The sequence below is a fragment of the Monodelphis domestica genome, chromosome 7 (genome assembly GCF_027887165.1).
Source record: "Monodelphis domestica isolate mMonDom1 chromosome 7, mMonDom1.pri, whole genome shotgun sequence".
Classification (NCBI taxonomy): domain Eukaryota; kingdom Metazoa; phylum Chordata; class Mammalia; order Didelphimorphia; family Didelphidae; genus Monodelphis; species Monodelphis domestica.
Genome location: NC_077233.1, coordinates 90,101,992 through 90,224,686, shown reverse-complemented (window position 1 = coordinate 90,224,686; position 122,695 = coordinate 90,101,992). Strand labels below are relative to the sequence as shown.

General features: G+C 51.2%; 9 protein-coding genes across 14 annotated transcripts in view; 4 read left to right on the top strand and 5 right to left on the bottom strand.

The window, feature by feature from the left end:
• Positions 1–17,718, top strand: part of GNAI2 (G protein subunit alpha i2) — a 60,828-nt gene extending 43,110 nt beyond the window's left edge. Inside the window, exons 2-9 of the mRNA XM_056805037.1 lie at positions 6,768–6,810; positions 8,035–8,176; positions 8,530–8,690; positions 11,181–11,309; positions 13,010–13,139; positions 13,472–13,625; positions 15,191–15,408; positions 15,597–17,718. Coding sequence (XP_056661015.1) covers positions 6,768–6,810; positions 8,035–8,176; positions 8,530–8,690; positions 11,181–11,309; positions 13,010–13,139; positions 13,472–13,625; positions 15,191–15,381 — 950 coding nt within the window. The 3' untranslated portion in view covers positions 15,382–15,408; positions 15,597–17,718. The remainder of the gene's footprint in view (positions 1–6,767; positions 6,811–8,034; positions 8,177–8,529; positions 8,691–11,180; positions 11,310–13,009; positions 13,140–13,471; positions 13,626–15,190; positions 15,409–15,596) is intronic.
• Positions 17,719–39,682: 21,964 nt separating this feature from the next.
• On the top strand, positions 39,683–60,185 carry SEMA3B (semaphorin 3B). Its single transcript, XM_056805029.1, has 18 exons — positions 39,683–40,117; positions 46,431–46,583; positions 47,733–47,890; positions 49,035–49,097; positions 49,618–49,737; positions 49,924–50,017; positions 50,426–50,545; positions 51,317–51,462; positions 52,289–52,406; positions 52,534–52,603; positions 52,720–52,864; positions 53,166–53,385; positions 54,965–55,056; positions 55,137–55,178; positions 55,859–56,016; positions 56,300–56,355; positions 56,579–56,718; positions 58,718–60,185. The coding sequence occupies exons 2-18, from the start codon at positions 46,490–46,492 to the stop codon at positions 59,174–59,176; spliced, it is 2,295 nt and encodes a 764-aa protein (XP_056661007.1). The 5' UTR covers positions 39,683–40,117; positions 46,431–46,489; the 3' UTR covers positions 59,177–60,185.
• A 2,111-nt stretch (positions 60,186–62,296) lies between these two features.
• Positions 62,297–82,294, bottom strand: IFRD2 (interferon related developmental regulator 2). Of its 3 annotated transcripts, none has more exons than XM_007499887.3 (12): positions 81,095–81,314; positions 74,825–74,941; positions 74,543–74,627; positions 74,162–74,286; positions 73,837–73,994; positions 72,280–72,330; positions 71,987–72,156; positions 71,433–71,538; positions 71,219–71,356; positions 70,419–70,547; positions 70,224–70,319; positions 62,297–68,465 (listed from the first exon to the last, which is right to left on the bottom strand). In XM_007499887.3, exons 1-12 carry the CDS (start codon positions 81,150–81,152, stop codon positions 68,409–68,411), a joined length of 1,290 nt encoding a protein of 429 aa, XP_007499949.1. In that variant the 5' UTR covers positions 81,153–81,314; the 3' UTR covers positions 62,297–68,408. The 3 variants fall into 3 exon arrangements, with proteins under 3 accessions (XP_007499949.1, XP_056661012.1, XP_007499948.1); XM_056805034.1 differs by lacking the exons at positions 62,297–68,465; positions 81,095–81,314 and adding exons at positions 69,339–70,101; positions 82,184–82,294; XM_007499886.3 differs by lacking the exon at positions 62,297–68,465 and adding an exon at positions 69,339–70,101 and having other exon boundaries at positions 81,095–81,329.
• Positions 65,339–68,139, top strand: LSMEM2 (leucine rich single-pass membrane protein 2). The gene is made up of 4 exons (XM_007499888.2): positions 65,339–65,478; positions 66,989–67,099; positions 67,188–67,379; positions 67,819–68,139. The coding sequence occupies exons 1-4, from the start codon at positions 65,457–65,459 to the stop codon at positions 67,950–67,952; spliced, it is 459 nt and encodes a 152-aa protein (XP_007499950.1). The 5' UTR covers positions 65,339–65,456; the 3' UTR covers positions 67,953–68,139.
• On the bottom strand, positions 82,076–89,137 carry HYAL3 (hyaluronidase 3). The gene is made up of 4 exons (XM_007499898.3): positions 89,058–89,137; positions 84,010–84,917; positions 83,774–83,863; positions 82,076–83,168 (listed from the first exon to the last, which is right to left on the bottom strand). The coding sequence occupies exons 2-4, from the start codon at positions 84,892–84,894 to the stop codon at positions 82,887–82,889; spliced, it is 1,257 nt and encodes a 418-aa protein (XP_007499960.2). The 5' UTR covers positions 84,895–84,917; positions 89,058–89,137; the 3' UTR covers positions 82,076–82,886.
• On the top strand, positions 82,147–91,850 carry LOC100028602 (ataxin-10-like). Of its 3 annotated transcripts, none has more exons than XM_056805032.1 (2): positions 82,147–82,285; positions 89,734–91,850. In XM_056805032.1, exon 2 carries the CDS (start codon positions 89,834–89,836, stop codon positions 91,304–91,306), a length of 1,473 nt encoding a protein of 490 aa, XP_056661010.1. In that variant the 5' UTR covers positions 82,147–82,285; positions 89,734–89,833; the 3' UTR covers positions 91,307–91,850. The 3 variants fall into 3 exon arrangements, with proteins under 3 accessions (XP_056661010.1, XP_056661009.1, XP_056661008.1); XM_056805031.1 differs by lacking the exon at positions 82,147–82,285 and adding an exon at positions 89,254–89,402; XM_056805030.1 differs by lacking the exon at positions 82,147–82,285 and adding an exon at positions 89,254–89,434.
• On the bottom strand, positions 85,268–86,802 carry NAA80 (N-alpha-acetyltransferase 80, NatH catalytic subunit). The gene has a single exon (XM_007499897.3). It carries the CDS (start codon positions 86,800–86,802, stop codon positions 85,960–85,962), a length of 843 nt encoding a protein of 280 aa, XP_007499959.2. The 3' UTR covers positions 85,268–85,959.
• Positions 91,851–93,842: 1,992 nt separating the features above from the next.
• On the bottom strand, positions 93,843–108,658 carry LOC100028614 (hyaluronidase-1). 2 transcript variants are annotated; one of them, XM_056805035.1, is made up of 4 exons: positions 108,429–108,658; positions 104,769–105,744; positions 104,060–104,149; positions 93,843–94,720 (listed from the first exon to the last, which is right to left on the bottom strand). In XM_056805035.1, the coding sequence occupies exons 2-4, from the start codon at positions 105,672–105,674 to the stop codon at positions 94,406–94,408; spliced, it is 1,311 nt and encodes a 436-aa protein (XP_056661013.1). In that variant the 5' UTR covers positions 105,675–105,744; positions 108,429–108,658; the 3' UTR covers positions 93,843–94,405. The 2 variants fall into 2 exon arrangements, with proteins under 2 accessions (XP_056661013.1, XP_056661014.1); XM_056805036.1 differs by having other exon boundaries at positions 104,769–105,703; positions 108,429–108,657.
• Positions 108,659–108,912: 254 nt separating this feature from the next.
• On the bottom strand, positions 108,913–113,489 carry HYAL1 (hyaluronidase 1). The gene is made up of 3 exons (XM_056805033.1): positions 112,539–113,489; positions 112,173–112,262; positions 108,913–110,562 (listed from the first exon to the last, which is right to left on the bottom strand). The coding sequence occupies exons 1-3, from the start codon at positions 113,451–113,453 to the stop codon at positions 110,248–110,250; spliced, it is 1,320 nt and encodes a 439-aa protein (XP_056661011.1). The 5' UTR covers positions 113,454–113,489; the 3' UTR covers positions 108,913–110,247.
• Between the last annotated feature and the right edge of the window lie 9,206 nt (positions 113,490–122,695).

The following is a 122,695-nucleotide window of genomic DNA, read 5'->3' as shown; positions in this document are numbered from 1 at the left end:
CTCTCCTCTCTGTCTCTGTCTCTCTCTCTTCTCTGTCTCTCCTCTCTGTCTCTCTGTCTCTGTCCCTCTCTCTCTCTCTGTCTCTCTCTCTCTCTCTCTCTCTCTCTCTCTTTCTCCTCTCTCTCTCTCTCTGTCTCTCTGTCTTTTTCTCTTTCTCTCTCTGTATCTCTCTCTCTCTCACACACACACATATACATATAAATACATACATATATATATATAGGTAGGAACAGCCACAGAAACTCCCCGATTCCCAGAAACTCCCAATTAGCTGGCATTTAAAGGGCCGCTGTTTGGCCCCAAGGCTTTCAGTAGTCTTCAAACCATTCCCCATCCACTCCCTTGTCCCCCGTGGGGGCCACGTGGCAATTCCTGAGGCCAGCCAGGCCCCCCCCCCCCCGAGAATGGAGGGTGGGAGGGTGAGTCAGGCCTGGGCAGCCGCGGCTCTGTAGAAGCGGCGCCCCCGTACGAGGAGGAGCCAGGCTGGGGATGGGGGGAGGCAGAGGCAGAGCCGTTTCCTGGCCAATGCCAGACTATCGCGTAGTTCAGAGACCTCTTCTGGGGGGCTTCCTCTGCCCGGGAGGGCTCCCTCCCTGGGGGCACCACCATGAGTCGCTTCTGGCAACTTTTAAAATAGGAACGAAGAGGCCGGCTTGTAGATAGAAATCATCCCACGTGGGGCGGCTTTTCAGCGCACCCCTCCTCCTCCATTATGAAGTTTTCGGTGTGATGCCAGTTTGGGAGCCATCCCCGACGAGGAACGATCCCCCCAGATTGTACTCGCCCCCCCCCCCCCACGTCCCTCGGGCCACCACCTCCTAGTGTCTCCAGGCTGGCCTTGAACGTTGAGGGAGAGGCCCGGCTGGCCTCAGTCCTGGGGAGGCCGGCCGCGACTCAATAAGAATCCGTCACGTTTCCGTAACCGTTTACAGTCTCCAAACGCTTGTCTTGCGACAGCCGGATGTGTCGGTGATGCGGGGAGAGATCAGGGTCAGAGAGGTTCCGCTTCTCCCGAGGGGCCACCCAGCATTAGGCGTCGGAGCGGGGTCGAAGGCTTGTCCGACTTCTCTGGACCTCGCTTTCCCGGTGTGTGTGGCGAGGCCCATGGGGCCTGGGAATCCTGTGCGTCTACCCCGGGCTTCCATCGGAGCACTTTGAAGGGACGGGCGCTTGTTACGTGCCAGCACGCTTGCCCCTGTTAGAGCAGCCCCACTTGTTGGGCGGCCTTCCTGCAGGAAGCCAAGACGTGCCTCCCTGCCTCCTCTTAGCCCCGCCAGCCTTCTCCAGAGGACCTGGAGGTTCTTCCGGCCCAGGAAGCCTCCGATGGCTGTGCGTGCCTCGCTGGCACGGAGCACCCTGCACACGCAGCGCTCGCCCTCGCGTCCTCCCCTCCGGGCCCTCTGCAGTACCTTTTCCCCACCGGCTCTTTTTCCTTCAGCAAAAGGGATGCTTGTGCTTGGAAGACAGGTTAATTGGAGCCTCATCCTTGCTCTCCTCCTCTCGCCTCCTCCCCCAGGCGTGTGACTCCGCAGCCCCAGCATTAGACCTTTGGAGGGAAGGCTGGCTGGAAAGGGTTGCGGAGCGCCCGGGCCAAGTGGCCAGGAAGGGCCGCCTTCTCCCCTTCGCGCAGGCCCCTCTGGAGCTGGGCCGAAGAGCCGCTCTCCCAAGAAGAGGATCCGAGAGGGAGCGCAGATGAGCCGTCCTCGGGAGGGCCCGTCGCCCCCGCCCCTCCGGCCGGTTCTCTGGGAGGGAGGCTCGGCCCGTCCCGCTCTGCCTCCTCTGCGGCCCTGTGTGGACGGGCCGGCGTCCCTCCTCAGACCTGCTCGGGCTCGCACGGAGAGCCTCCGAGGCACCCCTGGCGCGGGGAGCCCTTGTCCGTGTCCCTCCGTGGCTCGAGGCGCTCCTTTTTCATCCGCGGTTCCTACGTAGAGGACGCGCGACCTCACGCTGCCTCGGTTTCCTCGATTCTAAAAGGCGCGGATCTGAGGAGGAGATGCTGTGTAAAGCGCGGCAGGCAGGCGGCCTAAGCCCCCGGGGGTGCCTCTCCCCATCCCCCTGCCCACAGGAAACCCGCTGCCCGGCCTCCTCGGGGCATCCCCCGCGCCTTCGGAGCTAGACTAGGGGGTTCGAGTCCATCCCAGCCCCGGAGAGACTCATTAAGCCCGGTTAGCCCCGCTGAGGGGGGGAGCAGAGGCTGTCCCCAGTGCCTGGGCGGCCGTTATGGGCGTGGTCATGAGAGATCCCGCGAGACCAGGAGGATTCGCTCATCAATGGGCTCCCCTTTCCGTCTGCTCTTTAAAGGCCCGACTTTCTGGCTTAGCCTCCACTCTAAGACACAAGGGGCGGGGGCTGGCGGCGGGGGGAAGTGACTTGCCCAGGGTCACTCCGCTCTCTTTCCCCATCTTCTCTCCCCCAGGCTGCTGCTGGGGGAGCGCCACGCCCTCATTTGGGTGGGTTCCCCTGTAGGATTCGGGGCTCCTTTCTCCGGGGGTCCCAGTTTCCTGAAAAGAGTATCAGGCCTCCGATCCAGAGACTCGGCCCAGACGGGCATGTCGGGAAAGTCACTGGAAAAGGGCGCCCGACTTTCCCATTCCCACGCCGGCCGGTCCTGCTTGCCATCGAGCGGGAGGAGGTGTCCCCAGGCGGCGGCAGGGGCTCCGTGCTCCGGCTGGAAGCGGGGAGAGTGCCGGGGGGCTGCCGGGGGCCTCCGGGTCTTCTGCTCCTGCTTTCGGGGAGGAGGGAGGGAGGAGGGAGGGAGGCAGCCGGGCGGTGCGGGGTGTTTGGGTGACAGTGTGGGTTTATTGTGCCTCTGGGTGAACAGTGAAGGGAAGCAGAGCGTGGTTGAATTGATGGGTTGAAAGGCGTTACCTCTGTCAGGGATGGGGTGAAGTCAGGTGGGATGGAAGGGAGCTCTGCTAGGAGGCTGGGCTGCGAGCGCCGCTCCGGGGGCTGCTGGGAGGCCGGCTCCCGGGGGACTTGCCCAAGGCCACCCAGGTGGGGACCAGCAGAGCCGGGCGTCCTCGCAGCTTCCTGGGCCCGCCCTGGGGGCTTCCAGAGAGGCGGGAGGGCTTTCCCAGCATTGAGAGCAGCTTGTCGCAGGCAGACTGAAGAAGGCCTTGAATGCCGGGCTGAGGAGGTCGCAGGGACCCACGAGGGGTTTGGAGCGGGGGGCGGCATGCGAGTCGGTGAACATCTGCTGCTCCTAGCGGAGGCTCTGCCAGGGTCTGCCCTCGGGGAGGTTGTGGTCTAGCAGAAAGGGCCCCCGAAATAACCCGACAGAGGCGCTGTCACGTGAGGCGTCACCCTTGGGGGCCGTTAAGGGCGTCGCGACACCTTTACTTAAGCAGGAACGCAGGGAGGAGCCTGAGGCGCGACGATCGCTGTCTGCTTGGGGGAGCAGAACTGAGGAAAGAAGGGGTCCATCTAGCCTTGGGGACGGGAGAGGGAGGCGGGGAGCCAGGCTGGCGAATGAGGCGGATCCCCCGCCCGTCCCTGTGACGGCGGGGAGGCAGGGAGGCCTGGAATCAGAAGTCGGGTGTCAGCCCCTCGCCTCAGTTTTCTCATCTGTGAAATGAGGGGACTGGATTCGCGGGCCGAGGGTTCGAGCACCCCACGGGGCTTGTTCCTTCCTCCATGGGGGGCTTTTGGATCCTCGGCGCTTAGCAGGGTGCCTCGGGGGTGGGAGCTGGATAACGGCCGATGGGCAGCCCAGGGGGAACGGGGGTCCCGTCCAGGATGGGGGGCGCACCTCTAAGAACTCTTCTGACCCGCACGGGCTCCGGGGAGTCGTGGGATCTCGGGAATCTCGCCGCCGTGCCGGGCACGTGGGAGACCGCCGGCGAGCCCCCTGGGAGAGGCACCCAATGAGCTCCAGACCGCCTGCTCTGAGGGGCCCCAGACCTGGCTTCCACCTGAGGCTACTTTCACAGACCTCAAAGCAAAGCCAGAGGCCGAGCCCCAGCGCCACCTGCAAGAGCGACTCCCCCAAGCCAGAAGTAGCCTGGGCCCGGAACGGGGGCTCTGGCCCAGCCCACTAGGAAGTAGGGAGACCTGAAATCTGAAGCCTCCGGCGGGTGCCTCGGTTTCCTCATCTGTAACAGAGGCCTCCCGGGCACGTGAAGAAACCTTTCCTCGACCCTGCAGTGCCAGAGGAGTGGGTCTGATCCTTGTTTTTTATAGTGGGCGCATTTCTTTCTTTCTTTCTTTTAGTTTTTTAGGATAATTTATTCTTTAGAATACAGTTGGAATCCCTCTCAGGCCCGAGGCCCAGAGGAAGCCAGGCCTCTGAACCCCTAAGACCTGTGTCCCCAGATCAATCCAGTCAGGCCTGTGGGATCACGAGGGGCTCCAAAGGGCCCTTTGGTAGAAACCCTTGCCGCCAGGCCTGACCTTTAACATGGAGGCGCAGAAAGAGCCCTGCACTGGGGGGCCAGAGGTCTGGGCTCCCGTGATTCTGGCTGACCTCAGCTGTGAACGCAGAGGGATCGGCAGCTGGGTCGCGCAGTGGCTGGAGCGCCAGGCCTGGCCTCGCCCTCGGCCCTCTATCTCGGAGCTGTGGCTGAGACAGAAAGCGGGCTTAGAGAGGACCCCAAGGGCCCGCGAAGCCGCTGCCAGAATCGCCCCTTCTTCCTCCTTAGGGGCCCGTGGGCTCCATTCCTGGGCCATGGGAGCACAAAGCTCCCTCCTGTGGGCCCCGGAGGTCCCGGGGAGGGAGGGCCGCAGAGCCTCTCTTGTTCGTCCAAGGCCACCCAGGAAGCGCGGCCGCCGAGCTGGGGATGCGGCGGGGGCTCCTGGGAGGGAGCCAAGAAGCCGGGCAGAGGACCAGGGAGCCCGGGAGGCCCGCGAGGCGGCCCCCACCCTCGGTGACGAGGGGAAAGGGGCCGGAAGCCAGGCAAGCCCGGCCACACCTCAGCTCCGAGTTCCTGCCATTGTGCTCGGGGAAGTCGCGGGGCAGAGCGTGCACTGCAGCTCTGGGCGGAGGTCCCCGCCGAGGGAGGAGTGGGACGCTTCCCCGGGTCATGGCTCCACCAGGGCCTGCGCCGGCCAGGGCGCTGCACCCAGGAGGCAGCACACGACAGGGCTTAGCACTGCGAGCTTCCGGGGACCTTCAGAGCCCACTGACAGAGGAGGAAAGAAAGGGACGCACGGACACACCGTGTGATACAGATAGGAAATGGTGTAGACGGGAAGCGGGGAGCCTGGCAGTGTGCTGGAAAGAGGCCTCGACGCGCAGGGTGAGGACCAGCATTTAAATCCTGCTCCTGCGGCTTCCTGCCTCCATTTCCTGCTCCGTGTCCGAGGTCCTCTCAGACACTGAAGATGGCTACCAAATGTTCGTCGTTTAAACTAAAAAGTCAAAGTCCCTTCTCGTTCCAATTCCTTTGGCTCAAACACAGGGCCTCCTCAAAGGCGTATTGGGGAAGGCTTCCTGGAGGAGGTGTGGACGTTGGGCCTTGAAGGCCGTGACAGATTTAGCCAGTGTGGCTTTGGCGGGAGGGCTGATGAGGTGGAAGAAAGAGACACGGTGAAGTCAGCTGTGCGGCAGGTCTGGTGCTGCGCGTCGGCCGCCTTTTGTTCCTGGTCGAGGGCCGGCGGGCATCGTTGTCGGGCCTGTTAGAGGAGCGGGAACAGGCCTGCTGGGTGGTTATAGCGAGTCGCCAGGGCGTGGGAGAGCCTTCTGGGAGCTGCTGCAGAGGGGGCAGAGCCAGGGCCCGGCCTCAGGCAATCTGAGCATGCTCTAATCCGAGGAGGAGGAGGAAGGGTCGGATTCCTTTCACGTTTTTATCATGTGTGTGATACGGACGTCGGCCTCAGCGTGGGAGCGGCGTGTTGTGTGAAAGCCCCCGGGGCCCCTCCACCTCGGGAAGGCGGGGAGGGAGAGAGCCCGAACCGCAAAATGTCAGAAAACAGTCGTCAAGCGCTGTTCCTGCAGGGGGCAGCTGGGTGGCTCGGGGGATGGAGAGCCAGGCCCAGAGACTCAGACACTTCCCAGCTGGGTGACCCTGGGCAAGTCACTTCACCCCCATGGCCCAACCCTGACCGCTCTTCTGCCTTGGAAGCGACACACAGTATTGATTCTAAGACGGAAGGCGAGGGTTTAAGAAAATTGTTCCTACCTGTCCTTGAGAAACCGTTTTTAGGTTTAAAACAAACACCCAGGAGCGGCAGCACCATTCATGGGCGGCCTCTCCGCTGGCGCGGGCTGCGGCCCTTCTCGCGGCTGCGTGAGGAGCAGCTGTTGGCCGGCTCCCAGAGAGGATTCTCATCCCACCTGGCACAGGGGGTCTGAGGGGCAGGGACGGGCCCGCTCAAGGGCCGTGCCCCCTCCAGAGGGCCTCGCTCTTACGTGCCAGCGCCCAGATACCTGATTCCATCCCAAAGGGCCGTCTTTGGGCTACGCCACGCAGCGCCATGGAGGGAGGGCAGCCGGGTCTGGAGGTGGGAGGCTCCGCTCTGGCCTCAGACACTTCCTGGCCGAGTGGCCCTGAGCAAGGCCCTTCGCCGCCGTTGCTTGGCCCTCGCCATTCTTCTGCCTTGGAACCCGTGCCGAGTATTGGCGCTAAGGCAGATGGCAGGGGTTTCGAGGAAGGGGAAGGCCAGGGACGTGTGCCCAGGGTTGGGTCGGTAGCGCCATAAGCAAGGCTGAGGAGCGTTGAGGCTCGGCGAACCGGGGAAGAGCCTCCTCCAGGGGGCCTGGCCCCCGCAGCTGTCGCGTCAGAGAGGCCCGGCTTTACCACATCACCAACCTGTTGCCCTTCCTTTCCCAGGTGCCGGAGAGTCCGGGAAGAGCACCATCGTCAAGCAGATGAAGTAAGTGGGGCCTCTGGGTACGAGGTGGCGAGAGGAGGGGCCCGAAGGTGAAGAGGGAGAGTCCGGGGATCGGAAGCGTGCCGTGACTGTGGGGAGGACGTCCAAAAGGGAGGGAAGAGTGAGGGGGCTCCGCGCTGGCGCCCCACGAGCCGGTGCCTTCCCTCGGGGTGCAGTTAGGCCCAGCTTGGAAGCTTAGGAGCCCAGCCTCGCGTCAGCCAGCGGCGAACCAGGCTGTGGACTCGGGACAGGCCGCTTGGCTTCTGCTCATTTCTCTGCAGACCTCCGTTTCTTCCTATGTAAAATAAGCGCTTTTTAAAGAAACGGCTGAATCCACTAAGAGCTCTGGATGGCGGGGACCCCTCTGTGGGGACGCTCCTGGGTCCTCAAGGCTCTTGACTTGCTCAGCCACTGTGTTCCCAGGGCCGCCCAGCCCTCTAGGGCTCAGCTCCGGGCTCCCCAGGGTGGAGGAACCCCGCCGGCCTGGCTCAAGCATGGGCCTTCTGGTCCGTCCCTCAGGGTGGGACCCCTAGGCCGGAACTCGCTCCTTTAGAAATCCAAAGATCTCCTCCTGTTCCACCCTAAAATCCATGGACTTCTCAGGCCTTGCTCTGGAGTTGAGAGAGGAGGAACCTGAGACCCGGCATGGGGCAGTGACTTGTCCAGGGTCACACAACCCGCTTTTAGGAGAGCTGGGGCCAGAGCCCACCCTTCCCCACCTCACACAGGCCTCGGAAGGCCACCTAGGAGCTCGCTCCCAAAGATCGTGCCTCTGCCCAGATCCGCCCCTGAGCGGGAACAGGAGCTCCTATCTCAAAACTCAGGCCTTGCAGCACTGGCCCAGAGGTGTAGGGTTAGTGAGTAGCAGGGCTGGGATTTGAACCTGGGTCCATTAGGGAGGACGTCGGAGGCCTGGGAAGGAGCCTGGGCCTGCTCGCCTCACCCCTTCCCTCCCCTCCCCTCCAGGAGTCCTCTTGGGGCTCCTGGTCAGGGACAGGGCATCCAAGGCTGACCCGAGGAGCCCAGGGCCGAGGGCAGCTCTCTGCTAACTTCTCAGCCTCCGCTTCCTCCTCCTCTTTCCCCTTTCTGGTGAATTGGGGGGACGGCCTGTGTAGGGCCCAAGGCACGGGGGTGTCCTGAGGCTCTAAAAAGACTTTGTGGGCCCGAGAGTCCCTCCTGAGAGGCCTGCCCAGCCCCGCACGCGTCTCCCCTCTTCCCTCCCCGCAGGATCATTCACGAGGACGGCTACTCCGAGGAGGAGTGCCGGCAGTACAAGGCTGTGGTGTACAGCAACACCATCCAGTCCATCATGGCCATCATCAAAGCCATGGGCAACCTGCAGATCGACTTCGGGGATCCCTCCAGAGCGGTACGTCCCGGGCGGGGGGGGGGGGGGCAGGCTTGGCCCCGGCTGGCCCCCGCGGGGGGCTCCCCCTCTGGACCTTTGTAAAGCAGGTTCAAGTAGAGACTGAACGGAATGACCCCAGTTCCCTCCCAGCTTGGAAAGTCTATGACTCTCACCCCCTGGCTGTACACATGGAGAAACTGAGGCCCGGGGAAGCGGCAGGACTTTGTCCAGGCGCCCGCCGGCCCTTCACAAAGCCACTTCCCGTTCTCTGCGGCTTTCTGGCCGAGGCGCTTCTCTCCAACCCCTTGGGAGGCAGGGACTCCATCTTACAGACAGGGAAACTGAGTCCGCTGACCCCAGCGCTCTGTCCCCAGGATGATGCCCGCCAGCTGTTCGCCCTGTCCTGTACCGCAGAGGAGCAGGGCATCATGCCCGACGACCTGGCCAGCGTGATCCGGAGGCTGTGGTCGGACGACGGCGTGCAGGCCTGCTTCGGCCGCTCCCGGGAGTACCAGCTCAACGACTCGGCTGCCTAGTGAGTGGGGCGCGGGCGGGGGGGCGCAACGTCCCCGGGACACGCTCCCAGACGGGGGGGGGGGCCAGGCCCCCCGCTCTCCCCTCACCGGTCATTCCCATTGCTTGGGGGAGAGACCGGCCCTAAGACAGTCCCCAGCTACACTCCCGATCCCACACAGAGGGAGGCCGCAGAGTGTGGTCAGTGTGGGGGAAGAGGGGCGTCCCTGTGCAGGGCTTCCCATCCTTCTTGATGAAGGAAGGGCTCCCCACACCAGCCCGCCGCTGTGCCCACCCCTCCGTCTGGGAGCCCGTCTGCCCGGCCTGGCTCTGGCCTCTGGGCGGGCTCCACAGGAAGCCTGGGAGAGCCGGACAAGACATCCCCCCTCCCTTCTGGAGAGGACTCATGTGGGAGGGAATAAGCCTGGCACCGTGCTACGGGCTTCCTGCCAGGGCGGCCGAGGGGGTCTTCAGAGCATCGTCCCTGAGATCTGCGGTCCCTGGGGCCAGGCGCGGGGGACCCCAGGGCCCCTCTCGGCCGGCTTGGGCCTTTCCTCATCTCCAGATAAATGTTGAGGCTCCCTGGGAAAGCGTGCCGGGGTGCGGGCCCTCGCAGTCCCTGGGATTTGCCCGCTTCTCCCCCACGCATTCTCGGAGCTGTTCGGCCTCGGATGGAGCTGGGGAGATGCCCCCTAGCGATTGAGGGGGGCACGTGGTCCGCAGGGAAGGGGTGGCGCTGCTCCGTCGACCACCAAGCTGCAGGGAGACGGGAGGGAGCACCCCTTTATTCAGCACCTCCTGGGTGCCTGGCACTGTTTTATGGTGACCTTATTTGATCTTTACCACAACCCTGGGGCCTTGGTGCGGACAGCATCCCCATTGTACAGAAGAGGAGGCAGAGGCGAGGGGACTTGCCCAGGGCCACACAGCCCCAAGTGTCTTGGTTGAATTTGAAGGGTCTTCCTGCCTCCAGGCCCAGCACTCTGCACTCCCCCCGGCTGCCAGAGAAAGATGGGGAGGCCAAGCCTGGACAGACAGACAGGCTGTCCCAGTGTGAAACTCCTTGCAGGCCTGCCACTGGGCCCTGGCAAAGTCGCACCAATGCCCCAGCGATGGAGCTGCGAGGCCAGCCTCCTGCCTCCTGCCCCCTGCTCCCCATCCCAGGATGCTTTGGGGCACGCGTTCTTAACAAAGCAAACAAGGGGGGCAGCCGGGGGGCACAGAGGACAGAGGGCAGAGTCAGAAGGTCTGCACTAAGACAGAAAGTAAAGGTTTAAAGCACGTTCGGCTGCCCAGGTCAGTGACTTCATCTGTCAAACAGGGCCAGTGTGTAAGCTGCAAGGGGGGAGAGGGAGCCCACGCTGATGACGATGAAATCACCCTCCCCTAGGGCAGGCTGAGGGCGGGGTCTGCACCCCCATCCCTCCGGGACAGGGTCGGGTCAGGGCCCCAAGAATGTGTGGAATTGTTGGATTCAGAGATGGGAAGGAGCCCTGGGGATCTCCCGGTCCAACCCACCTATTTTTAGGTGAGGAAATTGAGGCTGGGGGTGAAGGAAAGACTTTCTATGGGTGACACAGTGAGTGGCAGAGCCCGAACCAGCTGTCCCAGCTCACTGTCCAGAGCGCTCGGCCCCGTGGCGCCGTCTCCCTGGCCTCTTGCCCCTTGTTCAGGCCCTGCTCCGGCCCCGGCGCCCGCACCCAGGAGAGGCTCTGAGCCAGCCCTGTTGGAGCATCCAGGGCTCCAGCCGGGCCTTCTTCCTGCTCAGCCCCCAGCCGGCAGCTGTTGCCCGTAAGGTGTTTTGCACTAATGAGAGAGGAGCTTTGTTAATTAGCGGGTAAAAGGGAGCCGGCCCTGGGGAACAGGTGTCCGCCCTCCTCCTCCCACCGGGCTGGCAGCGCCGGGCACACCAGGAGCCCACCCTGCGCCTGTCTGGGAAGCTCCGAGCGGCTAATTGCCAGATTACAGGCGGAGAATTCCCCGATTAGCCCAGCTAATGGCTCTAAGCCGCCTGCTCGCTCTAACCCATTTATGCGGCGAAGGCACGGTGCAGCCCACGCTGGGCTGGCCGGGCAGCCGGAAGGACGCAGCTTTTCTTCCCCAGGCAGCCCTTCCCGGTGTGGAAGGGGCTGTCCTCACCCAGAAGCCCCTCCCCAGGCTGAAGGGAGGAAAGTACATGGCTGTGCTTGCTGCCAAGGCCAATAGGAGGCCGGCCACAGGCATTGGTGCCCCTGGCAGGGCCAGCCACCTCAGCAAACATGTCCCCAGCCCCTGGGGCGTTGATTCTGTTCCTTTGGACTTCATTTTCCTCTGCTTAAAACGTTGGCCTTTAGAAGGCTGGAGGTACAAGCCTGCCCCAGCTCCCTCTTAGGGCATGGCACGGCCAGGTTCCGAGGGGTGCAGGCTGGGGAAGGCCACCAGGAACTGCTGAAGCAACAAGTGGGGGGACGATGGGGGTCTGTGCCTGCCCCAGGACCTCCCCGCCTAACCCTTCCCTCTTCTCACCCCCCAGCTATCTGAATGACCTGGAGAGGATATCTCGGTCTGACTACATCCCCACTCAGCAGGACGTGCTGAGAACCCGTGTGAAGACTACCGGCATTGTGGAGACTCACTTCACCTTCAAAGATCTGCACTTCAAGTAAGTGTCTAAAACTGGGAAGAGATAAAGCCAAAAAAGAAAGCTCAGCCCAGCTCTGCCATAGAGTGGATAAGGGAGTGGCCAAGAGCTACTGTCATAGGATGAGGGTCAGAGGCTGCCAAGTCCCCCGGGGGGGCTCAGGGCAGAGACTCTTCCCCCTCCCCATCCTGCCTGGCCTCCAAGCCTCACATATCGGGGTCAGGGAAGGTGAGTCAGCCTAGAAAAAGATGAGAAGACCTGCCAGCTGTCTCCCTTCATGGCTGAAAACATACATAATTGAGATAATCCAGAGAGAAACCATGGGGCAGAGTAGGTATGACTGGTTCAAATCCCACTTCTGACACTTGCTGTCCCAGTGGCTGTCCGCTGCAGGCCTCACTTCTGTGTACCAATAAAAGCATAGGTTTAGGCCCTTGTCCAGCCCTTTCAGGTTTGCAGAGGCCATTTTGCATGCTGTCTCCTGGGTCCTCCCAGCCATCCAAGGGGGTGGGTGCTCGAATTATCCCCATTTTACAGTTGAAGAAATAGAGGCCGAGAGACAGGTTAGGTGATTTACCCACGGTCACACACACCCAGTAAGGATCCAAGGTGGAATTTAACCCCAAGTCCAGCGCCTTAGCTGTTCTGCCTCCAGAGAAGATGCCCTTTGTGGTACTTATAGCCTGGGAGGGGGGTGTAAAGCGCCATGTACAGTACAAAGTACTGTAAGAGGGGCCCATCCTTAGGAGAAGAGGTAGCTTCTGGATTGGGCTTTTTAAAAGAGTGGGTGAGTCACTGGGTGACTCAGTAGAGGGGGGGGGCCTGGGTTCAAATCTGGCTTCAGACACTTCCTAGCAGTGTGATCCTGACCAAGCCACTTAACCCTGCTGGCCTAGCCCTTGCCCCTCTGTCATAGTGTTACTAAGTCAGAAAGGAAAGGGTTTAAAAAATGAAGAGGGCGGTAGTCATCCAGCAGTGGACAAGAAAGGGGGCATTCCAGGAGCGGGAACCCTATTAAAGACATCTGGGCAGAGGCTGTAGCTTCTGGGATGCAAAGATCATGTCCCGGTGGGCCAGGCTACCTGCCCCTGGGCAGAGGGCGCTCCAGCCAGACTGCAGCTGGTCCAGGTTACAGCTAGGTGGAGTTGGAGGATCGGGCTTGGCCCCTAGCCAGGAGGCCCTTTCCCAGACCTGGGCTTTTCCTTTCCCTTTTCTGGTTTTTTAAACCTTGACCTGGTCTTAGGATCAGTACTGGGTGTTGATTCTGAGGGAGAAGAGCAGGGAGGGCTGCAATGGGGGTTAAGTGACTTGCCCAGGGTCACACAGATAGGTATCTGAGGCCGCATTTGAACTCAGGACCTCGGGCTCTAGGCCTGGCTTTATCCGCAGAGGCAGATCCCAGCTTTTCTGTACAGGCGCCCCAGATAGCTCCTTTCCTGGGGGCCCGGGGCCTGCAAGGGTTCTGGTCATGCTCAGGTGGGACAGCGGGGCTGCTGCCCTGATGCAGGAGCCCCTCCCCCCATCCGCAGCCCGGTGCTGGTGGGGAGGGTGTCTTCAGGGAGCTGGCAGCTCCGCCTGTGGCACAGCTTAGCCTCAAGGCAAGGCAAGCTTAGAGGCTCCCCGGGGTCTCCTAAGCGTCTCCTCCTTGGACATGTTGGGTCCAGGCTGGGGGTGGGGGGTCTGGCTCAGGAGCCTGGGCTGACCCAGCCCTGGTCCTGCAGGATGTTCGACGTGGGCGGTCAGCGGTCCGAACGGAAGAAGTGGATCCACTGCTTCGAGGGGGTGACAGCCATCATTTTCTGCGTGGCCCTGAGCGCCTACGACCTGGTCCTGGCCGAGGATGAGGAGATGGTATGGCTGGCCCTTCCCCCTCCCCTCCCATGAGCCTCAGGGTCCCCGTGCTGGGGGAGCCCATCCATCTGCCCATTGATGCCGAGAGCGCGCTTCGCTGGGTGGACGAGCAATCCCGGAGAACAGATAGAAGGGGTGGGCAGCGCCCAGGCTAAATGGCCCCAGCTCTGTTCTCTCCCACCCCCCTTGGGTCCTATAGGAGGGCCCCCATCGCTTGACCAACCGGATCCCCCTTGGCTGGGGCCTCCTAGGCCCCGCCCTCCCTGGCCTGGCTCCTCCCTCCGTGCTCCACCTCCCTGGCCCCTCCCTAACCTCCTTCCTGCCCTCCCCAGAACCGCATGCATGAGAGCATGAAGCTCTTCGACAGCATCTGCAACAACAAGTGGTTCACAGACACATCCATCATCCTCTTCCTCAACAAGAAGGACCTGTTTGAGGAGAAGATCACCCACAGCCCCCTCACCATCTGCTTCCCCGAGTATGCAGGTACGAGGCCCAGCGGTGCCCGGGCGCCCCCTGCTGGAGGCGGGGAGAATGACGGGCAGCCGCAGCCCCTCCCTCCCTCCTGTCTGTCCCAGAGAGGCGGGGCCTCAAGAAGCTCCTGGGAGGGGGCGGGGCCCAGCTGGGCCGAGGGTGGAGAGGGGAGGAAGCGGGAAAGGGGCGGCCAGATGGAAAAAGAGGATCTGACAAGGTGGTCGGAAGCTATTCCAGCCCCAAACCTGGCCCTTTCTCTAAGCCCCCATTCCCCAGCACCCCTTTGAAAATGAATACTCCTGGGAAAAACCAGGGCCCTGAAAGGGCCCCCCACCTCCCCTCTTCACTCTCTCTGCCCAGACCCCCTCCCCCCACCTGGGGCTCACCCGGGTTCCCCTTCTGGAGCTTTATGAGTGGCTGGGCACAAAGGGACACTGGAATAGCCTCAGCTCCCAGCCTGAGACACTTCCCCTGGCGGTGAGGAGGGCGGCCTGGCCCAGGCTCCGAGGGGGCTCGGACGGCTCTCTCCCGGCCTAGCGTCAGGGGATGGGAGGCAGAAAGGCCCCGAGATCTAGGCCAGCCCCATCCTTTTCTGGAGGCCCATAGACGGGCAAAGGCTGGGTAAGCAGGGTCACCCTCAGGTTTGGAGCCAGGTCGGCGCTCTACCCACGGAGCCACCCTGCCGCGCGCTCTTAGCAGAGTTTATTTCTTTTTAAGCCCTTGTCTGTCTTGGAATCCAGCCTGGGTGCCACTTCTGGGGCTGGGCAGCGGGGCTAAGGGACTCCAGGCCTGGCCCACTCTGGGCTTCTCCAGGGACATCTCCCAAAGCCCCGGCCTGAATTAAAGCTCTCCCCGGCCCAGGGCAGCCCCAGAGAAGTCCTCCTGAGTGGGCATCAGACAGAAAGCCCGGTCTTTGGCTGCTGCCATTTGGCCAGTCAGACCTGGCCGGGCTGGCGTTTCCTCCAACCCCCGAGACGTGAGGGGACGGTCTGCTGAAAGCTCGGCAAAGGCGCCCGGCTTTGCCACCATCTCCCTCGAGCCGTGGGGAGAAGGCCCCGAGCGAGACACGGACTTTGGTGCTTAGAGCTGAGCACAATCCCCCACAAGGCCGTGCAAGGAGCCGTCCGCTGGGGCTGCCCCAGCACAGTCCCCCACAGGGCTGTGCGAGGAGCCGTCCGCCAGGGCCGCCCCAGACCCCGAGGGGCCCGGCTCAGCACGGTCCCCCACAGGGCCATTCGAGGAGCCGTCCGCCAGGGCTGCCCCAGACCCCGAGGGGCCCTGGCTCGCAGCCTTGGGGCTGCTGGGCTCGGCGTCCTGGGATCAAGCTGTGGAGGCCCTGGTGCCTCGGCTTCCCTGAGAGCAGTCCAGGCCCTGATCAGGCCCAGAAAGCAGGAGCTGCCCGAGAGGTGCCTGTTTTGGCCTTTGCCCAGGATGGCTCCACAGGGCTTTCTTCTCCCCATTTCCCCTTTCCTTGCCGGCCGGCCTCCCCGTGGCAGAGGCAGAGCCGGGCCCAGGAGGCAGGGAGGCTGGATGCCAGGGGCCCGGTGTGCCCAGCCTCCATCCCCACCTCTCCTCAGGGGCAAATAAGTATGACGAGGCAGCCAGCTACATCCAGAGCAAATTCGAGGACCTGAACAAGCGGAAGGACACCAAGGAGATCTACACGCACTTCACGTGCGCCACCGACACCAAGAACGTACAGTTCGTGTTCGATGCCGTCACCGACGTCATCATCAAAAACAACCTGAAGGACTGCGGCCTCTTCTGAGCGGCGGCCGAGGGCCGGTGGGTGGAGGTGAGAGACGCTGTGGGGGCGGGGCTGGGGGAGCCTGGGAAGGGTCCTGGCTGCAGGGGGCCTCAGCCTCCCCTCCCACATCCCAGTAACCAGGCAGCGGCAGGCCAGGGCCGGAGGGATGGGCAGAGGCTTTGTTTGGGGGGCCCCCACCCCCAGGCCTCCCTGATCTCCACCCCCCACTCCCCCAGGACCGCTGGAACAGGAGGAGGATGCAGACAGAACCCAGGACGGACAGACAGATGTGCTGTCAGAGCGACTCCCACTTCTCCCCCAGGCTCCTCCCTCTCCCTCTGTGGTTCCAAGTTTCCGTTTCTTCCCCACCTAACAAAGAGACTTTGAGGGGGGAAGGCATCGCCCCGAGGCGCCCCCCAGCCCTGCCCCCCCAGCCCCTCCCTCCGCTGGCCCTGGCCGCCTGCTGGTTTCTCTTCTCTTCTTCTGTGTTGGGGGAGGGTTTGTGGTAAAGGAGACCCCGTATTCCTCTGGCCCCTCCGCCTTGCCAGGAGCCCTTCCAGGATAAAGCACAAACTGGCCCCGAGCAGGACGCGACACCGACGACAACATTCCTTAGCCCAGGCGTCCCGAAGCTCCTCTCTGCTTTTCTTGGGCCTCTGTGTGTGTGTGTGTTTTTTAAATAGAAAACAGAACTTTAGGGACCTTTATAGAGAGACTATTTAAACCTGTCCGTCCTCTGGCTGCGTCGTCCGACCCGTGCTGACCACCTCCTCCGGGGGAGCCCGTGCCTTGGCTGGCTGTCTGTCTGTCTGTTTACACCTGTCTCTCATCGCTTGCTCTGGCCCCGGGGGCTGCCGGGGGCCTTGGCCTGGCCTCTGGCCGGCCCTGCCCGCTTCTCCTCCATCCCACCCCCAACAAAGGTCTCCAAAGGGCTAAGTCTCAGTCTACTGCCAACGTCCCCGGGGCTTCTCCTCTCTCCCGTCGGCTCCATTAACTGTAGCTCCCTAGCGCTAACTCTAGGAAAGGCCGCTGCCAGGAGGGACCGTCTCATCCCCATCCTCAGCCCCGACCCTGCCCAGGCCCCAGAGTCAACAGCATCGGATGCCTCCTCGCTTTTTTCACACGTTTTATCAAATTGTTCACCTGGTTTGAAATAATAAAATGTAGAAAGAAAAAAGCCCGGCCTGCTCCGAGTCTTCCTCCTTCGTCTGGGAAGTGGGGGCAGCGGAGCAGGGAGGGAAGCCCCAAACATCACCCTTGAACCGGTCGATGGGGAAGACAACGCTGTTGCCTGGGCACAAAGCCCAAACAAGTCTGTAGGGCTGCGCCTCCCTCCCAAAGCTGCCCGTGTTCGTTTTTAGACGATTCGTCCTTGCGTTGGGCTTCATGCTGCCCACAAAGGCCACGGCATAGATCCGAGATTCTAGGGGCCCCTTTCTAACTCGGATCCCATAATTCTTTTTTTAATCCCTTGCTCTCTGCTTTAGGGTTAAGACTCTGTGTTGCTTCCAAGTTAGAAGAGCACTACAGGATGGGCAAGGGGTGGAAAGTGACTTGCTCAGGGTCACCCAGCTAGGAAATGCCTTCTTTCCATTCCTTTTTTCTTTAAAAATAACTCTTACTTCTGCCTTAGAATCAATACTATGTATTGGTTCCAAAGGAGAAGAGCTACGCAGTGGGGGCTAAGTGACTTGCCCAGGGTCACCCAGCTAGGAAATTGTCTGAGATCAAACTTGAACCCAGGACCTCCCGTCCCTAGGGCTGGCTCTCAATCCACCGAGCCACCCAGCTGCCTCCCGTTTGGGTGTCTTTTAGCAGAAACTGAATGATCTCTTGTTCAGCGTGTTGCAGATTACAGTTCTTTTACCGCAGGAATTGTGCCAGAGTCCGTCTTCCCAACTCGGGTTGGGATGCTATTCTTGGTAGTGGTGAGGGGCTCAGCAATCAGACCCCCACCAGTTAGTCCTCGCAGTGTCCGAGTCTGTCATTTGCTGAGCCTCTCACACAAGCTCAAAGCCTCCCCACTTATCCCGAAGATCAGCTCCTTTTTTGGCCACACGTTTAGGTCTTTCCAGCCCAAACACATTCTCCTTAATGGGAAAAGAAAAGCAAAATCAAGATGCAGAGAGTTTTGCCTCTTCTCCATCACCAGTTATTGTTCCATCCCCCTGCCAGCTGCCATCCTATTCCTTCTTTGATCTTGCTGGTTTTCTCCCAAATAGCTTTTTTTAATTATTTTATTTCAATGAAAATCTGCCCCTTCTCCCTCCATGGCTGAGAAAGCTTCAATTTTTTTTATGTTTCTTTCTGTTTAACCTCAGTGTTATTTTTTAATTAAAATGTGTTCAACCCCCAAAACATCTGCCTTCTCTTTCTCCCAGTCCCATCCCTCTCAGTCGAGAAACAAAGACAAAAGCCCTGTTACAAACATGTGTAGACAAGTAGGACGAATTCCCCACATTCACCGTGTCCAGCGCGTCTTCGTCCAGAGGTGGGAAGCCGGTTTCGCCAGGAGGGCTTTGGAATCAGTTTGTTCTCAGGGTCCTTCTGTCAATCTCCAAACACTCTGAGCTTCAGCTCAATTTGGGGATCAAGAAGATGAGAAGTGAATAATAAGAGCCGGTATTTCTGTTGTTTTAAGGCTCACTGATTGGACAAGCATCTATCTAGTTCAGCTGGGAAGGGAAAGGGAGAACATGGCAGAGATGGAGACGGGAGGAAGGGAAGGAACAAGCAATTTATCAAGTGCCCACATGTTGAAGGCACTGGGTAACCTTAGCAACGGGTACACAGATAAGCAATACAAAATCCATACAGGAAAGAGACTAGAACTCTGATTTCATTGGCATAAGGAATTCTCAACTAAGAAAATTCTTGAGGGGCTGCAGAACTGGTGATAAGGGAGTCCCAGGTTCAAATGTGGCCTCAGATGCTCCCTAGCTGTGTGACCCTGGGCAAGTCACTTAACTGTAATTGCCCATCCCTAACCACTCTTCTCCTTAGAATTGATACTTTATTGATTCTAAGACAGAAGATAAAGAGTTAAAAAAAAATAATCCAGCTCAGAAAGTCACAGATTTAGAGCTGTCTTGAAAGCAGAGGAAGCTTTCTGAGAAAAGCCAAGCCAGAAAACTAGGTGAAGAAAGAAAGTTGTGATTTAAAACCTTCCTGAGAGCAGCAGCAGCAGGTATAAAAGCTAATATTGTTCATTTCATTTTCATAATAATAAAAAATTCAGGCAGGAATAGTAAAAAAATCAAATAATAAAAATTTAAAAATAAAACAACTCTTAAGATTTCCATGCAAATCAGCAAGGATGACCCAAAAGAGGACAACAATGTTAAAGGGGCTGTGGAAAGTGCAGAACTTTCTGGTGCTGGGAAATGGTCCGACCTTTCTGGAGATCAGCATGAAATGATGCAAATGAAGGGCCCAAGTTATCCATACCTTTTGATTTGGTGGTCCCACCTTCGGGCACGTAACTCAAGGAAGCCAAAGCCAGAAATCTGTCCAGTGTGTATATATGTATGTGTGTGTATTTGTTCTTTACATTAAAGTTCCCAGGTATCTCTTCCCTCCCCATACTAGAGAAGGCATTTCATTTAACCAAAAAAATTATATATATATGTACGTATAAAACTATGTATTGTTTCTATTCTTTCTCTAGAAATGTGGACAACCACAAGTTATTCTTGAAACAATATTTCTATTGCTGTAAGTATACAGCAATAGAAATATATGCAATATATTATATATATATATCTTCTAGGTAGATCAATGGATGGATGGATGGATCAATGGACTGATAGAGCAATAGATCAATATCATTTTTGCCTATTTAGTAAGTGTGAGATGATATCTCACAGTTCTTTTGATTTGCATTTTTTCCAATCAAATTTGATTTAGAGCATTTTTTTCAGATGGCTTTTTGTAGTTTTCATTTCTTCTTCCAAAAACTATCATCTGTTCATATCTTTTGGCCATTTATCAATTGGGAAATTGCAGATCCAGTAAATATAAAAGTACTCCTCACAGCATTCTTTGTGGTGGCAAAGAACAAGAAACTAAGAGGGTGTCCCCTAATTGAAGAATGGTTTTTTAAAAAACTACAATATAAACGTGATCGAATATTACTGTGTGGTAAGAAATGAAAAATCCAAGGAATTCAGAGCAATCTAGGAAGATTCATATGAACTAATTGAAAGTGAAATGAGAAATCCCAAGCCTATAATATACATGACTCCAACAACGTAAACTAAAACATCACTAAAACCAAAGATGATGGTGGAGAACAGACGATGAAACATCCCTCCTCCTTAATGGAACTGACATGGGGGGCTACTGGAAGAGAAGATCATCTACATTCCAAAGTACTTACTGGCACTGAGTTTCTTCTTTTTGCTTGATTGTTTTTCTTTGTCCCTTAGAAGGGCTCGCCTTGGAGTCAGGTTGAAATAACAGTGACATGAAGACAAAAGAAAAAGATACAATGAGCCTGAGAAGGACTTCAGACCGTCCTTGCTCTTGGAGACTTTTAATCACTTTTGATTTCAGTAAAATGAATACATTCAGTACAATGTCTTCTAATCTACATGTGAATTGAAGAGTACTTTTAGATCATTATGAGTTTGGGAAGGAGAATTGGGACCTCAGTGGGATAGATGGGGGCACACATAAGCCAAATGAGTTACGGATTGTTGTTGGGGACATATTCATACCCTTCAGACTAGACTAGCCTAAATCATCTGCACAAGTACAAAGGAATTAGAACGGTCTTCAAGGCTTGGCTTGTTGTACTGTTGCCTGTCTGGTTGAAGAGCCATAACTCTAAGCTCAGGGGACCATTAATGGTTTCCACAGCTTTCCCTCCATTCCACGACTGACTTTACCCTTAATACCACCATAAAGTAAGCACTACTATGAAGAGAAACACCACTCCCCCTTTTACCAATTCCACACGGGCATCCCTAAAATCTTTTTTGAATGAAACAAGAATTCAGCTATAAATTGGGGGAAAGAACACCGATTCTGGGCTCTGCAGCCAAGTTTTAGCCAAGTCTGATTTGGGAGAGTAATGGAGCCCATGCTTATAGCACCACGGTAGGTGGGCTCAGCTTTGGGAGGGTCATGGGTTGGGAGCTAAGGGCTTGGCCCATACTGTAAAGTTATCGATAGGATTAAAGCAGACAATTCAAAACTGAGTGAAGCCCAAGAGGTCACTCACTCTATGTGGCAGGGTTCACAGGGACCACCCGGGTATCAAACTGAGCTAAAGTAGCAGGAAAGGCTAGAATGAGATTGTGTGTGCAAGCGTGAAGCTTAGACCTAGCACCCTGGGTGTTTTTAGACCTTTTCCTGGTCCTTACATATGAATAGCTGGGAACAGACACTAGATGCCCCAGTCTGTGATTCCATGACGTTCTTCTCATGTGGCCAGGAGTGGAGAGGTTTCTAGAAGACTGGTATGTCCAGTGGGTGGAGACAGAATCAAGCCTGCAGACCCATCCCCTTCCACACCCGGCCAGCCCTGCCACTGAAGGCTGAACATGGTAGAGCAAAAGAGAAGCAGGGACAGATTCTGAAGAACTCAGGAGACCATGGCAAGATGTCCAACAGCAGGGTCCTGAAGTGATGTGGGGCCATTAAAATGGGATATGCCAAAGTGGAGCCATGACAAGAATGGAAGAGACCAAAATGACTCTGAAAATCCTCACCTTCCAACCAATATGGCACCAGGGGGAGACAGTACCCTCCAACCCTATTTCTCTGACTGCTTGCATTTCCTTCCCTGACCCTTCTTCTGCCTGTGTGCCAAGTAGACAAAGGTTCACTTACAGTTAACATTACTATGCTTCTAAAAATCATCAGACCAATAAAAAGGCAATTGTCCAGGTCCAATGGATGACCACAATGCTCGCAGGGGGCTTCTCTAAGGTGGCCAGGGAACTCCGAGAGAGCTCAGAGGTTTTCCTGTTTTGTAATGTGTTACTACTATTATCATTATTTTAGGAAATTCCAGCAAGTACCCCCAGGTCTATAAAGAACCTGCCCATAGCGCAGGAAGTAGGAAGGGATGGGAGTTCACTTGTGTAGAGTCCAAGTGCCCTTTGGGAAGGCTCAGTGAATGCCCTCCATCCTAGCCTTGGGAGTGATGGCCAAGGACAGAGCTATTTGGTAGCCACAAAATGTGGCACCCCAGAACCAGGCAACACAGATGGAACTGGGTGTGGGAAAGAAAAGGGGAAGCTGGAAAGTTCTCCCAGGGCCTGAAAGACCTTCCTTTCCTATGTTTCCTCCTATGTACTATGGCATACTAGGATTTCAGCCTCAGAAGCACTTGACCTTTTGTCTCCCCTCCAAGGGGAGAGAATGAAGGGGGGAAAGGTCCTTGGTCTCAGAACCCCAGAAGGCCCAGAGGGACCCCTGACCCCTTCTCTGTAGGCTATTTGGGTAGGCAGCCATCTAACAACCTTTGTTCCCCAATTGGGTTCAGTCTCTCTTCTCTCTGACCCTCACCCATTCCCACCTCCCAACTCCCTTGTTTTTTAGGATTTTGACCTCACAAAGCATTTTCCTCAGAGAAGTCTCCGGAGGTGAGTTCTATAAGCCACTCCCTTCTCCCTGAGCTCATGAATGCCCATTTTACAGATGAGGTCACTGAGGCTAAGTCCAACATTCTTTCACTGGCAAGGACTTCTCAGTCCCAGGCTGTGACCCTGTTGTGACTGGATGGACCCGGTAAAGCCCTTGCTGAAGCTTACAAGGCCATAGAGCAGGCTGGAGACCAGAGCACCTGCCAATGGGCAAGGTCTAATATTGAATCTCTGGCCTTAGAAGCAAGGCTTCTTCCTTGCCACCCAGCTCTCATTGCTCCCCGGAAGCCAGCCTGCCCAGCTTGTAGGCTCGAGGACCCTGGGGGTCCCCTCAGTCTCTCCCCACCCCTACAATGGTCCCCAAATGCTGTAAGTACCCTTCTAGTAATAACAGCCATTCCCATTTCTGGAGGGAGTAAAGGATTGTGCTTTTTAAACCCTCACCTTTCACCTTAGAATCAGGACTGCATAAGGGTTCCAAGTCAGAAAAGCGGTCAGGGCTAGGCCATGGGGGTTAAGGGACTTGCCCAGGGTCACACAGCTGGGAAGTGTCTGAGGTCACATTTGAACCCAGAACCTCCCGTCTCTAGGTCTGGCTCTCCATCCACTCAGCCAGCCAGCCAGCCAGCTGCCCCCTAAAAGGGATACTCATTCCATTTTTCAGATGAGGAAATCCAGTGTGGAGGGAGAAGTCAGAAGCCTGGAAAGGCAGTTAGGGGTGTGGCGGACAAAGGGGAGCCGGGGGCCATCCAGGCTGCTTTGGTTTCAAGGTGTGGGCAGAGGATTACACCTGCACAGCTGGAGGGCAGGAAGTAGGAAAAGGGAGAAAAAAGGTTTCCTTGCCAGGCTGGAGCCCGGCCGAGCAACGAATTTACCGGCTCTGGGATGCCGAGCCAGAAGGGGGCTTCCAAACCCCTCCCCCAGATTACAGACGAGGGAAGGAGGCCATTGTCAAGGTGCCGTTTCAGCCCAGAAATGAAGGTGCCAAATGGATCAAATCCTGCACCTTTGTTTGACAGAGGCAAGGAGTCCCGGAAGTCACCCGAGAGCAATGAGCCCTGTGCCTAAGCGCTTTTTATGAATAGCGGCTTGTCTCACCCTCAGAACAACCCTGCAAGGGAGATGCTAATCTTATGTCCATTTTACAGCGGAGGAAACTGAGGCAAATAGAAGTGAAGTGATTCTCTCAGTCCCAAAGCTAGTAAGTTTATGAGGCCAGATTTGAACTCATCTTTTTCCCCCTAAAACCTTACCCTCAGCCTTAGAATCAGTCCTGCGTATTGGTTCCAAGGCAAAAGAGCGGCAAGAGCTAGATGATGGGGGTCACGTGACTTGTCCGGGATCACACAGCTGGGACGTTTCTGAAGTCATACTTGAACCCAGGACCCTCCCGTCTCTAGATCCAGCTTTCAATCCATTCAGCCACCCATCTGCCCCCTAAACTCGCATCTTCTTGACCCCGATCCAGTGCCCTATCCACAGAGCCGCCAGCTGCCTCAATGATCCATGGCTAAAACTGGATTAGAACCTAGACCTCTCAGTTCAGGACTCAATGCATCCTTCCAGACAACAGCCCAAGAGTGCCTCTCTCGCTGCGTAGGGGTGCTCCGAGATCATTTCTCCATCTTGCCGTTATCGTGCACGAAAAGTATCCGCTTCTGACAGCGTCCTTACGCAACTTGGTCCCAGCCTCTTAGAAGGACGTCGTCCAATCGTCATTGGTCCCATTTTACAGACAAGGTATCTAGAGGCCAGAGGGAGGCGGGATTTGCCCAGAGGCACGAGGCGAACTGTGACCCGCAGGTTTGCCTTCGCAAAGGCACTCCGGCTCCGTTTGGACCCTGCGGGCTTTCCTCCCTCCACCCGACCTCCTCGTGCCCGAATCCAGGCTCCCGGCGAGCACACCGAGCCTGCCCACATGCCTTTCCCCACAAGGGGGCAGGCTCGGCCCAGGTGCCCAGCCTTTGAGATGACCTGGTCAGCCCGGGGCCATTCGCCGCCGCCTCTTCTCCCGCCCTGTCCCAGGAAGGAACTGAAGCCTGGAGAGGAGCCCCCCTCCCCCTGCTTTGGGCTCCCCTCCGGGAGGCGGGGGGGGGGGGGGCTGACGTCACCCTCCGGGCCCCGACGACAATGGAGCCCATTGTGGGGCCCTGTTCGGAGGACAAAGCAGGGTCGACCAGGGTCAGGCCAGGGCTCAGGACGCTCCCTTTCCCAACGTCGCCCAACAGAGGAGACTCCGAGGGTGCTGCCGGCCCCAAAGCACCCCCTGCCACCTCAGGGGCCCCTGTACCAGGGCAGGGAAATGGAGGGGTCCTCGCAGATCCCCAGCACAGACTTATATCATGGAAGAGGGACGCTGGAGAGGGGTGACCCCTGGAGAGTGGCTCCCAGATGGGCTCTCATCCTCAGCATCCGGGGCAGAAATACAGGAGGAACTCAAGGCCGATTTGCCTACCCCAACCTACCCATTTTCTTAGCAGTCACAAGGACCTGCCTGGGTTCAAATTTGGCCTCAGAGGCATACCACCTGTGTGACCCTGGGCAAGTCACTTAACCTCAGCCGTTTGCTTCTGCCTTAGAACTGATGTGGGGAAAGAAAAGACCCAAACAAAGTGCTGCGGGCTTCCTGGGAGCTGGAGCTGGCGCCTGAGCTCCATCCAACAGAAGAGAAGGCATTCCAAAGGAGACAGCCATGTGCACACTCCAGGCAGGGGTCATGGCTTAAGCAAATGTGCAGAGGCTGGAGACTGTAGGACAGGGAGAAATCTGGTTAGGCTGGAAGGCAGAGCAGCTGAAAGGGAATGCAGATTAGGATGAAAAAATCCTAATCTGCTCCCAGCAGATGGGCTGTTCAGGAAGGTTCCTGAGGCAGGACTCATTAGAGGAAGAAGGGACCAGAGGCCGGGAAGACCCCATACTGCCCCGTCCCTCTAGCCCTCGACTTCTATCTTTTTGTCCCTATTCCTTCAGCCCATGCCCCTTGCCCCAGATTGGTTCCCCATTTCCATGACTCTCCGCGTCCTGCTCTATCCCAGGACCTCTCTCTCTCCCTCTATGACCCCCTCCTTTCTCCTCTCCATTTCCCCGGTCCTCGGGCACCTCCTTGATAGCTAGAATGTTGGTCTGAGATGAGAGCCCCCTCCCCACTTCAGAAGGAAAAAGACCCACCCCTACTCTCCCTCCCCCTCCTGAGGCTTTTTCCACAGCTGTCAGCAGAACACTTGAGAGTCCTCACCTCCCAGCTACCCCCCTTCTAGTTTAGGAAGGGTGTCCCTGGTCCCATCACAACCCGGACCCCTTTCCCCATCCACCCCTGGAACGTGCACCAGCTATAACATGGAAGACTCCCTCCCTGTGGTCTGAACTGATAAGTGAGGGAAAAGAGAGCTCTCTAGGAGGGGGTGCTGCCCTCTTGATGCCCTCTCCCTGTATCCACTGTTCCAGCTGAGCCGGGCACAGAGGACGGAAGTATCCGTGCCAGGCAGGCTGTCCAGGAAGCTCTCGTGTCCTCTGTCCTCTGTCCAGGGGCTATTCCGGGGATAGAGCTGCTGGGGTAGGACACATAGAGGCCTCATTGAGTTAGCTGGCATCAGTGCCAATGATGGCCTGGGCAGCCACCAACCACCCACCCCGTCCTCTAGTTGGGAAGCAGGGACCAGCCCAGGTGGGGCTTCTGGAGGTAGAAGACAAGGCCCAGAGTTCCTGTTCCTCCCCCACCCCCACAGACAGATAGGTCATTAGGGAGAACAGGTAAGTGAGGAGCGACCCAAAGTGGAAAAGGATCCTTCCCCATGTATCCCCAACCCATCTCCCTACCTTGTCTTATGACCCCTGCCTCCTATTCTTCCATCCCGAATAGCTCTGCCCTCAACACAACACCCAGACCTCTTTCCTTTGGTTACATGGATGGATGGATGGATGGATGGATGGATGGATGGATGGATGGGTGGATGGATGGGTGGGTGGACGGACAGACGGACGGACGGACGGACGGACGGACGGATGGATGGACAGATGAATGGATGGATGGATGATATGTACAGATGGAAAGATAGATGGATGGATGGATAGATGGACGGATGGATGAATATGTACAGATAGATAGATAGATAGATAGATAGATAGATAGATAGATAGATAGAAGGATGGGTTGGGTGAATGGATGGACAGATGAATAGGAAGATAGATAGATATATAGATGATGATATATAGACAGACGGATGGAAAGATGATGTATAGACAGATGGATGATATATATAGACAGACAGATGGATAGATGATATATAGACAGGCAGACAGACAGATGATAGATAGATGGATGGATGGGTGGATGGATGGATGGATGATATGTACAGAAGGAAAGATATAGATGGATGGATGGATGAATGGATGGATGGATGATATATAGACAGAAGGATGGGTGGATATGTACAGATAGGTAGGTAGATAGATAGATAGATAGATAGATAGATAGATAGATAGATAGATAGATAGATAGATAGAAGGATGGGTGGGTGGGTAGATGGATGGACAGATGAATGGACAGATGATTGGGCAGATAGATATAAAGATGATGATATATAGCCAGATGGATGGATAGACGATGTATAGACAGATAGATGGATAGATGGATGGATGATATATAGACAGAAAGATGAATAGATATGGACAGACAGGCAGGCAGCAGGCAGGCAGGCAGACAGACAGACAGACAGACAGACAGACAGACAGACAGACAGACAGACAGATAGATAGATAGATAGATAGATAGATAGATAGATAGATAGAAGAGTGGGTGGATGGATGGACAGATGAATGGGCAGAGAGAGAGAGAGAGATGATATATAGACAGACGGATAAATAGACGATGTATAGATGGATGGATGGATGATATATAGACAGGCAGACAGACAGATGATAGATAGATAGATAGATAGATAGATAGATAGATAGATAGATAGATAGATAGATAGAAAGAAGGGTGGGTGAGTGGGTGGATGGATGGACAGATGAATGGGCAGAGAGAGAGAGATGATATATAGACAGACGGATAAATAGACGATGTATAGATGGATGGATGGATGGATGGATGGATGGATGGATGGATGGATGGATGATATATAGACAGGCAGACAGACAGACAGATGATAGATAGATAGATAGATAGATAGATAGATAGATAGATAGATAGATAGATAGATCTCTTCATATCTCTCTGCCCCCCCATCCATCTGTCTGCATCCCAGGCTTCTCTTCTCCTGGCTCTGGCTCCCTGTCCTTCTGCCCTTCTATTCCCCATCTCTCTGACCTCATGTCATTCTCCTTAAGCCTTCTATCTCCTCTTGTCTCTCATGCTTCCCCTGTCAGCAGATTTCCCCCCCACATCTCTTATTCCCCATCCCTTGTATCCTAATCGTTCCTGGAGATAGGGGAAGAAGCTCTGGGGGTCTGAGGGGATCCACAGCTCTCCAGAACATAAGAAGCCTTGACCTTGATACTCAAGTGGCTCCTTAAGGCAACAGTCCACATCCTCCCACCTCAAGCCCATAAACCCACACCTCAGGGCAAAGAAGGCCCAGCCGCAGGGCCCAAAGTGGTAAGGCTGAATGCTGCCCCCCTCCTCAGGCTGAGGCTTTGTTCCTTTATACATCCCCCTTTCTCTCCCCCCACCTCCCTGCCCCAGGATCAGGACATAAATAAGGAGAGAGGGGGGCAGCCCTGGCAGCTCCCCCATCTCAGCATCGCTGAACTCTAGGAGACAAGGCCCCCATTGTCCTGAGTGGGCAGGCGGGGGCTGACTCAATGAGGCCTTATCTACCTCCTTGGAGGATTGGGGAAATTCCCAGCCATTGTGGGGGCAACGCAGAGGGTGCTCTAGGAACTGGGGGTGGGAGAGCCTGAACTGTAAGAGGAGGTCAATAAGGGTCTCATGATTGCCCAGGCTCGGATTGAGTCATTCAGCCCCTACCCAAAGAATCCCTGGGGTTGGCTCCCCCTTCCCCCATCCCCAGCCAGGGACTGAGCCCAGGTTTCGGAGGAAAGAGGAATTTGGAGGCCGACTGTGAGAGTGGGGCAAGGCGACCCAGGCTGAAGGGAGGGACCAGGCTGGGAGGAGCAGGACGAGGTCTAACGAGGAATCGGGCCTGTGGACCACTTTCAGGCCCCCTTACCGGGGCCATGACGGTGCGCCCAGTGTGGCTCTAGCCCTGAGCTAAGGACAAGAAGAGAAGACTCGAAGCTGGAGGGAGAAGGGAGTTGGAGGCCTGGGCCTCCCCGTCCCCCCGTGTGGCAGGAGCCGTGCCCAGAAGCCCCACCCGGCCCCAAAATAGTCCAGAAAGCCCTGATGTGGTGGGAGTGGAGTTAAATGTTATTTATAACCTGTTCAGGGGCAGCGGAGGGTGGGAGGGAGAAGCAGCTGGAGAGAGACGGAGGCAGAGACAGGGAAGATGAAATGGGGCTTCGTTCCCCACCAGCATCTCCTCTTCCGTCTTCCCTGAGATTTCCTCCCCAGGAGGCCAGAACTCAAACAACGCCGAGGCCTGCACCCCCAAAAGGGCCCCGAGCCCCCGAAGCTCAGGCGGAGAAACCAAGGATGTAAGAGGCAATAAAATTCACATTGGGAGAGAGGAGGGCAAGGGATGGGAGCCGAGGTCCTCCTGGAGGAGGCTCAGACGCGCAGAAATGTCAGAAGGGGAAGAACCTCAGAATGGTGAGGTCTCATCCCCTCAAGTTACACGCCGCTTGGGGGCAAGACAACCTCCCCCTTCAAGAAGACAAACAGAGAACGAACAAATAAAAGAAAAGAAAAATTTAAAAAAAGAAAATAAACAGAGAAAAGGAGGCCCAGGTTCATCCCTATTCAAATCCCAGCTCTAGCAGAGTGGACAGGAGAGAGTAGGTACACCTGGTGGCCCTGCCACCATCACAGCGCCATCTTGGCAGGCCCTCCACCACCAACACTCCCAGCACTCCCCCTGTACCTCATTTCTAGGATATCTTGGCCCTCTCCTGGTTGTCGCTTACACCTCCATTTGGGGCATTAGGGGAAGGATTGAGGGTCAGAGGCCCCGAGTGCGAATTCCAGATCTGTCGTCATTGACTAACTATGTGACATTTCCATGAGCCTCAGTTTCTTCCCCTATAAAATGTGTTTTCCAGTAGGAGTAGATTACCTTTAGATTTAGTCCTAATGACTTCCTGGCCTGATCCTTCGCCTCTCCTGTGAGCTCTGGGCCAGCCAGGTAATCATCTGACATATACCCTGAAGCATGGTTTGTGAATTGGGGAAACTGAGGCACAGATCCAGGCAATGGCCCTCTTTAGGCTATTAACACAGTGTTCCCTTGGCCTGACATGGGACTAGTGGCCTCTGGCCTTTGGCCTCCAGAGAATCTAAGGGAGATGAGGGCAGAGCAGGACATCTGGGTGGGCAGAAGGTAAGGAGTTAAGACTCTCCACCCACCATTAGGTCATCTAATCCTACTCCCTTATTTTCCAAACAGATAATAAAAAAATGGAATCGGGATGTCTGCCCACATCCTCTGACCCGAAATCCCTTCTGCCGGTGTCCACAGGGCGTGATGCCCTGTGAGGTCCAGCCTCAGGCTGACCCTGGCTGGGGTGGCTGGAGAGGAAGCCTCCGAGAACCGTGTGTGAAAGGGGGAGATGGGGAGAGTGGTTGAGCTGGGGCTTGGCATTGCTGAGTTGGGGGGGTAAAGGGGAGAGGTTCTCTGCCACCCCTCTCTGTAAGGGGGCAGCTGGGTCCTTCCTCCCCTCCCCCCCCCACCTTAGTCCTCTCTGTGCCTAGGAGCCAAGGCCAGGAGGCACCTGACTCTAATCCCTTCCTCCATCCAGCGGAGCTCAGCACCCCCAAATCCCCAGGGCGGGTGTCCCCACCCCTGCCGCCCTGCCCCCATCTCTGGCCCCTGGCACAGATTTCGCCATTCGCACGTCTCCCTTCTGATAAGCCCTTGTCCCACTAAAGGCTGCCACAGTCACGGTGACACAGAGGCACCCGGCCGCTGAGAAATGATTCTATTTAATCCCAGCAGTGTGTATCCATGGAACACCTACCAGGTGCCAGGCGCTGCCGGGCCTGGGAATGCAGAGCCAGAAAGAAAGAAAAACAGTCCTTCCCGGCCCAGGCCCCAGCAGCACCTACGTACGAGGGCAGATAAGTAAGGAAGTCAGCACGAGATAGTGGGACGCGTGGCGAGCAGATCCCTGAGCCCTGCCTGTGCCGGCCCCCAGCAATGTGCCCCTATAGAGCAGCCAAGGGATCCTGCCGGCCCACGGATGGAGGGAGGAATCAGGAAGGACAGAAAGTAGGAACTCAGTCTTGAATGAAGGGAAGTATTTGAAGTGAAGGGAGAGAACATTCCAGTGGAGGGAGAACCAGGCCCAGAGATGGAGGTTCCTAAGTTCCAATCTAGCCTCGGACACTTCCCAACTGTGTGACCCTGGGCAAGTCACTTCACCCCAGTGGCCTAGCCCTTACTGATCTTCCTTGGAACCAAGACACAGAACTGTTTCGAAGAAGGAAGGCTAGGGTTTAAGGAATAGTCTATACAAAGATTTGGAGGCAGGAAATGATGGAGTGAGTTTGGGGGACAACTAGGAGGTCAGGTGAAACCTAGCCGGAAAAGGAGGCCTGAGCCCCAGGCCAGGGAGCTCCTGATATCCGGTACCAGGTGCTGGTGAGAGGGGGAGGGGTGGGGACAGGGGCAGGGGTAGGGCTCCTAAGGACCTCAGGGCCAGCCCTGTTGTCATCGGCCCTTCTCCTTAAACTCGGGCCCCCCAGGCCTGTATGACTCCTGGGGGAATTCCAAGATGCCCTGCCAGCCTCTTAGCCTGTCCTTGGCCAGGTGCAGGGGTCCAGGGCCTCAGTCACGCCTCGGGGGTGCTGCCCCCATCTCCACCTTGTAGAGAACTCTTGATTCCAAGGTTTTTTTTCCTCAGTCATATGTAAATATATGCAAATATATGTAGATCACCATGGTCTTGCCACAATAGAAGAACTCTGGGAGTCTGGCATTTCTGGCCTCCCCCCTGCTGTGGAGGCTGAGAGCCGTCCCTCTCCCTCCCCTCCTCCCAGGCAGGCTGCTTGTGCCCTGGGCCGAGGGAGAAAGCTGTGATGTGGCTGGCCGGGGGCCCCCCTCCCCTCTCCTCCGAGGCTGACCTCACCCAGGGAGGAATGTGCAGGAGGAGGCTGCCAGGGGGTGGTGGCTGCTCTGGGGCCTCCAGGGAAAGGCTGTCACGTCAGCCCCCCCCTTCCCCCCCAGCCTAGAGAGACCACACGGCGGGGGCGGGGCTGTCCCTTCCCAGGGGAGGAGAGGGCAGGGGCCCCTTGGGGGCCGCCCTATGACCTCTTAACCTGCTTCCCCCATATTATCCCGTCACCACGGAGACCCAGGCTGGGGCCCTCCTTCTGGGAGGCATCCCTGTGCTGGGGGGGCGGGCCCTGGCTTCGGGGCTCTGTGGGTGCCCCCCACCCTCTCCCTCCGTCCCCCGAATCCTCGCAGGGCCCGTGTTGTGCCCACGTAGCCAGGGATGGGTGTGGACCGAGGCCCTGACCTTAATGGCTAAAGCAGGTGTGGGCAGGAGCGCAGAGTGAATTCCTGCAAGGCAGGGGGGGGGAGGGCACGGCGGGGCAGGGGGGGGGGGGAGGGCACAGCGGCCAACTCCCGGCCCAGCCGCCCCCCTCCAGCGGGACAGCCAGGAGGGTGAGCATCGGGCACAGGGCCGGGAGCCTTCCCTAGCCCAGTGCCCAGGGACCAAGGAGCCCAGCCGGAGGAAGCAGCCAGGCCAGCGGGGACCCCCTCTCGGCTGGGTGGAAGGGGCGGGACGCTCTCTTCTCCTTCTGGGCTCCCCCAGATTCCTCCTGTCCGTGTCCCAGGCCCCTTCCCAGGCCTGGCCTTGGCGCGAGCCGATTCGATGTTACAGGAGGCTCAGTCCCAGAGACAGTGTGTCTGCAGGGCGGGAAGGGAAGGGGGTGCCACTGGGGGCCCCTGGCCTGGGCAGCCTCGCCACTCTTCTAGCTGGTGGCTGGCCGCTGGACTGTCTAGGGAGGACAGCGTTGAAAGGCTTCAAGTTCAATCCTGTCTCAAGACATTTAGCTGAATGACCTTGGATAAATCACCTACCTTGGCAATTTCTTCATCTGTAAAATGGGTGAATAATAATAATTCCATCCTTATGAGGATCAAATAGCATGTCTATTTCTTCTCCATGGCTTCATCTATAAAATGGGTGGAATTAATAATAAAAAGACCCTCTTTATGAAGACCAAATAGTATATCTATTTCTTCTCCATGTCCTCATCCATAAAATGGGTGGAAATAATAATAATCACAATAATGCCCTCTTTATGAGGATCAAATAATAGATGTAATTTGTAAATCTAAAAACACTGCTCTGGGGGCCTGGAGAAGGGAGGTTCTGGGTTCAAAGATGGCCTGGGACACTGCCAAGCTATGTGGCTGTAGGTCCGGGATCTCCTGCTCTTCCTCCTTAGAAGCACAGCAGGATGATTCCAAGATGGAAGGGGAGGGTTCCAAAGAAGGAAAGGGGGAGACCCATGGGATTCTGGGCGCCTTGAAAATAGTCTTCATCTGTCCAGCACAGGGCACCTGAGGTCTGGGGGGCTTCGCCCCTTTGGCCAGCGGTCCCCTTGGAAGCCTCTCTGAACGTCATTCCTCATCCGTGAAATGGGCATAAGCATCCTCGCACTGCCCATCTCGAGGCGTTGCAGCAGGATAAAGAATCAGCCTGATCTTCGCCCAAAGGCTGAGGAAGGAAAGCCTTTGTGGGGCCCTGGGGAAGGGGTGGGCGTCTCTTTCCGGGTCTCTGTGGGTTTTCAGAGGGATCTGGGTGCCTCTGGAGCGGGAGGGAGGCAGGGCTGAGGCCGTCACCCCATGGCAGCCTGGGGAACCCCACCTAAGGAGGGGAGAGGCTTTTCCCCACTTTCTTCCCTCCTCCCTTCTGGCCCCTCAACAATCATCGATTCTTAGGAAAAGCTGCAGCAGCCCTGATAATGTGGCCTGGCCTGGCCTTGGGGTGCAGGAGGGGGTGGGGAGGAGACCTTCAGCCAGGGACACCGCCTCGAGGCGTCGCCTCACCAGATTATAAGGGGGCCTTCGAGAGCCCCATCCCTCACTTTCCCCCAGGAGAAGGGACTTGCCCAAGGTCACCCAGATAGGATTCCGTCTTCTTTCTCTCCCCAACTCAAAATCAGATAAATAAAAGAAAACCATTTCTGATCCAAGCGCCTGGATGGATGCCCAGCGAGCCTGGGGGGGGGGGGGGTCAGACACAGGACGGGGCGTCCCGGGACCCTGTCCTGGGCAGTGGGGTGGGGGAGAGGGGGAGAAGGATAGGGAGGCAGAGCCGCTTCTGGATCCTGGGCGCAGAGCCTGCTCCCCCGGGGCCTGGCCCACGGCGGCTGCTGCTGCTGCTGCTGCTGCTGCCCATGGGCCCCGGGCACGGGCCAGGAACCTGCGTGAGGAGGGGTGGATGGATGAGCACTTGCTGATCTTGGCAGCAGAGGCTGGAAAATTGGAACAGGCAAAGAATTCTGTTTGCCTGGGGCTGGGAGGAGCCGGCAGCTGCAGGACAGCTGAGAGGGGGGACAGGCAGGGGCGGCGGCATCCCTGCGGTGGTCTTTCCCCTCCTCTTCTTGGAGGGGGAGCTCAGAACTGCCCCCCAGGGGCTCCCCCAACCCATTCAATGATTCTGCCAGTTCTACAGAGGACCTGGGGGTCAAAAACAGAGGCTGGCCCCCAGGAGCCCACCTTCTCCTAGGGGTGATGACACGAGCCTGAGAAGGGAAGTGGAGGTGATGGGGAAGTGGGGAGCACTCACTGCTGAAGGGAGGCTTCAAGAAAGAGGTGGCAGGGCTTAAACGGAGCATTGTGGGAGGCAGAGGGGAAGAGAGGAGTGTTCTCCAGGTACAGGTGTCCCGCAGGCTGCTGGCAGCTTCCCCCAAGCTTCCCAATGAGTGCTGAACAAGATTAAAATGCCATAGGGGAGGGGAGGGGGGCGCCCAGTAGGTGGCTCAGGGGATGGAGAGCCAGGCCTAGAGATGGGAAGTCCTGGGTTCAAATATGGCCTCAGACACTTCCTAGCTGGGTGACCCTGGGCAAGTCACTGAACCCTCATTGTCTAACCCGTACCCTCTTCTGCCGTGGAATGAATGCATGGTATTGATCCCAAGACAGAAGGTAAGGGTTGGCTTGTTTTTTAAAGTCATTGGGAAATAGTGAATGCAATAAAAGACAGTAAAACGTCGATACTATTACATTAGAAAACAAAGTCACTGTGCAGCCAGCAGGGATCCTCCGTTTAGAGTGGAGCCCCCTTCCTCCTTCCATTTCCCTTTGGCATCACCGTTCTAGGCTCAGGAGACAGTCTGTGCCAAGGTATGGAGCAGGGAGGCGAGATCCGGAGTTCAGGGAAAGGCACGGCCTGAAGTGTGGAGGAGAGGAATGAAGGACCTGGAAATTCAGATGGGAGCCAGCCCCCGAAGGAGTTTAAACGCCAGGCTGATTCTCTATCACACTCCTCCCAGGGGCAACAAGTCATGGTCCCCTCAGCTGACATGAGACAGCTGCATGGAGGATGGATGAGAGGGGAACAAGCTGGAAACAGGGAAATCAATCAAGACGTTACTGCAGCAGTCTGTTGTGACCCTGGGCTAGTCACTTAACCCTTCTTGCCTCAGTTTCCTCATCTGTAAAATAAGCGAGAGAAGGACACAGCAAACCACTATAGTATCTCTGCCAAGAGAACCCCAAATGGGTCATGGAGAGTCAGACCCAGAGAAAATAACTAAATAAAACAATAGTCAGTGCAAGAGGTGATAGAAGCCTGACCTTAAGGGTGGCCCCCTACCCGGCCAGATGAAAGAAATGTCGGGCAGGCAGGATTAGAGACCGGATATTAGCTGGGAAGAGGATCGAGTCAAAGTAGAGAGACTAGTTTTGTGTGAAACTGGATGGCTGGAAGAATGAATGGTTCATGGTCTCAACTGACAAAAAGGAGTTTGGAGGAGGGGATGGGAATATGAGTCATTTCCCTTTCGGACATTTTGAGAGGGAGAGAAAGATAAAGAGAGAAAGACAGAGACAGAGAGACAGAGAGAGAAGGAAGGAGAGAGAGACACAGAGAGAGAGGGAGGGAGGGAGGGAGGGAAATGAGAGACAGAGACAAGAAAGACTGAGAGAGAGGGAAGGAGAAATAGAGACAGGAGAGAGAGACAGACAGACAGACAGACAGACCGACCTATGGAACATCCAAGCAGAAGGTGATGGGGTGGGGAGGGTGGGGGCGTCTAAGCTCAGGAAAGAGCAGGTTAGACTGATTTGGGAGGCAGCTGGTGTTAGAGGCAATAACTGAAGCCATGAGAGATGATGAGAGCTCCAAGAGGGGAGAAGAAAGCCCATGGACACAGACCTAGAAAAGGATAATAATCCAGAAGAGGAGACGGAGAGCCTCATAGACCCCACACTAACACACACCGTGCCCTCATTTGCACATGCACACACATGGTGGGGCCAGCCTGGCCAGTAATTCTGGGTTCTAGGAGCTCTGTGTTCCCTGAGGTTGAACCCATCTCCCTGGTGATGACTGAAGCCATCTTCTTCTCCCCTGGCTCAGAGTCACTGCATGGTCTCCTAGAAAACCCACATATCATCCTTCTACCCTCCTCCCCATTCCATTCTTCTCTTTTTCCCAGGAAAACTGGCTCCTAAGACCAGAGAACCAGGGGGAATTACCCAGCACCCCCCCCCCCCCAGGGCCAGCTATTCATCTCCAAGAGGCCAAACTTTGCCTTTTTTCCTCCCCTATGAGAAAAGTCCCCTAGCAACAGTTCCGCCTCCTCATCATCCCTCCCAACCCAGGCTTGCCTTCTTCCCTTCAGACCCCACTGGATACAGGAACTGAGAGGATTGTTGAGTTCAAGAAGACAATAGATTGTGGTCTGTAGTGTTCAGACACTGTTTTTGCAGACAAATATATTGACAGTCACATAGATAAGACCACTTACATATGAACTCCATCTCCAGGGAGACTTCCTTGATTTCTTTACCTGAACAATCCCTCCCATCTCTGATAGGATAGTGCTTTGTACCAGTGCCGGCACACTCACACCTGTTGTTTAAACTTAATTCTACCCATCCAGGTCCCTATCTTATCCCTCTCCTAGGAACTACTAGAGACCTCAGGTTTCTTATTTATTTCCCCAGCAATGGAGGGTTTAGGGCTGTGGTGGTGAACCTATGGCACCCATGCCAGAGGCGGCACTCAGAGACGTCTCTGTGGGCATGCACACCACCATCCCAGCACAGAGTTAGCCAGAACAGAATTCGTTACTAAAAAGCCAGAGGGACTCTGGGCAAGCTACTCCCATTCCTCTTTCCATGGATACCTAAGGATATTACACATTTCACCTGCCCTTCTAAAAGGTTTGCCATTACTGGTTTAGGGTTTTGCTGTTACTATTGCTGCTGCTGCTGCTGCTGCTGCCACTACCACTGCCACTACGACTATGACTACTACTACTACTACTACTACTACTACTACTACTACTACTACTACTATTACTATTACTATTACTACTGCCACTTACTACTACTACTGCTTCTACTACTACTACTACTACTACTACTACTACTACTACTACTACTACTACTACTACTACTACTACTACTACTACTACTGCTACTACTGCTACTACCACTATACTGCCACTACTACTAATTAATATTATTATTACTGTTACTACTATAACTGCTAATGCCATCAAAGACTAATCACCAAATTAATTATTTTTTTCTGGCCACATAAAACTCATAAAAACTTATCCCTCACTAAAATGTGGAAGGTCTGAAATCTGAATTTGTGAAAGGAATAGACATTAATGTAACCTTGGAGTTCTAGAGCAAAATATATAATAATATTAAGAAGGGAGATCAAGTGGGGTACTGGAAAGGGGACTAGATTCACTGTCAGAGAACCTGGGTTCAAATCCCATTGGTATAATTTACAACTAATGTGATCTTGGGCAAGGTGGTACAGTGGATAGAGCATAGGGACTGGAATCAGGAAGACCTGAGTTCAAATCCAGCCTCAGGCATTTTCTAGCTATGTGATCCTAGATAAGAGTTTAACCTGTTTACCTAAGTTTTCTCATCTGTAACATGGGGATAATAATAACACTAATCTCCCAGGGTTGTTGTGAGAGTCAAATGAATTATAAAGTGTTTAGGAAAGTTGTCCAGTAAGTGTTAAATAAATATTAGCCATTATTGCATCACTTCTCTGAGTCTCAGTTTTCTCATCTGCAAAATGAGAGTGTTGCCCTACATAGTATTAAAGGTTCCTTTCAGCACTACATGGATGATCCTAAGCTTCCAGTTCTAATCTGTCTCTGGTACTTATAGCTCAGCTGGCTTATAATAAGCTCCTTTGTTGGACAGAGCTCTTCACAATAGCCCAGTGAGTTTCATTATTAACTCTGTTTTGTAGATGGGGAAACTGAGGCTCTGGATGGGGTTTTTAGTTGATGTCAAATGACCACAAACCCATGCACAGACATATACCTGCGGGTGTATTATCTACAAATGTACAGACAGATAGACAGCCCTATTCAGGTTGACCTCCCCCAAGACACAAGGAGAAATTGGGGAACCAATGTCTCATTTCCTCCTTCCTCACCCAGTGCCCAGGGTGGGGCTCCTGTCAGAGGGGAGAGGAATGGTGGGTGGCCTGGGGGAGTTGGGTGAGGTCAGAATGCTGATGCGAGTTCTGTGTGTGTGTGTGTGTTGGGGGCAGGGAGGAGCTGATGGGAAGTCTTGATCCTGGCTTCCTCATGGGGGGATCTGGGGCCTTCATTACCAATACTTTGAGTGATGCTGTCAGCACTCACCTCACCTCCCCTGAGGCACACAGATACCTGCCCAGGCCTGTGTGTGCAAGCATGAGGATGGGGCCAGTGCCACAGGCCTCTGCCCTCTTGGAGTGCCAGCTTGCTCCCATCCCCTTGTGCTTTGTGTCTGTCTGTAAGCTACCTCTTCTTCCCCGGGGAGATCCTAGGAGCCTGCTCAGAACAGACTCGGACCGGGGCACACAAGACTCCCCTGGGAAGCTGGGGCACCGAGGTGGTCTGGGAGGGAGCTCAGCAGCACCAGCTGAGGGGATCGGCAGCATAAGTGCAAGAGTGTTAGCCCATCTCTCTAGGGCCTTTGGCTAGGTGAGAGAGGCAGGCCACCAGAGGTCAGTGGATAGTAAGAGAGGAGGGCAACTTCCTGGCTGGCTTTCCCAAGTGAGCCAAAGCCAGCTCTGACCAGTTCCTGATAGCCACTGTTACATTTTCAAGGGGAGCATTTACACCTCAAAACTCAACAAACTTGACAAACCAAGGCTTGATTTATTGTTTCATTGATTGTCTAGTGTTTAGAAAGTGATGGGGGCAGCTAGGGGGCTCTGTGGGTAGAGAGTCAGGCCCAGAGATGGGAGGTCCTGGGTTCAAATGTGATCTCAGACACTTCCTAGTTATGTGACCCTAGGTAAGTCACTTAAGTCCCAATGCTTAGCCCTTACTGCTCTTCTGCCTTGGAACCAATATACAGGAGGGAGGGAGGGAGGGAAGGAAGGAAGGAAGGAAGGAAGAAGGAAGGAAGGAAGGAAGGAAGGAAGGAAGGAAGGAAGGAAGGAAGGAAGGAAGGAAGGAAGGAAGGAAGGAAGGAAGGAAGGAAGGAAGGAAGGAAGGAAGAAGGAAGGAAGGGAGGAAGGGAGGAAGAAGGGAGGGAGGGAGGGAGGAAGGGAGGAAGGGAGGGAGGAAAGGAGGGAGGGGAGGGAAAGGGGGAGAGAGAGAGAGAGAGAGAGAGAGAGAGAGAGAGAGAGAGAGAGAGAGAGAGAGAGAGAGAGAGAGAGAGAGAGAGAGAGAGGAAGGGAGGGAGGGAGGGAAAGGAGAGAGAGAGAGAGAGAGAGAGAGAGAGAGAGAGAGAGAGAGAGAGAGAGAGAGAGAGAGAGAGAGAGAGAGAGAGAGAGAGAGAGAGAGAGAGAGAGGGAGGGAGGGGAGGGAGAGAGGAAGGGGGAAGGACATGTTAATTAAGCAGATTAAACTTGGAAGTATTTTATGGTAGTCGCTTTCCCTCTAAAAAATCTAGTCGTTAAATAACATTTGCCAGTGCAGCTGTGTATGGAGGGCTGTACCCAAACCTCTGCCCTTGGTTCCCAGATTTCCCCTGGGGAAGACTCGGTGCCTCTAAGCATATTCGATCTGTGGAATCGGGCCCCCAAGTGGTCTAGACGTGGGCAACACGGGCTGTGCGTGTGCACACATGCCCTTCTTTTCCGCAGACACGCATGGCTGGGTTCCCGTGTCTGGGATATGGGGCAGCAATATCGTCTCAGGTCTTGTGGCGCTGTCTTGTAGGAGTTCTGGCTGCGGCCGTAGTTGTGGGTCCCTGCGTGTGTCCACAGGGAGTGAGTGATCGATCTCTAAGTTTCAGAGTTGGTGGGGGCCTGGGAGAGCCCAGCAGGAGAGAGGCCGGGTGTAGGAGTTCTGGAGATCGCACAGCCCAGTAGTTGAACTGCCCACACTGGCCCGGCGCAGGGGCCCTTCCTCTCACCCCCGCTGGTGTGTGTTGGGGGGTGGGGGGTGGAAGGAGGCTCTCGTTTATATCCCTGTGGGATTGCTCATCCCCGCCCTGCCTGGGTCCAAGGACTCGGGCCAATCGGCCTGTGCCTGTGTGTGGCTGGCTGCATACGTGTGCGTGTGCGTGTGCGTGTGTGTCCTCCCCAGGGCCGCCGGCTGCCCGGCCGGCCGGCCGCACTCCTCCGGCACCGGCCGCCTTCCCGGTTCCCTGGCCTCGTGGCTCCGGCCCTGGCCGGAGTTGGCTGGGAGCTCCCCCCTCACCCCCCCCCCCCCCCCCCGCTCCCCCGCCCCAGCGCGGGGCTCCAGGTCCCGCCCTCCTCTCCCCTCCCCTCCCAGCTCCCCGCCTCCGGCCGCCTCCTCTGGGCTGTCCTGTCACCGCCACCGATCGCCCTACCTAGCCTGGGAGTGCACAGGCGCTGGAGCCGGAGCCCGAGCCGGAGCCGGAGCCGGAGTCGGAGCCGGAGTCCAAGGCAGGGGCCCAACCCAGCTGGGGCCGGGGCCAGAGGTGCGGACCCCGCCCCTCCCCATCGTGTGCTTGGAGAGGGGGGGGCAGGTGAGGGGGAGTCTGGCGGTGCCTAACCAGAATTGGGGGGGGGGGGGGGCGCATCAGGTGGCCGGCCTGGGTCCCGAGCCCCTCCGGGCCTCGGAGAGCAATGCCAACTTGGATAAGCCCGACAGGAGGGGAGGGGAGGGGAGCCCAAAGGGCTGAGAGAGGCCGGGGCAGAGTGCTGGGGGGGGAGGGAGGGGCACAGAAGCCTTGTTTACCTCCGCAGGGCTCAGTGACCCCAACGCCCAGGAGCACAGAGCCTTGGGCCCCCACTCCGCCCCCCAGCTACCCCTCCTGGGACTTCTCTGCCCCAGCACGTTTGTAATGGGGAGGGGGCAAAGTGAAGGAAGGGGGCTGGATGAGGGCTGGATGGAGGAGGGGGTCCACGGGGAGGTGAGGGGGCGCTGAGCAGGAGAGTGGGCTTTGTGCTGGGGAGGGGCTACAGGGAGCACAACTCGAGAGTTTCTGCCGGAGAAAGGGAAGAAGTTAGGGAGAAATTGTGGGAAGAGGGCACCAAAGGGAGGGGGCTACCAGGAGGGCTTGGGAAAGGTAGGGGGGGAGCCACGGAGAAACAGTCTATGAGGGGAGGGGGCATAGAGCAAGAAGGGGACTAAAAAGGAGGAAGAAGTGCAAAATGATTTCTAAGGGGAAAAGCCCTGGTTCCGGTAGCCGGCTCTCTGGATTCTGGGCATGAGGGGACCTGAAGGTGGGGAAGGGGATCACAGAAGCACAGGTTTGGAGCTAGAAGGGACCCTAAGAAGTCCCATAGTCTAACTCTTTCATGTTAAAAGAAGAAAGGGAGGCCAAGCAGATAACAAGTAGCAGGTAATGAATTTGAACCCAGATCCCTCTGACTCCAAAGCATTAAACTCTTTTCACTCCATAACCTGGAAGGGTTGGCTGGTCTGAGATGAAAATGGGGCTGCTGCCTGCTTTTGGGGGGGTAAAGGTTGAGAGGGGTGCAGTAGCTTATAGAGCTATAGCTTTGGGTCCCTGCCTCCCCGGAGGGCTGCCCCTGCCCTGGGTGCCCTGCACCCATGCCATGTTCCAGAGAAATGCCCAGGCCACAGCCCCGCCCGTCTCCTGGGTGACTGTCGGGTGACCCAGCTTCCCTCCCAAGTCCAGGACCGCCCTCCCCAGGCAGCTCCCAGCAGCCTGCCTGTCACCGGATCCACCCACCCAGGAAACTTCACAAGTAACTTGTATGCCCCAGGCAGCCCTGGCTCCCCCAGCCTCCCCTTGTTCCACCAAGGAAACAGGCTTAGCCTAGAGGTGTCCACTGCTTTACGCCCCTTCAGTTCCCTCCAAGAAGCCCTCTCTAGGGGAAGACTCAGCCTGGAGAGCACTGAGGAAAAGTGGCTTTAGAAAGAGCTTTGAGGGAGCAGCCACAGATTAGCTCAGTCCCGTGGGCCCTGCCACCACTCAATTAATCCCCACTTGGACCCTTGACCCAGCTTCAGTGAAAAGAGCAAGAGAGGCCTGGGTGACAGCCTCCAGCACCTTTTCTGCATTTCTGTTCATGGGCTTTGCCTAAAGCAGGCGCCCATAATAAGCTCCTGTAGATTGAGGGCAGCTGGGTGGCTCAGTAGATAAAGCCAGCCCTAGAGATGGAAGATCCTGGGTTCAAATTTGGCCTCAGACACTTCCTAACTGTGAGACCCTGGAGAAGTCACTTAAACTCCCATTGCCTAGCCCTTACTGCTCTTTGGCCTTGGTATTCATAGTATTGATTCTAACATGGAAGATAAGGGTTTAAAAAATGTGTGAAGTGGAGTTGCTAGCTGTGTGACCTCTGCCAAGCAATTGGCCTCTCTGTCCTGGGGGGTGAGAAATGTTCACCTCCAAAGAGCCTGATATGGAGTCAAGACATTCCACAGCTCTGAACTGGAACCCTGGCTCCACCATGTTTGAGCTCTGTGACCAAGTAACTTCTTTTGGGGCCTCAGTTTCCTAAGCTGTAAAATGAGGGAGTTGGATTCGATGGTGGGTGCCTCCTAGAGCTCACGTTCTGTTCCTGATGGAATTCTCTCTTGGAAAGGACAGAGAGAGCTGGGAGGGAGAGCAGCATCCCTGGGGCCCTACCTCAGGGGTTCTAGTGAAAATCAACTGAGATCATATTGGGGAAAAGTGCTTAAAGGCGCAGTGCCGGGCACATAGTAGGTGTCTCCCCACTCCCTGCCCAGCCCTTTCCCAGGCCAGCTAAGCAGGCCAAGGTGGAAGGAAGCAAGCAAGAAGCTCATCCGCTCTGTCAGTCCCCTCCACACCTGCGATGAGAGAGCATTGACATCTAGGCAGCTCCATCAAGGGGGGCACCATTGGCCCAGCAGAGAAAGTTCAGCTCAACTCAAGAGCATCTATTCAGCCAGACCCCATTGTGATGGGGGGAGGGGGGCTTGCACCCAGGCCCTGCTCTCAAGGAACTTCCAGTCTAATGAGGGAGGGACGGAGGGAAGAGAAGCCAAGCACGCAGGCAAAGGGAGTGAGATAAGAGGGAGACGGTGGGAAGTGCCTCCCTGATAGAGGAAGGGGCAAAGTGCTAGGAGACTGGGGCTGGGTGGAGAAGGGAAGGTCATGGGAGGTTAGCTATCCGGGAAGCAAGACTCCTTCCTTGAAGAAAGAGAAAGGTTCTCAGAGTCACCGAGGGAGAGTACAGCCCACAGGACCGAACTGGGAGTCCCAGCGACTGAGTTTCAGTCCCAGCTTTGCCCCCGATGACCGCTTGGGGCCAGTTATTTCACCTCAGTTTCCTCATTTGGAAAATGGGGACAGTGAACTAGATGACTTCAGAACTCCCAGCTCCGGATCTGTGTTCCTGTAAATATTCCAAGCATGGCAGATGAGGCCAAAGCAGGACAAGATCAGGGAACCATGAGAGTTCGAGAGGAGGGGCAGGAGGGTAGTTCAAGCTAACGCTGGATGGATGGGACCTTGAATGCCAGGGTCAGGACTTCTGCTTCCCTGTGGCAATGGGGAGCTACTTCATGTTTTTTTGAAGAGAGGACTGTTGGGAGCTATTTGGAGCAGAGAGGCTGAAGGCTCAGCAGAGAGCAAAGGGGAGAGTTTTTCATGGCGGGACTTGTGACTGACTCCAAGGGGGTGAGGGAGAGGGAAGGGTCGAAGATGATGCCAAGGTTTCCAGCCCAGATGACTGGGAAGCTGGTCGAGGGCCCTGGCTTCTTGGAGGCTCGGAGGGAAGGCATCTTCAGCTATCTTCTGGGTGCCCAGGGGAGGGACCAGCCCCAGGCTCGGAGTGCTTCCTTCACCCCGGCTCCTATCTGCCTTGGCATTTACTCCCCATTTTGGTGCTTGCTGCCAAGCGAGGCAGGCCAAGGCCAGGCCTAAGAAGGAGGACTCGGCAATCTCCCAGGGCACTGCCCGGCAACCGTCCCTCCCCATTAGGCCAGGGAGCTGAGGTACACAGTGCTTCTGTGACTCCCCCGGGTAAGTCCTGGGAGGGGAAGAGGGAAGTTTTGAAGAGATGCCAGCGTTCCTACTATGAGGAGAGCTACTGTTCACAGGTCTAGACTTATACCCATTTGTGGTATGAGGGGATAAGAGCTGGGAGGAACCTAGTGTGGAAGGGAAACTGAGACCTAGAGCTAAAGAATGGCTAATGCTACTCAATATTGGGGCTACCTTAGGGGAGGGGAGGGGCTAACCCAGGTGGGTCCCATGAGTCCACAGAGGCTCAAGGCTCCCAGCCAATTACTGGAAGAGCTGGAGCCAGAACCCAGGTCTCTGGATTACGGAGCCAAGATTTATTCATTCTTCTTCCTTCCTTCCTCCTTCCTTCCTTCCTTCCTTCCTTCCTTTCTTTCTTTCTTTCTTTCTTTCTTTCTTTCTTTCTTTCTTTCTTTCTTTCTTTCTTTCTTTCTTTCTTTCTTTCTTTTCTTTCTTTCTTTCTTTCTTTCTTTTCTTTCTTTCTTTCTTTCTTTCTTTCTTTCTTTCTTTCTTCTCTTTCCTTTCCTTTCCTTCCTTCTCTCCTCTCCTCCTCCTCTCTCTCTCTCTCTCTCTCTCTCTTCTCTCTCTCTCTCTCTCTCTCTCTCTCTCTCCTCTCTCTCTCTCTCTCTCTCTCTCTCCCCCCTGATATTAGGTATCCATTCCAGGGCAGAAGAACAGTAAGGGCTAGGCAATTGGGGTTAAGTGACTTGCCTAGGGTCTCACAGCTAAGACGTGTCAGAGGCCACATTTGAACCTAGGACCTCCTGTCTCAAGGCTTGGGTTCCCTGTCCACTGAACCACCCAGCTATCCCCTGAGGTTCTTTCTACCCCACTGTGCTGCCTCTGAGTGATAGATTGGGGCTTGGCGGTGGGAGGGCATGGAGAGAGAAGAGTTTTTGCCTTCAAAGGAATATTTGATAATGTTTCTAGTTTCACATGGCTCCCTATGGACATCAAAGAGGGCAGCAGAGCTTCAGTGCCTCGGTGTAGAATGGGACCAGAGAAGAGATGAAGCATTCAGTGGGTTGGTGTGGGAGGAGGAAGGTCTCAGAGAAGGGAAGGAGGGCTCAGTGAGCAGATGGGAGCAAGGGCTCTGGGCAGAGTTCATTGAAGGCTCGATGACTCAGTGAGGGGGACTGAGCTCAGTACCCTTCTCTGCCCATACCATTGATATGAGAACCCTCCCCTGGGTCTCCTTACCCCCTACTCTCTCTCTGTCTCTCTCTCGTCTCTGTCTCTCTCTGTCTCTCTGTCTCTGTCTCTCTCTCTCTCTGTCTCTGTCTGTCTGTCTCTCTCTCCTCTCTCTCTCTCTCTCTCTCTCTCTCTCTCTCTCTCCCTCTTCCTCCCTCCCTCCCTTTCTCTCTTGTCTCCCTCTCCCTCTCCCCCCTAGCTCCCTTCTCCTTCTCTCTCTCTCTGATTGCCCCCCACTGCACTAATCCCTATTAAACTGGGTTAGTGACATAAGAGAGTTGCTATGTGAGCCCAGGCACTGCCCTCTCCCCTGGCCCCCTTTAGAAGGAATAGGGCAGTGCTGGAAAGAGAGGGAGGGAAGACTCAGCCAGTATCATGGGCTGTGAGGAGGGGGTCAGGGATGTAGAGTCAACAGAAAGTGAGGTGACATACTTCAGCCCAGCCTGAAGGCCTGGTTGCTGACATTCTACTCTACTTTCTAGCAGACCTTGGTTTTACTTGCTGGGAAATGGGTATGGTAAAGATCTCATCTCTCCCAGGCTTCCAGCCTGCCATCCCATTTGGGCCAGGGTGAGTGTGAGAGAGATGGGGCTCCTCAGAGATGGCTGGGTAGACTCCCTCTCATCCCATCCCTGGTTCTTCAGCCACATATGCTCATATAGAAGTGTATCCTAACACGCATGTATATGTGTGCAAGCTCACCCTCACATGCATGCATATATTCCCCTCAGGGCACACAGAATCACAGAACTTTAGACTAGAGAGGGGCCTCAGTAGCCCTCTAACCCTACCCCGTCCCAACGAACCTTCCCCCAAAGTAGCCATCCAGCCCCTGCTAGAAAACCTCTGGAGATGGAGAGCTCACTCCCGCTCAAAGCACCCCATTCCACTTTGGTTCACCTATGACAGAGGAGACTTTTCCTGACATCACGCCTAAGTTTGCTGGGGCCATTTCCCCCTCCCTGTGCTGATGCCCTTCGGGTTAAACAGAGCAATCTAATCCCTCTTCAAATATTTGAAGACAGCTATCCTGTCCGCCCCAGTCTTCTTTTGTCCAGGGGAGCATCCCCAGTTCCTTTGCTAATCTTCGTGTGACAATCAAAGGAGTGCAGGCCCTTTGCCACCCCTCACCCCCATGACCACGTTGGAAAGGGGAGCTCACATGCCATCCTCTCTGGCACTAAGTACCCTTTGGGGCAGGGGGGATGAAGGGGCCAGGTCGCTGCGGGGGGGGGGGGGTGCTGGCACCCCCAGACTAGGAGGACCCCTTCAGAGGATACTCAGGAGTGGCTGGGGGCAATCCCAGGACCTCCCAGCTAGCCTGAGGGCATGGATGGGTGCCCACGAGAACATCGACTTACCTGGGTTTATACACGAGAGTGCATTGGTGGGTGCGTGTGTGTGAGTGTGTGTGTGAGTGTGTGTCCTTCGAAGGAGGGGGCTAAGCCAACTGGAATGTGGCTGTATTTGCCCCAGCGCCCAAACCGGCTGTAATCTGATCCCCTGGGACGCGCACGCTCGCTCTCTTTCCCCTTCTTCTCCCTTTATTCTCCTCCTCCCTCTCACCCGGTCTTCTCTGTCCTGGGGTTCCTCCCTTCTTTCTCTTCCCCCCCTCCTTGACTCTCTCCTTCTTTTCTAGATCCGGAGGTCAGAGTCCAAGGCCCGGCCCGGAGCTTTTCCTTCCCCCTCTCCGAGACCATGCTCCCGGCCCTGGCCCTGCTCTGGGCTCTGGTGCTGGGGGCAGAGGGGAGCCCAGCCAACAGCCTTCCTCGCCTCCGCCTCTCCTTCCAAGGTAGGGAGCACCTGCCGGCGGCTGAGTGTAGGAAATGTGAATCGCTCCAGGTGTGGCACGTCTCACTGTGCATCGAGCTCTGTTCTGGGGGGTGTGGACGGCGAGTGAGTGTGTCAAGGGAGCCATGGCCCTGGGGGGTGCCGGAGCTGGCCTTGCTGTTGGCTCTCGGAGTGTACCGAGTGCAGGGAGCTGTGGGAAGGGGAGGAAGGACACAATCTGGTCCTGGATCCGAGGCCCACAGAGGGAGAGGGCTGCTTCCGGGGCCGGGGAGGCCGGGGCTGCCCGGCTCGCTGGGAGAGAACTCCTCTGGGCCCTCTATTGTTGCCGGGTCACAAATTAACTCCTGCTGACCTCCGCTCTGACGCGGAGCCCCCTCCCTGGCTATTTCAGAGACAAAGATGGGAGCACCAAGTCCAGGGGCTCCCTCCTTCAGATCACTGAGGAGGGGGTCCCCCTATTCTTCCCAAGATTTCCCACCCACTTGGGCCCTGAGAACTCCCGGGGCAGCCAGTCCCGAGGCAGGAGTCCGGCCACAGGTTGCTAGGCAGCAGTGTCTGGCGGCTAGTTACCCGGGAGGCCTCAGCCCCAGGCTGGGAGCTGGGCTGGGGATGAGCTGGGCAGGAATCTGAGGCCCCCCCACCCCCCAGCCCAACCACCATGGAGGCCCTTGGGCAGAAGGAAGGCGTGGGGGATCCGCTCCTGGCCATCCCCCTAGAGGAGGGATGGATTCAGGGCTTCTCACTCCCCCAGACTCCTTCTGAGACAGCCATTGTCCCCCAAGGACCCAGCAGTCAATGACAGGCTGTCTGACCCTCCAGTTGTGTGATTGTATCTTTCTCTATAGGGTGAGATCCTGACTGGCCCCTGGGTCCTGCCTCCTGGCCCCTAAGGTGGTCCTAGGTACAGAAAGGCATGGGAGGAGGGGAACTGAGGCTCCAGGGAATAGGGTCTGAGATCATCCAAAAAGCAGGCTGCTGCCCCATCCAGGCTCGAATCAAAAGCAGGACTCTGGAGCTATCAGGAAAAAGAGGGAGGAAGAATGGGAAGTTGGAAATCTGGCCCCCTGGGACCACAAGGCACCACAGGCTGGGCCTTTTGCTGTGAGCCACCTCTCTTTGTACTCACATTTCCCCTCACATTCCCTGGCAGAGCTCTGGGCTCGGCATGGCCTGCGCACCTTCTCACTGCCCCGGACCTGCTGCTATGAGGCTCTGCTGCTGGATGAGGAGCGTGGAAGGCTATTCGTGGGTGCCCAGAACCACGTGGCCTCCCTTAGCCTGGATAACATCAGCAAGCAGGACAAGAAGGTACCCAGAGAGGGAGCCCCATTTCAGAGAAGCTTCCCCCTCTGCAGCCCCACCACTGCAAGATTCATTCTCTGCCTCCAGAGGCCAGGATCCCCCAAGGACACCCTTCCCTAGAAAGATGCTTATCTCAGAGATACTTGAGAGAGACATTCTTGTCTTCCTCCTGTGGGCATCTCTCTCCAAGAGATACAGGTCCACAGCCAAGACATTTCCCCCAGACACATCCCCTGGGAAAGAGCATAGCATCATCGGTTAGAGATAGAATGGCCCCACCTCAGAGAGCATCTAGTCCAGCCCCCTTTCCCATCCTCTGAAGAGAGGCAGGACTCTCCCGTACCCCATCTGACAGGAGGGTGCTTCTGAGCATTCAGGGGAAAGGGTCCTCTAAAGTCTTATTTTTCTCAGAAACCAACCCTCTCCTCCAGAGACCACCCTGAGGAAAGATATTCCTGTCTTCCTCCCATAGACGTCCCTCCTAAAAGGCTTCCCCCAGATATACCTCCAAGGGCAAATATTCTCTCTTCCCCCCCAAAGCTAACACCTTGGAGAAATAGCCTCCCCAGAGAGCAGCGGCATTTGAACCTTTTCCCCAAAGACATCCCTCCCCTCCGCCAACAAGCACGAAAGACCCAGGACTCTCAGGAGACAGAGATACTCTACTCCCCCAGAGATGTGTCCCCCAGGACCTACATTCTCTGTTCTCACACCCCCTCCCTGCTGAAATAGATCATGCTCCCCACCCTGCTGAAATAGATCATCATTAGAGACGTCCCCCTCAGAGATGACTTCCCCAGACGTAGCCCCTTTGACATACCCATCTCCAGAGAAATCCTCCCTTCCCTCCCAATTGACATTCCTCCTGAAAAAAACATTCTCTGCAAAGATAACAAGCCAGCACTGAGAGACATTTCCCTAGAGATGCCCCTCTCCCCAAAAGAGACCCTATCACATTCGGGGAGACATGTTCCCTTCCTCTGCCACTGTCCAGAGTCCCTACCCCGCCTCAGGGAGGGACACTCTCCCAGGTTTTATGCCTCCCCTGCCCCAGCCCCCAAGCCCTGGCTCTGAGACAGAGGGCCCCCTTCTCCAATCTCTCTGATGATTCCTTCTGGTTCTCTTCCTTCCCTCCCCCATCCCTGCTCAGCTGGCCTGGCCGGCGCCTGTTGAGTGGCGAGAAGAATGCAACTGGGCTGGCAAGGACATCAGTGTGAGTGACCAGTTGGCCCAAGCCCTTTGGGGGATGAGGAGGCGGAAGGGTGAGAGGGTTGAGGAGAAGGAACTTAATTGTCTTCTGGGCTGCCCAAAGATATTAAAGGAGAGGGAGCAAATGAGGGATACCCCCCTCTGTCTTCCTGGGGAGAAGGTGGTGACTCCCAGCCCCTCATCCCTTGGGGAGTCCTCCCACTTTAGTGGGGTAACAAGTCCTGGGAGTCATGGGGCTAGGTATGGTGGAGCCGGACCCCTACCCTTGGAAATGGAAGGCTCGCTTTTAAGCCACATACTCCTTGTATGACTGGGCAAGTCACTTCTTTCTCTGGGCTCCAGTTTCCTCATCGATGACATTTGAAGAGTCTCACAGGGCAAGGGTGTCATGAGGAGGAGGCACATGGTAAACACTCAGGCCGTCTGGATGTGTGAATGATTAGCCAGGGAAGCGGCGAAGGCTGGGCTCAGACCTGGCCACCCTGGGCCTCCTGCCCATCGTCCTCTCTGTCTTATCCCTCCAGGCTGAGTGTGTGAATTTTGTGAAACTGCTTCACCCTTATAACCGAACTCACCTGTACGTCTGTGGGACGGGCGCTTTCCACCCCGTCTGTGGCTTCCTGGAGGTTGGGTATAGGATGGAGGTAAGGACTAGCCCCTGAAAGGAATGGGAAGAGGCAGGGAGGGATGGGGGGGGGGGGGCGGAGAAGCCAGAGCACGCCTTGGGCTGAGAGCGCAGCTGCTTCCCTTCACCCCTCAATTTGGACAAGTTCCCAGCGTGGGGACAGGGCAGGAGACACTCCTGAACCATCTCTCCCTCCCCACCCCAGGAGCCAATGCTGAAGCTAGTGGTAAATAGCCTGGAGGATGGGAAAGGGAAGAGCCCCTATGATCCCAAACACCGGGCAGCCTCCGTGCTTGTGGGTAAGGCTCGAGCCCCTGAAATATCCCGGCATACCCAGGGGGCTCTTCCACCACCGCCCCCTGCCCTGGCTAAGGAGGGGGTGAGAAGAAGGACTCGGAGGAATGAAACTGGACTAGGATCCCCGGAATCTCCCTCGGGGTCCTTGAGCTCGTCCCACACACAGGCCCTGGGTGTCTTGGTGGTCTTCATGTTCCCTAGGCCCTCTGAGCCCTCCTCACTCCCCATAACCTCACAGAGGCCATCGCTGGCTTCCACAGCCCCTCAGCACATCCTGGGACCTCCTATCCCCTGTGAGCCCATCCCAAAACTTCTGCAGACCCCCTCGATTGCCCCAGGCCTTCTCCAGGCTCCCCCCTCCCAATGGAGCCCCCTCTACTATCTTCTCTAATCCACTCTCTCATACCCAGGGCAGGAACTTTACTCCGGAGTAGCCACAGACCTGATGGGCCGGGACTTCACCATCTTCCGGAGCCTTGGCCGGCGCCCCAACCTCCGAACGGAGCAGCATGACTCTAGGTGGCTCAATGGTGAGGATCTGCAGTGAGCCGCTTGAGAGGGCTAGGAAAAGCAGGGTGGGTGAATCACAGGGTCCAGGTTCAGATCCTGGCCCCGCTGCTAACTACTGCTAACTACTGCTAACTAGCTGGCTGATATTGGGCAAAGGCTGGCCCTTCTCTTGCGCCTTAGTTTCCTCATCTGTAGAATGGGACCTTTAGCACCTGTGAGCCAGGAGGGCGGTTCTCCAGAAATGGGAATTATTATTATTATGAGCAACTTCTAAAACGACCCCTCCCAGACTCTGGGTGGGACCTTCAAACTTAGAACACAGGACAGCGGAGCCAAGAGGGGCGGGCGGACCTCGGGCTTGGCCAAGTTGGGATGGACTCTAGAATCAGGACCAGAATGTCAGAAACGAGGAGGGAGGATCTGAGAGCCCGTCTAGCTGCTCCCCTCAGTCTCCCTCCCACGCGCCGTGTAGTTCCGTCTAAACCAGAAAAGGCTCCCTCCATGCATGCTAACGTCTACACATGCCTGTATGTGCGTCGTCCCCACGCGCCCCATACACGCCCGCGGCGCGGCCCGAGGGTCCCGATCTGGAAGGGACAAGGTTTGTGTAGGAGGAGGGGTGAGGTCAGATTAGCAAGAGGAAGGGCTGGCCCGGGCTGGCCCTCGCCTCGGCCTGCTGCTGCCCCCTCGTGGCCAGTCCTGGCTTGGCAGCCTCCTCCGCGGCCCGGGATGGGGACACCCCAGGAGGAGTGGCTGCGAGAGACCCTAACGGGATCCCTCCCGGGGCCCAGAGCCCACTTTTGTGAAGGTTTTCTGGATCCCAGAGAGTGAGAATCCCGACGACGACAAGATCTACTTCTTCTTCCGGGAGGTGGCCGTGGAGGGGAACCCAGGCCTGGGCAGGGCGTCCGTGTCCCGGATTGGCCAGATCTGCCGAGTGAGTCCCTCTCCCCTCCGCACACGCACTCACTCCCGGCAGCCGTCACCGATAGACACAGTCGCTCTCAGAGACACGTCCGCCCCGTCCAGCCTCACCCTCCCATGTGCTCACGTGATAATAATACTTAAGGGATTAATATAATATAATAATAATAATAATTAAGGTCCGCTAAGTGCTTTACAAGTGTTACCCCGGGGAGCAGCTGGGTGGCTCAGTGGATGAAGAGCCAAACTCAGAGATGGGAGCTCCTGGGTTCAAATTTGGCCTCAGACATTTCCCAGCTGTGTGACCCTGGGCAAGTCACTTCACCCCCATGGCCTAGCCCTTACTGCTCTTCTGCCTTGGAGCCAATACACAGTAGTGATTCTAAGATGGAAGGGAAGGGTTTAAAAAAAATACAAGTGTTATCCCACACAACAATCCTAAAAAGCAGAAACAATTATGATGTCCATTTTCCTGAGGAGGAAACCGAGGCACACAGGTTAAGTGACTTGCCCAGGGTCACACAGCTGGTGTCTGAAGCCAGCTTTGAACTTGGGTCTTCCTGGCTCCAGCTCCCCTGAAGTACCTGGCTGTCTCTCACTAATTTACACTCATAGTAGACGTACAGTCAGACTCGGGAAGATACACCCTGTACACCTTCACACATACACGTAACACCCGCAGATACGTATCCAATGTCACGGGTACCATCAGGCGTGGGGACATGCAGCCGCACACATTCGCACTCAGTACCTGTTTGGCCACTCCTTCCATGGGGAACGAGCTAGATGGGAGGGCACGGGGCTCTCAAAGATCCCTGGCCCCCTTTCTGTCACTGTAGAATGACCTAGGAGGACAGAGGAGCCTGGTGAACAAGTGGACCACATTCCTGAAGGCTCGGCTGGTCTGCTCCGTGCCCGGGGTGGATGGGGCCAGCGACTCGGTCTTTGATGAGCTTCGTGAGTGCTCGAGCCCGGGGCTGGGTTGGAGATGGGCCCAGGGCCGGGGAGCTGAGCGGGGGCAGCTGGGACCTCGCCTCTGGCCGGGGGAAGGCTCATGAGCTCCTCGCCCCCCCGTTTTACACAGGCGATGTGTTCCTGCTCCCCACAAAGGACCGAAGGAGCCCCCTTCTCTACGCTGTTTTTTCCACCTCCAGGTTAGTGCCTTGCCTGGGGAAGCGGGGCAGGGAGGAAGCAGGACTGAATCTGGGGGCACTTGGCTAAGGTGGGAATATCTCTCACTCCCCTGGGTGTGCCCCTGTTCCCCCAACAGCAACGTGTTCCAGGGCTCGGCGGTCTGCGTGTACAGCATGAATGATGTTCGGCGCGCCTTCCTTGGACCCTTTGCCCACAAGGAGGGACCCAACTACCAGTGGGTTTCCTACCAGGGCCGGGTGCCCTACCCTCGCCCAGGCATGGTAGGTCCTGGCCTCTCAGGAGCCGGGAGAGGGAAGAACAAAGCATCATGGACCGGCCCCAGGCCAACTCTTTGCCCAGCCTCTGCCCACCCTTCCTCAGGCCCTGGTCAAAATGCACCCCCCCCCAACCCTCAAACCTGCCTTCTCTCTCCCCTCACATGAAGAGGTGTCAGAGGGCAGACCCTCACATCAAGGGCTCCCGAAGGCTGGGTTTGGCTATGACTTCCCTTTCTGACCAGGGCCAGGACCTTGACTCCCCCTAGAGCACGGGCTCCCATGTCTCTCCTTTTGGCCTCCCCAGTGTCCCAGCAAGACCTTCGGCACCTTTGGCTCCACCAAGGATTTCCCAGACGACGTGATCCAGTTTGCCCGAAACCACCCCCTGATGTACAACCCCATCCTGCCTGTGGGCGGGCGCCCCATCTTCCTCCAAACTGGCATTGACTACAGCTTCACTCAGATCGTGGCTGACCGCGTGGCCGCCACCGATGGCCACTACGACGTCCTGTTCATCGGCACAGGTCCGAGTTCCTCCTGAATCTCCAGATGCTTCTTGTAGAACCCGAAGGAAATCCTGGGAAGCAAATCCAACTCCTTTACAAACTGGGGGGGGGGGGCACAAGGAAGGGAAGGGACTGTCTCAGGGTCACAGAGTGCTAGATCTGGGCTAGACGCAGGGCTTCGGGTTCCTCAGAAAGGATTTGTTCCTGACTTGTCTGTAGGATCAGTCGTAGAATTCTCTGCCAGCTATTTGAGGTCCTCCTGGGGTGGTCACACCTGATCTTTCCAGATTTCTGGCCTGGTGGTCACCCCCATGCCCTTCCCATTCAGCCAGGCTGATCTTGTGCCCCCTAGACATGCCAGGTTTATTGTGTCTCCGCACCTTGGCTCATGCTGTTCCCTCTCTGGGAATATCACTGATCTCCCTCATTCTTTTTCAGCCTATACTGTCTATCTTAGAACTCCTACTATCACTTCTAAGGCAGAAGAGCAGTAACTACATATTGGTTCCAAGGCAAAAGAGTGGGAAGGGCTAGGCAGCGGCGTTTAAGTGACTTGCCCAGGGTCATACATCTAGGAAGTATCTGAGTCCAAATTTAAACCCATGTTTTTCTGACTCCCAGCCTGGCACTTTTTCTGATGAGCCACTGAGGTGCCCTGTCTCATTCTTCAGAGATGATCTCCAGTTCCTCTTTCCCTACAAAGCCCTTTTGACTCTTCCACATCACCCTGAAGTAGTTTAAAGTGTTCTGTGTGCCAGGCACTGTGCTAAACACTGCAAATATTATTTCATTTGATCTTTACAATAATCCTGGGATTGTTATCCCCATTTTACAGCTGAGGAAACTGAGGCAGTCAGAGGCTAAGTGATTTGTCCAAAGTCACATAGCTAGCAAGTGTTTGAAGCCAAATTTGAACTCACTCTTTGTGACTACAGGCCCACTGATACCTAGTTGCCCATGAGTCTAGCATTAACTGCCCTTCCCCATGGTGACAGAATCACAGAATAAAACTCTCTCTCTCTCTCTCTCTCTCTCTCTCTCTCTCTCTCTCATACATACACACACACACACCCCAACTCATTAAGACCAGGCCAGTCCAATCCAATTTAGAAATAAATTATTAAGCCAAGCGGCACCCTGGCATAACAGAGAGAGAGAGAGTCAGCCTCTGAGACTTGAGTTCTAGTCCTGCCTCTGATGCCTGGCGTCCATGGGATCCAGGGCAGATCACTTAACCTCTCTTGGTGCTCTAGGCAACTCTCAAGGACTCTAAGATGAAGAGAAAGCACTGGGCGCAGCTAAGTGGCTTAATGGATTGAGAGGCAGGCCTGGAGTCAAGAGGTCCTGGGTTCAAATATGGCCTCAGACTCAGCTGTGTGTCTCTGGGCAAGTCACTTAACCCCCATTGCCCTTGCCACTCTTCTAAGAACTGATACCAAGAAGGTAAGGATAAAAGGGAGACAGAGAGAGAGAACAGGTGCGCCGCCCTGCATTGACAGAGTTTGACAAAGATGGCAGAGTAGGGGGCGGGTATGTATGGATCTCTCCCCACCTCGTCCAGGGGTGCCAGTCCCAGATTGCTACCTCTCTCCTGCAGACATTGGCACAGTCCTCAAGGTGATTTCAGTACCCAAGGACAGCTGGCAAAGCACAGAGGGACTTCTGCTCGAGGAGCTGCAGGTGTTTGAGGTAAGAGGGCAGTGCCCACCCAGTGCAGCCCTGCTCTTGGACCCCCACTCAGCCCTGACCCCAGTGTCATTCCCTTTCAGAATGCCGTGGCCATCATCAACATGCAGATCTCCTCCAAGAGGGTGAGTGACCAGGTTGAGGAAGATGGGTCTGGCAGGAGCCTTTCTGGGTTCTCCAGGATCCAGGAGGGGCCAGGAGCTTCCCAGGGGCTGGCTTCTCGGTGCCAACCTCACTGCTACCAGGCGCCAACAATTCCCGAAGGGAACCTGGCGAGAGGACCAACTGCCCTCCGGAGGGTCCAAGTTTTTCCCTATGTCTCTTCTATCCTCTTTGAGGATACCTGAAGGCAGTTATCAGTAGTAATGTCAAAGTAGTCATCGGAGTAGTCATTAGTAGTAATACTAGTAACTACTAGTAGGAACTAAGAGCAACGCTAGTAACTAGTAGAAGTGGTAGTAACTAGAAGCATACTAGTAACTAGTAGTAGTAATCATGCCCTTTAAAGTTTACCGCATGCTCTATTTACATTATTTCCTTTGAAACTCATAAGAACTTTGCAAAGTATGCAGGGCCAGTATTATCCCCATTTTATAGATGGGAAAAGTAAGGCTTACCAAGGTGAAGTACTAACAACAGATGATAGAATGGGGCTCAGACCTACAAAGACAACTCTGTCCTTCCACTGACTTGCTGTGTGTGAACTCAGGTCAGCCTCTTCTTCTCTGGGCTTCCCCAATTTCTTACAAGACATGAGGCTGTGCTGGCACTGCAAATGACTCTCTCTCCCTTCTCTGAATCCCAGCACCAGCTTTATGTGGCCTCCCAGAGCGGTATCTCCCAGCTGCCCTTGCACCGCTGTGCCGCCTATGGCCGTGCATGTGCCGAATGCTGCCTGGCCCGGGATCCCTACTGTGCCTGGGACGGGGCTGCCTGTACCCGCTACCTGCCCAATACCAAGAGGTATGGTGTTGAGAGATAAGAGCTGGGAGCTAGAGAGAGGGGGATACCAAAAGCCCAAGGGATTGAAGAAGATATGGACTAGAGGGTTAAGAGGATGGAAGGCAAGGGCCCAGTGGTCAGAGAACCAGAGACTAGACCCTGAGTACCAAGGGGATGGGGAGATCGAATGCAAGGGGCCAGGAGTACTCACGGGATACCTTCTGGTTGTGTGGCTATGGGGTGTTGGGGCCAAGAAGTTTCTCAACATCTCAAGATCTTAACCACATCTCTGCTTTTCCCTTAGGAGGTATCGGCGCCAGGATGTTCGGAATGGGGACCCCAACATACTGTGTTCTGGGGGTGAGTGACCCTTAGGTCAGTTTCCTCCTCCCACAGTCCCTCAAATCCTAGAAAGAAACTCCCCAAGGCCTTCATCATGAATGAGGGTGCTACTAACAAGACAGGCCTTAAACATGACAACCCCATCCCCATAGTCAACCCCTTCCACTGCCATCCCAAACTAGAACCCACAAATATTCCCCTGACCCAAGCTGCAGCTGAGCCCCTGTGCACCCTTCACTAGACCCTCCACGCCAGACATTGCTGGAGAAGAAGCTGTTTGGAGTTGAAGGCAGCAGCACCTTCCTTGAATGTCAGCCCAAATCCCTGCAGGCCCAAGTACTGTGGACCTACCAGCGGGCAAGTGATAGCCCCCGAACCCAGGTAAGCATTCTGCACATTGGCCTGGCATCACTCTTCTGGAAGACACCCCAAACCTTGTCCTGGTGGACATGAGCTTAGACAACTCCTTCCTTGTTTTGGACCTCAGTTTCCCTCTTATTAAAATTGGGGGATCTCAAAGGCCTCATTTGACTAGCAATCTGTGGTTTACCATAAAGCATGATGAAAACGTGGGTTGTTGTTCTCTTCTAGCTCTCCTATCCTATGGCCCCTACCTGTAGGCTTTTGTCTTGGGTCCTCTTTTCTTTCTTCTCTCTCAGTCTTTGTCTTTGCCTCTTCATCTCGATACCTCTGTCTCGGTTCTTATCAGCACCCAGGAGTCTCATCTCTATGCTCAGAAGACTCAGATCTAGACATCCAGCTCCCGTCTTTTCCCTGAACTTCAGTCTTTCATCACCAGTTGTCTCTTGGGCAGCCCAAACTAGATACCAGAGATACGTCAAATTCAGCCTGTTGAAAAGAGAACTCATCCTCATCTTAAAAGCCATCCTTCTTGCAAACTTCCTTATTTCTGGCGAAGGCGCCATCCTTTTTCTAATCTCCAAGGTTTACGACCTTGGCATTATCCTAGACTCCTCTCTGTCTCCTCCTCTGTCAAATCTAATCACTTGACAAATCTCTGCTGTTTCTACCTGCACATCTCTCCGTTCCTTCCCTTCCCTTCCTGTAGCCATCACCTTGGGTTGGTCCCTCCTCATCCACTTCTTGCTTAGGTATTCTTTTTTAAACCCTTACTTTCTGTCTTCGAATTTATACAAAGTATAGGTTCCATAGCAGAAGAGCTGTTGGGGCTAGGCAATTGGGGTTACATGACTTGCCCAGGGTCACTCAGCCAGGCAATATCTGAGGTCACATTTGAACCCAGGTCCTCTGACTCCGGGTCTGGCACAGTATCTACTGTGCTATCTAGCTGTCCTTTGCCTAAACATCTTAACTGATTGTGTGACTCCTCTTCCCTAAGCCAACTGTCCTTCTCTCTTTCCCTCACACACAGGACTTCTCTTGTCTCCTTGACCCCATGTCTGCAATGTACTCCCTCCTACCTCTGCCTCATAGAATCAATCAATCAATTCACAAATATTTATTAAGTACCTACTATGTGCCAGGTGCTGTGCTACATGCTAGAGATATAATTATGAAGAATAACACAATCTCTAATCTAAAGGAGCTGACTCTGTCTTTGCCCCAGGAAGCTTGGTGGTACAATGGATAGAGAATTGGGCTTGGACCTGATTCCAAACCTAGGCTCAAATTTTTACTAGCTGTGTGACCCTGGACAAGTCATTTGACCTCAGTTTCCTAAAATGTAAAATGAGAAGAAGAGTAATAGCACTTACCTCCCGGGTTGTGGTGAGGCTCAAATGAGACAATAATTGAAAAGCATTTAGCCCAGCACTTGGTTTGTTTCTAGCAATAACATTTCCATCTCCTAGACAAAAGCTTTCCTGATGGAGCCCCTAACACGAGGGCCCTCCCTTCTTGTCTTGGATTTGTTTTGTTTTCCTTCTGGGTGGATTCTTAAAAGTGCTTGCCTGCCCCAATAGAGAGAAGGGATTGTTTCCTTTTTAGGTATTTGTATCTCCAGCACTTAGCATGGCGCTGCTTAGTAGGAGCTTCATAGATATTCACTGATCGACTAAGAACCCTTCAAGTTCTAATTGTTCATATTTTAAAGACTTTTTAAGCTCCAAGAACTGTTCCATTGAGAAGCAGTGAGACCCTGTGCAAGTCTGTTAACCTCCCTGAGCCTTAGTGTCCTCGTCTGTAAAATAGGGCTAATGATACCTATGACACGCGGCTCACAGAATTGGAGTGATGATCAAAGGAGAGCCTATAGGCAAACCCTTTTGCAGCAATGCTCACAATCTTCATTCCCATGATGACTGTGCTTAGACCCTACCAGCTCTGTCTTGTTGGGCTTGAAGGGCTCTTCTCACCGTAACATTCTATATTCTGAGGTGTGGCTTTCTCTGATTCGCAGGTACACTTGGACGACCGGGTGATCCAGATAGACCGGGGCCTACTCCTCCTCAGCCTGGGTCCTCAGGACACTGGATTCTACCACTGCCATGCTACTGAACATGGCTTCACACAGCCCCTCCGGCGGTTCACCCTGCGTGTGGTGGGTGCCCACCAAGCTGAACAGCTGACCAGGGGCGAGGAGGCCCAGGGAATGGGGGCAGGGTCACCTGCTAGCCATAAACTCTGGTACAGAGACTTCCTGCAGTTGGTGGATGCCCCTGGGAGGGGTGGGGGAGGCCCTATGTGCCCCCCATCTTGGAGTAGCGCCAAGGAGCCCCATTTGCCCTCAGTCCTAGGGCCTCGGCCAAAGGGACACAAGTGGAAACATCTTGAGGAGAAGCGGAAAGGAAGGAACCGCCGGACCCACCCCCCAGACCCTCCTCGGGCTGACCGGGGACCTCGAAGTGCCACCCAATGATGACCCCCGCCACCTGTTCCCCAGACATCAGTGGGGATTGAGGGGCCAAGGGACCAAGCTGGGTGTCCTGCTTCCTGCCTAATTGGGGTACCTTTCAACACCTCAATGTGGAGAGGGGACCCAGAAGAAATAGACTGGCCTTTTGGGGGCAGGGGGTCCCCTTTCAATCTCCCTGCCCTGGGGGCCCAGAGCCGGGGATACAACCACTGATATATTTATTAACAGACCGTAACCAATGAATGTAACCCCAAGAGGGGCCAGGGATGAGACCAGGGGCCTGCTGGTGGTCTGAGGTCAGTCCATCCCCTCCCTCTTAGTGCCTCATTTCCTGCTCGTTAGGTCTGGGCCCAGCAGACAGGGCCAGCAGTACCTGGGGATCCAGAAAGTCCACTGACCAACCTCCCCGCTGTCCCTGGACTAGACAATCAGTTCCAGGGCATTGGGGGAGGGACATGAGGACATGGCCAGGATATGAGAGTATGGGGGAGAACTGCACCCTCCCTGCCAGCCTTAGGAAAGAGCAAAGATCACCATTTCTTAGGGCTTGAGTAAAAGCTGGGAACTTTCCCCCTGAGGCTAGAGGCCCCCCAGAAAGAGAGAGGAGAGCTAGCAGGTGACATGGAGTGATTATGGGACAGGAATGGGGAATGGAGGGAATGCACTAAGTTCACACAACAAACAGGTGATTAGCCAAGGAGGAGGCACTGCCTCGCTGTGCCAGGGACCACAAAGAATTGTGGGGATCACATGTGTGACTGTATGTATACGTTTGTGTGTCTGAGTGTGGATGTGTGTAAGGCATCGGGCTACAGAAGAGAGAGCTTTGGCTCTGTCACTAAATTCACTGTGTGATCCGGGGTGAGTCCCTCCCCTCTCTGGACCTCGATTCCCTTTTGTGTAAAATGGAGATAATTCCTGCCCTGCCTACCTCACAGGGCTGTTGTGAGGAACAAGGGAACTAACAGATGTGAAAGTACTTTGGAAAGTATAAAGAGCTGTATAAATGCAATATATTATTATTATTATTATTATGTGTGTGGAGCTCCTAGATGAGCCAGGAAAGGCCACTTGAGGTTCCAGGTCAATCCAAATGCCCACATGAGGTGCAAACTCACATTTCCCTGGGTTCGGAGGTTCTTTAGGGGTCTCTTCTCCAGGAACTCCAAGGCTAGTGAGTAGGGCAAGCTTGATAATGGGGTCAGTGAGCCTCCGGTTTGCTCACCCTTCTTTGGAAAGCTGCTCACTGGGGCTCTGATCCAAAGGTCAGCTTGGACGCCTAACTGCATGTTCACACGGTGTTGTGGAATGAGGGTCTGTCTGGGATTGTCCAAGTCAGGACGACCTACCAGGGCCCCCAGGTGACTGACTACAGTGCACTCACACTTGGACACGGAGACGACACAGCCAGCTCCGAGGGGCCAGTGCTCAGCCTTTGCAGCATCACTTCTGGGGATGCCCTCGGAGGTGGCCTTCATCCTTGGCGTGGGAGTGGAGGTGAGGAATTGGAGGAGTCGACAGAAGTCTTTGGGAGTCTAGTCTGTTGAATTAGAGAAGCTAAGGTTGGGGTTAGGGGAAAGGGAAGAATCAGGGCCCTTTCCTAACTTCGCAGTGAGGAAATTCATTGCCTCACATACCCCCAGAGACCATTCCCAAAGAGGAGCCCATGTGCCCTGGGCCAAAATGGTGCACGTCTGGCTATTTCTGTCTCCCGGGCTGTCAGACCTTCCCACTTACCCTCTGCTCTCCTGTGTAGACCTGCTTGGGGGTAAGGTACACCTACCCACATCCATAGTGCTTTGCAAACCTTAGAGGATAGGGATCAGACCTGTTACTTTGTTTTGTTTTAAGTCCTTAGCTTCTTAGTAACAACTCTAAGTCGGAAGGTCAAGGGCTTGGCAAACAGGGTTGAATGACTTGTCCAGGGCTGCCTGGCTAGGAATTGTCTGAGGTCAGACTCCAATTCCAGGCCTGGTGCTCTATCCATTGTGCCACTTAGCTGCCCCAATTAGGCCTGTTGCTTCATTAATGAAGAGAACTCCCTCGAGGAGGAAACTTGGTCTCTGAATAATCCAATTCAGCACATTCTCTGCAACTGTAGTCTCAGAGAGTTACCAAGAACACTTTGAGGTTCAATGACTTGCCCAGGTTCTTTTCTTTGATACATAGATACCTAGGTGGGCTTTTTTTTTTATACAAAGCTAGTATGTAGCAAAGACGATAGGCGTGAGAGGTAGGCACTGGCTGTATCTCTGTGTACATACGTGCATGCAGGGGGCAAGATTCTAGGTGTGCAAGTGTATGACTGCACACGTGTGAGCTCCCATGTCTCTTGAATCCCTCCAGGTCCTGATGAGTGAGAATAACACATCCCCTGAAGTCATCGCATTATCTGAATTGGCGCTGCCCATTTCACTGGGCTGAAGTCAATTACTATGCATAATTAAAATGACATATGGAGTATGAATAGAAATTATAGTGTTATAACATATATAACCACGTCTACATGATAGATAATTATATGATGTCTAATATAATGTATCTGGCTTAGATTACATATCACATAGGATACATATTGTCTGTAATAACATATACAAAATTCTAGCTTCGAAAACTGTCAATTCAAATAGATGCAAACACTTTAGGGAATTCCTTATTTCCATTCTTTGGGATCTGGCCGTAATTATATGCATATTCAAATGTGTTTGTATGTATTTTTTAAAATGTCTTTACACATGACAACTTTGTTCATTTGTTTCAGTTGTGTCTGACTCTTCGTGACCCCATTTGGGGTTTCCTTGGCAAAGATACTGGAATGGTTTGCCCTGTCCTTCTGCAGCTCATTTTGTAGATGAAGAAACTGAGGCAAACAGAGTTAAATGACTTGCATAGGGTCACACAGCTAGTGTCTGAGGCTGAATTTGAACTCAACTCTTCTTGACTCTTGTGTCAGCACTCTGCACTATGGCACCATCTAGCTGCCCTTTAATCCCTTCTAATGTCCACTCTCCCAATATATTTATATATGTGTAAAAATTTAAACTTAGGTTTTATGCTACATATGAAAATTCTAAAGTAATATTGTGGTCGCTGATTTAAGAAATATTACAGCTTAAGTCAAAATAACTTTTAGCAGCTTTATTTACAAAGAGGTAGAAAGTGAAAGTATAGATAAAGAGACAAAGTACTGCCTAGCTATCAATACCCTGAGTTTAATCCTAATGTCTCCAGACCACAATTGGGAATTGGAAAGCAAATCTCACCAGAATCCAAAGTCCTCATGAGAAAGCTGAAATCTGGAGAACCTTCAGTGCACACGAGGCTAAGACTGCCAAGAATCTCACCAGAACTCACGCTGAAGGGAGTGTCCCAATAAAACACCAACAGTGGAGAGGGTCTCCTCCCTGAAGAACCAAGGAAGGAATCACTCCACTCACCACCACAGGATCCAAGGAAAGAGTCTCCTCCTCCAGTCTGGCTCACTGATGCAGTCTGAGACTGAATCCTCTGGTCTTTTTAAAGCAGTTTTCTTGACATCACTTCTTGTTGCTCCCCCACTTTATGGGAACCAATCTCTGTCTTTCAATTTGCCTAGCACTGCCTGGGGGCCTCTGGAGTTGTCACCCACTCTAGCAAGTGACTTGTGAAGCCTCATACTTAGTGACTGGTGAGGTACTAAGTAGGGGTACTTAAGTTTTTGATTGATTAACTGAAAAGTACTGATTGAGAGACAGAGAGAGTTTGATTCCCTCTTCACATCTCCCAATTTCTCCTTGACTCTCCATCTTTTTTTTCCTGTTGCTGGCACAGGGGACAGGAGCCTCAGGATGGAAGTGAGTTTGGGTTCCAGTTCTGCCCACAGTGTCTGTATGACCATGGAGAAGTCCCTTTGTCTTTCCGGGCCTGCCTCTGTCTTCCTGCCTATACCGCAAAGGGTTTGAACAAGATGACCTCTTGAGTCGCCTCCAAGTTCTGACATTCTAGAAATCTATGAGAAAAGGATTCTGCGATCACATGGGTACAACGTGGGCATGTGTTGATGTTTGTAGAGATGCGTGCCTCTGGGGTTCTTGGTCTGACACCCCTTGAAGCTTCATAAAGCCTTTGGGAAACACCGAGGCTGGTTATCCCAGTGTAGACGTGTAAAGTTGTAACTTTGTGTGTATGTGTGTGTGTGGGGGGGAGGGGGGCTTATCCAGGTATTTACCTGCACAAAAGTATAAAAGTATTTGGCCTATTGGTACATTATGTGGGTGTGCAAGCAAATATTGCAACATATACTAAATCACACTAACCTGAAGCGTCTGCAGGTATGTGTGTTTGTGTGTGTGTGAGGGGATGACCTTTGAAGATCCCCAATGCTAGCCAAAGCCCTGCAATCCTGCCATGTTCACATACACACACAGTATCTCTTCCTGGTCACCAATCTCTAACGAGGCTCTGTTCATGCCATACTTTGCCATCTCTCCCACACCCCCCCCCCAGTCTGTGCCCTAAAAACATAGCAAGTTATGACTCATCTGAGAGCAGATTATCCACACGGATGTCCAGAAGGCTCCCTGGGCCTGCTGGGTAGTGTTTCTGCTTGCAGGGCAGTGGGAGGTGAGGTGTGAGAGTGGGCACAGAGTCTGGGGAAATGGCATGGAGACACTTTTGAGAGGATGCCCAATAGGTCCATGGAGATATTGGGGGGAAGGGGGGAGGGAACAGGGCTAGAAAACTGGATGGGGAAAAGACGCCATCTTAATTTTCACTAACCTTTGGTTTCCTTTGAAACTTGACATATTTTATTCCAAGCATTTAAAAATATTCTAAGAAAAGCTTTGGCAGACAAAGGAGTCCATGATGTAAAATTGGTCTCAGAATGTCAACTAGAGAGGCCAGTTAGGAGGCTATTTCAACAGTCTGGGCAAGAAGTCATAAGAGCACAGCACTTGTGCCAGAAGACCAAAGTTTGAATTCTGTTATTTATAATCTCTTACAACCTCAGTTTCTTCATGTACAAAAACCAGGGGGCTGGACTAAGTGATTTCTAAAGTCCTTTTGAGCTCTAAATCCTATAATCCTACATATGGAAGTAAGCCAGGTGGTGTAATGGGCAGAGCACTGGACATGAGAGTCAGAGACCTGAGTCCCAAACTTGCTTCAAACTTTGAACCCTGGGCAGTGTTCAAACCACTCTGAACCTCAGTTTCCTCATCTCTATGATGGGAATAATAGTAGCACCTACCTTCTAGGATCAAGGTGAGGATTAAATGAGATAATATATCTAAATTACAGTCTTACAGTGCTGGGTATTATCTGCCTATTTGAGAACATGAGAACATGGGAACAACTGGGACATGCCAAACTGGCCATATCATAGCAAGCTGAGAGGAAATGAGGCACTATGGGTTCTGTGACACCCTTTCTGAATTGAATCAGAAGGGAGACCTGGGTCCTACCCTCTTCTAGAACATTTCTGGGGTATCTTAAGACCCTCTGACTAGAGTATCCCAAGACCTTCCATCTGGGGAATCCCAGAACCCTCCAACTGCAGTATTGTAGGACCCTCTGGCTGGAGAATCCTAGGACCTTCCAGCTAGAGTAACCCAGAATCCTCCAGCTGTGGTATTATTCCAGGATCTCTGGCTGGAATATCCCAGGCCCTTCTAGCTAGGGTATTCTGGGGCCCTCCACCTGAAGTATCCCAGGACCTTCTGGCTGGGCTAGGAACAGAAGGTTACCATAACTCCCCCTAGCACCAAAACAGCGATATTCAGAGATGGAACACCCCTTTTGCCACCCTGTACAGGATCAGAGAAGAAAGTGATATGGTATAACAGAGGCTGGACTTAGAACTAGATTTGGATATGAATCCCAGTCTGGCCACTTCTTAACTAGGTGATTTGGGGCCAAGTGCCCACCTCCCTACCTTCTCTAGTCCTCAGTGTCCTTAGACATAAGATGAGGGGGCCTATTAAATGATCTCCGGGTTCCTTAACAGCTCTAAATCCTGATACCATTCTATGTTCCCACGCCAGAATGTGTGTGCCCGGCTGCCTTTCCTGGGACTTCTGACTGCTCTCAGCTCCTCTGCCCCTACCCTTCTTAATCCCGCCTCCTCTAAATATAACCCCCTGTAGGCTGAGCTCAAGACTATTTCTGGACTGGGCAAACGTGCCTTGGGAAGCCAGTGGCCTGGACAGGGGCTCTGCAAGGTACTGGCTGCTGTCTCTACTCCTCCCCCTTGCCCAGGGCACTACCCATCTGGCTCCAACCCCACTGACCACCACACCTGACCATGCCTGGGGAGGCCCGAGAAGGTAAGGTAGGTGGGTGGCAGGCAGAACTGGACAGGGCAGGGCTCAGACCCCAGAGCCGTAGGAGTGAAAGGTACTGGGCTGGGGTGATCCTCAATGCCCAAAGCTGAGCTGGGAGGCATTCTAACAGTCACTTCCTTAAAATCTTGAGAAATGGAAGGAGGCTATTTCAGGCATCCATTTGCTAGGCTCCAAGGATCTCTTTTGACCTTCCAAGGGGAGCTGGGTGAGGAGTATAGAACAGGAGCACCCCCTATTCTTGTCACTATGTGCCCGAGCCAACTTCGGCCTTCCACTGGTTATGAGACATCCTTTCTACCACGGATGCCCTTCTAAGCAGAAAGGACAGCTTCTTCTCCAAGACTATTTCTCTCATCTTATGATCCAGTCTGGCCCATCAGATTGTGCAGAAAGGACTCAGGGACACAGCATCCCTCCTATCCATGCCCTGCCATGCCGTGCCCATGTTCTCCTTCCAAGGGGACAGTGGTTGGGAGACAGGTCATTGGTCTGCCAAGACAGAGTTTAGGAGTGGAGGTAGCAACTTGGGCAGCTGCAGAGTTCTGGAATAGCCATGTGTTCCGGTCCTGGTGGGAGGAGGCTAGGGTTATAGGAAGGGGCCAGAGGCATAGTGGGCTGAGACGGGATTGCAGGATTTTCTAGCTCTTAAACTGCCTAAGATAAGTCAGCTGTATGGCACTGGGAGCCAAGGACACCTGGCTCCATCTCTGATCTATGCCCTAGGAGAAAAGGTGAGGTTGGTGGGGGTGCGGGAGGGGGTTGGGACCTCTTCACCCATTCCCATTGCTGCTCACTTTCTGACCTCTCAGAGTGGCCATGGCTGTGTCTTTGTACCTGTACCTGAGCTACTTCTCTGGCCTTTAAGAGCCCAGGTGTTGTCCAGGTCTGAATGCCTAGTTTCCTGACATTAACCAAGGGCTTATGCTTTTTTTCACTCAAAGCCCTTCAGGATCCGTTCCCCCAACAGCTCCCTCTTCCCCTTGGGGGGATTGCTGTGAGCCTGCTCCCCTTGGGAGGGTTCAGCCTTCCCTCAGATTGGGAGATGGCAGAGGAAGGGGGTTTCTCATTCAGATGAGGAACTCCCTGAGCTCCGGTGCAGCAAGTGGTCAGACAGCAGAGGCCAAAGACTGCCTCCCTCCCTTTCTCCAGGCCTCCCAGCCTGGGTTTGACATAAAGGGGACCCTAAGTAGTTATGTCCTGGACTGACTCCTTGGGGAACAGAGTGGGCATAGGCAGGAGGGGGATGGGGAGGAAGAGAAACCAAGCCTAATCCTGTGGGCTTGGGGGTGGAGTGAGGGGGGGGTGCTGCCTGCAAGAACACACGTGTGACATTCTTCTGAGCTCCCTTGCTCCGGCACCAGGGGGTAAGGAGGCGGCTGGGCACCAGTGGGTTTCCTTTTTAGGCTCAGGGGAAGAACGCCATGCTATGGGGTCCTTTCTGCTGGGGATGAGGGGACTGCGCCACTCAGACCAGCAGCTCTGACCCTCACAGATGCCATCCTGCCCATCATGGTGAGCCCGGGCTCTGGGACTGTTCCAGCCAGCCACCTCACTGAGGTCAGCCTGCACCCTGTTGAGTCCATCAGTGACCTGCACAATGGAGGTATGGCCCATGCTTTTTCTCGAAGGGGTGGGCAGGGAGAGGGAGTCCTCCCTAGGAAGGGGCAATGGAACACCTCTGTCTCCACCAGGAACCCTGCACCCCTACCTGACTGATGACCCTGCCTCGCAGCACTGGGAGGAGCTCATGGGCATATTGCCCTCATCCCTTTGTGTCCAGGCTGGCTGCACCCCGGCCCAGGGGCGTGGGGCCTTCTTGCTTCTGCTGGCGCTGCTTATCCTCACCTGCCTTGCCCTTGCCATCCTGGCTGTCTACCTGAGTGGTACCAGGGCGAGGGACTGATGGGGGGTGAGGGGGAAGGGGGTGCCAGAGTAGCAAAGTTAACTCTGTTTTCTTTGGGGGTGTGGGAGGCGGACACGATTCTTTCCCTCCTTTGCTCGGGTTCTATCATGTTCTCAGGAAAAGGGCCCTGGAGACTTCCTAGTACCACACCATTTTACAGAGAAGCCCGCAGGGCCCAATCCCACAGACAGGAAAAAATGGCAGAGTTCTGCCCAGGGTCTCCTGGCTCCCAACCCTCTGCTCTTTTCTTTATTCCCTGGCATGGCTGGACTGCACTTGGGCTGGGTGGTTACAGGACATCAGATTAGGAAGAGAAAGTGTGCTATAGATAATCCAATTATTAGCCCAGGGCAGGAGGGAGGGGGCCCCCAGGTGGGCCCCAAGTCATGCAGGCCTCTTCTCCCTTCCATCATTCCCAGTGCTACAGAGCGAGTCCCTTCGGGTTCTGGCCCACACACTCCGGGTCCAGGAAGAGACGTTGTTAAAGCTCCGGCTGGCCAGCCTCAACCAGTGGCGACGGCTCAATAGCAGCGAAGCTCGAGGCCTCAGCTGAGGAATGAGCTCCCCTGTTGGAGCCCAGGACCCTCTGCCGGCACTCAACAGGACATCAGGCAGACGACCCTCCCCCCAGAAGCCTGGCCCTCCTTCCCTCCGGCCTCTACTGACATGCCCAAACAGCCTCCCCATTTCTATGTTTCTACAGGAGATTTTTGTATCAATAAATGGCACAATCTACCAGATCCCATACCCAGGCAGGGGAATGATGCCTCAGAGTTCCCGGCCCTCATCAGACAGAAAACACATTTCTGGAGGTTCCTCAAGTCACCTCACCTGGTGACTCAGAATGTGCAAATCCTGTGGTCCTCCTTTTTTAGATGGGGAAACTGAGGCACAGAATGGTTTCTGTCCTTCATCGTGGCTCAGAGAGCTTGAGAGCTAAGACCTAAAGCACTTTGTAAACCCAAAAACATGAAAACGATGGAAAATGTCGAGGATAGTTACTCCGACCTCACTGCATGTCCAGGGCCTCCTCCACCACAGCAGACAGAGAAGGTCCTGCCCCCATCTAAAGGAAAAGAAGCCAGGGGTCGAGTTAGCGGGTCCCATTCGAGAGGCTGAGGCCGAGGGGTACCATGTTTCCGAGGTCAATGAAGCATCTTAGAAGGGACACTGGAGTAAGCAAGCCCCTGGGGTTTCATCAGCCTTCCCTCCCCACCCCCACTCCAAGCAGCCTCTCCTTTCCTTCTCCTGTCAACACCTCTTGTTGGCTTTGGCCACCACTCCCACCGTCTGCATCCCGCAGATAGCAGGAGCCTTCTCGGAGGCCATCCCAAAATAGCTGCCCTCCCCTGCCTGCCCCTCCCCTCCATGGACCAGCCAAGCCTTCCAAGGGCCTCCCATAGAGAGCAGGCCTCAGTGGAAGGCTGCCCAAGGGTATCCAAGCCCTCCCCCAGCACCCCACTGAAGAGGCATCCTGGATGGGACCTCCCATGGCAGGTCGGCCAGCTTGGTAGTAGCCACTAACTTGGCAAAGACCGAGAAAAAGCCCCAAGGAAGGGAGGCTAGAAGAAAAGCCTCCTACATATTCTAGGGGAGGGGAGACCCCCTCCAAATATGGGAAAGGTTTCTGGAGGGCAAAGGGGGCTGCCTGATACCCGGAGGGGAAAATTAGCCCCTTCCCACCCCCCAAAGTCTGGCTCGGGCTGTTCCCTGGCATCCTGAGGTCACCCTGAAAGCATTTCTCCTTGGCTAGCTAGGGGCTCTGTGTTAAAGGAAGCAAGTCTGCTTGGAGGCCTTCTCCCCATCCCCAGCACCCAGAGATAGAGGCTGGAGAGCCTGGCCCCAGGTCAGCTCCCTGTAAAAGCTCCTCCTCACCAGGTGGGAAAGGGGGCTGGCTGGGCCTGGGCAGAAGAACACAACAGAGGCAGCAGCCCAAAGCTAAGCTATGGTCTTGTTTAATTATCTCCAATATTAATCTTCTTATAAAATCAGCACATCCATACATTCCAGAGAGCCCCCTGCCCTGTTCCCTCCACACTCCAGCACAGCTAAGGTGCAGGAGGGGGTGGCCAGACTGAAGGAAGAGGAGCGTCCCGGCCCAGCCGGCCACAAGGAGGCGGCTGCCCAGGTCAGGCCTCCCTCCAGGACACCATCCTGCACTCCAATAGGGGGATGGAGTAGTTGGTCAGTCTGGTGGGGAAGAGCAGCCAGAGGAGGAGGGGGGACTCCATGTTCACTCCTCAGCCTGAGGAGCCCCTGGCTTCTCTCCTTCCTGGGCATCACCGAGACATCAATGCCTCACCCCCTGAGAACAGGCAGGCACAAAAGGTAATCTTCCCACAGCCCACATCAAACCCTGGCCCAGCAGGACAGATGGGCGAAGGGGAGACAGGAGAAGAGGGCATTGGAGGGAAGGGGCTGGAGGAATGGGGGGCTGAGGGCAGGGGGTCAAGGGAGTTCAGGCAGCCCCCCCAACACCTTTATTTGGTTTTATCATTAAAAAAATAAAGCAAAGCCCCCTGGGGAGGCAAGCCACACGACGCAGCGTGGTGACACTGTTCTTCTATGTAAAAACAGGGATGAGGGCAGCCCCCAGCCCAGGACCAGGGGAGGCCTTGTGCTCAGAGCACATCCGCTCGCTTGTCCCGCACGCGACTGCGGGCTTTCGTGCGGGCTTTGAAGGCAGCTGAATTGTAGAGGTGCTGGAAAAAGAGGAGGGGAGGTTTAGGGGAGGCTGGGCTCCCCACAGGACCCCCATGCCTCCTGCCCCAGGGACCCCCTTGTTAAACGGGCCAGCCCAGGGGAGCTCTGAGAGACTACAGACCTTCTCAAAGCGGGAAATCTTGCTGGCCTTCATGGCGGCAGCATCCAGCACCAGTACAGGCCCCAGGTCAAAGATATCTCGGAGCAGCTCATTGTTCTGAGAGAAGTGAGAGGACAAGGAGAGCCAGTGAAGTCCCCTCTGGGAGGTGGGGGAAGGAGAGCCCATCCACTTCCATCCTGGCCCCCTGGACGATACCTGGAGGTGGTGGCGGACCCCAGAGCCCAGGGTCTCCTTAAACGCCGTGTAAGTCCGACGTCGGACCCAGCTGTCCACATACATACATTCCAGGCCAAACTTGATTGTCTCTTCCTGACACTCTCCGCTCTAGAAAAGAGCAGAGGGGAGGCTGCTAGCCCAGACAGACCACCAGACAGTGGGGGCAGAAGCCACATCTTACCTACAGTTCTTTAAAAGCCTGACTCTTCATCTTAGAATTGGGACTGAGTTATTGGTTCCAAGGCAGAAAAGAGTTAAGTGACTTGCCCAGGGTCCCCCAGCCAGGTGTCTGAGGCCAGACTTGAACCCAGGACCTCTGGGCTCCAGGCCTGGTGCTCTTCACTGAGCTACCTCACTGCCCCCTTACCTACACTTTTTATCTTCCCTGAAAACCAGCAAGTGCACCCAGCAGGGGCTTAATCACTATCTTCACTTCACTTCCACTGTGAGGGTGGCTGGACATAGGGCCAGAGTTGGGAGGCCTGGAAGGGGCCCATGAGGCCAGTTCATCCTGGCCCCACATCATATGGAGGAGGAAATCCCAACCAGATGCCTCCTCAGAGCCTGTGAGCTCCCCAAGGGGACCACCTTTGTTCCTCCAGGGTCTGTACACGATGGGTGCTGCATAGACATCGGCCAAACGGAGCAGCGACCTGTCCCAAGGGCTAGAATTCGGGGTTCTGTTTGTTTTACTGCACCGGCTGGAGGGATCCCAGAGACCAGAGAAAACCGAGTGCAGAGAAGCGGCACCTCCCACCCTCCGTTCAAGGGGTCCCCACCTCGATGAAGTGCAGCACGTCCCGGAAGATGGAGCGCTGCTTGCGCCGGTCAGCCTTGGCTCGGTACTTGTTGCTGTCGGTGGCCAGAGCTCGGAGGGTGCCACACAGGGCGTCTGTATCCTCATACAGGAAGTCCTCCTGAGGGAAGAGCCCGGTCAGGAGCTGTCCCCCAACGGACCCTCCCCGTCCCCATCCTGTCCACCGCTCCCCGTACCTCTAGGTCTCGGCCCAACTCGAAGAGCAAGGCAATGGTCTCCCCCGCCGCGATGCGGAGGTGGACGCTGTCGCTGGAGAGCAGCCGGGGCAGCCGGGGCAGCTGGCTATACAGGGGCAGGGGGCAAGGGTGAGTGAAGGCCGACCGCTCCCCTCTCCCCTCACCCTTGGACGGGGGCTGCTAGGGTCTACAGGCAGAGCTACCTACTAGCTATAGGAATTCGGGGGAAGAGGCAAGGGCAGGAGTCCCATTTAACCTCAGGCTCCTTGAGGCTCATGTCGAAATCTCCATCCTCTCTGGGCTCCCCACTTCTTCTGCCAAGCACTAAAGAAAATGGGAGCCACAGACTGTTCTATTTCCTTGCAGGAAGGTGAATACAGGCAGTACAGTCTAATGGAAAGAGCACTGTACATGGAAACCTCACTTTGAATCTAAGATTTTCCACATAATAGCTATAATTTGGCTAGTGAGGGGGCAGGACTGCAGAGGGACAAGAGGATGAATGGTCACTACCAAGGAAGGGGAGCCCCCCCCTCCCCCTGCACCCCAAACACCTGTCCAAAACCCTGCTGATGTGGGAGCCGGGGCAGATGGTGAGGAGTAAGGCCCAGGCCTGGAGGGCGCAGCAGTGCAGGGGGTGAAGGGGCGCCGGAGCCGTGGAGGCCTCCTCCCCATAGGCCCCGCTGAAGATGCTCTCCAGGCAGGCAAGACACGAGACGAGGTCCTGTGGGACGACAGAAGCGGGGCCGGAGGCTGTGAGGAAGCCGCCTGCAGCTTTCTCAGACCTGGGTCCGGGCTGCCCTCCACACTTGGCAGCGGCTCTGGGCTGGGGAGAGGGCACACTCACCTCCACGTCGGCTGCAGCAATGTAACAGCACATCCCGAGGGCTGTGGCACACTGCAGGGGAGAGCAGGTCAGGGGTCAGATTCTCGGGGCTCCCTCAAAAACCCAGGCCTCAGAAACCCAAGCCAGAGAGAAGTCACTTCACCTCTAGGCCTCAGTTTCCTCATCTGTAAAATGAGGGGGTTGCACTGAGGACCTCCAGATCCCTTCCGGCTCTAAAGCTAGGGCCCCGTGATCCTCATGGCACTAGGATCTCCCTCACTTCTTCTGGTCTAATTCACTTATGTTCAATTTACTATATAGTTGGGAACATGTGTAAGGGAGAGTTCATGTCTGTTGATGCTGGTCAATGAGCCGATGGAAGGGGAGGTCATAGGTCCTTGTAAGGACTCTGTTTCAGACTGCCCTACACATCTCTGCCCAGGAACTATAAGCTAAGTCTACTGGCTTACCCGGGTCACTCCAAGAAAAGGACAAATGAGGGAATAGAAAATAAGGGGGCTTCCCCTTTAAGCTGGGAAGAGGCTTACAGGCCATTTCTACAGGGCTCCCAGAGAGGACCATTATTCTTTCAGCAGATAGTTATTAACAGTCTACACAAGCGTCTATGTCCTCATGGAGCAAAAGTCAAGGGTGGGAATAAGATTCACCAGAATCCCAGCGTCGCAGAGTGGCATAGGGCCTTGGAGGCCACCCAGAGCAGCAGCTGAACAAGAATCCTCGCTGGGATGCGGGTGACCAGCAGGTTTCAAGCTGCTGCTCAAAGCCAGCCAAGCAGGGGGACCCACTCCCTAACTCCCAAAGCGGCTCCCCAGGCCCACACAGCTTTTCCTTCATTGAGCCAAAACCTGGCCCTGGGTCCCTCCTCCTATTTCTGCTCTCTGTTCCTGAAGGAGCCCTTCAGACACCTGATGACAGAGACCAGGTCCCACCTACATCTCATGAATCTCTTGCTTCATGCAGAAACATCTTTTGCCCTTTTTACCATTTTGCTACTCTGGAGGAAGGAGGAATGAAAGAGGCCAGGCACCTTACAACGTCTCCACCCAAGTCCTCCCTGCAGGCTGGGCAGCCCCAAGAACACACGGCACAATTTTTTTTTTTAAATCTCTGCCTTCCATCTTAGAATCAATACTGTGTATTGATACTGGTTCTAGGGCAGAAGAGTGGTAAAGGCTAGGCCATGGGCATTAAGTGACTTGTCCAGCCGCCCAGCTAGGAAATGTCTGAGGTCAGATTGAAATGCAAGACCTATTTGTAGGCCTGGAGCTCTATCCAATGGACCACCTGGCTGCCTTGATATGGCACAATCTTGAGACCCTCAGCATAAAAAGAGATAAGGATAATAGACATTATGTGAGAAATACAGGTGAAAGAGGACAAGATCTGGGTTCAAATCTCCACTTTCCTTTTCTATACCTCACGGCTATGGCCAAATATATTCAGCTCTGGGAGCCCAAGTCTCTTCCTATGTAAAACCAGGGGGCTTAGCTAGGACAACCCTAAGTTGCAGAGGCCTCAAAGAAGGAGGGGAGCTGAGACGAAAGAGGGGATGCTCACACTGTGCCGGGCTCCCAGGTTGGCAGAGGTATCGGTAAGGATACTGCTGAGGAGGGGCCGCAGGCTCTGGAAGAGCTCCTCTCCCTCTGGGCCCGAGCCCATCTGAAGGCACAGCAGGGTCAGCACAGTGGCAGCGAGAGACTGTTCCTCTCCCTTCCCTGAAAAGTGGGATGGGAAGGACCTTGTCGGTCACCTCAGGCTTCAGGAGAAGGCTGCTGCATGAACCCCACCTTCCACAGTCTCCCCAACCACCTCCCCACAGCCCTGCCTGCCACAAGAGCCCCAAGGAGGCCAGGGCAGCAGTGGCACAGGAGGACCAGCGAACCTTTCTTGAGGCACTTTTCAAGGGAGTCGGTGAGGGTGAGGCGGCGCTCCAGCAGAAAGTCCAGAAGCACTCTGGAGGAGAAGGCCAGGCGCAAACTTTCCAGGGCACCCAGCCTGGTCTTGGCACTGGGGGAGAACGAGGACTGAGGGAGGAACCCAGATCACACCACCCCCTGGGGTACTCTGGAGCTCCCCTCCCATGGGAGCTCCCCTAGACTCCCACAGAATGGAAGCCTAAGCTGGACCCCAAAGACCAGTGAACTGAACACAGACCCAGAGGCCAGCTACTGGGATGGCCATCATGGGCTAATTGTCTCTGCTCTCAGAGGGAGGAGGACAGGGACAGAGGGGTGGGACACAGCAGCCTCTCACAAGCAAGCACCTCTTGTCGGCCACATTGTCGATGCATTCCTTGAGCTTCTCTTCCAGCTCCTCCTGCTGGGCCTGCTCATCGACCACTTCATTACCTGGAGACCCAGCCAGGAAAGCTCATCAGTTCCCCTCCATGGTCCCAGCCCCTGAGAGAGGGGGCCATCGGGGCTATGCACAGGCTGAACATCTCCTGCCTTGTGCAGAGAGGCAACTTCTGAGCCACCCAAAGGGCAGAGTGAGCCCAAGAGGGCACTCCTCTATTCTTGGCCCCCAAGCCCCAGCCTCCACTGACCTAGGTTCTCCTCCGCGATGCTGGCCCCCTCGCTGGTACTGCTGTAATGGCTCAATATTTCACTAGCCGCTTCATCGTCACTGGAGGGAGAGTCGGCCTGGGTGCTGCTCCGAGCTCCTGGGAAGGGCCAAAATGGGGAAGGTCAGCCCAGGGTCCCTGGCTCTAGGACTGAGCTGCAAGAAGACCCTGAGATCCTGTTGTTACCCCTTTCATTTTATAGATGTGCAAACTGAGGCTCAAAAAGGCGAACTCCTCACCCCAGAAGACATAGTAAATTCCATCTCGACCGGGCTTCAGATTCATGTCCAGTTTCCATATCCTGTCCACATACCCCATCCTCTCCAAGATCAAAGATGTTACTATAAAATGGGCTCTTGCTGGGCTCTAATTCTTACTCTTCCAGCCTTCCTCCAAACAATGGGGCAATTCCAACTGAAATAGCCCCTATGAGGTCTCACCAAAAGATAATACAGTTGGGGCACCTAGATGTCATAATGGTTAGAGCACTGGACCTAAAGATAGGAGGTCCTGGGTTCAAATGTGACCTCAGACACTTCCTAGCTATGTGACCCTGAGCAGATCATTTAACTCTCATTTGCCTAGCCCTTTCTTCTCTTCTCTCTTAGAATGGATACTAAGACAAAAGATAAGGGTGGGTAAGAGAGAGAGAGAGAGAGAGAGAGAGAGAATACAATTAGTTCTGGGTTAGCTAGAAGGCCTCTTGAACAAATTTTGTTAAAGAATCTCTAACACAAACCCCCAGTGTCCAAACAGAATTTCTTATCAGGAAACCTGATAACTGTGTACTTTTTTTTTTTTAAACCCTTACCTTCCATCTTAGAGTCAATACTATGTATTGGCTCCAAGGCAGAAGAGTGCTAAGGGCTAGGCAATGGGGGTCAAGTGACTTGCCCAGGGTCACCCAGCTGGGAAGTGTCTGAGGACAGATTTGAACCTAGGACCTCCCATCTCTAGGCCTGGCTCTCAATTCACTGAGCCACCCAGCTGCCCCCTAACTGTGTAATTCTTAAAGAAAACATAGTGACTAAAAGGATATCATTTAACTACGTATGCCTCATGAATAGCATTTCTGGAATAGGAGGCCACTAATGGCTGAGAATTGATACCAACTAGGAGAAATAAGGACCTTTCAGAAGGTCATCTAACCTTTGTCTTGGTTATAACACCCAAGTTTTTAGAATTTGGCATAGGGCCAGGGCCTGCAGCTCATGATGAATTTATGAGACATGTTAGTTATTCTGAGAAGAGGTGCAAGTTCAAAATCTAAATAGGTTAAAGAGGAATTTGTATACAGTTAATGACAGCAGATTCAGAGTAGGTTTTTAGGGGAACACTGAGATGTTGGGGGTAGAACTCTAACAAGAGGCTAATATCATAGGGATAAAACTGACCTATCTCAGGGGGATATGTCCTTTATTTTCTTTCCTTCCTTTCTTTCACTCTTAGTTTCTGTCTTAGTATCAATTCTAAGACAAGAGGGTAGTAAGGGCTAGGCAATGGGGGTTAAGTGATTTGCCTAGGGTCACACAGCTAGGAAGTGTCTGAGGGCAGAATTGGACCAGAGTCCTCCCAACTCAAGGCCTGGCACTCTATCCATTGTGTCCTTATTTTCTTAAAAGGCCCACAATATACTGTTCACTATCATTTCTCCTTCTACCTGTATTTTTGGTTTTGGTTTTTAAATTTTATTTTTTCCCTAATTACATATAAAAACAGTTTCCAACTTTTTAAAAAGAATTTTGAGTCTCAAATTCTCTCACACCCCCATCCCCAGATGGCAAGCAATCTGATACAGATTTTATGGGTGTAATCATGTGAAATTTGTCTTTTCGAAGCCCAGTCCCTCTCCTGCCAGTGTCACAGCTTCCTCCTCTGGGATAGACAAACCCCAAAAGCCAACAGCTCATATACCAGAAGGTGGGGATTTCCTACTGATCACTGAAGGCCTGAAGCAGGGCTCCTCTAAGGGACTCTCATTCACTCAGTTCTTAGGAGCAATGGAGAAAAGGGGTTGATTGGTTATAATGTCCAGAACCAGAAACCGGTACTGAGGGACAAACATCCTATTCTTCACCTGACCTCCATTGCTAGTGGCCTCAGTATGGATCCACCTCTCCTCACACATAGCTCTCAGTGGAAGTCCTCTTTCTGGGTAATCACCCAAGAAAGGGAAACTGAGGCCCTGAGCAGAAATAGAAAGGGCAGGGTAGCAACTGAACTGTTTCTAAAGGTCCTTGCCTCACAAGACTGTGGTATGGAGTATATGAGATATAAAATGCTTTAGAAACCTCCAAGTGCTGTATAAATGTCAGCTCAGGGATTCATCAGGACTAACATCCTTAGGGTGACAGGAGCTCCTGCAGGGCCCAGGGCAGTGGGCACACCCACTTCCTTCCCTGGGAGGGGGAGTAAAGCAAAGGGAGACCTGGCAAAGGCCTGGGGAGGAAGCAAGCCCTGCCTGGCAGCCCTCCTTGTCTGCCTGGCTCTGGAGAACTGCGGTTCCTGGAGCATGTTCAGGCCCAACCTAGGGAGGGGGATGGCTCCTCCCCAGGCTCAGCCACATCTGCTAATCTTTCAGACACCCACCTGTTGGTTTTCAGGTGTTTCAAAGGGCCCAGGTGCCTGGGGGTGTCAGATTCTACTCTGAGGCCAGGGTGGGGGGCAGATAGACAAAATGCACAATCACAGTGGGTTCTCAGAGTCAGCCACCTGACATTGCCCATAAGTCCTTAGACATGGGAATCTGAGTGAGGCCATTCTCCCAAATACCACAGCTTCCTTAAGGCCTCAGGGGACAAATGACCTAATACCTGCCCTATACACACTGGGTGGGACCCACAGGTTCAGGGCTGAGCAAACACATTCTCGGATCCCCCAGAGCCAATAAAAGGAAGAAACCCTGGAAGGTGTCCTACTGCCTGGCTGAGAAGAGCTAGGGCCTCCCAGTGCTCTCATCCCACAGCTGACCCCCTTTTAAAATTAGGAGGGCAGGTGAAGGTGGTAACAAGGCCACAGCCTAGAAGCTCCCTCTTCTGCTGCAATGTCAATAGTCCTCTATGCCCAGACCCCCAACCTCCAGGACAGCCACAGGATACATCTTGCTAGGCTCAGAAGTCAGTCTACCTAGAACTTTATCTTGGGGTTCTGCTGGGGATCCAGGCTCCCTAGGTAGCTTAGGGAGGCCCATTAGTAGGAGAGAAATGCTCCGTCTCTCTGGAAGGGAAGTCCTAGGAAGGAGGAGGCAAGCCTCACCTCCAAGAGATGCTTCAGCTTCTCCTGGGATCTAGTCTAGCCTCTAACCTCTAATGGGAATCCCACATCTCTTTCCTCAAGGAGTTCCAGGCCCACATAGAGCACATCTCTGGGGAGCCAACTGACCAAACTGGGAATGTCTTTTTTTTTTTAATATCTCTTACTTTTTGTTTTAGTAACACTCTAAGACAAGGACAAGGGCTAGGCAATTGGAGCTAAGTGACTGGGTCATACACAGAGTTAGAAACCCAGGTCCCCCAACTCCAGGCCTGGGGCTCTATCCACTGAACCACCTAGCTGTCCCAACACTGTGAATGTTTTGAAAAGCAAGGGAAAGCCATGTGCTGAGGGAGAGGGATTGGGGAACCCAGCATTTTTTCCTTCCAGTATTCAGATACTAAATTGACTTTTTCCTCTTGCCTGAAAGGCAGTCAATATAATACAGAGAAGAAGATTGGCTCTGAAGTCAGAAAAGGTAGATGTGAATCCTGACTGTTACTTATTACCTTTGTGACCCTGGCCAAGTACCTTCCCCTTCCAGAGCCTCTGTTTCCCTATGTGAGATTGGGCTCTTTATGATCCAGCCTTCACGAAACTTGAGTGTTGGGCCAGTCAGTGGCCTCCCAAGGATTCCAATTATCACACTTCACAGACTTTCCAGCAAACCCTGATAAGGGAGGCAGACACCTTTAAGGCTTGCCTCTCTGAGACAGCTCTGGGTGCAGGCCCAGCCAGCTCCCTCTGAAGAAAGGGGCAACAAATGCCTCTAGTATCCACTCCCAGAGTCCCCCACTTCTTTTCATATCAACCTCTGATTCAGTTCCTGGGCCCCACCCCTGGCAGGAGCCAGGAAGTCAGTCCTGTGCTTCAGAGCACAGATCTGGTCCAGCAAGTTTCTCATCAGTAGGTGAGTTGAGGAAGAAAGAAAACAGAAAGAAAGATCCAGAAGTTCAGAGTTCAAATCCCAGCTGTGCCATTTACCAGCTGTGTAATCAGAGGGAAAAAGGGAGTCAGGAGTCCAACACCTTATTAGCTGGCATATGACTTCCTCTCTCTGAGTCTCAGTTTTCTCATCTGTAAAATGGGGGTGATCCCTACACCCCAGAGTTATTGTAAAGAAAGGCCTTTATAAACCTTAAAGCTATTATTATTAAAATGTCAAGTGCTGAGGGTAAAACTGATCTAGGTTGGAATGACAGCAAAAAAGGCATGGTATGTTAAAGGGGGAAGAAAAAAAACTTCAGTTAGAACTTAGAGAACTGGCTTAAACCCCAGTTCTGCCATTCCCTAACTTTGTGAACAAGATTTATCCTTAGATGCCATCTGCTCCAGGCCCCTTCATTTACTGATAGAGGAACAAGGATGTTGAATGAGAGGAAAACTTGTCCTTGGTCACCCAGGCCATAAGTGTGTGGAGATAAAGCTAGAACTAAAAGCCAGGTGTCCTGACTCCCAGGCTATGCTTCCTTCTTCTATGCTAGGCCCATAAAAAAGGCTGAAGTTCAGCATCCACGTGGCTCTATTTTTCCATGGGCATGTGCCCAGAAGCCTAGAATTGAGAAGTTACAAGACACTTCTAGAGGGGAGGAGGGGAGCAGAGAAGGAAAAAGAATGGGAAGGAAGGAAAGGACCACCTCCTCCCCTCTCCCCCACCCACCCCCACCCCCACTAGGATCAGAAGCCCACTGATCACAGCTCCTCCAAGGCAGATCTAGGGGCCACATGTGGCCTCTCAGGAACCCCTTGGGCTGCCAGCCTTGCTCAGTTCCCACTCCGAGACAAAGACCTATCTAAGCCACATTCACTCCAAGAGACTCTCCCAACAATCCCATCTCAGACCTTCTTGCACCTATAATACTAAACTTTTTCACCCTCCTTTATACTTGTCCAGAGGGATTCCCAGAGACCCCAAGACCCCAGCCTTATCTCTCTGCTCTCTACCTCTCTGTCCCTCACTCAGATTCCCCAAGCCTCTATGCTACCCAAGTCCTGGTACTACAGACCTGTAGACCCTACCACCAACAGCTCTCTTTACACCACCCCTATCCTCAACACACTGGTTCCTCAAGTTCCTTACACTGCTCATGTCCTGAACTTACAAAGCTCCAGATGCCCACCCCACCCCAAAAAAACCTTCACACCACCCCTGGCTAACCATATGTGTCCCTCCACACTCTACCAGACTCCAAGTCTCTCACACCTGCCCTATCCTAACCATATCCAAAGTACTCCAAACATCCCCCCTAGTTCCCCAAACCCCTCACATCCCCCCATCTGAACATACCCGCAGTCCTCCAGACCCTCCAAAGCCCCCCCCAAGCCCCTTATACCACCCCTGTCCTGACTATATGGGCTCCTCCTCAGTCTTCCATACTCCAACCCCTCACATCACCCCTGTCCTGTTCATACCCATAGTCCTCCAGACCCCCAAAGCCCACCAAGATCCTTATACCATCTCTGTACTAACCACATCCACAGTCCTCCAGACCCCCAAACTCCTCACACCACACCTGGTTGACCATACGTATCCCTCCACACTCTTCCAGACTCCAAGCCTCTCACACCTGCCCTGTCCTGACCCAAAGTCCTCCAGACTCCCCAGAGTCCTCAAACCCCTTACATCACCCCCATCTTGTCCATACCCACAGTCCTCCAGACCCCTCAGACCCCCTACATCACTCTTGTCCTGGTCATACCCAAAGTCCTTGAGATCCCCAAGACTCCACCAAGCCCCTCACATCACCCCATATTGCGCCCCTCTTCAGCCTTCCAGATATCCCAAGCCCCTCACCTTCTTCCTGAAGCCTCCATATTCTACAGCCCCCTCCTCACCCTGTTGCCCCCCAGCCCTTCTTAACTTTCTCCTCAGCTCCCTTCGTTAAGTTCTGCACCCACATACCCGGCTCCCAAGCCCCTTCCTCAGGCCGCGCCCCTAAGCCCCCTTCCTCGGGCCCCGCCCCCAGAGCCCAGGCCCCGCCCCCGGACCCTCACACTCACCCCCACCTCGGCGCTGTCCTCCCCTCCGGGGCGCGTGTCCCTTGCGGGCGCGGGGCATGCCGGGCCGGGCGGGCGGCGCGCGGGGGCGCGGGGTCAGAGCCGGCGGGGACTCGCGTCGGGGTTCGTGCTCTTAGGCGCCCGCGCCAGCGCGCGCCGCGAAAAGACAGGCAGAGGCCGGGGGCAGCACGCCACGCGCGCCACCATCTTCGCTCAACTACCTTAGCTGTTCCCACCCCTTTCAGCGTCCCGCCCGAACCGCCAGGGACTCTGGGACACGGAGTCTCCTGGATCCCCGGCCCGACGGCTTCAGCGAGCCTCCAGGGAGGTCGAACTACCATCCCCATAGGGGCTTGCGCGACGCCCTGCCTCTCCCCGCCCTCCCCGACCCGCGAAACAGCGATGCATATCGGGAAATGAAGTCCTCTACCTGGGGAAAGTGAAAGCTTCAAGGTGGTATACGAACTAAAAGGACCACAATGCACCACTCCCAGCTCTAAGTTGGACTCTTAATTTGACTGCTGACAGGAGGCTCCACGTGTCTACGTTTTCTTGTGCGCTTGCTTCTCAGTCTTGTATTACTTTTAGAATAATCTTCTGTAAACTATTTTTATATTTTTAAACTTTATCTTCTGTCTTGGAATAGATACCAGTTTCAAGGCAGAAGAGCGTTAAAGGCTAGGCAATTGGAATCAAGTGACTTGCCCAGGGTCAGAAGGCTATGAAATATTTGAGGCCAGAGACCTCTGTGCCTTAAGATTTGTAAAGCATTCCCCCTACGAATCCTATGAGTTAGATAATGCAAATATTCTCTCTTGGTAAAAGAAAGGACGGAGACAAAGAGACAAAGAGGCAAAGACACTAAGATACAGAGAAACTATCTTGAAACTACATCTGTAATCTTGAAACTGTATCTTGAAGAAACTTGTTAAAAGACAAAGCAAGTAAATTGTGTTTGGGGGAGAAAATCAGCCAGCACACATGTAGAGAGAAGGAAAAATGATTTTATGGTCTAACCCAACTATGGAATGAAAATACAGATGAAGACAAAGTATATGCCACAAATATCATAACCTGTTTAGACCCACTTACTGAATTCCCAATGGAACAGCTGCTTCAACATGGTCCCTATGCTCAAGTCCTTGAATCCAGGGCTGCAAGGTTCAAGGAAGGTGACTCAAGGCCACAGAAAAGGTACTCCGGTTGTAGCTGCACTGTGGGAATCATCCAGAGCCAGAAAAAAAAAGGCCATTTAAAAACCTAGACCAAATACTACATTGGACCCACAAGTTTTTTAGGATTTACAGCAGGAAGGGGACTTATAGATGCTCTGGTTCAATCCCCTCACTTATCAGTGTAACAGAAAAAGCATTGGATTTAGAATTGAGTACCTGGTTTCAAATTCAGACTCTGCCAAACTAGCAATGACTTTTGGTCAAGTCCTTTCACCAACTCTAATTCCAATTCTCTTTAAAAAAAAAAAAAAGAGGAATATGAGGCATTGAGAGAGAGGAAGGAATTTGTTCAAGGTCAAAAATCCAATTCCTAAATCCAGTACTTTCAGGCACAGTAGAAGAATAATAGAGGGGGGTGTTTCCAGGTCTATTAGCAGAAAGGGAAATTTTAGCAAACAGGCAGGAAAAAGCCCCACAATGGTCTCTTTGTAGTTTGAGAGAATAAGAGGCCAGTAGGAACAATTTGAGGAAGCTCAGAAGACAAAGACAAATATAGGTGGCCTATAGCTTTGCCCCCACAATTGGGAATCTTCTGAGGACAAAGCTGAAGGTGATATCCTTCATTCTGTGCCAGCTACCGGAACCTTGCAGGTAGTGCCTTCCCAGCCTGGGTAGCAGAGGCATCGGAAGTGGACCCATTTGGCAGTGCCTTCCATAAGGGTTCCCTGAGCTCTTCTTGGTTCCAAGTGCAAGAAGACTTCATCATTGCTGGGCTCCCATCGGGCACAGCGCCCATTGCCATGGCACAGTTGCTGGCTGCAGGCCTGGGCAGCCTGAGTCACATTGCTTAAGTAGGGGCCCAATATGGTTGACAGGTAGCTCTGGAGATGCTTACACTGCTCCTGAGGATGGGAGGTAAAGAGAAACCTTTCATCTTTCAGAGAGAAGGGAAAGAAGGGGACATCATCCCAAGGGAACTAAGCCTCTGGACACCTAGTTCCTGGGACCAACTTTGCTCACTCTCTTTCTGAGCCTTGATTCATGATCAGATATACGCCCTCCTAGAATCTTAGTATGGGAAGAAACCACAGACATCAAATATCAGGACTTGAAGAGGCTCTAGTGCCCACCTAATTCAACTCTTGCATTACACAGAGGAGAAAAACAGGCCCCATCAAAGGGAAGTGAGCTAGCCAGTGTCATCCAGTCATGAATACAAGACCTAGCATTCCTAGGTAGCATGGTACAGAGGAAAGAGAATGGGCTTTGGAGTCCAAGGACCTGGGTTCTAATGCCAGCTCTGCTAGTCACAACCTGGGTGACCTTCACCAAACTTCTAGGCTTTTGTTTCCTCAACTGTAAAAGGAAGGAATATTGTCTAGGTGAGCAAGATGTCTTCTAGGGTTTATATCTGCGCTTCTAGTTCTAGCCTCCAAGCCTAGGGCACTAAGAATGGAAATGGGACTTTGGAGAGGACCCAGGGGCAGGAAGGAAAAGAATCACTTACCTCAGAACTGGAAAAAGAGAGGTCACCCCAGAGCACCACACCTTCTACCCCCAGAGCCACACTCACACCAATGGTCTGAATCAGGTCATTCTGAAAATGGAGAGATGTTGCTCAGCCAGGCCCGTTTCTCGGCTCTGGCCAAACTCCCTGGTCCCCCTGACTCCCTCCTCAGACTAGGGGCTCCAAAGGCTTCCTGGAGATTAGGACTATGCCTTCCCTTCAAATCAAAGGCTCACCTGGGACAGAAACTGCCCAGAACCAGGATGTGTGAGTCGGGCATAGGCCAGCACAGGCAGAGGGCGTGGATGCCCAAATTGGGCCACTCGGAAAGCCTCTTCCAGCCGATGTCGTGTGTAGCTCTTTCGATAGACCTGGGGCAAGTCAGGCGGGAGGTAGATGCTGGGGAAGAGTGCACTGGAAGCTTTCCAAAGCCAGTACAGCTGGTCATTATAGACCTTGTCTGTCTTCCGGCACTTCCCAGTGTAATTGTGCCTGCCCTGCCAGGGACTGCGGCAGAGAGGGAAGCGATAGAAGCCCCACAGCCCCCTGGGACGAAGTGCCTGCCCTAGCTGCAGGGTGCTCTCCATCAGTGCCCGAGCAGCCTGCTCAAAGGTAGTCCGAGCCTTGAGGTGTTGCTGCTTAGGGGGTAGATCTGGCCACTGCTGCTGGGCCCAGGCCCAGGCTGCCTTTCGGTAGACCTGACGGAGCCCCCAGTTCCGGTTCCAGAGTGGGTGCCACTCTTCCCAGTCAAGCACAGCTAAGCCTCTGAAGCCCTTATGCATGAGGCCAGAGATCTGGTTGGCAACCAGGGCAAGGTGCCTGTGCAGGGAAACAGCCTGGGGGATACCTCCATGGTGGACGATGCCCCTTGGCCCCAGGTAGGGGTAAAGGCCAAACTGGTTCTTGTAGAAGATGGTAATATTCTGACCCCGAAAGCGCTGGGCCCAGTTGTGCACGATGTCAAAGGGGTCCAAGGGCAGGGGCTGGCCAAAATGGGTCTGGCATCGGGCCGTGGGCACGTTCCACACTGCAGTGAAGGGACGGCCCAGATGCCAGGAGGTTGCCCACCCACCCACCAGGCATAGGGTGGCCCAGGCCACCAAATAGCAGCCCCCATTCATAGTTGGGCCCAGCAGAGAGAGACCTGTAGGGGAGAGAGGAGACTAGAATGAGAGGCAGGAGCACAGAAGTCTTGGGGGTTAAGAAGGATCCGATTCTGGACTCCGACATGGGCTCCCTCCCCAGCCTCTTCACTGGTCTTCCCTCCCATTCTTCTCATTGCTCCTGTGGGCTCTTTCCTAAGCAGTAAGAAGCAGCAAAAGCCTAATAATTAAACTTGGGCTCCAGGGGAGGGTGGAGCCTGGTTAATTGGAAGGGTTGGGAAAAGAAAGGTTGAGAGGAAGGAATCAGAAGAGTCCAGAAGAGAAAAGCCCTGGGAAAAGGTTTTATACCACTGCCCAAGGAGTGAAATAAATACAAGGGACAGACCCTAGGCACATGATTCCCCAGGATGGGGCTGCTTTATTCAATGCAGCTCACACATAGCCATGCTGGTTAACAATGGAAGGAATCTAATCGACACTTATTGAGCACCTACTGTGTGCAGAGACCTCTGCCCACTGTTCAGATAAGACAGTCTGGCCTCACCGAGCTCAGAATCTGCAAGGCAGCTGGCACAGTCTAAGAGGTATAGCAGTGTCAGATTTGGAAAAGAAAAGCCTGGCACTGAATGCCAGCTTGACCACTTCAATCTTCTGATAAAGTCTGATCTTCTACTCAATTTCCTGCTCTAGAAAATGGGGACAATAATACGTGTGTGCAGTCTCTCCCTCAGAGGGACATGATGAGGGAAGTGTTTTGTAAACCTTAAAAGTGCCTCAGAAACCACTCTGACTGCCATTCTCATCCCTGTGGCCTCTTCCCCTCCAACTCCTCTGCTGGGGGTGGGGTGCTGGCACTCTGAGATTTGCTCCCACCTCCAAAAAGGAAAAAAAATGGAATGAGGCTGGGTGATTTCCCCATGTTCTCCCTTCCCTGGGAGAGTAGCACTGGCAGCCAGGAAACAGGCTTCAGGCACTGCGAAGATTTCAGGGCAGTTCAGTTATCTCTTCTGGCCATCTTGACAATCCTTTCTGCATTCTTTCCTTCCTTCTCTCCTCAGCTAACAGGCCACCAGGCCAACCCCATCAGATCTCCTTTGTCATCCAAAATATGGGGCGACCCCGGATGTCCCTATACGGCGTCTCCAGAAGGCTTTGCTGTGGAGTGCCAATAGGGGAAAGGGCTGGAGGGCTGAGATAGTGGGCAGGTAAAGGAGGAGGGGGGGGTGGCGCAGGGGGCAGATTGGGCCCAGGGTGGGAGTTAGTAAGACAGGAGGACCCCGAAGTCTTCCTGCAGGGGCTGGGGAGTTTAGGCTCTGGAGTGCTGGCAGGCTGAGAGAAGGCCTGGAGGATAGATGAAGTCAGAGCACTACTGAACGTGAGACCCTGCACGGGCTCTCCAAGCTTGTAGCCCAGGTGGGCATAGAAATGCTGCTTGTCATGGGTGGTTAGGTGCAGTCGACGAAAGCCCCGGGCCTTGGCAAAGGCCTCAGTGGCCTCCATGAGGCGGCGGCCAAACCCCTGACCCCGAAGGGCCCGAGCAACGACCACGGTTTCGACCAATAGGCTGTGATCATGGGCAGCGACTCGGGAGAGTCGGGAATGGCCCAGGACTGTGGACAAGGCTCCTGGGCTAGGTGGGGGCCCCAGCAGGGCCAGGCACAGGGGGAAAGAGTCTGAGGATTGGCCCAGGGAGTGTAGACGGGAGGCTCGACTCCGAGGCCACTCCTGGTTGATGAGGTCAGCACAGGCATCTAGAAGCTCTGGACGCAGGTGGGCAGGCTCCAGGGTGAGCCCTTCGAAGCCAGGGCATGAAGCCAAGGAGGACGAAGAAGCCATCATCCAGCTTCTGGACAGGAACCACAGCTTTCCCTCTGGGTCTAGGACCAATTCTCCATTCTCCTCCTGTGGATTACCCAGAACTGACATTTCACAAAATCCCAGGCAGTCGGGGCTGGATGGGACCTCGGAGGTCAACTAGTCCAACCTCTTCCTCAACAAAAATCCCCAGTACAGCATCCATCCCAGACAAATTCGGCTTCCACTCACTAGGAGAGCTACAGGGACAGGGAGCTCACTCTCTCTCCATGGGTCAGCTATCCCTGTTAGCGCCTTTGTTCCTTATGTTATACTTATATCTGCCTCTCTGCAACTTTCCCCCAAATGCGTCTAGTTCTGCCTTCAGGGCTCAATGAGCTTAATCCTTTTCACACTAGACAACCCTTCAGATATTTGAAGACAGAGATCATACCACTGCTCCCTCCCTCCCAGATTCCCCAGTTCTCTTGTCCAGGCAAAACAATACTCCACTCCCCTCCTTCAACCAACCCTTTTATGGTATGGTCTGTGATGGGTCCCTAGCCTAGCTCTTTTTTTTCCCAATATGAATTCAGTTTAGGGAAGGAAAACTCCAGTTAAATGAATACTAGTTCTCAAAAGGTCCACAGCAATTATTTTTAGATTTTCTGTGCTTTGGGGATTTTTCCGTTGTTGTGATACCCAGAAACCCTTCTTCTGAACCAGCTGACAAAAGGTTGCTGATATTGAGGACAGGTTCCCCAAGCCCTTAATAGAAACACCAACTTTCTCTTACCCACTTCAGCGCATGTGAGAGAACGGACACTGGAGCGAAAAATCTCAGGCCTTCAAGGAACCTCAAGAGACTCCCTGGGACAGGGAAAGCAAGGCTCCCCGGAAGCCAGAGGGCCAATATGAAGTGGTCAAGAAGGTGAGGGCTCCTGGGGCAATGAAGGCCTGGCCTCCTCCCTCACGAGGGGCACAGCAGGGCACAGCTCCGAGTTCTGCTTTTCTCCAAGGGATTGCAGAGCCATACAGATAAGGACTCCCCGCTTCCTCCCCACACAGGTCAGGTCCCAACGGCTGACTCTCCCTCCTCCCCCATCAGGGCCTCCCAAACCATGTTCTTCCTCACTTTCAGGGTCTGCAAGATGGGAGGGGAATCTGTTGGGGTCCCAGGAGGGAGATGGCTGATGTGGGAACTCCCATGGGCAGGGTCCTTCCAGCCTCCGCAAGGAGCAATGATTAAGCCATTGCAGACCAGCTGAGTCTGGCTTCAGGACTCCTGAGTTCAAAGAACCACCAAACATCAGAGAAGGAAGGGCTTCTAGAAATCAGCCAGAATGACACTCCCATTTTACAGATGAGGAAACTGAGGCCCAGACAGAGACTTTCTAGAAATCAGCCAGGACAACACTCCCATTTTACAGATGAGAAAACTGGCCCAGAAAGGTGAAAGACTTAAATCCAGCTCCCACATGAACAAACACTACAGTACAGCTAAGACCAAAATCAGCTCTCCAGATTCCTAGCTCATCTTCCCCTTCTCTGCTCCCCCATCATCCTTGTAAAATACCTACCCTCTTTCCAGAGATGGGGTCAAGGAAGCCAAGAGGGAGGGGGCAGGGGAAGGAAAGGAAGCTCCCTCTCCTCAGCTTACCCCAGGGACCACTGTCTGCTGCTCTGCTCAGTCTGAACCCCTTCTTGAAGAAGGAAGCTTCAGCTGTTTCCTGTCCCCAAAGACATGGGGGTAACCCAGGCGTGGCTTAACCTCTGCTGTAGGCAGGGAGGGGGCGCCAGGAAGCAAATATCTCTGCCCAGCTGCCCGCCAACACTCCCCCTAAACCACCCCAAATGTTCCTATCAAGAGCAGGACAAGACTGAGTGGGGGGAGGGGATGTTCTTTCCATTTTCTATTCCAAGGGGTTGGGGGAAGTTCCCAAGCCTTCTTTTCCTGTGATCTGGAGCCCAGCACCTCCTCAAAACTTTCTATGCCTCAGTTTCCTCCTTTATAAAGAGGGAGTTGATCCTGGCCTTCCCTAATGGAAGAAAGGTTATTGACCTGATAGCGCCTGCAGGGAAGCTCCCTGAGCTCCCTCTAACAGGAAGGGAGTTCCTCTTTGGGCAGAAGGTCATACCCTGCAGACAGACAGACAGACAGACAGACAGACAGACAGACAGACAGACAGACAGACGGGCAGAGGGAACCCGGCCAGACACGTGGGGCGGGCGGCCAGACTGACACACAGACATATAAGACAGAGGGCGGAAGGGGGGAGGGGCCGCCTGCCGGACACGTGAGGAGGACGGACGGACGCACAGACACATGGACAGCGGGCGGGCTCGGGGAGGGAAGGGAGAGGGGCGCGGCGGGCCGAGATACTGACATGCTGCCGCCTCCCAGCTTCGGGTTCTTCCCCTGCAGCCACTGCTCCAATGCCGATTCAGCCGGCGCGCTCCCGCAGGCTCGCGCTCCCCGCCTAGCGAGGAGGAGGACGCACAGCAGCGGCCGCTGCCCGGCTCCGCCCCCGGGAGGGGAGTCTGGTCCCGAGACCAGGGGCCCCGCGCCCCATTGGCCACCAGGGTGGGGGGCGGGGCGAGGGGTGGGCCTCCAGGGTCTGCGCCTGGGTCTGGGTTGCGCGATAGTTAGGGTTTCCTGTTGTTAGGAAAACCCTAGGGCTCAACAAAATCTTTGTACCCCCTTTAAAAGTTCCTTCTCTTCCGGAATAAATGTATGTTGGAGATAACTTGAGAAGGTAGCCCGGTAAGGTGAAAGTCGGAGGGGCTTAGGTTCAGTCCTCCCCGGGGTGGCTCCGGGGTGACCTTAAACGAGTAACCACAGGGTGAGGGGCTGTTTCCTCGTCTCCTTTTTTACATAAAAGAAGGAGGTTGAATGAGATGGCCTCTAAGGTCTGTTCCAGCTTTGATCACTCAGAAATCTAGTTTTTACATTTCCAGTCAAACCTGTGATCTCGGTGGTATAGAAAGCTGCCAGTAAGGCATGGGTTCGTGCTAGTGTTGCTGAATGATCCCCCCCCCCCTTTTTTTGTTCCTTGTTTTAAGGGATGGCGCCTTGAAGAAGAGGAGAAAGATACTCAAAAGGGAAAGAATTGTAAAGACCCCGCGTTAATACCTCGGTAACAGGCCCCTCCCCCTCACCAAGATGGCGGCGCCCAGCAAGGAATCGGACCGTGCCGGACCCAGCTCCGAGCGGCTGGAGATGGCGCTGGTGGCTCTGGAAGCCGACCATGAGCCGGGCGATCGCCTGGAGCGACTACAGGAGCTTACGGGGCTGCTCCGTGAGCAGCGGCACCGAGAAACAGCGTCCAAGCGGGTCTTTCAGGACGTTCAACAAATCCTGACAAAATCCTCCCATGAGGTAGAGCTGGCGTGCGGGGAGGCTGGTCGCCCATTGTACCTGGACCCCCAACTGCAGCTCACTGCAGAGTGTTTCCGCTGCCTGCGGAATGCTTGTGTGCGGTGCGCTGGGAACCAGGACATGATCAGGGACTTGGATTTGATCGGCACCTCCGTGAAGCTGGTGGATTTATTTCAGAAACTGAATGTCATTAATCAGGAATCCCGGCTGACAGCCTTTCGATGTGGCCTGCAGTTCTTGGGCAATGCTGTGGCAGGAAATGAGGCTTCTCAGAGGATGCTGTGGAAAGATGCCTTCCCAGATCTCTTCTTGGGCTGCCTCAGCTATTCAGATGAGAAGATTGTCACCTACTCTTGCATGATCCTGTTCACGTGTCTGAACTCGGAGAGGCTGAAGGACCTTCAGAGCAGAAATCTGACCGTAGCTTTGAGAGTTGTCCAGGCCTACCAGAAGCTGGCAGATGCTGATTGGGCCTTCTTGATCATTTCAGAGTATTTGCTGAGAAGCCCAGAGCTGGTGAACTCCCTCTATGCTAAGCTGAGCCATCAGGAAAGGGTGGCCTTGCTCGATCTCATGATAGCCAAACTTGTAGGGGATGAGCCACTGACCAGTGAGTTCACAGCTGCATTTCTAAGTCACACTGGATTTGTGGCAAGCAGATTCCAGGAGAAATGCAAGTCTGTGCTGAAGCTTGCCTCCTCCGACCACAGTGGTGATGAGGAAGCCCTGACCACCATTAGGCTTCTCCATGTCCTTTGTGAAATGAGTGCCAACTGTGACCTGCTCCCCTCCTTACAAGCTTTCCCTGGGCTCCTCCAGACAGCAGTTGAGACCTTGCAGATGACTCATTTGGCAGGGAAGCAGACCCCAAATGTCTTCACCACTTCTCCCTGTGTGCGTGGGGAAGGGGACATCTCCAGCCCTGTGGCAGGGTTCAAGTCCCACCTCATTCGTCTGATTGGCAACTTGTGCTATAAAGATAAGAATAACCAAGACAAAGTGTATCAATTAGATGGTATCCCCCTGATTCTGGACAGCTGCAGCATGGATGACAACAATCCCTTTCTGAAAGAGTGGGCAGTGTATGCCATTCGAAATCTGACTGAGCAGAATAAGAGAAACCAAGAACTAATTGCAAAGATGGAAAATCACGGCCTGGCAGATACAGCCATGTTGAAGAAAATGGGTCTAGAAGTTGAACAAAGAGATGGGAAGCTTACTGTGAGATCCACAAGAAAAGCTTCTGGTGGTAAATAATCCTACCACCTGACTCTTGGCTCCAGGCTTCCTGGGATGTGCCATTACTGCAGGAAAGGAAGTGACAAGGATCTGAAGAATATCTAACTAGTTCAAAGCCAAGAAGGTCTAAAATCTGAGGATAACAGGATTGGATGCTTGTGGGCCCTGATATACCCACAGATGTCAGGAACATGGTCCATTAGGCAGTTTTTGCCTTAGATTTGCCATCTATTTAAGTAGCACGATAGACTTGTCATCTGTAAAAGTGCACCGGCCGAGGGACCTTCAGAAACCAATGGTCAGTCCCTTAGCACAGTGCCAGGCACATAGTAAGTGCTTAACATTTATTGACCTACCTTCATCCAATGTGTTTCTGTCTAGGTATGTGTTTATAATGGTGCAGAGCAGTACAGTGTGATGGAGAGAGTCATGGCTTTGGAGTCACAAGACCCTGGGTTTGAATCCCACTCTGGATATTACTCCCTATGTGGATTCTCATGTGACCCAGTTTCTTAACCTCTTTCTTCCTCATGCATAAAATAAAATATTCTGCATATCTTAAGAATTGTATGAACATTGATTTTTGTTAGAATGCATGTATAAGGCAACACACAGGCAAGGAAGGGATCATTCCTCTTAATATTAAGGTGTACGGTGTAAAGAGTGAATCAAACTCTGGTATCAATCAGCAAATTTTTAAGTTAATCAATCAAAAACTCAAGTACCCTTACTTAGTAGCTTACCAGTCACTAAGTATGAGAATTCACAAGTCACTTGCTAGAGTGGGTGACAACTCCAGAGGTCACTGCTCCCTCCTTGGGCAAATTGAAAGACTGCAATTGGTTCCTATAAAGTGGGGGAGCAATAGGAAGTGGCGTCAAGAAAACTACTTTAAAAAAGCCAGATTGAGGATTCAGTCTTGGACTCTGCATCAGTGAGTCAGACTGGAGGAGGAGATGCTTTCCTTGGATCCTGTGGTGGTGAGTGGAGTGATTCCTTCCTTGGTTCTTTGGTGAGGAGACCCTCTCCACTGTTGGTGTTTTATTGAGACACTCCCTTTAGCATGAATTCTGGTGATAGTTTTGGGCAATCTTAGCCTCATGTAAACTGAAGGTTCTTCAGATTTCAGCTTCCTAATTAGGACTTTGGATTCTGGTGGGATTCACTTTCCAATTCACATTTGTGGTCTGGAGACATTAGGATTAAACTCAGGGTATTGATAGCTAGGCAGTACTTTGTCTCTTTATCTATAGTTTTCCACTTTCATTCTTTCTAACTCTTTGTGAATAAAGCTACTAAAAGTCATTTTTGGGGCAGCTAGGTGGCTCAGTGGATTGAGAGCCAGGCCCAGAGACAGGAGGTCCTGGGTTCAAATTTAGCCTCAGATACGTCATAGCTGTGTGACCTTGGGCAAGTCACTTGACCCCCATTGCCTAGCCCTTACCACTCTTCTGCCTTAGAACCAATACATAGTATTGATTCTAAGATGGAAGGTAAGGGTTTAATAAAAAAAAATTTTAATATATATAAAAGTCATTTTGACTTAAGCTGTAATATTTTTTAAATTGGCATCCACAATATTACTTTAGAATTCTCATTTAGCATAAAACCTAAATTTAAATTCTTATAAGGGGCAGTTAGGTAGCACAGTGGATAGAGTACCAGGCTTGGATTTGGGAGGATCTGGATTCAAATTTGGCCTCTAGCACTTCCCAGCTATAAGACCCTAGACAAGTCACTTAACCCCAATTGCCCTGCCCTTACTGCTCTTCTGTCTTAGAACTGATACTGATACTAAGACTAAAGGTTTAAAAAAAAATACTAACCTCTGAGTCCTGTCAGGATTTGGAGTCAAAAGATCACCCCAAACACAGATAATGCTTTTGAGTTTGCTGACAATTAAACCTACCTGGACCAAAAGGAGAATTTAACTGTAAGAGTCAAACCCTTCTTCTCTGAACATCATATTATTATTATTATAGTAACTTTATTATTATTATCATCCTCATCATTAAAAAATTATTCTCAACTTGTTCAATAGCATTTGGCTACAAATGGCCCTATTGGCATGGGACCTATGGTTTCCCTCTGAACACCCCAAACTCCAGAAGTGTTCCATGTCAAAAAGGATTTGGGAAATTTCTGATCCCTGAGAGAAACTTCCCCCTTGGACTTTCCCCTAGATCTTCAGTTAACATAGATATGCACCTCCCAGTTCCACCCTGATAAGCATTGGGTGGTATCTAATCCAAACATCCCTTGAATTCCACAGATCTTCCCTTATTGACCTCATTCCTGATTCACTCCATCCTGGCCCCCCCCTTATCCTGTAACCCCTGTTGTCAAAAAGGGTATAAAAAACTTAGACCCCCATCTCCTCAGGAAGGCAGGATTTCACCTGCAAACTGTCTCCTGGCCATTCAACATTGCTTCCAAATGAATAAATTTCTTTTTTATTTTTAAGCTAATTTTTGGCATCTTGCATTCTTGCAAAAGGGCAACCTGTCCCAAACCTGGGCTTTCACCTCAAAGCTCTCCCAGGACACTGTGACAATTTGTTGTTCTGTTAGTGATCATTTATTTTGAATGTTCAACAAACCATTGCACAGATGGATCAAATGATTAATTTTTCCCTTTGAATAAAAATATTGGGGTTGCAAGTATACTATCTGTAATACCTCTCACCCCAACAGCCCCTGATCATAATCTACTCTCCCTTCCTTCCTCTTATCCCCAGGGAAAAATCCACCCAGAAATAAAACCATCATGAAATATGACAAATAAAACCTGCAGGTCCCCCCCAAAAAATTGATAAAAATTGTGTTCCTTATAATAATGCTGTTCTCACTTCTAGGGGACTTTGCAATTTATAAAGCACTTTTCCTCCAAACAACCCAAAGGGCATATGTTGAGAGAGAACCTCAGGGTTCAGAAAGATGGGATGACTTATCCAAGGTCATATAGCTAGTATTTTCCAGAGGTGGTCATTGTAGGGCAAATAGAGGGGGAAGGTTGTCTCCCAACAAGCTTAGGATATAGGCCAGGACCACAGAGAATAAAGATCAGTGACCTTTTCAACTATTCTCTTGCTCCTACCCAAGGCAATGCAATGTTTCTTCACTGGCTTTCCAGGTGGGCACAGTGCTTGCCAGTCCAGCCTGTATAGCAGCGACACTCAAATTGTGTTTTCATCTTCTCCAAGGATTTCTCTTCCAGGAAACCTTGAAGTCGTAAGTGCCCACTGCCTGGCTGTCGATAGATAGAAAAGCTGTCTTCAAGGAAAAGGAAGGCATGGGGGTAATGTTGGCGGCGGGCACATCTCCCATGCCCTGAGCATAGTGCCTCACTGCAGATGTAGGCACTGCTGGTTACATTTAGGACAAAGGGTCCAAGAATGGTGTCCACGTAGTCCTTAATATCCTGGCAGGATTCCTGGAGACAGAAAGCAGGCAGCCTTAGTCCCAGAATTACCCAGGCTCCCCTAGATACATCCTGGATGCTAGCTTTCCCTGGGTATACCCAGAGGCATGAAGAGGGTTCAGGGCTAGCCTCATCTGGACTCCACTAGGAGTAGAGTCCATGTTGTCTCTGCCTGGGTACACCCAGAAACATCAGGAAGGCTCAGAGAAAGCCTCATCCCTTCAGGGTATGTGAGATGGAATGAATATATTCAGAGTAACATTGTAACTTTAATATATTATAAGGGTAATAGTTATTAATATCTCCAAGATATTAATCCCTTAGGACTCCAGGAGAAAGCTGGTCCCTCCACCCCATCCTTTTCCCTGCAGGACAAAAGCCTCTTAATCCCCTTTGGTTTGAGAAACATCCAGTGTCTTTATCATCAGAAATGTTTCTTTTGAGTTTGTATTTTAAGATGAAAATGTCTGCCCCTGCCCTCTGGGAACTTGCCTTAAGGAGGTTCCAGACTGACCTAGTCTTAGACTGAACAGTAAACCCTGAAGTACCCAATGATCAGATCTTAAGTACCCTTTTGTATCAGAAGTTTCTTCCATTGTATCAGAGGCCTCTCCCAGGTGTTCAGACCCCATAGCTAGAATCATCCTCTTGTATCCATTATAAAACATCAGTCTCTCCTAGGTAAACCAGCCCTGAACTCCTCCTCTCTTTGTATCCACTGTAAAGCTAGTCAATTTAACATTTCTCTCCTTTATTTCTGGATTAAAACTTCTGTCTCCAACCCTTGACCATTTTTTTAAAATGTCCATTCGAAGGAAGCCTTGAATGTGTAAAATAAGTTTATTGTATTTTCTTAAAGTTAAGAGTATTTCTGTAAATCTTTGAACATTGTCTCAGGGCTAAAGTATGAGATATTGCTCCACATTTTCTCTCTCTCTTCTAATAAAATATATAATGCCTTTTAAAGATGGATTTTCTTGGTCTCTTCAAATAGTGACTAAAAAGGGTACATCTTGTTATTTCAAAATCCCCTTAGACTTCCACTTCACACAAGGGTAATCTTATATAACCCCAGCCTTTGTAGATGATCCCAATCATGTAATCAAAGAGATAAAGAGGGCTATAGACATATTTGACTCTGATTATAATGACTTTGCACTATTAATGAAGGAACTGTTAACAAAAAGTGAATATAATAAATTTATTGAGGAGATAAGATCAGACCCTCTCTGGCCAGAAAGATGTAACATTGACATGAATGATAGAGCTCAATATGATGTTATGAAGGAATGTAGGCAAGCAATTTTGGAAGTCATGGGTCAGTATACTAAAAGACCAAATGCTTGGTCAAAATTTGAAGGAATAAAGCAAAGGCCCACAGAAACACCAACATCATTTTTAGATCGAATCACAGAGGCTGCTGAGACATATCTTAATATGGATATACTTGAAGAGGGGTCAATTTTCTATATAAAAAGGGTCTTTGTAAAGAATTCCATGCCAAAAATTAAACTTCTTTAAAAATAACTATCCTGAGGGAGGAGCTGGAACTGGAAGACATTAGGAGAAAGGCAACATATTTAACCACAGATAATAATGGAAAATATGAAGATAGAGATACAGAAATGGAAGATCTTAATAGAGAGCTTAGGGAAACAGAACTTAAATCTAAAAAAAGTGAAATAAAAGAGGTTAAGGAAGTGACTGCATTGAAATCAACAAAGCCTAATAATAATAATTACTATAAGCCAAGGGATAGGAGAGCAGGCCTACAATGTTGTTTCCTCTGTAATAGGATTGACCACTTTGTGAAAGAATGCAGGTTTAGAGGCCAGTTTCAAAGACAAATGAACAGATATGGAGGATATAATAGGAACAATTGGAATTATAATTATAATAACAATAGCAATGGTAAGAATAATAATTATGCAAAAAAAATGGGAATGAATGCCAAAATGCCTGTTGCCAAGGAGCCCAAGCACCAGATCTCAACACTATGTAGGACTGTGTTATGTCTGGAGTAAGGCCTAAATATAGTCAGATGGTTAAGGGTGATCAGAGCAAAGGTTCATGTTCTTTATGAAGATTTCCCCAATGTACTTCTGTAATTAAATCAAGGGATAATGAATGGAGAGTAAATGAAAGTGATTGTAATGGTAATAAGATTAATGAAGATATAGATACATTGATTGAATCAAATGATAATGTAAAGTGTTATTAAATTAAAGTGTTAATAATTGTAAGGAAAAAAGAAAATTATAATATAAATTTAGTAGAAAATTCTAATGAATATAAAATAAGGGGAAATAGTGAAGAATGTAAACTGGATAATGATAATGAAATTGTAAATAAGAACAATGTTACCAAGATGGAGAATATAAAGGACCAAAGGAAGTAGTGGAAAAGCTGATAATGGAGTTAAAGATGCAAAATCCTGGAAATATCATGTAGTTCAAGCAGATGTAAACTTGGATGGACAGGAAATGACTAAGCTTTGTACTGATGTTACTAGCTCCAGTATTAGATGGTGCTAGCTCCAGTATTAGAAACATTTCAACAGCACAGAACCATATGTATCTATGACTATAGGAGATCAAATATATGATCTTTTGGTTGATACTGGAGCCAGTAAATCAGTTTTGCAAAGTCTTCCTAAGAATTGTAGAGCTGTGGGTACAATGGAAGTAATGGGAGCTACTGGAAAATTAGAGAGAGTAGCAAAATTACAACCTAAAATGATTACTTTAGGTCCTTTATCTGTGGAGCATGCATTTCTTTGTATGCCAGATTGTCTCATAAATCTTCTAGGTAGGTATTTATTATGTAAATAATGAGCAACAATCCAATATACAGATACTGGTGATATCTTATTACATCTATCAGAAGAATCTCTGAAAGCTTTTCCATTGCTGTTCTTAGATTCAGTCATACAAAGGATGGCTTGGATTCAATCTATCCTATGTCTGAGGATATCCCTGAATATTTATGGTCAAAGTCTTCCACAGATGTAGGTCTATTGAAATCAGCTACTCCTGTTAGGGTGAGGACTAAGGAAGAACCAGTTACTTGTGTGTCTCAATATCCCTTAAGTAAAGAAGAAATAGAGGCTATCAGACCAATCATTGAATCCCTAATCCAACAAGGGATCATAATACCTTGCTTCTCAGAATATAATACACCTATATTTCCAATCAAAAAGCCAAAACTAGATCAAAATGACAAAGTTGTCTACAGATTCATACAGGATTTAAGAGCTGTAAATGATCACCAAGCCCAGCTGCTATAACTTCTTCCATTCCAAGTCAGGCAAGATATTTCGCCATGGTAGATTTATGCTCAGTGTTTTTCTCAATACTGATTCACGAGGATTATCAAAAGATCTTTGCTTTTACATGGGAAAAAACTCAAAGGACTTGGATTCATCTTCCCCAGGGATATAGCAATTCACAGAGCCAATTTTCACAAATTTTAAATAAAGATCTAAAAGCCATAATAATCAAGGAAAGTAAAATAGTGTATTATATTGATGATATCCTCCTTGCATCCCCAAGTGCTAATGTGTGTCTCAGAGATAGTAAGATTCTTTTGATGGGATTATATAAACATGAGCATAAAATCTCTAAAGCAAAATTGCAGTGGGTTTTTCCTTGAGTGCAATATCTTGGATTTGTGTTATCAGAGGGTTTCAGAAGTATCACACAAAAAAGAATATCAGACATCCAAAAACTGAGTGCTCCTAAGACCAAAAAGTAATTCAGAGCTGTTCTTGGAACAACTGGTTTCTGTAGGCAGTGTATACCTGAGTATAGTGAATTAACAAAGTGTTTAACAAACTTAAGCAGGAATACAGAACCAGAACCTCTGAAACTAAAACCTGAACATCTGCAAGCCTTAAATAAGCTTAAAGAAGCCATTTTACAAATCATTTCAACTATTTGTCAACAAAACAAAAAGTATTGCTTCTAGTGTACTGACACAGACTTTAGGACAAAGTTATCTTCCAATTGGATATTATAGTTGTCAGCTTGATCCAATAGCTGCTGGTACAGTTCCTTGTCTACGGGGTATAGCAGCTACAGCTGTGTTAGTTCAGGAATCAGCAGATTTAGTTTTGGAATGTCCATTGACTTTATACTGTTCACATCAAATAGAGGCACTAATGAGGAAATTTTGTACTCAAGTATATTCAGACCAATGAATTTATAAATATGAAATTATACTCCTAGGTAATGAAAACATCCAGTTGAGTAGGTATAGTGTATTAAATCCAGCTACACTTCTTCCTGATTTGCCAAAGAATGATGAACCATTTCGTGAGTGTGTAAAAGTAGTAGATCTAGTGGATATGCCTAGGATGGATTTAAAAGACATGCCAATTGAAAATCCAGACTTCTTGTTATTCACTTATGGTTCTTCATATTTGTGTAATGGAATTAGATGTACAGGTGCTGCAGTTGTCACAGAATTTGAGACACTGTGGTATGGATAATTACCTAGTAACCTTAGTGCTCAAGGTGCAGTTGGTCACTTTGAAGCAAGCATGTCTTCTAGCTGATGGTAAAAGTGCAAATATTTATATAGACTCTCATTATGCATTTTCGGTATATCATGCTACAGAAAAGATCTGGAAACAATGAATTTTATTACTGGTTCAGGAAAACCAATTGCTCATGCAGAAAAAAACTGAGTTGTTGGATGCTATCCAAAAACCTAAACAACTAGCAGTAATCTATCATAGAAGTCATACTTATGGCAAAGATTCAGTCTCTAAAGGAAATCATAGAGCTTATATAACTGCAAATTTTGCTGCCAGTTATGCTCCAGTGTATGTAATGAATTTGTCAACTATTGAATCTGATGATCTAGAAAAAGCTTATGTAGACTCAGAAATTCAAAAATGGAAAGAGAAATTTGGATCAAGGAAAAAACATGGAATATGGGTTGCAGACACTGGAAAACCGCTGTTACCAAAAGACTTGTATACCTACTTGTGTCAAGCCATCCACACAAAAGGTCATTTTGGTACTCAAGCTGTAATTGGCTCTGTAAATAGACACTGGGTAGCTCCTGGAATAAGTATTGTAGTTAATAAGATCTGTACAAGCTGTTCTGTTTGCCAAAAATTCAATAAAGGGGCATTCAGACAGAAAGATTTAGGTGGTAGATCTGTTGCATATTATTCATTTGAGAGTCTGCAAATTGATTACATCATCCTGCCCAAAACTGGAAGATACAAGTAATTGTAAACAGATTAACTAAGTGACCTGAAACATTTCCATCAAATACAAATACAAATAGATAACTTTGTGGTAAAAGTGTGGATTAAAGAAATTATTCCTAGATTTGGAGTACCACTTACCATAGACTCTGATAAGGGATCTCATTTCACCCAGGGTATCCTGAAAAGAGTCTATGAGAATCTAGGAATAACACCCAAATATGTTCCTTATCACCCACAAAGTTCAAGTCAGGTGGAGCATGTAAATAGGGAACTCAAGACTATGGTGGGGAAGATATGTGCTCAAACTCATATAAAATGGCCAGATATTCTTCCCATAGATTTGTTTTGCCTACGTATGAGACCAAGAGCAGGTTTACATGTATCATCCTATGAAATGCTCTTTGAAAATGCTCCACTACAGGCAAAAGACTTGTAAGACAGTCTATACATCTCTCTTAGGAGGAGATTATGAATTTGCTTCTTTCCTAAGTGCTTTAAAACAATGACTTAAAAAATTACATGATATGGAAGTATTGATTCAAACTGGTCCATAGGATTATTCTCTCCATAATTTCAAACCAGGAGATATGGTATATGTTAAAAATTTTGTTAAAATATCAGCAACACAAGAGAGTTGGTTAGGTCCTTATACCATTATATTAGTTTCTCCATCTTCAGTAAAAGTTTTGGATAGAGTTTCATGGTATCATTGTTCACATAAAAAATTAGCACATGGTATAAATAATGAAAATGTACAAATTATTGAACAAGAAGAAATTGAAGAAGAATAAATAATAGAAAGTGAGAATCATCAGTCAAAGTGAGTCTGCAGTCAGAAAGAGGACCATTCCAGTGGAAGAGGACATCTGGATGGAAAAGGACAATGCAGATGAAGAAGAGAATATAGGAAATTAATGAACATTGTTAAAAGACTGAAACCTTATACATTTAAAGACTTTGAGAAACTTGTAATGAAAAGAATCACAGGATTAATGGATTAATGAATGAAAAATTTGGGTAATGTATTATAACATAAAACAACATAACACATTCACAAACATTTATAAATATATTTACTACCATGGAGTTGGAGAAGAAGAATTATTCAAGCAAGATGAGATGAAAACAGGAGGAAAAAATCTGAAGTAGTGGTAAGTATATTACTGCAACAGTAACATAACATTAACATGACAGTAACACTAATATAACAATAGCAAAACAACATAACATAGCAAAAATAACAACATAAAACATAAACACAAATACATAAACATGGTTAGGTGTCATTGATTCACTATGTGAATGAGTGAAACAATGTATAGTTAGGGTACTAACAGTATTATAAGTAGTTATAAATTAGTTACTAACTAAAATTAGGTAAATATTTCATTTAGTATAGAAATATAAAGACAGGAGAATTTTATTAAGATAGGGCTTTAGTCAGATAAAGACTAAAATTTAAGATAAATAAGATAAGACAAGGTACTGACTTGCATTACAATATACATAACAACATATATTATGTAACACAAATAACATATAACCTCACATATCACATAAAATTGCAAGTATATATGTAAATCGTATGTATAATAGGATAATAAATTAATTGTATTATAGCATATATGTAACATGTATATCATGTGTGTAAATATGAAATGTATATGGTACATGTATATCTTGTATGTAGGTACTATAAGTCTATGTGTAAATTTATGTAAACAGATTACTTATGTACCTATTGCTACATGTAGTTTGCATAAGTGAGTTTAATGTTTTGGTTTAATTTTTGTGTAAAACTTATGCAATGTTGTGTTTATTGTAATTTTCAAAAATTTTTCTCTGTTTGCTATTATGCATTACAATAGTAGTATGTTTTGTATTAGTTGATAAGAGTAGTATTTATGAGTTTAATGTTTGCATGGAAGTAGTGTTTATCTTTTGCTTTTGATGTTATTTGCCTGTTGTGCTTTTGTATATGTTTGAAATTTGTACTTGTTCATTATTGAATCCCTTTTTTCCTTTCCTTTATAAAATCCCTAGATAGTATTAGATAAGTTAAGATAGTTGAGTGTTGGTGGTTTATTATTTTGGGGAGATATTTTAGTTTAGGTAATCTGTAAGTATGTAGTTTGTGCACAAATGCCAAAATAGTGTTTTCAGCACAATTTAGGCTTTGTGCAAAGGGTGACTATAGCAAAGGAAAATAAAATTTATGCAAGGAATGATTGACAGGGTGTGAGATTCAGAATTCTCCCAGGACTATCAGGATTCTAAACTGTTGAAGAGACAGTTCCCCAACTGACACATGGGACCTGAAGGTGAAGCCTGGAATGTGAAGATCTGATCTCTCCTGGACTCCCCTGGACAGCTAGCAAGCAACCTTTTTTAATTCCACCATATAAGATTGAGAGGACATATCCATACACTCTGGTGGACAGAGTAAAACTTGGAGAAACCCTCTTTTCCCTAGGGCAATTGAGAACTCAGCTGGATCCCTGTACCTGAACCACAAAGGACTCTCTATGTGTGAGAAATCTGGTTCCCTGATGGACTTAACCCTAGGAAACTTAGGTATTTAGATTAGAGTATTTAGATAGTGGGTTTAATAACTGGGTTAATTGTCAGATGCTAACCTTTCCCCTCATTCCCCAAACCTTGCCCTTATCTCTTAATAAATTCTATATTTATAGGTTTATCTCTATATATTACTTTCCTTCTCCCTATCCAAGTTATATTTCCTTTTAACAGTATCAATACTGTATTTGTATCATAGAAGTAATATTTGTAACAAAGAAGTATTGATATTGATGTGGGACCCTAGATTTACTTTACACCCCCAAATTATAGAAGTGTTTCAGGCCAAATTGTAAACAGGAAAATTCCTTTGCTTCCTTGCATTCTTGTTAAGGCTAAAGAAAGGGCTGGCCTGGACTTCAAAGGTTAATGATAAGAAAGTCCCCTGGGAGGATTATCCTCTTTGGATATCCTTTAGGTTTTGAGATGGACATAGAGATGCACCTCCTGGCTGTGCCTTCATACCAATGGGTTGTATCTAAGATATCTGTCTGTCCCCTAAACTGTGAGGGTCATCCCCTGTCTTCAAGCTGACCCATGTCAGATGACCAACCCCCTACCTGTGTCTGAGTGCATACCCTCCCGAAGTCATGAATCATCTATTGTAAAGAGTATAAAGACCCCAGAATTGATGTCCTTGAGGAAGCAGCTTTCCATCTATGCTATCCTCCCAGCCAAATTCAACATGAATTCCAAATTAACAAATTTCTCTTTTTATTTCTACTAAGTTATGGAGTCTTGCATTCTTGCAAAGGGTACCCTTCCAGAACTCAGGGGGTTCATCTCAAGCCCCCCCACAACAATAGCATTTGCTTATAAATCTATCTGTTTCTGGGTTTTTTCTCCCCTTTGGGACTTTCATTTTTGACTTGTTCAATTTCTTTCATTCTTTCTTTCAAAAACCTTTACCTACCATCTTGTTCCAAGGCAGAAGACTATGTGGATTAGGCAATGACAGTGACTTGCCCAGGGCCACACAGCTAGGATGTGTCTGAATTTAGATTTGAACCCAGGACCTCCTGTCTCTAGGCCTGGCTCTCAATCCACTGAGCCACCTAGCTGCCCTCTCAATTTCTTTTTCTGATTTAAGTATTCCATTTCTTGTTCTGTTAAACTGGGTATTTTACATTTTTGTAGATATTTACCTATCAGTTTTATTGGTATATAATTGGACAAAATAATTTCTAACAATTTCTTTTATTCCTTCTTCATTGATTATGAATTTATCTTTTTCATATTTGAAACTAGTCACTTGGCTTTCTACTTTTCAAAATCAAATTAGTTAGTAGTTTTATTCTTTTTTTACGCTACTAGTTTTATTTGTTAATTCAATGGGTTCTTTTGCTTTCAATTTTATTCATCTCTTCCTAGATTTCCAGGATTTCTATTTTGGTATTTGATCTAGGGTTTTTAATGTGTTAGCTTTCTAGGATTTTTTTAGTTGCATGCCCAATCTTTTTGGTTCTCTAGGTTCTAATATGTATTATTGGATTTTGTAGCCCAATACCCACAAGTGACATTGAGTCCGTGGGTTTCTCCCAGGCCCCACTCACCTTACTGAGTTCATGGCTTTCACTCAGCCACATTACAATTCCATCTGTCCCCTGGGCCGCACTCTCCCCAATGGTATTCTCCAACTCCTCCTGTGGGATGAAGTAGGGATGGGGAAATATGGAATCGAGAGGGAAATGCCAGAGGTAATCTGCCTTTGTGAGAGGATCAACTTCTCCCCACTTCCCCAACTCATGCCATTCTCATTCTTGAAGGGTCTACTTCAGGTAGCAGAATAAGAATGAATAATAATAGTGTAAATTTCCTCCAGTTTTAAGATTTACAAAATTATTTTTTCCCTAAAATAACTCCTCTATAAGCTCTGCAAGGACTATCATGTCCATTTAACAGAAGAATAAAACATGAAGCTCAGATCAGTTAAGTGACCTGCCCATGGTCATATAGCTAGCAAGCCCCAGGGTCAGGATTCAAACTCAGGGCTCTTGACTCTAACTCAAGTTCTCTTTCAATTATGCCATGCTGTTTCAGATGGGTCCTGCCTAAGAGTATGTCAGGTGTCAGGAGAGTGATCTCCCTTGAATTAGAAAAGGGGTTAGGGTTCCATGAAGTTTGGGTCTGATGCCATGGGGATGGCAAAGTCCAAACTTGGGGCTTAGGGCATGGACAAAGGCTCTGTGCTGGGGCTGGTCTAATTCTTGTCAACAAGGGACTGGAGCATAGGAGGAGAGGAGAATAGGGGGAGGTGCTCACCAAGGGCAAAAAAGAATCTGTCAGCGCATAAAAGATCTGCCCATAGGGCAAGATGGATGGGCCAGGATTCTGGGTCTTCTGTGCCACTCTGAAAGCCTCTTGCAGCCTCGAACGGACATAGAGCAGTGATTTCCCTGTCTCCTCCAGCTCCAGGTGAAGGTAGATGCTGGGATAGAGGGCCCGACTCTGCTCCCACATCCATGACAATTTGTCATTAAGGTGCCGGATCTCCGGGAGGCACTCTCCTGTGTAATTTGGCTTCTGGAAGTTGTAATTGTAACAGTCTGGGAAGCCATAATAACCCCAGAGTCCCCTGGGCTGCAGCAACTTCCCCAGGTTTAAGGTTTCAACCATCCACTCCTTGGCTGCTTCCTCAAATTGTTTCTTAGCCGTCTCCTTTACCTGGGAGGGAGACCATTCTGGGTGCTCTTCTCTCACCAGGGCCAGAGATTGATGTTTGTATATTTTCTTTGTGTCCCAGTTCGTCTTCCAAATAGGGCGCCATTCTTCCCAATCAATGACCACAATTCCATGGAAGTCAGACTCGGGTAGGGTGGCCAGGATATCTTTAGAGGACTTGGCCAAGTGGTCCTGGAGACTGGCATTCTGCGGCAGGCCCCCATTGATGGGCTGCTCAGCCTCTGTGTACCAAGGGTAAATGCCCAGATTGGGCCTATAGAAGATGGTCATGTTTGGTCCCCTGAAGGCCTGACTTGGGTTGGCCACCACATGGAAAGCATCCAAGCTGATGTTCACTTGAAAATTCTCTTCACACAGATAGGTGTTGGCATTCCAGACCACAACAAAGGGGATGTTGGGCAGCACAGGACCCCCTGAGCCCTGGGTCAGGTCTACGAGGATCAGCAAGAGGACACAGATGGAAGGCTTGAAGTCTCCGGAAGCCATGGTGCATGGTGGGAGCAGTAACTCAGATTCTGTTGTGGCAGAACAGTGGCTGGTGAATTGGTTTCAGCTTCTGTAATTAAACTCTGATAAGCTTACACTCACACTCACTCACCTATCCAACTGATATGGGACCCAAGGTTTACTTTGCACCCCCAAATTATAGAAGTGCTTCAGGCCAAATTGTAAGCAGGAAAATTCCTTTGCTTCCTGGCATTCTGGTTAAGGCTAATGAAAGGGCTGGCCTGGGCTTCAAAGGCTAATGATAAGAAAGACCCCTGAGAGAATTATCCTCCTTGGATCTTCCTTTAGGTTTGGAGATGGACACAGAGATATACCTCCCAGCTATGCTTTGATACCATTGGGTTGAATCCAAGACATCTACCTGTCCCCTAAACTGTCTTCAGGCTGACCCTGGTCAGATGACCAACCCCCCACCTGTGTCTGAGTGCATACCCTCCTGAAGTCATGAATCACTTGTTGTAAAGAGCATGAAGACCCCAGAACGGATGTCCTCGAGGAGGCAGCTTTCCATCGATGCTATCCTCCCAGCCAAATTCAACATGAATCCCAATTAATTGTAGCAGCCCAGGTATATTCTCATGTTGAAAGTATTATTGATGTGTTGACATTGTAACCTAAGCACTCATATACTGGACACATGGTCATGTTACTTATTGATCATTGTATTTCCAAATCCTCAGTCCAAAGGTCAAAAGAATTCCTGGGCAGGACCTTAGCTGCCACACGGTACTAGCTACCTCCTGGTTAGACCACCTCCTTACCAAGTCACATATTTGATTAGCCTCCTCCTCTTTGATTACGTGATTGTCAATTGAGCCAATGTTAAAACCTATGGCATGTCACATGTGCATCAGCTACCTCCCACTCCACATTCATAAATTCTCCAATAAAAGTTTGGGGACATGTGTAGTGCCCTCTCTCAATACCATCAGAGGAGCACAATGGAGTCCATGTTTTTTAACTGTTTGTCTCTGAGTCTTTATTCCTTTCTCTCTCTCTGTCTCTCTCTCTTTCTGTCTCTCTGTCTCTGTCTCTGTCTCTGTCTCTCTCTCTCCCCCCATTTTCCCTCAGTTTCCATTCTCCTTCTCAGGTGTCCACTCACAAATATATGAATTTGTGACTGCAGACAGCAACAAAAATAAACTTCTCTTTTTATTTCTACACTAGGTTATGGAGTATTGCATTCTTGCAAAGGGTACCCTTCCCAAACCCAGGGGGTTCACCTCAAGCCCCCCCCCAACACAACCAGACACTCAGGTTACATGCCTTGGGAGCACACATCATGACAGGTTCCTCAAGGAGCTCTCAGATTGAATAGTCACCAGAACAGCTTTCCAGGGGAACTCTGGGATTAGGCAGAGATTGGAATGGGCACCCTCCTAATACCATATCTGCTGGTCCAAGCCACCAGGGGGATTTTCCTAAGCTTAGAGAAAGAGGACCCAAACCTCAGGTCATTTGAGGGGTAGAGAAGTGTGGGTGCTGTCCTCACCTTGGTTTGACTGACCAAAGAGCATTGGGACAGAGTAATAGGGAGCAAGGAAAAAAAAGGAAAGATGGGGAATGGGAAGATAGGATTTAGAATCAGGAAGGCAGATCGATGAGGGCAGGATAGTGGGCACTATAGGGATGAGAGACTGGGATCAAGGGATGAGAAGATAAAAGAAATCTGAGGAAAGGAATGATGAGACAGGAGGATGAAAGGCAGGGTTAATATCAAGTCAGGGGAAAGGAAGGTTGGAGCATCTGGGGGATGAGAGGATATTTATTAGACCAAAGAATGGAGGAAATTGGGAACAAAACAAGGAAGGTCAGGAAAACTGGGGAGCAGGCCCGGGAGAATACTGTGCCTACTATATGCCAGGGAGTGTGCTAAGTGCTTAGGATACAAAGAAAGACAAAAACTAAGTCATTGCCTTCAAGTTCATATTTTAATGTTGGGGACAACATGCAAAGACGTAGGTATGTTTAGCATATACACAGACCGGTGGAGGGAAGGTAATCAATTCTGGAAGGCGTTAGCCAGTGGGGTGGGAACAGCAAAGGCCCACTACAAAAGGTGGGATTTGAGCTGAAGCTTGAAGGAAGATAGGGGGGAGACGGACGGGCATTCCAGGCATGGAAGATGGCCAGCACAAAGACATGGAGAGAGGAGATGTGAGGAATAGCAAGTAGCTAGATTGCAGAATTCATGGAGGAAAGTAAAATGTAAGAAGACTAGAAATAGGGGCAGTCAGGTAGCTCAGGGGACAGAGAAACAGACCTGGCGTGGGAGGTCCTGGGTTCAGAGGTGGCCTCCTAGCTGTGTGACCCTAGGCAGGTCACTTAACCCCCATTGCCCAGCCCTTACTGCTCTGCTGCCTTGGAACCAACAGTATCCATTCTAAGATGAAAGGTAGAAAGGGGCCAGCAAAAGACTTCCTATTGGATCCTGGAACTCATAAAGGAGTTCCTGGAAGTGATCGAGTTGGGAGGTGTGGGGAGTGACATTATTAGACCCAAGAGGGTATCAGGGAGTCAGAAAATGGGGGAGGGCGGACCAGAGGAGAGAGAAGGGGCCAGAAAGACACAGAAGGATGCTGGGACAAGGGAGTTAGGGGGGCTGGGAGAAGAAGGAAATCAGGGAGAGAAGTTTGGGGTGGGGTGGGGGCACAGGCATTTAAGGCTAGGGAGCAGGGGAGGGAGGAGGACCAGGGGATGAACAGGGGTAGATGTGGTAGCCTGAAAACTTACTGGTTAAGGCCTTGCTCTGGTCTGGTGTGTGGACAGCAGCCTCGGGATGGAAGAAGGAGGAGAAGCAGCTGGCCCCTCCGGGCTTTGGGATGAGCCCAGTGGAGCTGCTGCTCCTTCCCCTGGTCCTCTACCAGTGCCCCAACCCAAACGCCAGAGGGTCACCGTCCCTAGCCAAAGGGCAGCCTGGGAACTCTGGCCGGCCTGGCCGGTGACGCTCTGCTCTGTGACGGGAGGAGAGGACCTAGGCTGACTGGCTCCTCCTCCTGGCTCCAGGCTGAGGGGTGAGGCCCCAGCGGCGCCCTGGCACGCACCACCGTGTCCAGAGGGGCCCAGGGGGCCTGGCAGGGCAGCGGGAGAGGCAGACTGGGGCCTCTCTCTGCCCCCCAACCCCCCACCCGGACCCCAGTCTGAAGCAGCTGTTACTTCTCCAGGACAAGGATCTTATCCTTCAGCATCACTGGCTTTATTCGGGCTGGAAGCCCAAGGGAGGAGAGAGGGACAGAGGCAAGAAGCAGTGCGGCGGGGATCAGGGGAGAGGGGGGCACCCCCTCCCCAGGATGGCTTTGGGGGTGGCCATGGGGGCAGGGTTTTCTGGCATCTAGTGCCCGCTCTCCAGGAGCTACTGTAGGACCTGGAACAAGGGAGCCAAATGGCCTCCAAGGCCCCCCGGGATGTGCCTTCTTTCACTCCTTGGGTCTGCCCGCAGGCAGCTCGGCACAGATGATGTGAGTGCTTCTGGGAGCATTTGCACAGCAGGGGCTGGATGGTGTCTGGTTGTGTTCTGGCTCACTTTCTGTAGGGATTTGCTGTGGGGGGCTTGAGGTGAACCCCCGGGTTCGGGAAGGGCACCCCTTGCAAGAACGCAAGACTCCAAAGCTTAGCTTAACACTTACAAAGAGAAATGTATCCATTTAGAAAGTAATGTTGAATCGGCCGGAGGACAGCGTCGATGGGGGGCGCTCTGGGGTCTTTATACTCTTTACAGCAGGAGACTTGTGGAGTGGGGGGGTGCACTCGGGCCCAAGGTGGGGCTGGTCATGAAGACATAGTTTGGGGCACCCATAGATGTCCCCCAAACACAACCCAATGGTATCAGAGCATAGTCGGGAGGTGCATCTCTGTGTCCATCTCCACACCTAAAGGACCCCCCAAGGAGGATAATCCTCTCTGGGGACTTTGCCTTTGAGGGAACAGCGATTGATCAGGCATTATCAGATGTTTGGGGGTTAGCAGTCACAAGGATGCAAGGAAGCAAAGGAATTTTCCAGCCTACAGCTTGGCCTGCAACCCTTCTATAACTTGGGGGGCGCACCGTCCCCCGCCACGTTCATTCGCTCATTCACCAATGACATCTGCCCAACTTCCCTGGCGGGTCCAATTCTGAAGTAGGGGCTATGGAAGAGGCCTGGGAAGACCCCAGTCTAGTTTCTGGATGTGACTGATTATAAGTGCTGGGAGGGCAGGGACTCTTCTTTCTTTTTTCTTTTTGGAATCAGTCCTGTGTATTGGTTCCAAGACAGAAGAGTGGGAAGGGCTAAGCAATGGGGGTAAGTGACTCACCCAGGGTCACACAGCTAGGAAGTGTCTGAGGTCAGATTTGAACCCAGGACCTCCATTTCTAGGCTTGGCTCTGAATCCACTGAGTCACCCAGCAGCTCCCTTTCTTTTGTTTTTATTTGTTTATATTACTAACACACCATAAATATTTGACTAATCAATTGACTTATTAATGTTTGCATCTACAACTCTAACCATATGTGCCTATATGACTGTAACTTCACATGCCCATGACTTTGGGGGAGGGAGAGCCAGTCACCACTCAGTCATCCTGGCGCTCACAGTGCTCTCCACCCCAGCCGGAGTAGCATTGGCATTCAAACTCCATTGCCATTTTGTCTCTGGCCTCCTCTGTCAGAGAGCCCTCTACCACCAAGTGCCCACTGACTGGCTGGCGTCGGATGGAAAAGCTGGATGGGCTGAGGAAGAGGAAGGCGTGAGAGTGGTCTGGGCGGCGGGCACAGCGCCCATGCCCTGAGCACAGTGCTTGGCTGCAGAGGCGGGTACTGCTGGTCACGTTCAAGAGGAAGGGGCCCAGGGTGGTATCCATGTAGTCCTTGATAGCCTGGCAGGATTCCTATAGACAGAATAGGTGGCCTCAGTGGCATCTTGCCCTAGTAGCCTAGAGGCAAGAGGAAGTCCTCATGCCAACCTTGGCCAAGAGCCTCCAGGGCTTTCAGGAAATCTCCAGATACCCTCAGGGACTTTGGAGCATCCTTGGAGAGTTTGGAAAGAGAGCTTATTTTGGGGACCTCCTTAGAGGGAAGGGAATCTCCTTCCTGGCTCCCTCCTTTTTTTCTTCTTTTGATACCCTTTTTTAACCCCCCCCCCCCCAGATCTCTAAGGTCCTCCTGAAACTTGAGAAAAGTACTCCATCTGAGTTGCTGGGGGTACACACATACTCACTGTCACTCACACACACTCACCCACACTCATACACCCTCACACAACACACTAGACACACTCACATACTCACACTCACTACACATACACACACTCACACAACACACTATACACACTCATACACACTACACACACTCACATACTCACACTCATTACACACACACTCATACACACTAGACACATTCACATACTCACACTCACTACACATACACACACAACACACTATACACACTCATACACACTACACACACTCACATACTCACACTCACTACACATACACACACAACACACTATACACACTCATACACACTAGACACACTCACATACTCACACTCACTACACATACACACACTCACACAACACACTATACACACTCATACACACTACACACACGCACATACTCACACTCATTACACACACACTCACATACTCACACTCATTACACATACACACACTCATACACACTATACACACTCACATACTCACACTCACTACACATACACACACTATACACACTCATACACACTAGACATACTCACATATTCACACTCACATACTCACACTCACTACACATACACATACTCACACAACACACTATACACACTCATACACACTACACACACTCACATACTCACACTCACTACACATACACACACTCACACAACACACTATACACACTCATACACACTACACACACTCACATACTCACACTCACTACACATACACTCACACACACTCATTACACATATACACACTCATACACACTACACACACTCACATACTCACACTCACTACACATACACACACTATACACACTCATACACACTAGACATACTCACATACTCACACTCACTACACATACACATACTCACACAACACACTATACACACTCATACACACTACACACACTCACATACTCACACTCACTACACATACACACACTCACACAACACACTATACACACTCATACACACTACACACACTCACATACTCACACTCACTACGCATACACTCACACACACTCATTACACATATACACACTCATACACACTACACACACTCACATACTCACACTCACTACACATACACACACACACACACACACACACACACACACACACATTGTCTCCCTGGATGCTCCATCCCAGTGATGGGTCAATGATTTGGGGAAGAGTAGGGGTTGCCATCTTGTTTTCTTGGGAGCTTCCATTGACCTTTCCTATAGACACCAGCCCCCAGGCTTTGTCCACTCCTGAAAGAGCCCTCTCCCAAGCCTCAGCTTACCTTGCTCTTGTAGTTCTCCCAGCTGATCCACAGAACAATTCCATCTGTTCCCTGGGCTGCGCTCTCCCCAATGCTCTGCTCCAGCTCTTCCTGCAGAGAAAAGCCCAGAGCTGGGGAAGTTACCAAGTCAATAAGGGTGAGGGTGCAGAGCTGCTCCGTCTCTGCTTCCCAGCTCCTGGGGAAAGCGAGCAGACTGCATGGCTTTGCTGGGCTTCACGGGGGAGAGAGGGTGGATAATGGAAGCCAGCAGTCCCTGGCATCTCAGCCCTGGGCTGGGGTACCCTCTGGGTGAAGGCGGGGCCCTCCCTGGGTCCTAGCTGTGGAGGGGAGGCCTGGCTGTCTGGGGAAAGACGCAGAGGCTCTCACCAAAGGCAGAAAGTGCTCTGTGTTCTCATAAAGTATCTGGGCGTAGGGCAGGATGTGTCGGCCAGGACACCGGGTGCCCGCTGCTACCCGGAAAGCCTCTCGAAGCCTCGCGCGCACGTAAAGCAGGCTGTGCCCGTTGCCCGCCAGCTTTGCAGACAGATAGATGCTGGGATAGAGGGCGCGGCTCTCTTCCCACATCCACCAGAGGTGGTCGTTCTGGGCCTCAAGATCTGGCGGGCATTGGCCCGTGTAGCTGGGACTCTCGAAGTTGTAGTTGTAGCAGTCTGGGAAGCCATAGTAGCCCCAGAGCCCGTCAGGTCGCAAGGTCTCCCCCCGCTTCAAGGTGTCCAGCATCCAGGCCTTGGCTGCTCCCTCAAACTGTGCAATGGCCTCACTTTCCACTCTCCAAGACTTCCAGTCTGGGTGCTTCTTTCTTATCAGTTCCAGAGAGCGCTGGCGGTAAATGTTCTTGGAGTCCCAGTTGTAAGCCCACAGAGGGCGCCATGACTCCCAGTCGATGACCGCCAGGCCCCGGAAATCAGGTTTGGGGATAAAATCCAAGATGTCCTGCTGAGCCTTGGCCAGGTGAGCCGCGAGGCTGGCGTTCTGGGGGAGACCCCCATTAACAGGCTGCCCCTCGGAGGTATAGGAGGGGTAAGTGCCCAGCTGGGTGCTATAGAAGATGGTCATGTTTGGCCCCCTGAAGGCTTGGCCTGGGTTGGCCACGATATGGAAGGCGTCCAGGTCAATGCTGACTTGGAAGTTTTTCTGGCAGAAATCAGTGCCAGCGTTCCAAATGGCAACAAACGGGACCTCGGGGACCACAGGACCTACCATGCTTTGGCCGGGGGTGGGTAGACACAGCAGGAGGACACATACTGGTGGTAGCCGCAGCAAGAAGCTGCTCAGGGCCATGGCGTGCTTGCTTGCTTCTCCAGCCTCTGCCTTACAACTCCTTTTATGCCGCTCCTTCAGAGGCCTGCACATTCTTACTCACTTCCCCTCCCATTCCCCACCCAGTCGAGGCAGGCACTGAACTAGAAAAATGCCAGTTCCGGATCCCCATTCTTGTTTCTGCTCTCAAGTGAGCTGTGGTGAAATTTGGCATCTCCCTCAACCTCGGTTCTTTTGTTTTGTTTTTAAACCCTGACCTTCTGTCTTAGAATCAATACTGTGTATTGGTTCCAAGGCAGAAGCACAGTAAGGACTAGGCTATAGGGGTAGGTCAGGTGATTTGCCCAGGGTCACACATGTAGCAAATGTCCAGAGCCAGATTTGAACCCAGGACCTCCCATCTCAAGGCCTAGCTCTCAATTCACTGAGCCACCTCGTTGCCCTCAATCTCAGTTTGAAGCTCCTCCCTACTAGCTCCTAAGTCCAGGAAAAGGGAAACAGCTTATTCAGAGTGGACTGAAGGGAGGGAGAGTGCAGGGAGAGCCCCTGAAGCCCTGACTGGCCTTTGATCAGCTCATGAGATTTATAACAGAAAGAGAAAGGAACCAAAGAGATCTTCTAGGTTGGGGATTATTTACCCTTTTTGTTTAATGGACCCCTTGAGCGGTGACACTTCTTAGAATCATGCTTTTTAATTCATAATATAAAATTCACAGGATTAGAAAGAAAACCGGAAGTAAGTGAAAATAATGATGAAACATATTTCCCATCCAAGTTCACAGATCTCCTGAAATCAGCCTTAGGATTCCTGGGTGTCCCTAGCTGTGAAGTCATTAAGAACCCCTCCTGATTTAGGTCAACCCTCAAGTTTTACAAATTAGCAAATGAATGCCTACCTAGAGAAGGAATGAACTTTTACAATATGTGGAAACATATTAAAAATCTTGTTTTTAGTTTAACTGAAAATATTTAAAAAACAAATGTTTTTCTAGCCAAAATCCTTCCTAGATTTTTTCCTTTAAGAATGTGGAAAAAGAGATCAAGATCAAAAAGTAAAGACCGGAATAAGGACTAAGTGTCTTAACCAAGCTCTGGAAACAAAATACCTCTTTTCTAGTGTGGTTAGGAGGGCTGCCCACGACATTTTGCATGTGAGAGTCCAGTGGCTCAAAGGGGGTCAGGATAGACATCTCTAGGCTCTTCTCCCTCCACCCCTCCACCCTTCTCCAAGGGAAATTCCTACCAGGATAGGAAATGAGAGACTACTCTTCTCTCAGCAGAGAGAGTAGGTACTGGGCTAGAATTATATCTATCTGCTCTCTTAAATATTGTTAGTCTAGGGCAGTGAAAGTGAACCTTTTTGAGCTTGAGTGCCTAAACTGTACCCTCATGCTGCATGTGTGCCACCCCATTACCCCAGACAGGGGAGGGAGGAAGCACTCCCATTGGGCTTCTGGGCAGAAAGGCAGGTGATGTGAAAAAATGTCCTCAGGCATGGTGAGTAAGAGAATAGCCCCTTCTGGCACATGTGCCATAGGTTCACCAACACAGGTCTAGGGGGGTATGATCAAATTCAATCGACTGTCTGATTATTGTTTCATTATTGGGGAGAATCTGGCCTTAGACACTTAGCTATGTGATCCTTGGCAAGCTTTTAGCACTCTGATTCTCTTTGCCCAGCCCTAACTGCTCTTTTACCTTGGAACCAATATATAGTATCAATCAAAAAATGGAAAGTAAGGGTTTTTAAAAGAAAAAGAAATATCGTCAAAATATTATTTTTTAAAAATACCTCAATTATGGACCTCAAGTTATACACATATGTGTATATATATATATATACACCTACATATATATGCTATAAATGTTAACTCAAATTGTCTTGTGGTAGACAGATTTTTTCTGAATAAGAAAATCAAATCATTGGTTTATTAGAGCAATAATCAATAAATTAATTGGTCATTGATCTCTTGGTGATCAGATATAAATTCATTCAGCATCTTGAGTCATTAAATACAATTTAGAAAGCTCATTCTTCAGCCATCCCTAAGACATCTCTAATTAGTGGATACTTAATGACAAGGTGGGCTTAATAATTTACAATCCCTCCCTACCTCCTTCATGATGATGGAAAATCATATAATCAAATCTAGGATTCCAGTCATGGTAAGCAGATGTTGAAGGGCATGGGTGGAGAGGCAAGGGGGACTACATTGGTTTGGATGTTTCTGTAAGCTAGAAAGGTTTGGATTTCAAATAATGTTATGAATAAAATTGTTTCTGGCAGGCTTCTGCATAAAACACAGAGAACAGAATGATAATTTTTTTCATTTGAAAGCACTTATATTCCATATAGTTATAACAACTAGCAGTTATTTATTTCTTTTTAAGATTTCCCCCTCTTACACGTAAAGATAGTTTTTAACATTCTTTTTTTTTGTTTTGAATTCCAAATTCTCTCTCTCCCTCTTATCCTCCTTTAGTCTGTCTTTCCCACCCCACTCTCCTCCCTGAGATGGTAAGCAATCTGATATATATATTTTACATGTGCAATCATGTAAAATATTTTTCCATATTAGTCATTTTGTGGAAGAGATCTCAAACAAAAAAAAAGAAGAAGAAAAGTGAAATACAGTATGTTTTAGTCACAATCAGACCATCCATCAGTTCTTTCTCTGGAGGCAGATGGCATTTTTCATCCTAGATCTCTAGGATTGTCTTGGATCACTGTATTGCTGAGAATAATCAGTTCGTTCACAACAGAGTAACTAGTATTTACATAGTGCCTACTATGTTCCAGACACTTTTTGCATATTTCATTTGATGTTCACAATAGCTCTAGGAGGTAGGTGCTTATTATTATTCCCATTTTATAAATGAAGAAACCAAGACAAATAGGTTGTGACTTGCCCAAGGTCACACAACCAGTGCTGGGAGTCATCAAATCCATGCTGTCTGACATGGTCACAGGTGGAAACCAAGTACTGCACAGTGGCCCCCAGGAAGGATAGAAATACACGCTTAGACCCCCCCCCCCTTCAGTGACTCTTCTCTTATTAACACCCTCTATTGAAATTGTTACAAATGCTATTCTCACTCAGCTCCAGGAAAACTCCACCCTTATATGTAATGATACAGAAATTCCCCTTAGAATATTGTCAAGAAATTCTACTTACAAAATCAGACTTAAGAATTCCTATGTGCCCATTTAGATAAGGGATCATAAATGGGACCCCTTTTATGCATAAATCCCCAACAAAACTGTTCTGTATATTAATTATCTTTCATGTAAAGGCTGGTACATTCCACCCCACTGTATTGTTTTGTTAACTGTAGACTAGGCAATATGTCTTGGATACCTTAGTAAAACACTGGAGAATGAAAAATTATTATTGGAATAATACTTAAACTGGGTTATGTTGATTGTACCCTTTAACCCCAAAGACTAGGCAATAATGTTGTGTTAATTGTATCTTTTGAAATCTGATTGATTATGTAATTGGTTAGTGTTAATGAAGAAGTGACCTCTAGCAGTACTACCGGTGACCAGAAAACATATATCTTCTGCAAAGTTTTGTGTTTGTTGTTAGAATCCATGGAATCAAAGAATGTAGGATAATTATAGAATGTCAAACAATTTGTTAAAAGTTAACTATGACCTATTCCATTACTTGTAAGGAAGCATGTATGTTGAGAAAATGAAAATAAGTGGCAAGTAGATGTGTACTCCTTGGATGTATAAAAATAAAGTCAGCCCAAGCTGGAGCAGAGCAGTTATTGGGATGCCTGGCTCCAGGTGAAACTTTAACAGTCTCACATTTCATTTTTCTGCCTACACTGTCATCCAACAAGGACCCCTGAACCAGGTCCTTCCCCCCCTCACCCCCACAGCAAACCAGTAAGTGTCTGATTTCAGATTTAAATTCTGGTCTTTCTAATTCAAAGTCCAGAGCTATATTCATTTTTTCCCTCCTCTTTTTCCCCCAGGGAATAAAGTCATGGGTTTCATAGATGGGGGAGAGAAGAAGCTCTTCCTCAGTAGAAGACTGATTTTCAGGAATCTCTATCCCTCACCCAGATAGAGCCTGAGCACTCTCCTTTTTTAAAGCAAGAATGGGCTAATTGTATAAAGAGCAGTTAATAAATCTCTTCACCTCCTCACTGGGCTTGACCAGGAGGCAGCTACAGGATCAGAGGATGACCTTAGGGACACGGAGGTAGGAGATTCCACAGTTGTACTGACTGGAAGACATTATCAAACTGGCAGATCTCAACGGGACTTTCCTAGGGTCAGCTGGTCAATTTCCTCATTTGACTGAGAAGGGAAGGGACAGAAAAAATCTGGAGTCGAATTCCAGTTCTTCCACTAGAAGAGACCTTATAAGACCTTTTTTAGGCTTCTGTTGAATAAGTCTAGTTGATTGTTAGGGTTCTTTCTTGTCTTTCTCTTCTTCTATGATATGCCCAGTTGTCATATGGTAAGTTAGTGGCAGAAAATGGGGGAAAGAGGGAGGTGACTAATACGAATAATAGTTTTATATTTCTTTTTTTCCCCCAATCTAAACATTATTTTATTTGGTTATTTTCAAACAATATTCCTTGGAAACAAAGATTCTTTTCTTATCCTCCCCCCCTCCCACTGCCCCTCCCCTAGCCAACGCAGGATTCCACTGGGTATCACATGTGTCCTTGCTTCAAGCCCATTGTTTTATATTTCTTTAGCACTTTTTGAGGTTTACAAAGTGCTTTGGAAAAAAAATTGGAAAATGAAGGGATGACCTTCAATTGGGGAATGGCTAAACAAATTATGGTATCTGTTGGTGATGGAATACTATTGTGCTAAAAGGAATAATAAAGTGGAGGAATTCAATGGGGACTGGAATGACCTCCAGGAAGTGATGCAGAGTGAAAGGAGCAGAGCCAGGAAAACATTGTACACAGAGACTGGTACACTGTGGTACAATCGAACGTAATGGACTTCTCTACTAGCAGCAATGCAATGATCCAGGACAATTCTGAGGGACTTATAAGAAAGAACTGTGGGAGTAGAAACACAGAAGAAAAACAAGTGCTTGATCACATGGGTAGATGGGCATATGATTGGGGATATAGACTCTAAAAATCACCCTAATGCGAATATCAATAATATGGAAATAGTTCTTGATCAATGACACATGTAAAACAAGGTGGAATTGCTTGTTGGAGGGGGTAGGGAGGAGGGGAGAGAAAGAACATGAATCATGTAACCATGGAAAATTTTTCTTAATCAATTAAATAAAATTTAAAAACATAAAAAACAAAGTGCTTTGCAAATCATGACTCCCCTGCCCCTACACACACACCACCACCAGGGGACTAGCCCAAGGCATTATCTTCCCATTTCCCCCTCTGACTTAAGAGTCCAAGGCTCTTTCCACCACACCACTCTGCTTCTCTAAAAGACTTCTATGAACTGATGCAAAATGAAGTGAGTAGAACCAGAAGAACATTATACACAGTAACAGTAATATTGTAATCATAATCAACTGTGAAAGACTTCACAATTCTGAACAATTCAATGATCCAGGACCATTACAAAAGACTCATGATGAACAATGTTATCCATCTCCAGAGAAAGAACTGATGGAGTCTAAATGCAGATCAAAGAATACTTTCTTTTTTTTTTTGCAACATAGCTAATATGGAAACATCTTTTGCAAAACTGCATATAATATAATCCATGCCAAATTGCTTGCCTTCTTAAGAAGGGGGAGAGGAGAGAGAGAGGGAAAGAATTTGGGACACAAAGGTTTAAAAATGAATATTGGAAATTGTTTTGCATATAATTGGGAAAAACATAACAAAATATTAAATTCCTGCTGCCTGGGAGTCTACAGTCTAGTTGGGGGTATGGCACTCATGCCCAGAAAAATACAACAATTCCAGACCTTACGTGCTAAGTAATCTTTACTGTGGAAGCTCAAAGAAAGGTTTATGGGGTCATAGATTCAAAGATGGAAGGGACCGCAGAATCCATCTAGGATAACTCATATTTTTTAAAAGATATTTAAAAGATCCAAATTGTCTTCCTCCCTCCCTTCTCCCCACCCCCCTCAGAGATTGTAAACAATTTGATCTGGGCTATATGTATCAACCTACTACCTTGCTGGGTATCTGATCTCACAGACTGAAGTTGAACTGAGTAAGGGAAAGGCACTAGAAACTGAGGGAGAAACCAGAGGTATTTTACTGTATTCTTCCTCAGTAGAACAAGCATGCACGTGCCTCTTAAAATCTTTACTGACCAAATCCCTTTTGCCTTTCTCCAATGCTGCCCCAGCTCTTGCCCAACCTAGCTGGTGCTGAATGCTTCCATCCTTCTTGGTAGCTCATTAGACCACAGAACCACAGAAATAGCCCAAGCTCAGGCATTATATGAAGGAACAAGGATTTAAACCCAAGTCCTATGGCTCCAAATATGGCTCCTACAGGCTGAAATGGTAAAGAAAGACTTCTGGAAGAGGCGGGTTTGGACCTGGGTCTTGAAAGATGGAGAGATAAAGGTTTGGGGCTCAGTAAGAACCAGTAAAGAGTAAACAAGGGCAGTAAGTGAAGGGGAGCTGAGGCAGTGGGCAAATACTCAGTATTCTTCTAAAGGTACATTCCCAACAGTAGTTAGCCAAGCAAAAGAGATGGGTAGTTTGAAATAGGAGATCAAGTATCTGTGGAGGGCAGGGCTGTCAAAGCACATGCTTTTTCCAATGGATACCATAAGGGCACCACAGAAATAAGTGGTTCAGTCAGGGCCAGTCTGGGAGGGGCTCTGGACCTACGTGGTAAATGACGAGGCCAACTCCAGATTCATGTGATGTATTTGTACCAGAGACACAAGCATCTGTGTCCAGGACATAAGCATCAGTGCCCTTCATGGAGGGAAGGAACCAGTAAAGGTCATCATTGTCCTTGGTCATTCAGGGAAAACAGAGGGCCAGGATCAGGAAGGAGTGATTGATATACACAACAGGGAAATTAAAACCACTTCCTGCCATTCTGTCCCTCTCAGACCCTAAACTTAAAGTACTCTATTCATTTCCTGTTCAAAAACTTTCCATGGCTCCCTAGAGTTTCCTGCGTCAAGTATTCCAGGCTCCTTTGTTGGCATTTGAAGTGGAGTTCAAATGGAGTTTGAACTGGAGATAATGGAGTTGGTTAACCACCTCCATAATCTGGACCCTATGAGGAAGCCAGAACCCCAGGGTTCTGGCCTTATTCAATCCAGTCTGGAAATGTTCTTCTTTTCTTGTTCTCGGTGTCTCTTCAAGTCTTTATTGACCAGGTCCCTTTTGACCGTGGGTTTTCCCGGCTCATCCCCATCCCAGCTGGTCCTGGATGCTTCCTTCTTTCTCATCAGCTCATCAGGAGATAAAGGTCAGATTTCTCAAAAGTAGTCATACAAATTTCTGAAAGACAAAAGCATCAAGTTTACAGAATCCCAGAATCCCAACACCGAGTCAAAAGGGATTTCAGAGGGCATCTAGCCCAACTCTACCTTAGGGAACCTTCTCTTACACCATCTCAGACAAATAATTGTCTGATCTCTACACAAAGACCCTAGTATTGGGGTTTCTTGTTCCCCTCCCAGCTGTGCTTCAGACTCTTAGTACTTGGCCAGCATGACTCAGCTGCTATGTTGCCTTGGAATATCCCTCAGTGCCTGGGACCTTCTCACCCTGGAAAAGCTCCCTTTTTCCACTGGAAAAATCCTTTCAGGGACCTCCATTTTGGCATAGAATCAGGCTGGCCATACTTCATTCCCCTACCAGTTAGGCTACTAAATCCTTGAACTTCTCCATACCTTTTATGACGAGTCTTCCCTTTTTTCAAATAGAATTGGAATTCCATGTGAACTGGAACGACCTCCAGGAATTGATGCAGAGTGAGAGGAGCAGAACCAGGAGAACATCATACACAGAGACGGTTACACTGTGGCATAATCAAATGTAATGGACTTCTCTGCTAGCAGCAATGCAATGACCCAGGACAATTCTGAGGGACTTATGAGAAAGAACACTATCCACATCCAGAGGAAGAACTGTGGGAGTAGAAACAGAAGAAAAACAACTGCATGATCACATGGGTCGATGGGGATATGATTGGGGATGGAGATTCTAAACAATCACCCTAGTGCAAACATCAACAATATGGAAATAGGTCTTGATCAATGACACATGTAAAACCCAGTGGAATTGCAAGTCAGCTACAGGAGGTGGGGGTGGGAAAGGGGAGGGAAAGAGCATGAATCATGTGACCTTGGGAAAATATTAAAAAACAAACAAATAAATAAATAAATAGACTTTAAAAAAAAGAACAGAAGCTCCTTGAGGGCAATGACTATTTTTTTACTTGCATTTTATAACCTTAGCACTTAGCCTGGTGCCTGGCAAATGGTGAGAGTTTAGTAAATACTTGTTACCTGTCTTGCTGCTTTCTGTTTTGGCTCCTGAGAGCACAACTGAGAGTAATGCACGGAAGTTACCGAAAGACAGACTTTGTTTTAATATAAATGTAATGTCTTAGTTCTGAGGGCTGCTATGAAGATAAAAGACTGAAGGAGAGGCTTCCCCCTAATTCCTTCCTTCTTTCCTCCCTCCCTCCCTCCCTTCCTTCCTTTCTTCCTTTCTTTGCTTCTTTCTTTTTTTATTTTTATTTTTGTGTTAGAAAGCATTTATTTTTTATCCCTCTCTACCCTCTGACCCCTCTGAAAAAGGAAAAACAAAATTCTTTTAACAAATAGGTATAGTCAAGGAAAACAAATTCCCTCATTAGCCACATCCAAAAAATGTATGGTAGACACTTCCCTTCCATCCATCTCTGTTCCCAGTGAAAGAGCAAACTGCACCCCTCCCACATGAATTGCTCAGACTCATTTGAGTTCCATCTCCCTGTCTTCCATTAAGGGAGAGGAGCTAAAGTAACCTAAACCCTGCAGGAATTCAAGAGTTCTAAGGGGCAAAGGTACGACGAAAGGGAGTCCAGGAATATGGAGCTGCCTATGGAGGGACGAGGGGATAGAAGATGGAATGTCAGTCAATTCAGGGAACAAAAACAATTGGTGGGTTTGGTTGAAAAATAGTGTCTGAAGGCAAATCATGGAAGATAAATTTGGAAATCTAGGTTGGAGCTAGATGATGGAGGGAGCTAAGCAATGGACAATGACGTTTTCATTTTATTCTAGAGGTAATAAATGGGAGCCCCTGGAGACTTGCGCAGAAGAGCTGAGTTTT

Bases quoted from the DNA above. Each gene is read 5' to 3' on its own strand.
- HYAL3 (XM_007499898.3), bottom strand. From the start codon at position 84,894: ATGAATGGGGGCTGCTATTTGGTGGCCTGGGCCACCCTATGCCTGGTG. The intron at 83,864-84,009 runs GTGAGCCTTTGA...CTCCATTTTCAG, and splicing joins CTGGGCAGTTTCTGTCCCAG to AATGACCTGATTCAGACCAT. The intron at 83,169-83,773 runs GTAAGTGATTCT...TCCCATCCTCAG, and splicing joins TCTCTTTTTCCAGTTCTGAG to GAGCAGTGTAAGCATCTCCA.
- HYAL1 (XM_056805033.1), bottom strand. From the start codon at position 113,453: ATGGCCCTGAGCAGCTTCTTGCTGCGGCTACCACCAGTATGTGTCCTC. The intron at 112,263-112,538 runs GTGAGAGCCTCT...TTTTCTCTGCAG, and splicing joins CAGAGCACTTTCTGCCTTTG to GAAGAGCTGGAGCAGAGCAT. The intron at 110,563-112,172 runs GTAAGCTGAGGC...TTCTGTCTATAG, and splicing joins GGGAGAACTACAAGAGCAAG to GAATCCTGCCAGGCTATCAA.
- NAA80 (XM_007499897.3), bottom strand. From the start codon at position 86,802: ATGTCAGTTCTGGGTAATCCACAGGAGGAGAATGGAGAATTGGTCCTA.
- LOC100028602 (XM_056805032.1), top strand. From the start codon at position 89,834: ATGGCGGCGCCCAGCAAGGAATCGGACCGTGCCGGACCCAGCTCCGAG.
- IFRD2 (XM_007499886.3), bottom strand. From the start codon at position 81,152: ATGCCCCGCGCCCGCAAGGGACACGCGCCCCGGAGGGGAGGACAGCGC. The intron at 72,157-72,279 runs GTGAGTGTGCCC...GTCGTCCCACAG, and splicing joins TTGCTGCAGCCGACGTGGAG to GACCTCGTCTCGTGTCTTGC. The intron at 70,548-71,218 runs GTGGGGACCCCT...GCTCTTTTCTAG, and splicing joins ACGTGCTGCACTTCATCGAG to AGCGGAGAGTGTCAGGAAGA.
- LOC100028614 (XM_056805035.1), bottom strand. From the start codon at position 105,674: ATGGCTTCCGGAGACTTCAAGCCTTCCATCTGTGTCCTCTTGCTGATC. The intron at 104,150-104,768 runs GTGAGCACCTCC...TTCATCCCACAG, and splicing joins CAGATTCTTTTTTGCCCTTG to GAGGAGTTGGAGAATACCAT. The intron at 94,721-104,059 runs GTGAGTGGGGCC...TTCTGTCTCCAG, and splicing joins AAAGCCATGAACTCAGTAAG to GAATCCTGCCAGGATATTAA.
- LSMEM2 (XM_007499888.2), top strand. From the start codon at position 65,457: ATGCCTGGGGAGGCCCGAGAAG. The intron at 67,100-67,187 runs GTATGGCCCATG...TGTCTCCACCAG, and splicing joins CAGTGACCTGCACAATGGAG to GAACCCTGCACCCCTACCTG. The intron at 67,380-67,818 runs GTACCAGGGCGA...CATCATTCCCAG, and splicing joins CCTGGCTGTCTACCTGAGTG to TGCTACAGAGCGAGTCCCTT.
- SEMA3B (XM_056805029.1), top strand. From the start codon at position 46,490: ATGCTCCCGGCCCTGGCCCTGCTCTGGGCTCTGGTGCTGGGGGCAGAG. The intron at 46,584-47,732 runs GTAGGGAGCACC...ATTCCCTGGCAG, and splicing joins CCTCCGCCTCTCCTTCCAAG to AGCTCTGGGCTCGGCATGGC. The intron at 50,018-50,425 runs GTAAGGCTCGAG...TCTCATACCCAG, and splicing joins GGCAGCCTCCGTGCTTGTGG to GGCAGGAACTTTACTCCGGA.